Below are 128,666 nucleotides of genomic sequence, written 5' to 3'. Positions count from 1 at the left end.
CAATTCGTCCCACTCTCTCCTTTGCCACTCTGTGTCCACAGGTCTGCCCTCTACATCTGCTTCTCTATTCCTTCCCCACAATAGGTTCATCGGTTGTTGTTATTTAGTTGCTAAGTCGTGTCCAACTCTTTTCAACCTCCTGGACCGTAGCCCACCAGGCTCCTCTGTCCATGGAGTTTCCCAGGCAAGAACACTGGAGTGGGTTGCCATTTCCTTCTCCAGGGGATCATCCTGACCCAGGGATCAAACCCACGTCTCCTGCATCGTCAGATGGATTCTTTACCAGTAAGCCACTAGGGAAGCCCTAGGTTCATCAGTACCATTTTTCTAGATTCCATATATATGCATGAATAGAAGATATTTATTTTTTCTCTTTCTGGCTTAATTCACTCTGTTTAACTAGCCTTAAGTTTTAGCTCTCTTCTCTCACCAGACTCCTTTCTTTCCTCCATCACTGCTTGTAACTATTCACAGTGAAAAGGCTCCCCAAACAGGAATTCCATACATTTGAAAAATATGAACTGACAATAACTTCTCTCTTTCAGAAATAATTCCTAATGAATAGACAAGCATTATTTCATGAACTAGCTTATTTTTTTTTATGAACTAGCTTCTTATAAAGAAAAACCTGATTTAAGTTTTAAATCTTTTGACTATTACCAAAATAGAACTTAGCTTCAAAGAAATACATTGAGCCCATAGATTAGCACTCATTTTCTGCTTTCAGAAATCTAAGCTCTAAATCTGAGAGAGACAAGGAGATAAATTTTTTGAATTTTAAGATCCCCCAAAATGCTCAAAATTATCGTTGATTCCAGGTTATTCTGAAAGCCTGTTTTAGTAATGGAGGATGATTACAGAGACTTCTGGAAAGAGTTATTCCCACAGTTTCAAGCTCAGTTCACTTTTTTCATTACAGAGCATTCTGTCCTATTTCAGAAAAATTAAGTGCTTCAAACTTGAGGACTTTAAATGAGATTTCAAAGATTCTTTTTTGTTTGAAACTTCTGCCCCAAGTCTTTTGCATGTCAATTTGAGAAAGACCTTGGGGTGCTATTCAGATCTGGGGTCCAGTCCTACCCAAGGTCAAGCTTTGGGCCCCAACAGCCACATCTGAATAGATGCTTAAAATTTTACTGTTACTCTTAACTGGCCTGTGATTCAAAAAATATTTCTTAAAAGCACTTGAGTGAATTTTCACAAGTACTGTGTCTCTTTATGGAGACTTCCTGGAGAACATAATGGATTATAAATCAATGCAAGTTTGGTTAAGCAGAATTACAGCTCCTCCTCCTAATTAAAAGTTCTTTGAATCCTGAAATCTATGTTTCCTTATTTTTATTACTTGTCTGTTCTTGGTTTTATTTGGACTTGTTAAATCCCATAGATGCCATGCCTGTCCATTAAAAACAAGTGAGTGATTGTACCCTTGACTCCAATTATACTGGAGGCAGTTTTTAATGATTCGAGGATCGCAAGGCTGATCTAAGATGAATTTTATTTCTGAGCTTTCATCCAAGTACAACTGGCTCTTGGCATCAAAACACTGCACCTTCCAGGATGCGGACTGCTCTAGCCGGTGGTGGAACTTCCTACAGCCAGTGGCCCATTCTCCAAAACAGCCTTGAGGGTACCAGCTTTTCAGAGGGGAATAGAGCTTCCAAAATAACCAAATAATTCCTGCAAGTGAAGTGGCTAGTAACACTGAGTAATGTTGACTGCCATAAAAGAAAGACACCAAAACCATCAGAAAAAGGAGATTCTTCCAAAGTTTCTCATGGCGCTACATCAGAATTGGTGCATGTTCCACTAACCACATCACTCTACTTAACCCCTCAAATTGCATGTAATTATTTTACATGGCTAGGTTTCATGTTTCATAATCATGTTTCCATTATGGCTTGCAATTGTAAAGGGAAATTTATCTGGATGTGTAAGTTCTAACCAAAGTGGACCAGCAACACATAAAATGAGTCTAAATTACAGAAGAGAAAGTTTGAATTGGAACAACAAAACTTCCCAGCAAAACCTTTATTTAAATCACAGGCCGTATTTGTAAATAATTTTTATGTGGTTAATATATTCAGCATCTTCAGTTGATCTCTTACTCTGCCTTGCAATTTCTATATCATTTTTCAGTCATTAGTAATTTCCTTGCCATCTAAAAGCAACACTTGGCACTCAGAAGCTCTGCTCTGATAGCCAGCTGGGTCTCACATTGCTAGCTATTTCACTGCAGTGCTGATGGGTGCATTGAGCCAATAACAAAAATAAATAGAAAGGAGATTGATTGATTGATTGATAGATGATAGATACAGACAGATAAATATGGGTGTTTTGAAGACTATTTTCTTTTAACCTTTAAAATCTAAAATTTCCCCTTCCCTTGAATGTGTACAGTAACTCATTCCCAAAGAATAGAGGGTAAATAGTATCTGAACAGTGGAGAAATCTTGTTATTCTTGATAACCTTAACCAGTTAGTAAGTTAACATCACCAGCAACAAGGCTTGTTGATAGCCTGCAACCTTGAAATGATGTGATAAGGAGGGCATGCTGTCTCTTATTTTACCCCCAAACCTATATAACCCCAGTATAATCATGAGGGGGAGAAAAAAAAAATAAGGCAAACTTAGTTTGAGGATATTGGACAAAACACCTGAACAGTACTCTTGAAAACTGTCAAAGTTGTGAAAAAAAAGTTCATAAATAGAGACTAGGAAGACATGATGTCTAAATTCTGAGTTGGGTCCTAAAACATGAAAAAGACTATTAGTGGAAAATTGGTAAAATCTCAATGAAGTTTCCCTTTTAGTCCATTAAAAAAAAAAAAACAAACACTTCACAGCACAATTATAAAATAATCCATAGCCAACAGAGATCTTCATTAACCAAACATTATCTGCCTCAATATCATAGCCGTCTTTCCACTGAACTCTGTACTAGAGACAGGTCATTGCATTCTGCTTTAAGTTCCTGAGATTGATGCCACACGAAAATGTCTAATAGTCGTTTTAATAAAGGATACCAATATCTTCAACTGAGCTTTCAAATAAGATTTTCTAACTGCAATACAAAGACAGCCTAATTGTGGGCAGTATATCACAACTGTACATCTTTACCTGTGTTCCATTAGCTGGGTATTGTCAGAAAATATGCTCTATTTCCTTTCACAATACAGTTTTACCAGATAAGAAATAGATATGCCTCAGAAAAGCTGGGCTTGCTGTATCAAGAGAAGCAGCTTTGGGGCTTTGGTGGTTATTCTCCTCTCATGATCTCTTACCCCTGTACTCTATTTGGTGAGTCAGCTCCAGAGTGGAAGATTTTAGGACAATACATCCCATCAGCTCTCTTCTGCTCTCATTTCTTCACCTAAAGAGGTGAGGAACAGAGGGAATGCCTGCCCAGGCTTCCTCTCAGAATGATTGGCTCCATCATAAGAAAAGCAGCTATCTTCATTACTGTGCCACAGCAAGTGTTTTCTCAATTTTTTTTCTCAATTTTGATGAACTAATCATATATGTGAAAAGCTTAGAAAGTGATAAGGAGCTCTAAAGAGGAAATAAGATGTAGATAAAAGTCTAAGGTGATAAATTAGAAATAAACTCCTCCTCAGGATGGATTTTATATGTCAGTAGGCGATAGGCTAAGAGCCCACCTCATCACGTGACTCCCACCAAAAACACCAAATCTCTGTGCCCAGAGAGCGATGAGCTTGTGCTCCACTCCTTGGAGCTTCAGTGTTTCCACCTCTCCAAATGCAAATGCATGCACACTTTCATTCATAGCTCAGCACCCATCGGAGAGGGCTTCCCTGGTGCCTCAGTGGTAAATAATCCAACTGCAATGCAGGAGATGTGGATTCGATCCCTGGGTCAGGAAGATCCCCTAGAGAAGGAAATGACTACCCACTCCAGTATTCTTGCCTGGGAAATGCCATGGACAGAAGACCCTAGCAGGCTACAGTCCATGGGGTTACTGGAGTCAGACATAACTAAGCAACTAAACCACCACCACACAGAAGGGAATGGGTATTACTTCAGTGGGACTTTTCTGAGGATGCTTCCTGGGAATGATAGTGAGGGGTAAGACAGGAGCCCCTGATAGCAGAAAAGTCTGACTACCTCATTTCTACCCCTCTGGTTTCTGAGGACAAGCTTCACTACTTCACAACCCTCCCAAGGCTGTTTCTAGTGTTCAAATTAGCAGAAACAAGGACCATTCTGGAAGTAAAATAGCTTTTGAGAGCAAGAGCTGTGGGCAGCTCACACTTTCAAGTGTTTGGGTTGCAAGACATACTGCACCCAGAGTGAAATGATTGTCAAGTAAGTTCTAAAATTTCCTTAAAACCTTTGTGTACTTCCCTTAATATTGCACGCAATACCCACTCTGTCCAATTTCCCTGGGAGTATCATTGCTCCCATGCTTGTATAAGTGTGAAAATCAATTTAAGCATATTCAGTAAAAACCTAAACCCTTTCCTCTTAAAAGCAAATAGTTGATTTTTCTTTCAGAAGTAACTATCTTTACACCATTCTGTCCAACTTCTGAAACCTAAGTCTAGCCAAAAAAATAAGGAAGAGAAAAATGCCACTGGCTTCTAACAGAGTACATTAGAAGCAATAAGAATAATATAGACATCTCAGTAAAACATCAATCTTCTTTTGTGATACTTTGGAAAATACGTCTCCTCTAAAAACACATTATCCTTCAAGTGGCCTTTGGAGAAACTGAAACATTGAAGAAATCTTTGGATTGCAATAGAGAACGTTCTCCATGGACAATTCTAATCAATTGTAGAAACATAACTGTACCCAGATCATAAAATATACCACAATGATGGTCCTGGCTTCTGTCCATCCTCTAAAATGCTGCAACCCACAAACATCATATGTGCTGCTGTTTGCAGCTCTCCAACCCAGAAAGACTTACTCTCAGCTGATTGTTACTTTTCATGCAGAAAATGACTATACATCTGCATCTTCTGTTTCAGTTTTGTCATTTTGTTATCTTTGCCCACTGTGTTAATTATTTTTGAATGCCTCAATCCTGTCTCCAAACAATATATTTAAAACACTCATGAGGATGCATTGCATAAATATTGAATGTGTTAAAGACAGAGTCTGAAGTAATTCAGAATGAATTTAAGTAAATTGATTGGAATCAGCTTTTATTTAGGAAATCTTCTAGGGACAATTCTGACATATTTAAAATAACTAACTGTTCACAGAGATGCAGTCTGTATGTGCATTGCAACAAATTAATGAATAAGCAATCAGGACAGAAATACTTGCCTTTCAGATGCTGGAAAACAGCTAAAAAGAGATAGCAATTACAGTAATAAAATACCTGGGAATATTCTTCAGAACAAAAATGTTTTAATAAAATCAGATAAAGATGATGTAACAATGACGAGGTGTTAAAAAGAGGAATAGTGAAAGATAAAAACCTGCCTGCCAAGCAGGAGAAGTGGGTTCGATCCCTGGATTGGGAAGATCCCCTGGAGAAGGGCATGGCAACCCATTCCAGTGTTCTTGTCTGGAGAATCCCCATGGACAGAAGAGCCCGGTGAGCTATATAGTCTTTGGGGTGACAAAGAGTCGGACACAACTGAAGTGACTTAAGTACACATGAATGCATGGTACACCTAAACTGTAATGACATGTATTTTATAGGTTCAGTAGATAGAAAAATGAGATCAGTTCCACCCTGGTGAACAGTGATGGAAAGAGAATTAGCAACTGTAATTAAAAGATGTCCTGCACTGGATTTGGCAATGATTTCTTGGATATGACACCAAGGGCACAGGTAACAAAAGAAAAAATAGCAAACTGAGCTTCATAGAAATGTTACGCATGAAAAAATACTATATGGGACTTCCCTAGTGGTCCAGGGACTAAGACCCGGCACTGCCAATGCAGGGGGCCGGGGTTCAATCTCTAGTTAGGGACATAGATTCCACATGCCAAAACTGAGAGTTCACACACCACAGCTAAGGATCCCACAGGCTGCAACCAAGACAAGGTGCAGCCAAGCAAACAAAAATCTGTTTTAAAAGAACACTATGTGTTAGCAGCATGGGCTTCCCAACGAGCGCAGTGGTAAAGAATCCACCTGCCAATGCAAGAGATGCAAGTTCAATCCCTGGGTTGGGAAGATCCCCTGAAGGAGGAATAGCAACTCACTCGAGTATTCTTGCCTGGAAAATTCCATGGACAGGGGCACCCGATGGGCTACGGTCTCCTGGGGTTGCAAAGAGTCTGACACAACTTAGTACACAGGCATTAGCAGTAAAAAGGCAACACACAGAATATGAGAGAAAATATTTTCAAATTATATCTCTGATAAAGTATTAAGAGTCACAACATATAGAGAATTCATAAAACTCAAAAACAAATGAAACCAACCTGATTTTAAAAAAGAGTGCTGGGCTGCACCCTACAGGCCTACAAGCCCTGTACTTGCCTCGCTTCAAGACCAAAGAAAGGGCCCGGAGTCAGCAACGGAGACTTCAATGGTTCAATGTCCGGAGGAGCTCACAAGTCTGAAACAAGCTTCTGAACATTGGGCAGGACTTAGCAACAGTCTCTGCTCCCAGGAAAAAAAAGATTACCACTTATAAGGAAATTGATGTCAGGTGGGCTCATTAGTTACCAGGGAAACCAGTAGATGGGCAATGCCCCTCACCACCCCTTAGATCAGATCAATCACCAGTTGAAGCCTGAGGCAAGGACACAGGAAAGTCAGTCAGATGCAGAAGACACAGATGAAGCAGGCCCTGGTCGGGCAGGGGATGTACAGAGAGTAAGGGAACAGTCATCTTGAGTGGCCTGACCATACAATGGAGATAGTTAGATGAGCCTCAAAAAAGAAATACGTCTCAAAAAAAAGATATGCAAGTAGCCAATGGTCACATGAAAAGATGCTCAATTTCACTAATCACTAGAGAAATACAAATCAAAACCACAATGATAACACCTCACACCAATTAGATGGAGAAAAAAAAAAAATAACCAATGTTGATAAGGAAGTAGAGAAACTGGAACCCTTGTGCTCCGTTGTTGAAAATGTAAAATGATACAACCACTGTGGAAAAGTAGCAAGGGAGATCCTCAAAAACTTAAAAATTGAATTACAAAATGCTGGGCTGCACCCCGCAGCCTTACAAGGTCTGCGTTTGCCCAACTTCAAAACCAAAGAAAGAACCCAGAGTCAACAACAGAGGCATCAGTGGTTTGACAGATGGGGAGCTTACACATTTTGAAGCAAGGTCCTGGAGAGACAACCCAAGTTGTGCAGCGGATGGCAGGCAGGACACGGTGTCAGTATTTGCTCCCTCCTGGGGTTAAGGAAGGAGCAATTACCAGTTATAAGGGAACTGATGACAGGTGGGCTCATTCGTTATCAGGGACACCAGCAGAGGGGCATGCGCCTCACAGCCCCTTTGATAAGAACAATCACCAGCTGAGGCCTGGATGGAGGAAGGTCAGTCACGTGAGTGGGGTAGGGGAGAAACAGGACCTGGTCGGGCAGGGGATGCACAGAGAACAAGAGAACATCCACCTTGGGGGGTCTGATCATACACTCCACCCCTAGACACCCTGCACAACCTTCACAGTCTTGGTCCACCCCTTTTCCACGTGATCCCCTGGGTCAGGTATGCAGAAGGCAACTGCAACCAGATGCCACAAAGACAATAGAGAGAGGCCACCCCTGGTTTTCACAAACCCAGAGCCACCCCCATGGGGAGGAGTGGGTCTGGCTCAAAGAGAAACACTATTGTTGGGAATTCCCTGGCAGTCCAGTGATTAGGACTCTGCATTTCTACTGCAGGGGTCATGGGTTCAATACAAGTCTACCACTCCATATTATGTTGAGTGACATTAGGGGTGGACCCATTAGGTTTTTCCAAAGGAAAAAAAAAGAGTTAATCCCACTAGTTGGACTTGTGTGTCCAGAACTCAGCCTATTCTACTTTGCACAGTCTAGTCCAGGGGGGCTCCTGGGCAGTCAGTTACACAGTAACATTTACTGATGGGTCCTTCTGACATATTGGCATATGGGACCAGAAGACGATGGGTCTTTTCCCCCCATCCTCAGTAGTCCCCATATAGTCACATGAGCTAGATCAGTTTTTCATGGAAGTCCAGAGAAGATGACAACAGCACTTCACTGTACACCCAGCAGTTAGACTCACTTCACAGTGAGGCCAGTGTTGCTGCTCAAACAGATTTCCTCTCTCAGACTAGGGACTAAGCGTCAGCCATCTCACAGGCACAACACAGGGAAGATCACAACAGTGAAGCAAAATACAAGCAGTAATCACATTCTGAGAGAACACCACACCCGCATGTGGGTTTTGTTCCAGTCTGCAATACAGTTGAGAAAACTCAAGTTTTCAGTAATACAAGAATGTGTCTAAAATCACATATACAATAGCCACCTAGTTTTACCTTGGATCTCTGGACCACAGTTACTTCCTTTTGACTTTCAAATACATCCCCTTCCTCAATAACCAAAGCAATGTACAATGAATATTGGGAAGGTCAGAGAACAAGCTGCTCTGGTCATTAAAATTTAAGTTAAACCATGTATAAGTCTTCTGACCTCCCCATACCTCACCATGGACAGATTTTTCCATCATTCCCTCTTTGATTGCAAAAGCACTGACTACAAAATATCTGTCCTTTGATGTCAGGGTGCTGGCTCCTATCCCAGGTTTAGATCATGTCCCTCAGTGCTAGGCCTCCTTTATATTCGCATAACCATTCACGACAAGTGAAAACTAATCAGATCTCAAGTACAGGCCGAGGTTACATTAATGTGATATGCTTCACAGGCTACACAATTTAGCTCTTATACCCAGTGGTCACACAGGCATTGTACACGTGCTTTTAGCAGCAGACTCTAAGCAGTGTTACACTTCATGAGTAGTTATATTCTGTGACAATTTCAAACATAATATTGTTCTCTCTAAAAAAAAATTACCCTCATCTCCACCAAACACAGCCAATCAAGACTAATTTGTTCACAAAATGAGTTTGGTCAACAACGCTGTTGTTGTTTAGTCTCTAAGCCATGTCCAGCTCTTTATGACCCCATGGATTCTAGCGCACCAGGCTCCTCTGTCCATGGGATTCTCCAGGCAAGAATACTGGAGTGGGTTTGCCACTTCCTTTCCCAAGGAATCTTCCTGACCCAGGGATCAAACCCATGTCTCCTGCTTAACAGGCAGATTCTTTACCACTGAGCCACCTGGGAAGCCCCAGTTGACCACATAGGTTCCTCCAAACTGGCTGTGGGGGAACTCCTCAGGAGTCTCAGACTGAATTCCCAAAAGGTCTCTCAAGGTCAGCTGAGCCATGTCAAAGCCCTGCCATCAAACATTGCCTTGGTGAATTTCTCTCTCCTAGAGGTCCCCAGAGTATTGAGATCCTGAACATGCCAGGAGGCAGTCTTTCCCATTCACCTGATAAGGCTACTCAGATCCTAGTACCTCCAGTTTCTGGAGGGACCAGGCAGAGAGAAGAGAGAAATGCTTCAGTACTACCCACAGGTGCAGTTTACCAAACCACTGGAAGTCATAACTAACTTGAGGGGAAGGGCTCCCCTCTGGATCTGTTCGGAAAACAGCAGATCAAAACCAGTAATATTCTAGACGAAACCTGTAACACCATAACCATAGCCACAGTTCACTCAGTAACAACGCTGCTAACCTTTTATGATGCCATCAAGTCTTCCATTAGGATTAAGTTCTTAACCAGTTCGGTAGTATAATAATTCTCTATGAAAGACAAAAAAGACATGGTTAAATACCTGATTACAATGTAATCAGTAAAGAAACTTGGTTATAAGAACTAGAAGTATGACTGATTATGATCTTAGCCCTTAAAAACTTTAATCTCTGGCAAAAACCAAGAAGCAAGTCACTGTGCACTTTCTGAGAGTCCTGCAGGAAGAGGACCCTTTATAGGGCCCGAGAGTGAACTCATCTAACACTTGGAAATGAATAGCCTGAGGAGACCTGTGCTGACAAAGCAGGAGACCTTATTGGAAGCAAGCACCTGGGAAAGAGAGCAGAGAGCAGGGTAAAGAGAGACCCTGGAGAATTGCCCTGCCACAGGGCTCACCCTCTCAGGCTTTATGGAAGGGGGTTAGTTTCCAGATTGTCTCTGGCCAGTCATCTTGCTTGGCTCACATTTGTTCTGACTCAGAGTCCTTCCTGGTGATGCCTGCATCGCTCAGCCAAGATGGATTCCAGCGAGAACTCTGGGAGATTGGTCATCTCCTCCCTCCCAAATTCTCCCATTTGGCTCCCGTTTTCAGTGGCAACACTAAGTTCCTTATTGAGACCTCCTGTTGTGAGGAGGCAAGCAGGCCTGGCCAAAGTTGATGGTTTCAGTTACCAGTTTCCTAACTATGGGAAAACTTATGCTTTAGTCTTCATCTCCTAAGAAGGCAAGAGTAGATAAACTTAGACCCACCCAGCAATTAGTGTTCCAATATTTTATCCTATTTGAAATGACACAGATAGTCAATGAATTCTCTTCATTTAACTTAGTTTAGTTTCAAGTTACCAAAATCTGGAGAAACTGTTTTAGATCATCTCAAAACATAATTATTTCTCAGTTCAGTTCAGTCGCTCAGTCGTGTCCGACTCTTTGCAACCCCATGGACTGCAGCACGCCAGGCCTCCCTGTCTATCACCCATTCCTAGAGCTTACTCAAACTCATGTCCTTCAAGTCGATGATGCCATCTAACCATCTCATCCTCTGTCGTCCCCTTCTCCTCCCACCTTCAATCTTTCCCAGCATCAGGGTCTTTTCCAATGGGTCAGTTCTTCGCATCAGGTGGCCAGAGTATTGGAGCTTCAGCGTTAGCATCAGCCTGTTAGGCAGTTAGAATAGGAAAAAGGAGTCCAGAATGGCAGTGGCTAAAAGACAAGGAAGGGAAAAGCCCGCGAAAATAGAACAAAAGAAGGTCCAAGGATGGAAGTGAGGACCTCGGGTAGAACAAACAGCAGTCCTGGCTAGCCCAATTTACATAGGGCAGGCCCGGGGGGATGAAAAAACATATAAAAAGAGGAGCCAAAGGGCCGGGGCTCTCTCTTCTCTTCATGTCTTTGGGTCGGCATGCCCTCACGCCTCGAGGATGTATTTTCCTGTTATTTTCTAAATAAAATTGAGCTGTAACACTGATCTGTCCAAGACCTATAACACGGTCTGTCCGAGACCCAAGAGATATAATATGGTCTGTCTAGAGCTGTGACACACCCACACCAAGGGCTTTAACATCCGTCGCTTCAAATTTTTGTTGATATGAGACAGAACCGAGGAGATTACACTCCCCTGACAAGTCCTTCCAATGAATATTCAGGACTGATTTCCTTCAGGATGGACTGGTTGGATCTCCTTGCAGCCCAAAGGACTCTCAAGAGTTTTCTCCAACACCACAGTTCAAAAGCATCAATTTTTGGTGCTCAGCTTTCTTTGTAGTCCAGCTCTCACATCCATACATGACCACTGGAAAAACCGTAGCTTTGGCTAGATGGACATTGTGAGGCTGCACCATAACAGGCAGCCTAGATTAGGAGTAGGCCTGGTTTTCCAGGGTAACATGATTATCAGGCCACCTGGAGCCAGCCAATCAACATGCGCCTAGCAAGAAAAAGGGAACCTATCAGGGGAAAGCTGAAAAGCCCGCGAATGCCCAAGTTTGAAAAAAGCCCACGAAGGTTTGGGCCAATAAGATTACTTTGCAAACATGTAACCAATCTGCTTAAGCCAGCTACCAACTGCTTATGCACACCTTATAAATTGGGTAACAGCTTGGGCTCAGCGCTCTCTGACCCCGTACCACTGCGTTGGATGCGCGGCAGGAGCCCTGACTCAAGTCAGCAATAAACTTCCCTTTTTTTGCGAGTTGCATTGTCTTGGAAGCCTTCTCTCTTCCCGCTCAGGGATTCGGACATCGGGCATAACAGACATTTGTTGGCAAAGTAATGTCTCTGCTCTTTAATATGCTGTCTGGGTTGGTCATAGCTTTTCTTCCAAGGAGCAAGCAGTTATTTCTAGAGTTTATCTAAAGCTGTTTTTTCTCCTTTACTCTTAGAGATCACAGGAGATTAAGTTCTGGAGAGCTCAGGTAGATCATTTACATCTCAAAGGTACAAGAGAAGAGTCAGCTCCTTGGAGAGAACTGTCAATGGCTTAAATTACAAAAGGCTCAGTTTGATATAGTAGCAGAGCCATCAGAGGCCATTGTTCTCCAGATCTCTAGGAAGCCCCAGCTGAGCAAGGACAGCCACCCCAGGGTTCTTCATACTGGTGGACAGCCAACCGAGGATTTGCTCCGCAACTTTTGAGATCACCTCTGGAACTTTGGGGCCCAAATATCAGTAGATGCCCTTGCAACTTTCCACTCCCATCCTGTATTTCCAGACAGCTCAGAGCTCAGGGGAGTTCCCTCCATATCTGGCTGCTCTGCCAATTGCTGGGCTGAACCCCACAGGCCTACAGGATCTGTACTTGCTCAGCTTCAAGTCCAAAGAAATAGCCCAGAGTCAATGATAGAGACATCAGAGGTATAATGGATGGGGGAGCTTACATGTCTGAAGCAAGGGCCTGGAGCGATGTCCCACTAAATGCGGCAGACAACAAGCAGGACTTGGCGTCAGTCTTTGCTCCACCCCAGGTGATGGGGGTTGGGAAGGGAAGGGGAGATGACTAGTTACAGGGGAACTGACAATAGGCAAGTTCATTATCCAGGAAAACCAGCAGAGGAGCACCCCTTTGATAAGAACAATCACCAGCTGGGGCCTAAGGCAAGAACATAGGAAGATCTGGTGCATAAAATATAGGTGAAGCAGGCACTAGTCGGGCAGGGGAGTTCAGAGAGTGAGAGAACAGACATCTTGAGTGGCCTGATCATACAGCATATGATCAAGCAACGTTACTTTTGGATATAAATCCAAAAAAGTGGAAAACAGTATCTTGAAATATTTCTACACCCATATTCTTAGCAGCATTATTCATAGTAGCTAAAACACAGAAGAAACCTGTGTCCATTAACGATGGATGAATAAGCAAAATGTGGTATATACATGTAGTGGAATATTATTCAGACTTCAAAAGGAAAGATATTGACATATGCTGCAACATGGATGAACGTTGATGCAAAGTTACATAAGACAGTCACAAAAAAATATTGTATGATTCCACTTACACAAGGTTCCTAGAGTAGTCAAATTCATAGAGACAGAAAGTAAGATGGTGGTTACCAGGGGCTGAGGGAAGGGAGTATGGGGAGTTAATTGGTACAGTTTCAGTTTTGCAAAATAAAATTTAGGAGATGGATGCTGGTAACAATTGCATAACAATATGAACGTAATTCCCCTGAACTGCATTCTTAAAAATGGTTAAGATGGTAAATTCTAAATGTGTATTTCACCACAATAAAAAAGATCTTTTGTTTCATCTTGGGGTTTCTTTTTGCTTGCAGAATCTCAGTTCCATGACCAAGAATTGAATGCAGGCCACAGCAACGAAAGCCTGGAGTCCTGACCACTAGGCCACTGGGGAACTCCAAAAAAAAGGTGTTAGTTTTTAAAAGTCAGATAGATGTCTTGGATCAAAGATGAAGAATTATAAGAAGACCACATAACATTCAAAATGTTTAATAAAAGTTCAGGACAGTGTACTTAGGTAGTTAGTATATTTATACAAGAAAAAGCAAACATTCCACAAGGAAAACTTATCAGGCCATTTTGTCAGTTTATTCCACTGAAAATATATTTCAAAAACCTGTCAGATCATTGTTTCTAGGAAAAAAAAAAAAAAGAGTGGAGCAACTAATTTCCTTTCATGCATCCTTCCCTGCTTTTCCTGCCAGAATCCATACCCCTCACTGAGGTCAGAGCCAGGTCTTCTCAGGTGAGAGGTCGCATCAGCATCCCCAACACTTTGCCCCAGACTTTGTACCTAAAAGTGAAAGTGTTAGTCTCACAGTCACGTCTCACTCTTTGCAACACCGTGGACTGTAGCTTGCCAGGCTCCTCTGTCTATGGAATTCTGGAGTGACAAGGATACTGGAGTGGATTGCCATTCCCGTCTCCAGGGGAGATCTTCCCAACTCAAGGAATGAACCTGGGTCTCCTCAATTGCAGGCAGATTCTCTACCGTCTGAGCCACCAGGAAAGCCCCATAACACACTACAAAGTTACCTGTTGGTTGGATGGTGGTCCCTTTGTGACATCCACACCTCCAATAATGTGAAACTCGTCACCAGGAAGTCCGGCTTTCTTCTTTCTCCTCCATCTCCCAGACCTATGCTTACGAGGTTTTGGAACCCCACTCTTCAAGCCCACAGTGAATAGAATGAAAGGTTTTAATTATTTGTATTTTGCTCATTTTTTATTACAAAATATTCCAAACATAAAAAATGCAGAAGTGAACATAATGAATATCCCTGCACTGTCTCCCAAATTTATTGAATGATAACATTTTGCATATTTACTTTTAAGAGAAATAAAACAGTAAAGTATAGTTGGTGTCCTGTACACTTGTTCCCAACTCTTCCAGTCCAGAGCTAATCCCTACCTTGAATTATTATTTTTCATGTACATGTTTTTTTACTGCTACTGATATAACTACTGTGAAATGTAGTTATATCAATATACTCCTGCCATATCAATAAATAAGAAATGTCACAGCCATCAGCAATTTCTGGCCTCCAAATGTGAATGAGAGTTCCCCAAACTGGGATCCAGAGGTGATTCCGGGTGATTGCTGAGGAGCTGGGGGAATGCAAGAAGCAGTCATCTGCCACTCCTCAAGGTAAACAAGGAAACAGGATTTGGCCCCAGATAGCTGAGGTGCAAATGAAATGAATGAATGCAGTGAGCCAGAGGCTTGCATCTTCCCATACACAAAATGCTACATTCCTTAACTTGATATCTGATCTTTGATGTTCCAGCTGCCTGCTCCCTTTGTTGCAAACTTGTATATAGCCTGACTCTCCCTCTTGCCTCCTTGGAGCAGTTTTCTCAGAACTACTAACATGCTGTTTCAAGGCTCGGAGTCCTAAACATGCCCACCAAATAAGATAACTCTACAACTAAGTAACTATATATTTTTAGTCAACATTACATAATTTTATTGCATGTTTTTACACTATTTTCACATATATGCAAAAAAGCTGTCTACCAGTTGTGGTCTGCAGCCCCCAAGATGGCCTCCAACAACTCTTCTTCCTGGTGTTCACACCCTGGACAATCCCCTCCCCTTGAACTTTGTCTGGATGTAAGGATTAACTTCTAATGAGCAGAACATGGCAGAAGTGATGGGATATCACTTCCAAGATTAGATTATAAAAATATATTGCTTTTGGATAGCAGAAAGTAATACAACATTGTAAAGCAACTATACCCTAGTTAAATATATATATATACAGTTTTTGAGATTTATCTATGTTGACATAGTTTACTATACTAAATAAATGTATCACTGCTGCTGCTAAGTCGCTTCAGTCGTGTCCGACTCTGTGTGACCCTATAGATGACAGCCCACCAGGCTCCCCCGTCCCTGGGATTCTCCAGGCAAGAACACTGGAGTGGGCTGCCATTTCCTTCTCCAATGCATGAAAGTGAAAAGTGAAAGTGAAGTTGCTCAGTGGTGTCCGACTCTTTGAGACCCCATGGACTGCAGCCTACCAGGCTCCTCTGTCCATGGGATTTTCCAGACAGGAGTACCAGGAGTGGGTTGCCATTACCTTCTCCAAAATATATCACAGTTTATTTATTTTTAAGTTGATGGACTTTTATATTTGTTTCCAATATGTGCTACCACAAAGCTGCTGCTACTGGGACTTCCCGGGTGGTTCAGTGATTAAGAATCTGCCGGCCAACGGAGGGGACGCCGGTTCAATCCCTGGTCGGTGAAGATCCCACATGCCACAGGGCAACTAAGGCAGTGTGCCACAGCTACTGGAGCCCACACGCCTAGAGCCTGTGCTCCTCAACAAGGGAGGCCACCACGGTGAGAAGCCCGAGCAGGGCAACAAAGAGTAGCATCCGCTCTTCGCAACTAGGAAAAGCCTGCATGCAGCAACAAAGACCCAACACAACCAAAAATAAATAAATAAAAAATTTTAAAAATTGCTGCAATCAATATTTTTCCTTTTTATCTTTTTTTTGGACTGTGCCACGCAACCTGTGGGATCTCAGTTCCCTGAACAGAATTTAAACCTGGGCCCTTGAAAGTGAGAGTTCAGAGTCCTAACCACTGGACTGCCAGGGAATTCCCATTTTTCCCACTTCTTATTGAATTAGCTTTAATTTCACACAAATGCACACAAAAATATTCAAGTCAATATTTTAGTCCAGGAATCAAAAATAACTAGACGTAAAGAATGTATGATTTGCCTAGGCTAGTATGGGGCTTCCCTGATAGCTCAGCAGGTAAAGAATCCATCTGCAATGCAGGAGTCGCAGGAGACACAGGTTCGATCCCTAGGTTGGGACGATCCCTGGCATGGGATCCCCATGGCAACCCACGCCAGTATTCATGCCTGGAGAATCCCATGGACAGAGGAGCCAGGCAGGCTACAGTCCTTGGGGTTACAAAGAGTCGGACACGACTGAAGTGACTCAGCACGCAGGCAAGCAGACTAGTATGACATTTTTATATTTTTAGGGCAAAATGTAATCTGCCATGGATTTCTCCACAGTAACATATCTAAGTAGGTGATGTTGACATTGTAGAATACAATAAAGACAGCCAAGGAACCATATTCCAGGCCAAGGCTGATGGAACATAGGCAGCCATGGTCTCATGATTCCTTGATTATGTACAAATGAAACTAGTTAGCATGAATTTTCTTTTCTGTTCTTCTCTTAAGCTTAGATTTAACTGCAGAATTTCCCAATAAATGCTTCTTTTGTGCCTCAGTGGGAGACATCCTCACAGATGGATTCTCTATGCATAACTGGAAGAAAAGGGTCAGGGAGCAGAGTCCCAGCTTTCAGGGCTCTGTTGAGCAGGGATTCAACAGTCTGTGTCCAGAGGGACCACAGGACTTAAACTGAAGTTGTAAACCTCCTCAGAAATGGGAATATGCTCTGTCATCATCTCTCCTGGCAAAATAAGACTGGTTAAAATGTCATCATGAATTAACAAGCATGCCTGCATGCCTCATGGTGTGACAAAGGTCTTAAAAGGTTCTCTTCTATTTTTGATTTACAGACTTTTAAAGCTGACATTAAAAATTATTCCTCCCATACAGGGTATTCGGTCAAATGGTATCACATTTTTGGATAAGCCTGGTTACTCATATTAAATCTCTTTCTTTATATTTCTCATCACGTGTGGATAGGAAAGGAGAATCCTAATCCTGCAGACTCTTACCTCCCAGTTTTAGCTAAAGCTAGAGCAGCAACCTATCCTCAACACCCCCACCCCCATTAAGACACAAAAGTATTAAATAGAGAAAAGCCAGCTTTGAAGCAAGTTACAAATATAGTAATACCGCTCGGTGCCCTGCCTTGAATGGCTGTTGTTCTTAGGCACATGGAAGGCGATCTATTTAAAGTGTTGTCAGACATTTCAAAGAACTTCTGTTACCATTTCATTACAACCTAAGATTTATTCAAGAAGAAACCTAAAGATGACATTTTAAAAAGTTCCTTCATTATTAGAGTCATTACCAGAAGCAATCTCCCTCTCTCAAAATACGCTTTATCTCATGCACATCAACCAAAGAAAAACATACTAAGCACAACTTTCAACCAAAATTGAGCTATGTAGATGCTTTAGAACACAACAGGCAAAAAAACCAGCCCATGCCGGTCTCCCCTGCAGTCTGGTCCTGACCCCGAGCTGCAGCCTTTCTCCCGGGCACTAACTGGTTCACCTTAAACCCTCACCTGCAGAGCCCGTGGCCTCAGTCAGGTGTAAGAAGCACTTGAAAAATACCTGTGGCACAAATACAACTTTAAAATCATAGATTGAAGGGCTGTCCCATGCAGACCATGAAGCTAACCGAGGAAAGTGAAGGTAATATAGCTTCTGCAGCACCCATTGCACCCACTGTCCTCGGGTGAGGCGTCCCCAGAGAAGGTCAAAAGAACAAAGTAAGGTCACAGAATATCCTTCCTGCTTGCAGGTCATTAGGCAGACAAATGCCTTCCTGTACCGGGAAAGATGATCTGATGGAGAACCAAGCAAGCACGGAATTGAGGAAATTAAAAGCATTTTTCAGGCAGTGGGCGCAGGAGTAAATGCCCCTGATGTCTAACCCCCGCTGGAGACTATTTTACAGCCTCCACCCCAGATTGCTACTCACTTAACATGTTTCCAACCAAATGCGAGTTTCCTCAAGAACTCAGTACCCTCCATCGTTTAATTCTGGAAGGTCGTAAGAGGAATTTATGAGCGGTGGCTTCTGAGGAGGGGACTGAAAGCAGAAGTTTAATGTGTAATGTTTTGCACTATTTTTTTTTAACCTTGTGCTTAGTATTTTTCCATTGAAAATAGTCAGTTTAAAATGTTTGATAAAAGAAAATAAATTCTCAAAATGACAACCTATTTCAAACCAAACCTAACCAAAAGATTGTGCTCGGTTTTCCCTTATTGATTCGCTAGCTGTGCCTCTGAGGGGACAGGGCTTCCATGGCAGGTTAAGGAAAAAAAAAAGAAAGCTTGATTTACTGTTGAGGACAACTTTGGGAGAAGGAGGGTGGTTTCCTGTTCACTCCTGGGAAGCGACCCTCCTGAGAGCAGACACAGGTCCTCTGACGTGTTTGTTGCATGTGAGGTCAGCGCAGCTAGTGCTGGCCCCCTCAGATCCTCCACGAGACACCATGGACCTGTGTGTGGGTGGTCACTAGAGAGGATTCTTCATTAAAGGATGATTAAAACAAGGGAGGAGTCAATGTTCTATTTAGGGAGGAAAACTGAAGATTTTCTGGGGAAGGGGTTTTATTTTTGAGCTTTTTGTACCTCTGAGAGTCCCAAGGCAATCTCTCTCCTCTCTTCTCTAACATGGGTAGAATTTTGTGTCCCCCCCACCCCTGCCCCGACCAAAAAAAAGATATGTTGACATCCTAGCCCCTAGAACCTCAGAACTTGACCAAGCTTGCACACAGGGCCTTTACAGAGGTCATCAAGTTAAAATCAGGGCCTGGGGATGATGTCCTTATTTAATAATAATGTCCTTATTTAATAATAATGCTTATTTAATAAGCACTGGTGTCCTTCTTAAAAGGGCAGTTTGAGCCCAGAGATAGACTTGTATGTGAAGAGACATGGGGGGATGCCCGAGAAGGAGGGGGCAGATGCTGAAGCCAAGTTAACACGAGGGGCGTCAGAAGCTGGACAAGGCAGGCCAGATCCTCCCCTTACAGATTTCAGAGGGAGCACCTGGCTTGCAGACTTCTGGCTGACAGAAGATGGATTCCTGTTGCCCTGCGCCACTTAGTTTGGGGTTCTTCGTTATGGCAGCTCTGGTCCTAATGCGAACCTTCTCTGTATCTCCTGGGCTCACCAGCCCTCTGCGACCTCACCACAGTGCCTGTGGCCTTTTGCCTCAAATCCCACTGATGCCTTCTGTTTCACCTCATTGCTTTTAGTTCCCCTGTGCTGCCGGCACCTCCAGGCCTTGGCCCAGTTGGTCTCCACACTTTCAGGGGCCTGGGGGCCTTCGTGGCCATCTCTTCTCACTCATCCTCAAGTCTCAGCCCATGGAAGCATCTCCTCAGGGTGGAGAAGCTCCCATTCCCAGCCCGACCGTTCCTCCCCACTCCCCCACTGCTGTGCCAGCCGAAAGTGTCTGTCTGTGGGTCTGTCCAGCCTGTGAGAGTAACTCCGTCCAGAGCAGGGACCGTGTCATCTTCATCTTCTGCTCCCAAGCCTGCCACAGTATCCAACAGACAGGGCTCAGTGCACTAGTCCCGAGGTGACCTGCCCTCTGAGGACCTGCTGAAGGGGAATCCTGTCAGGAGATGCACTGTCCTTCCAACCCGCTGCAATAGGAGTCAGCGCCCAGAGCCTAAACAGCCTTGTGGGGGATCAGGGAGGAGACACATCATAACAAGGAGAAACTAGGGCATCCGGTCCAACACTTCTGTGACTATTACTTGTCCCCACTCAGAGGCCCTCTGAGAGACGAGCCCAGAGCAACAAACGGGGCCTCAGAGTGGCCCCCGGTCTGGGCTATAAATCTGCAGCATCTGGGGTATTTTCCCCCCATCATCTCTCATTCGTCTACTTGTGCATCTGCCTTGATTGCGTTTGGTAGTGAGTTTCTTTGGGGCAGTAACCTCCTCTTCAGAGAGTGTTATTCAGGGACCTCTGGGAACTGAAGAAATAATGACTGGATTGAGACTGCAAAACCAGGAGACTGAACTAATGAGTAGATGTGAAAGAAGGCTCTGGAAGAAGTAAATGGTCTCATCCCCTCCCCCCACACTCATTTATTATAAGATAAAAGGAACATGTTTAAAGAACTAATGATTTAGAAAGAATAAAAAAAAGTGGAAGTGAATGCCCTATTTTTCTAAGGCAAGAACATTTTCTCTTGATCATCCACAAATTATAAGATGACATACATTAGCATGCTATTTCATTAACAAATTACAGTCCATTCTCCACAGTGGAGGAATAAAAAAAAGGTCACCTAATAGGAGAGGTTAGCTCCTAATTAGGATCAGACTGCAGAATTTGCCGGGTGTAATTTTCCACTGCAAATTGTTCTGGAGTTGACCTTGGCTGGTATTAAGGACATGGGTTTGAAAACACATCTTTCTTTTGCCAGCACGTCCCCACACATCTCCAGCACCTTCCACAGACGGAGTCTGTCTGCACCCCCAGCCTCTTGCTCCCCAACTATCCTGCCTCCCTCCAGCTTTAGGGACCTTCTTGAAGAGAAATTAACATTTCCTGAGTCCCTTGGAGTAGCAGGAAGGACAGAGGACTTGGAGTCAGACAGTCCTGGCGCTGAGTCACGTCTCCACTCCCTACTCACTGCTCTGTAGTTTTGCTGAAACTGGCTCTCCAGGTGAAGGATGAAATGACGAGAACTACTTTCAGAGTTGTAGGGGTCCATCGTGAGGGTGGTGTGAAGGGATGAGGCAAGCACTCACATGTGTTATTTTCCTTCTCTTTCAAATCTAGTCAGCAACTCTGTGAGCCTGGCATTCCCCCTTATTCCACAGCTAAGACGCCCAGAGAGGCCAAGTGAGTCTCTCAAGGACGTTAACCCGCGTATGTTGAGGGCGGGCTCTGAACCTCTGACCCCAGAGGTCCAGCTCAGCCACACTGTCCACTTGGGCACAGTGACCTTGAAGACGGGCTGCTCGAGCTCACACTTAGGGTGTGGGGCTCCCAAAATGTAGGTGCTAATTAACCACAGTGGCTGTTGATGTCTTTTCACCTTTTGGGACGTAAAAAGTGAGTCGGGGGAGAGGTTGGGGCAGCCGAGGTGACCCTGGGAATGGATCTCCTCCCTTCCTCCAACCCTGTCCCCCTCACCAGGCTGTTACAGGGGAGCCGGCTTACCCTGCTACCCCAGTGGCTTCTAAGGAGATTATGTAAAAGCCTTGAGAGATGAACGCTCCTTCTTTCCAAGCAACCACCACCTCCTACCCTCTCACCCCGTCTCGTCTCATCTCCCCAGATACCTTGTGAGGCCCCAGATGTGCTGGCTCTGTGTGTAGCTGAGGCGGTGATTTTGTAAAGAGGCAAGAATCAGGGCTTTATATGATCACTTCACCCATATTGATTGTTTCACCACATGAATAGGGAACCTGTGGAAAAGTTCTATAAATGTTCACCAAGCATTCCAGCTCCCTAAGTCAGCACTTTGGAAAACTTTGGGGTTTTGAAAATTTTTCCAGAGGTTCCGGAGATGTGAATGTGACCTTCAGAGACAGGACAACGGTGGGAGGGGAGAATGATTTCCAGCTCAGGCCAGTTACACTCTCATATTATTACAATGGATATCTGGGAAATCTTACCAGAAAAGACCTTGAAAATAGAATTAATAGAATCTCCCCGGACTTCAATTTTCCTTGACCTCCTTTTAGGGTCTGCTGTCTCTATTTGCCCTAAACAGGCCCCACTTGTGCTGCCTGAGAACTATCATCAAGAAAGGAATTTTAAGAAAAACAAAATCAGTTAAAATCCCTAACATTTAGAGATCAAAGATTATCATAGGTTATGGAAGACAGAGAAGTAGCAAAATTGAAAAATAAGAATGGGATAATAATTTGTCTCACCCGGTCCTTATGGCAGGTGATCTAAAGTGTTCAGAAACACGGGAACCTGCAAGGAGAGTTCTTAAACACTCCAGTGCATTTTAAAGGTGAACAGAAAAAGATTTCTCTTTTTCCTCTTGCATCTTAAAAGGAATTGTGCAAATTTAAACAGTCTTCCTTTGGTTAAAAATGACTTATGAATTTGATTATATAAGTACTCAAATTTACAATAATGATTGGAAATCAGTCTGACTTTTAGCAAATCCCTGAAATAGCATCTGAATGAGTGTTATTGACTTCAGAGTCTTTAGCTCAGAAGACTCTGCTTATTTCAACAATGAAGTTATCTCCCACAAGTATTTGAAACTTCCTTTCCAAAATCATTTCAGAACCCAGGGTACATTTCTTATCAGTGGCAAACATTTGTTCTCTAAGAGAAAATGTGACTTTTGGAAATGACCAAAAATGAACATGATCAGTCTTGGTGAAAAAAAAACAGCTTTGGTCAAAAACAAAATGAGACTATGATTCCGGAGACACTGATTTTGAAACTAGTTCCCAAAGAGAAGTCTAAAAAAGCCTTTTGAACAACAGCAACCTGTTGGAGTAGGAGCTTGCCCTGCCAAGCTGGATGTTCGTTCAGGTGTATGAAAAGTCATTCTCTAGTTTTCTTGAGCCTAAATCTCAGTATTGAGTTTTTTTTCTAGTCGCTTTTCACAAAGTTTTAATTAGCCACTTACAACTTGATGATACTACTTTTCCTTTCACCTGGGATCAGTGATTATTTTTTTTTAAAACTTTCTGCTGTAGAAAATTAGAGCCCACAGAACTAATTAGCTGGTGGAGGAGCCACTGTAGATTTGCCCAATAGATTTATTCTTTAGTTTATAGCATTTCCTGGCATGCAGAAACTGTTAAGAGTAGAGTTAAGTTATAGCCTTACTATGTTTCTGATGCCAACAACCTGTGGAGGTTAGCTGGGCCTCCTCTCCTCTCTAATTTAGAAGCTCATTAGGAGATGTTTATTTACTTCAAAAGTGCATGACTATCAAGGTTATCAAGTGCTGATCCCTACCATCTCATCACAAAGACAAAATTTTTCTACATCCACAATGTTTACAAGTGCCTTTTGCTCAGTTCCTGGGGCAACTTCTCCATATTCTGGGGCAAGATCCATGGTGGTACCGACGGGAAGAAAAAGGATAAAGTTATTTCTAAATGATGCTCTCCCTGCGCCCACTTGAGGCATCTGTGTGTGTTTCCTTGTGGTCCAAGTCTGCCTCTTTTATCCAGCCGAAAATAAAGCACACGAGCATCTTCCCTCTTCCAGTGAACGCCGAGGCTCGGCCACAGCGGGTGAGATGGAATCCTGGTGTTTGGGAACACAGTGGAGTCACCCGGGCTACCAGGGGTGTCTGTTCTGCAGAGGTCAGCTGTCACAAGCCCATCTGAAATTGGCAACAGGCTAAAACAGGGTGTGTGTCCCCCTGGGCCATATCAGAGGCGAGTGCTCAGAGGAGGAGACTCAGGCGTCTTAGAAAACTCCAGGTCAAGCGACACCGGGACCTGCCTGCAAAGAGCCTTTCAGATGGCGGCTCCTAAAGACAGTTGTTTCGCCTACTGACCCAACCTGATATATTGGGGCTGGGGTTGTCCAAGTTTTTCCTCCCCTGGACAAAAGGATAAAGGACTTCATGCTGGTCTACTTTTAATGTGAGTCTTTACCTTTGTCACTGATGTTTACCTGGAGATTTTTATAGTATTAATATAACTTAATGTCATATATGTAAGCTGAGCTCTGATGTATATACTCTTTTCTTTATATAATCAAATCTTTGTGACTCTAGAGAAAGTTACCATATTTATCCCTTTTAAATGTGTGTTAGTTGCTCACTTGTGTCTGACTCTTGTGATCCCATGGACCCTAGCCTGCCAGGCTCCTCTGTCCATAGGATTCTGCAGACAAGAATACTAGAGTGGGTGGCCATTCCTTCTCCAGGGGATCTTCTGACCCAGGGATTGAACCAGTGTCTCCTGCATTGCAGACGGTCTGTCTTCTGCACTGCAGGTGGATTCTTTACCATCTGAGTCACGAGGGGCGCCCCAGTGACTGTTTGTAATTCCTAAACACCAGGGTGGCTTCCCAAAACGGAACGTGAAGCTAGGTGATTCTTCTAAATTGGCATCAGGTGAATTATTTGCTCAAGAAGACAAAGAATGTAAAGTTAGATTCCGAACTAAATCCCTAAGTTTGCAATAAGGTTTCTATAGAATCCATTCTACTGACAAATTTGCAGCCACTTTGAAACACACAGAATCTGCTTTGGAAAATGGGTTTTGCTGAGGTCAGTGTATTCCTGTAGGATCACACGGCCTGTCTCTGGTGACTGGCTGCCTACGAGTTAAAGAGGAGAAAGGAACAAAGAAAATTACAGATAAACTAGAAGGATTATACACTATGGTCCTTCCCTCCTCCATCCCCCCTTTTTATTTTCTCAATCCTCACTTGAGAAGCTAGTAGTAACTTAAATATACGTTGTTTATATAGATAACTCATAATTTGTCACAGTATTGTCAGCACGGAGGAAATTTTATTGAGAGAAATCTGCTTGCAAAATACCTCTCCTCCTACACGTCAAAATACCCCCATTTTTGACACATGTAAATGTGATTTTAATATGGGAATAAAATACAGACTCAGGCATTCCCTCTCCTTTGTTTCTTCAGCCTTTGTCTCTCTCTCTCTCTTCACTTTTTAGTTTTGAGTTTGCTAGCTTGTTGAGGAAAAGAAGGGGTGGGTAGGTGCTATGTGGAGACAGTCATGATGAAAATCTCTAGCCCCTGAGGGACACAGGTCAAATTTCTCTGTGTGCTGGCAAAGAAACCTGTAGTCACTGCCAAAACCACAGAGTAAAGTCTTCTCAAAATCCCCTCAGACGGCGATGTTTTCAGAGTTAAGCCTTTTCATTTATATTTGGACAACCACCTGTTGACTTCTACTGGCACTTGTCAAGGGCGGATGGATAGCGGGAACCTGCAGCAGAATTAGCCCATTCAGAGGGCTTGATGCTCCTCTTTGAAGACGTTGCCATTGTTTTCAGTGGAGCCTAGTCAAGGCTCATAAGATCAAAACATGAAAAACAAAAAAGGAAAGAGTTTACTTGGGGCAGGGTCTCGCTCTCCTCTTGTGATTATCATAGCTTCCACAGGCCATCCTTCTAAATCCAGGAATCGATCAGGGCAGTCTTTACGATGCCTTTCCCAGTCCTGAAATGCGGTGGGTGAGAGCCAGGGAAAGACAAGGGAGAAAGTCCAGGACAGCAGGGCCTGCTCCATGGCTGCTGCTCTGCCTGAACATTTTCCAGGGCCAATTCTGCTCCTACCATGAAGAAAGAGGGGTGGATGAAGGCAAAGGAAAGCCAGGGGAAGCGAACAGAGTGCAGAATGTCCTTCATTTAAACCCAATCTCAAATTTGTGATGGGAGAGTCGACCACCATAGGATGGCATCTTCGGCAAGGCGCAGACAGTTCTAGGCACTGACAATGAGATGCCCAATTCTCCAGCCTGCCTTGATCAGGCTCTTCCCAAGTATTTTGTGAGCATTTACTATACCCTAGGCCTTATGGCAACTCAATCGTGAACCCACCATTGATCCTGCTGAAATGAAAACATATGTTGTTAATTACCCTTGCTGCTGCTGCTGCTAAGTCGCTTCAGTCGTGTCCGACTCTATGAGACCCCAGAGACGGCACCCACCAGGTTCCACTGACCCTGGGATTCTCCAGGCAAGAACACTGGAATGGGTTGCCATTTCCTTCTCCAATGCATGAAAGTGAAAAGTGAAAGTGAAGTCGCTCAATCATGTCCGACCCTTAGCGACCCCATGGACTGCAGGCTACCAAGCGCCTCTGTCCAGGGGCTTTTCCAGGCAAGAGTACTGGAGTGGGTTGCCATTGCCTTCTCCTGTCAATTACCCTTACCAATCCCAAAGGAGACAAGAAGACAAAACTCAAAACCATAAGTTTGTTTTTACTGAATAAAATATTCCAAAGTCTCTTTTTGGAAACAATTTCTTGGCCAGTTCAGCAGCATGAGCAATGGATGGTGGCCTTTATTTACCAGCATGACATGTGCACACTGCAGATCCAGAATTAGGCAAAGAATCCAGAGGCAGCTCTGCTGAGAGAACCAGCCTTGCCCTCCTCCTGCGAGTGCTGTGACATCTTGACAAGAGTGCACGTTTAGCTCACCAGCTTCCTCCTGTGGCTCCCCTTTCCCTCCCACAAGCCACTCACTTCAGAACTACTTCTCCCCTGACCTGCCATGGACATGGGCCCTTCACTCTCAGCCACACCGACAGCTGCCTGCACCTCAACTCAGGCACCCAAAGGGGCTTCCTTAGAGCAGCAGAGGGTACACAGGCTCTGGGCTGGGCACTGGGGAGGCAAGGCCCAAAGTCAACACTTTGTCCTAAATTGGGGTGTCTGTGAAGGGCTATGGGAACCTGGAGAGTCTGCATTTGATTTTGCTGAGAGACACAAGGCTTCTATGTGTTGTTGTTTTACTTGCTAAGTCATATCGAACTTTTTGCAACCCCCACAGACTGTAGACCATCAGGCTCCTCTCTTGATGGAATTCTCCAGGCAAGAATACTGGAGTACGTTGCCAGTTCCCTCTCCAGGGGATCTTCCCAACCCAGGAATCAAACTGGCGTCTCCTGCATTAGCAGGCGAATTCTTTACCACTGGCCCATCTGGGAAAAGGCTTCTATACTCCTGATTAAATCCAGCATCAACTTCAACCAGACCTGAGGCAAGGCTCGAGCAGGCAAAACAGGATTAGGGCTTCTGTGACGCTGTGATTGCTTATCAGATGCTCAGTTCTCAAGATTTATCTTCCAATTCCCTGAACATGCATCTAAAAGTAGCATTGGTTTTCTAAGCAGTCAATGAACACACATGTTATCTCCATAGCAAAGGCAGGAGAAGAGGTAGGCACTCAGCAGAGCAAAAGAGAGGGTTTGCTCAACTGCCTTCCTCCCCACCCTGGCATCACTGCCTCTTCTATCCCAGGCCCTCATCTACCCTTCTCTCCAGATGGATCCCATCTCTCTATCATCTTGAGGGCCACTGTTCTTCCCAAAAGGCCACGAGCACCTTGTCCTGGCAAGTGTTTCTAATAGAAATGGGCAGGTACACACAGATTTGAAATGAGAAGAGTTTAATGAAAGGACTGTGCAGAGTGGAGCAGGGTTTGGGGCGCCACCAAAAGGATGACGGAGCACCTAGAAACTAGCAAGAGGAAGAAGCCCTGACCACCTCCAGGCCTAAGAGGGTGAGAGATGAGAGAGCTGCAGCTGTTCAAGAGGGCGATCCACCAGGGCTGGAGCCTAGGGGAGCGTGACCACCGCCACGGCCACGGCGGGAAGAGGATAAAATAGTAAATCACCCAGCCTTTCCCCTCTCCCATTCTCCAAAGGCTGCCCACTGGTTGAGCTCAATCAGAAGAAGGGAGCCCAGCTTCCCTCTGGGATCCTCTGAGGAGATTCAGGGCTGTGCTGGGGAGCAGAGAGCAGAGTCAAAGGCACAGAGAATGGATCTGTAGCAGAGAGTGCTTAGTCGTTCAGTCGTGTCCAACTCTTTGCGACCCCATGGACTGTAGTCTGCCAGGTTCTTCTGTCCATGGGGACTCTCCAGGCTAGAATATTGGAGTGGGTTGCCATTTCCTCCTCCAGAGGAATCTTCCCAACCCAAGGATCCAACCCAAGACTCCCACTTTGCAGGCGGATTCTTTACCGTCCGAGCCACCAGGGAAACCCAGAGAGGGGCGATAGAAAATAATCAACACACAGCTACAAGGAGATTGTTCAGAAGCCTTCCATCTAATAGACACTGAGTGACTTTCAAAGATGCACGTTGCCTTAATATTACCTCTGATTCACACCAGACTCCTGAGCAAGGTTGTGCTACGTACATTATCTCATTACCCATTTTACCGATGGTGAAAGTGAGATTCCATTAGCTTAAGTGTCTCGGGCAAGGCTTATAGCTAATGGTGGTGGAGTCAGGATCTGAATGCAAGTTTCTCTGACCCTGGAGCCTGTGTGCTTTACCCAGGGAAGATGCACCTAGACAGGACTCAGGGACTGGTGGGGTTCTGGGAAAGGAGGAAGAGGGGAGATCTGATGACAGCTTTTAGGTGTTGACCTTGTGATCTCCAAGCCTTGAGCTGGGGCCTTGAACTGAATGGGACAGGCAGGTCCTTGAAGTAAGCAACCGTTGGGTGGGTGTGTCAACACTCAACATAGATGCAGATCTGGAAAGCATCTGGAGGTCTCAGAGCCAGGAAGAAAGATTGATAGCCATGGGAGGGGTGATGGCCGACACCTTGGGGTAAAAAACACATGGTGAGCTTGCAGGGCAGAGATGAGAAAAGGACCCAGGTAGGGCAAGACCCCTGCATTGAGCAGTTCCTCCAGACTTGAAAAAATCTTGTATTGCCTAGCCTGGCACACAAGGCCCTCCTCCCCTGGACTCCACATATGTCAACATTCCAGAGACTAACCCTTGTCTCTGTCCAGCCTGCCTCCTTTCCCATGCTCTATGCCTTGACTTGCCAGCACCCTGCTTCCACTTCACAGTGTTTTGGCCTAGCCAATGGCTCCCTTCCTTGACGCTCCGTGATTCCCACATCTCAACCATGAAGCACACGCTGTCTTATACGGTCTGGGTCTTTTGTCTCCACCCCATCTGGAGAATTAGGCGCTCCATGAGTACTGGATGTAGATGGATGCAAAAACAATAGACTCAGGTGGTCCAGTGGCTTCCCACCAGGGTTTCCCTCCCGTGGATAAAACTCTATGCTCCCAATGCAGGGGGCCTAGATTTGATTCCTGGTCAGGGAACTATATCCAGCATGGCACAACTAAAGTTCACACGCTGCAACTAAAGATCCCTCATGCTGCAGTAACATATAGCAATGCTTGCCAAATAAATAAATATCAAAAACAGAAACCATTGATGCAATCACTCGCTCATTCTGGAGATAGCCAAGGCCAAATTTCTTGTTTGATTCACACTATCCCAACAGTTTAGACTAAGTTGTTATTCCTAAAACAGCTCCAAAAAAGTAGTGGCAGCATCATTGAAATATATGGATAGACTTTCAAAGGGACTATGCAAGAAGGACAGCACTTATTTGGAAATATGTTACAGTGGCTAAACTCTCAGTAGGCTCATGAATCAGATCATCCCAGTTCATATTCTGCTCCTGCTGCTCACTTCCTTGAAATCTGGGGCAAGTTGTAATGTGTGCTTAGTCACTTAGTCGTGTCAGACTATTTACAACCCCATGGACTGTCATACACAGGTTCCTCTGTCCATAGAATTCTTCAGGTAAGAATATTGGAATGGGTTGCCATGCCCTCCTCCAGAGGATCTTCCCAACCCAGGGACTGAACCCAGATCTCCCACATTGCAGGTGGATTCTTTACCACCTAAGCCACCAGGGAAGCCCAACTTGTATTAGGGGTACCTATAAATAATACCTCTCATAGGATGGGCTTTCCTGGTGGCTCAGACGGTAAAGTGTCTGCTGGCAATGCAGGAGACCCATGTTTGATCCCTAGGTCAGGAAGACATAATGGAGAAGAGAATGGCAACCCACTCCAGAATTCTTGTCTGGAGAATCCCATGGACGGTGGAGCCTAAAAGGCTGCAATCCACAGGGTAGCAAACAGTTGGACATGACTGAGCAGCTAAAACTTTGACTTTCATCGGGTTGTCAAGCAGATCAGATAAGATAGTGCTTAGCCCAGGGCCTGACAGTAGTCACAATCACTAATAATTGTTAGTGATCACTGTTATGACTACTTTTAGCCCATAGAGTCTAGTTCATTAAAGCCAGAAGGAACAGCACAGAAATTCTAGCCCAGTCACTTCATTCACAGATGTGGAAATAGATGCTCAGGCCATGGTCAGGCAGAGCTCAGCTATCATAAAACGAGGCCCACGGTCTTTCCTCACTGCCCAGCATTATTCAAGGGAAGGAATGATGCTTCATATCTGTACAAGTCTGCTTTCACTTACCTTACAAGCAGTGGGACAGAGTGATCTAGATCTGTTTTTTGTATTTAACTTTCTGAAGATTGCTGGTGATCCTTATGGGAACACTGAAAGCAAACTTGGAGAATAGAGTTGGAGAAGAAGTCATGGGGTTTTTTATGTATGATAGGTTTTTGTTTTGTTTTGTTTTGTTTTGTTTTAGATCAGTATCTCGGACACAGGCAAACACTTGTAACGAAAAAGTTCGCCTATAGGTGGCAAACTTACACTGCCGGCATTCTGTCCTTGAGTTGCCCTTGAAGCAAATGTCACCAGGGATGGAGGTGAAAGTGAAATTTAAAGGAAGAAAATAGGAAAAGAAAGAAAATAGGAAAGCGAAATGGATCCAGAGATAACACTCTCACACAAATGCACAATGAACAAACACCCACATAACTTCACAAAATACTTAGTCTGATTTGTCTGCAAAAACACCAGGAAGAATTGCACCAAATGCTACAACACAGCACCCTCTGGCTTGCAGTGAAAAAGACACACTTCACCACCTTGAGGGCCCTGACAGTGCAGGCCTTCCACAACAAAGCCCGTCCCGCAATAGCTCTCATCTGGCCCAGCCGTTGTTCCCGATTCCACAGACGAGGAAACAGAAGCTCACACACACACAGGGCAGTAGCAGTGACGGCTGGAGCCCAGACCTTTGGATTGCAAGTCTGATCTCTGTCCGCCGCTGTATGCTGCCTGCAATGCAAGGCACAAAGTGACGAGATGATCCAGGACTGGGGATCCGGCTAATTCAGCTGGGTCTTATCATTCACAAAGGAGCCCCAGCTGGTTCTTCCAGAGCTTTTCTGAACAGTGTCCTCAGCTGCCCCAGCAAACCCAACTTGCTCCCTAACCATGGTGGGGGGTGGCTGTTTCCTAAAGTACAGGTCTGGACCCCCCCTGGGAACTCTAAGGAAAGTAGTGAAGAATCTAATCTATCAATAAGGAAAAAGTCTTTCCGCACTACTGAAAAATCTTTGAATATAATTCAATCTTTTAAAATATCTTTAATTAAAAGCACATTAAATGACTGTTTAGACACAGAAAGACAGTAAACCCACTCCTACTCCTTTCAAGAGTTTCCTCTGTATTACTCCAGACCTATGACTATGTATTTACAGAGATGCAGATACATAAGTGTGCAGACAAGAGTTTTTTTTACCTCCTTCATATATCATTCTGCCACTTGTTTTTTCCATTTAACAATGTACCTTAGAGGACTTCCTGTGGATATATGTCACTGGATTTACTGTGGCATGATGATTTATAGTTTGGATGTACCATAGTATATAAAACATTCCCCTACTGGTGGATGTTTAGGTTATTCTGCTTTTCACTATTGCAAACATTCTGTAGTGAAATCCTTTTACATATAACCGTGCACATGTGTAAGTAGCCCCCAAGGATAAATTCCTAAAAAATGAAAAACCGTTGGAACAAAGCATATATACATTTTTATAAATCTTGTTAGATCATCCCCCAAGAAGGCTGCATTCACTTTCGATTGACTCATTCCAGATTTTTCGTTTTCTTTCTTATTAACTTTCTATTCTCATCCTAGTCTCTGCATCCCTCTCCGGTTCTCTTGCCTGGAAAATCCCAGGGATGGTGGAGCCTGGTGGGCTGCCATCTGTGGGGTCGCGAAGAGTCGGACACGGCTGAAGCGACTGGGCAGCAGCAGTCTCTGCATCACTTTCATCCCACATTCTAACTTTAACCTTACAGTCTTCCTTCTCCCTGCTTCTCCCACACCCAATCATCAGAAAGCCCTGTTGGATACGCCTTCAAGCATGTCCAAAATCCCAGCCCCTCTCACCACCCCCACTGCCCGCACCTGGTGGAAGCCAGCGTCATTTTTGTCCTGCACGCCTGTGTGGGCTCCTACACAGCTCTCTGCTTCTGCTCTTGCCTCCTTCAGACTATTGTCAGCAGAGCAGCCAGTGACCCTGCTAACGCCAGGTCAGACGGCGGCAGCCCTCTGCTGGCAGGGTCCACCCCTCACTCAGTGACATCATCACGATGGCATCCACGCCTCCCCCCGCCCCAGTGAACTGCCCCTCTCAACACTTCTCTATTCTCTCTTCCTTGCTCCATTCTGCTCCAGACACCCACCTTCCTGCTCTTCCACCAGCAGGCCCCTCCCTCCAGATATCCCTTGATTAAGTCTTTCACCCCCTTCAAGTCTTACTTCATCCTGCAAATGCCCCCTCCGACTCCCCATCTTCTTCGTTCCTATTTCTTTCCCCTGAGCACTTTCAACCCTCTTACCTGCTATGTAAGTTTTCATCAAGTTCACTCTCTATATCTCTGCCGTGACTGGAACTGCCACGCCGGTGGGGATCTTTGCTGTAGTTTTTTTCACTGAAAAACCCTGAGTACACAGAACAGTCTCTACTACACAATAAATGCTTAACAAATACCCATGGAATCGGAATTGCCATTCATTCCCCTGTTGCAGTTATGAAACAGATTCCCAGAGGAGTGGTTTTGACACTGTGGCATTCCCTAGTGGATGATGATGTCCTAAGGATTTAAAAATAAGTTTCAAAAAGAAAAAGATGGAAATATTGCACATCATCAAAATAGAAAACTTTAGCTATGTGAAAGACCATAAACAGGGGCTAAAAAGACAATTTGGGGAGAAAATAGTTGCAAATCACATATTCAACAAAGGGTTTATTTACTCAGAATGCAACAATCAGTCAGTCAGTTCAGTTGCTCAGTCATGTTCGACTCTTTGTGACCCCATGGGCTGCAGGACGCCAGGCCTCTCTGTCCATCATCAACTCCCGGAGTTTACTTAGACTCCTGTCCATTGAGTTGGTGATGCCATCCAACCACCTCATCCTCTGTCGTCCCCTTCTCTTCCTGCCCTCAATCTTTCCCAGCATCAGGGTCTTTTCCAATGAGTCAGCTCGTCGCATCAGGTGGCCAAACTATTGGAGTTTCAACTTCAGCATCAGTCTTTCCAATGAACACCCAGGCCTGATCTCCTTTAGGATGGACTGGTTGGATCTCCTTGCAGTCCAAGGGACTCTCAGGAGTCTTCTCCAAAATCACAGTTCAAAATCATCAATTCTTCGGTGCTCAGCTTTCTTTATAGTCCAACTCACATCCATACATGACTACTGGAAAAACAATATCCTTGACTAGACGGACCTTTGTTGGCAAAGTAATGTCTCTGCTTTTTAATATGCTGTCTAGGTTGGTCATAACTTTCCTTCCAAGGAGTAAGCGTCTTTTAATTTCATGGCTGCAGTCACCATTTGCAGTGATTTTGGAGCCCCCCAAAATGAAGTTGGCCACTGTTTCCACTGATTCCCCATCTATTTGCCATGAAGTGATGGGACCGGATGCCATGATCTTAGTTTTCTGAATGTTGAGCTTTAAGCCAACTTTTTCACTCTCCTCCTTCACTTTCATCAAGGGCTCTTTAGTTCTTCCTCACTTTCTGCCATAAGGGTGGTGTCATCTGCATTATCTGAGGTTATTGATAATTCTCCTGGCAATCTTGATTCCAGCTTCTGCTTCATCCAGCCCAGCATTTCTCATGCTGTACTCTGCATATAAATTAAATAAGCAGGGTGACAATATACAGCCTTGACGTACTCCTTTTCCTTTTTGGAACCAGTGCATTGTTCCATGTCCAGTTCTAACTGTTGCTTCCTGACCTGCATACAGATTTCTCAAGAGAAAGGTCGGGTGGTCTGGTATTCCCATCTCTTTCAGAATTTTCCAGTTTGTTGTGATCCACACAGTCAAAGGCTATGGCATAGTCAAAAAGATAGAAATAGATGTTTTTCTGGAACTCTCTTGCTTTTTCGATGATCCAGTGGATGTTGGCAATTTGATCTCTGGTTCCTCTGCCTTTTCTAAATCCAGCTTGAACATCTGGAAGTTCATGGTTCACATATTGTTGAAGCCTGGCTTGGAGAATTTTGAGCATTACTTTACTAGCGTGTGAGATGAGTGCAATTATGTGGTAGTTTGAGCATTCTTTGGCATTGCCTTTCTTTGAGATTGGAATGAAAACTGACCTTTTCCAGTCCTGTGGCCACTGCTGAGTTTTCCAAATTTGCTGGCATATTGAGTGCAGCACTTTCACAGCATCATCTTTCAGGATTTGAATTAGCTCAACTGGAATGTCATCACCTCCGCTAGCTTCATTCATAGTGATGCTTCCTAAGGTCCACTTGACTTCACATTCCAGGATGTCTGGCTCTAGGTGAGTGATCACACCATCATGGTTATCTGGGTCATGAAGATCTTTTTTGTACAGTTCTTCTGTGTATTCTTGCCACTTCTTCTTAATAACTTCTGCTTCTGTTAGGTCCATACAATTTCTGTCCTTTATTGAGCCCATCTTTGCATGAAATGTTCCCTTGGTATCTCTAATTTTCTTGAAGAGATCTCTAGTCTTTCCCATTCTATTATTTTCCTCTATTTCTTTGCACTGATCACTGAGGAAGGCTTTCTTATCTCTCCTTGCTATTCTTTGGAACTCGCCATTCAAATGGGTATATCTTTCCCAAATTGGTATAGCTTTCCTTTTCTCCTTTGATTTTCACTTCTCTTCTTTTCACAGCTATTTGTAAGGCCTCCTCAGACAGCCATTTCACTTTTTTGCATTTCTTTTTCTTAGGGATGGTTTTGATCCCTGTCTCCTGTACAATGTCACGAAACTCTGTCCATAGTTCATCAGGCACTCTATCAGATCTAATCCTTTTGAATCTATTTGTCACTTCCACTGTATAATCGTGAGGGATTTGATTTAGGCCATACCTGAATGGTCTAGTGGTTTTCCCTACTTTCTTCAATTTAAGTCTGAATTTGGCAATAAGGAGGTCTTGATCTGAGACACAGTCAGCTCCCGGTCTTGTTTTTACTGACTGTATAGAGCTCCTCCATCTTTGGCTACAAAGTATATGATCAATCTGATTTTGGTGTTGACCATCTGGTGATGTCCATGTGTAGAGTCTTCTCTTGTGTTGTTGGAAGAGGGGTTTTGCTATGACCAGTGCTTTCTCTTGGCAAAACTCTATTAGCCTTTGCCCTGCTTCATTCTGTACTCCAAGGCCAAATTTGCCTGTTACTCTAGGTGTTTCTTGACTTCCTACTTTTGCATTCCAGTCCCCTATAATGAAAAGGATATCTTTTTGGGGTGCTAGTTCTAAAAGGTCTTGTAGGTCTTCATAGAACTGTTCAAATGCATAAAAACTGTCAAAACTAACAGTAAAACAGCATAGAATCCAAGTAGAAAATGCAGAAAGGACATCAATAGACATTTCATCAGAAGGGAGACAGAGATGGCAAACAAGCATATAATAAAATGTTCAACATCATTAACCATTCAGTTCAGTTCAGTTCAGTCGCTCAGTCGTTTCCAACTCTTTGAGACCCCATGAATTGCAGCATACCAGGCCTCCCTGTCCCTCCCTCTCCATCACAAACTCCTGGAGTTTACTCAAACTCATTTCCATCGAGTCGGTGATGCCATCCAGCCATCTCATCCTCTGTCGTCCCCTTCTCCTCCCGCCCCCAATCCCTCCCAGCATCAGGGTCTTTTCCAATGAGTCAATGCTTAGCATGAGGTGGCCAAAGTACTGGAGTTTCAGCTTCAGCATCAGTCCTTCCAATGAACACCCAGAACTGATCTCCTTAGGATGGACTGGTTGGATCTCCTTGCATTAACCATTAGGGAGATGCAAATTAATAGTATAATTATATCAGACCTGCCAAATAAAAAATAATGATAATACCAAATGCTGGCGAAGATATGGAGAAACCAGATCACTTATACATTCTTGGTGGGAATATAAAATGGTACGCTCACTCTGGAAAATAGTTTGGCAGTTTCTTTTAAAACTTAAAAATGGACTTCCCATATAATCCAGAAGTTGTACTCATGGGCATCTATCCCAGAGAAATGAAAACATATGTTTACATAAAAATTTATATCCAAGTGTTCACAGTGGTTTTATACATAATATCCAAAAACTGGAAACCACCAGAATGCCCTTCAATGGGTGAATGGTTAAACAGACTATGGAAGCTTCATAGCGTGGAATATTATTCAGCAGTAAAAAGGAAAGAACTGTTACTACATGTAACCACTTGGATCAATTTCAAGTGAGTTAATGCTGAGTAAAAGCACCAATCTCAAAGTTTCCATATTACACTGTTCCATTTATATAACATTCTTAGAAATATAAAACAGATTGTTTGTTGCTAGGATTTAAGAAGTAGAGTGGGGGAAGGGACAAGTGTGGCTGTAAAGGGCAGTGTGAGACTTGTAGTGATGTTATATACATAAACGAGTGCATTCGTAACTGGAGACACCCAAATAAGCTCTGTTAACATTGAGGCAGGCAGGGTGAGAGTAAGGGGTGCTTGGCATTCCCCCATACATTTCTTTGAAACCTATGATAAATCTATAATTAGTTCAAAATGAACAGTTAAGAAAAATTTCAAAAAGCAGTCCAGCCAGCTAGTAAGTTCCTCCTTTTTCAGCCTAGAGATGCTTCTGCTTCCTTGATTTCGTGGGGATATTTGCCCCTTGGGTTATTCTCTGTATTTTCAATGCATATCATCCCCTTTTACTTGATTGTGTTCTAAAAGGTCCAAGCACTTTTCAAAACAAAATCTTGAAACACTTACTTGGGTGAACATTATTCCTATGGGGTTCTGAGGAAGTTACTCAGCTTGCTTTTGGAAACTTGGAGAGCTGTCATCTGTCCCCTTCCTCATAGGAATGCTGAGGACTGCAAATTCACAGAGGTCCCAGTGAAGTCCTGAAATCACGGAGGGAGTGAGAATCCCCTCCACGGGGCACCTTGCTCATTCTCCTCACTGCTCAGGGGCTCCCACCAAAGTGTCTCCCTTGCCAAGGGTCAGCTCATTCTAGAATGATGTGAAGAGTCTTTACGAGTTTACAGCATTGCCAACTGTTGGATAACTGATGGTTAATAACATTATTAAATATTTTGGGTCTACAGTAGATTTATACCCTTCCTAAAATTTCAAATTAGCCAAAGCAAGTGTGATTTTCTGAAAGTTACCTAAAATGCATAAACTTACTGTTCAGTGGATTTTTTAAAAATAAATTTATTCCACTATTTTAAGGCATTTTCCCCTGAATTTGACCAACAGATTTAAAAATTATCTCATGCATGTTGATGTCAACACTTTTCCCAAACACTCTTCCCTCAGTTCTTCCCACCTGCACATGTTTCTCTGCTTCTCTTCATCAAAGTAACCTTTCTTTTTCACTCCCTTACTTCTCTGGAACATGACCTTAGTAAACAAATTTGCTGTGTCACTTCTAATCCTCTCCTAGAGTAAATCATTATGTGCTGGTTGCTCTGACCAACACTGGCAACTGGAGTTAACCACTGAAACCCCTGCATGATGATTTCCAAAGGGTCATAATAAACATTCCTTGACATGTGTCACACAGCCTAGATTCAACAAGTGGGGCAGTGTTAGCCCAACAGGAGCTACTCCACAGAGAGCCTTTGTGCAACTCAGGAAAAGGTATCTTCCCTGGGTAGGACACAGGTCTGAGTCATAGCTGAATTTCAATCTTGACCTGCCCAGGTGGAGCACAAGCCCCTCAGCTGGACCCAGAAGCTCTCCACCAAGTTCAGGAACACAAGCTTGGCTCCTTTTGACCTTTGCACCGATTCCATCACTGATTTGCAGTGTTTCTAAGAGCAATCACTTGACCCTTTTTTGACACAATTTTTTTCCTGGGTCAAAGGAAAAAATACAAAATACTCAGACACAAGGTATTACAAACCCATCCTGTTACAAGTTTCTTTTTTTGTGGCTTGCAGCAGTGGTGCCAATACTCACTGGGAGATCAGCAGATCACTGAGCCCTAGGTCAAGCTCAAACCATTTTGGTTTCCTTTAGTGAGGAAGAGAAAACTCTGGCTGGCTATTTTTGTCCTTGTTCAGCCTTCCTCTGCGGTCAGTCCAACAGCCATGACGTGCTGGCCGGGCTTTGAGACACACATTCTCTTCAGTTGAATGAGAACCTCTGACTCGCTGTCAGTCTGCTGTGGAACACACCTCCCAGATTTTCTACACTACGTGATACCAGCTCCGAACAGTTCTCCTTTGGTGTTCGTCTCTCTCAGCTCGCCTGAAAATTGGAACCAGAAACACTTGACAAATCAATGGCCACATTATGGTTACAGGTGGTGACACGCTGCTGCTGCTTATTCATGAAACTGGAGGTTAAGACTCCGTTTCTGAGATGTAAAGTAGGGGAAACCCCATAGAAGGCGCCAGCGCTGGACAGAATATCACACAGACAATTTCCAGCTGAAATGCCAGTTATTAGAAGTCATGTGGAGTCAGGAGTTGCCATGGAATCCATTTGTTTCTAAACCAGATCCTCCGGATGGAATAGTTTTTCATTATCATGTCTTTCTTACAGGGAAGAGGGACAGAGAGAAAAAGAGAGAGACAGATAGACAGACACACAGACAAATAGATGAGGGTGTTATTTGATACAAAACTATGTTATAGTTCTTATACACTCAAGTCCTAATATTAATCAGATATTTAAAACTTGAGGGTTTTAATATCAGCTTTAACATACATTTATATTGTTGTCTGGTTTGGAGTAAAACAGTCACATTGCCATCACGTGACTTCTGATTATTCCAGGGGAATATACGGTGGCTTATCATATGACATTTATCTTCACAAACAAGTTATCAGATCTCTAAGAATAAAAATAAATATCAAAGCAGATCTAAGCCACGGTAGGCTGCACACTTGTAGCACCCTTGTTTTTTCCTCTGCTTTCTCCCATGTATCATTTTTATTTAGGTTCTTAATAGATGATTACAAGTTTTTCCTGTGAAATTACTGCCAGGATCAGTCTGTCCCCTTGTTCCTTCAAGTTATTGGCTTAAATCATACAACACAATTGGCTGGCATATGTTAATGCTTGAGTTGTTTTTGTGGTAAAGTCTCCTTGTGTTTGCAGGTAAAATACAAAAACAGCTGTTTCAAATATCAACTTGGGACAACTGAATTTCAAAACATACAGAATCCATAAATTAACCACTATTTTAACATATGTACAATATAATTGAAGATAATTAGGAGGTCAATGGATGAAGACACATTCAAATTATAATTTTATATTTATGTTTTACATTAAAGAATATTAAATATTTTATATGAGGGGGTGAGGGAAGTGTCAGTAGATGACTCCAGAGCCTTGAACCTGTATTTCTGACTGTTTCCACTTCCCAGAGGTCTGGGGAGCTCTCCTCCCCAAGAGGTTCAAGAAACCCTCACCTCCCTTGAAAGTCAGGTCCCAGCTTTTCCTCCAGCCCAGGAACCTTAACCTTGTCCAGAGCCAAGAGGGCCCCACACTCAAATATTTCTGGAAAGACCGTTCAAGAGGAGAGAAATTTGAAAAGCCCTTAGGCATATGAAAAGATATTCAACCTCCATAATAAAAGAAAGACAAAAGTAGCCTGATTTTTTTTTTCACCTATCAGATTGGCTAAAAAAAAAAAAGGCTATAATGTTCTTCATTGCAAAGCTGTGGGGAAACAGCTACCCTCGTGCCCTGATGGTGGGGGCATCAATGGGCACAACTTCTGTGGAAGGCAATGTGGTAATATCTATTAGGAGTACAAATACATGTCCCCTTGGCCTAGCAATTCCACTGTGGGGAGTCTGTCCTGTGGTTCCACTGGTACACAGGTGGACTGCTTGTGATAGTAATGATGAAGAACAACCTAAATGCCCTTGGCGGATGCCAGGTTAAATAAATTATACTGATATATTCATAAGATAGAATGCTATAGAGATTTTAGGAAAGACAAGATGAAGAAGTTGTCATGGAAAGTGAACAATCAAGGTGCAGGACAGTGTAAGGTATCAACCTTAATGTTTGCTTGAATCTGTGTAAAGGAACTTTATAAAGATAGTAAGAAATCAGGTATTGTTGTATAGCAGTGGACACCAGTTGGCAGCCCAAGTCTGTTGGTTTGCATAAAATTGGAAAACACTTAATAATCTGATATCCAGGTAAGGAAAAAAAAGTGAAGCAGTCCAGGTGTTAAGAAATGGTGCTAATAACAGAATCTGTTTGGATTCTTCCACCCAGTTTTAGGGTCATACCTCAGACATAACTAAAGCAGGGTGGAGGGCCTCTGCAGTGTGAGCCCTGAGGCGCCAATCCATTTTGGACCAGAAGCAGGGCTGTGACTCATGGATAAATAGGATGGTCCCAAACCTCCCTCCAAGTTTCCTAAAGAGACTTAGGAACAGAACCTGTGACAAGACACACCTATTGCCCCATCCTCCCAGCTGTGCCCAGGGCAGCATTTATCACAAAAGGCACAGGGCCTAAAGCCACTGGCAGTTTTAGAAGCCCATAATATGTTTTAATTTTAAGCTCTTGTACAATCAGAAGAAAAAAGATTTAAGAATAATGAATATAAGGTCATGAATTCAGCCAAACTTGCATTCATCTTTGCACCAACTCAATTGTAAAATATAACCTTTAGTACTTTTAACAGAGGAAGGGACCCATAAACACCTAAGTGCCCAAGGACTTACAAAGTCATACTGTCCCAGCGTGATGCTGAACGTGACGCTGCATGGGACAGAGCCTGCACCGGGTAGGAGGCGGCCTAGACCGCACAGGCCCCATGGGCCCAGCCAGGGCTGCTTCTTCGAGGGACGGTCCCCCTGCACCAAAACCGCACACATCTTGGGTCCTTTTAGCTTAAGAACTCTGCAAAATCAGGGAATGATTTCAAGGCCAAAAGGAGAACCAATAGGTTATCTGCCACTTTTCCAACGTGTCCTACCCTAGGTGGATTGGCTCAAACCCTGTGGACTTCTCCAATGAGAACGCTGGAACTCCCGCACCTTCTGGGAGTGCTCTGAAAACTTCCCTGTTCTTTGGAGGCCAAATTCCCCACTGAAGGCTGACCTGGCTGGGCTTCCCTGGCCTCCTCTCTGTCATCCTGAGGCCACCATCCTCTTTCTTAAGAAGGTAGGAATGATCCATCTTCACAGCCTGGGGCCTCACCCCTGGACCTCAACTAGACAGTCATGTTATTTTATGCCGTATGCTCAGGCTCCTATAATAGGACTCTCACTTTACATCTTTTGCCTTCGGACTGTCTTCTCCAAAGACAAGCTGAGAAAAGGCAGACGAAAGCAATGGTTCTCAAACTGTGGTTCCCTGACTGGCAGCATGAGCATCGTCTGGGAACACGTTAGAAAGGTGACTTTACTGGGTCTCATCCTAGACCTGCTGAATCGTAAACTCTGGAAGCAAGGACCAGCCATTAGTGTTTTTCCAGGCCTCCGCAGGCAATCCCCGTACAGGCTCAAGTTCCAAAACCACCAGCCAGGAGCAAGGATGCCCAGCTTTTCAAGGGCAGGTTCCCAAGGGCACAGAGGTGATGAGTCTGGCTAGAGTGGAACTCCAGCATGCCCCAGACGCCAGAGGTACTCGGTCCCCGTCCCAAAACACAGAGGTACTTCGCTGGGATCCTGCGGTGACGACCCAGGCAAGGCGGGGTGGGCGGGGCGGGGGGGGGGGAGAGGAGGGGGCGGCAGCTCTTCCAAACTACAGTCTGCCGGCGCCCCCAGCCGAGTTAAGCCGCAGAGCAGAGTCGGGGGCCGGGCGAAGAAGGTTGCGACCTCAGTCTCCGCGCGAAGCGAGGAGACGCCCACGCCCCCCTCCCGGAGCTCGTCCTCACCCCTGCTTCTGCGGCTCGTGGAGTTTCCTAGGGCTTGGACCACCCCCGCCCCTCCCATCCTTTATAAATGCGGACTCCAGAGTGCAACCGGGATTTCCGATTCCTAAACGAGAATGGAGCCCGAAGGTCCATACTTAAAAGCTGCGCTTGGCACAAAACTCCACCCTGAGGGACCCCGGGGCTCAGCCAGGTCTGGAAGCCCCGTCATCTGTTTATGGATTAGAAGCATCCGCCTCGGGAGAATGCCTTACCTACTCCGCCTGGAGTGCGGGGCTAGGGGATCCTTTTCAGGCGCTCACCGCACAGTCCCTGGGGCACATCGATCCCAGGAGCTAGACTCAAAAGTTGCGGCTCAGGAAAGGATTAACTCTCCAGAAGCGTAATCCAAAGGCTCTCAAAGCAGGAGAGTGAAGCACAAACCCTCTGGAGCCTCACAATTCTGACGCCCCTCGCCCTTTTCGAAGTTACTGACTCCTCTCGGGCCCCTTTCGGCCACCTGGCTTCCCCTCACACCCCGCACCCCACCCCTGCGCGTTCTAGTCACCCACTTGCGCCCCCAGGCTTGGCGTGCGCTCCAGTAACGCACCGAGAGCATGGTTTAGCCTGAAAATTGGAAACTGATTTAGGAATCAAAGCGTCTTCCAACCCCTAGTAGTGAACCAACGTCATCTTCAGCTTTTGCACACCTTGATTTATGTTCCTGGGCTCTGCTTTGCTGAGTTACACACACACACACACACACACACACACACACACACACACCCACACCCACCATCCTCAGCTCGATTTCTAGAAAGGAAAATTGTAAAAAGTTCCTGCGCTTTGAGCTGCAGGCACGCACCCGCTCCTGTCCTCAGAATGCGAAGCATCAGTTTCTCAGCTACTGTTAATGGTCGAGTGGGTCCGCTCTTTAAAACTGCGCAGTTTAACAGGCTCTCTTGTTTTTCAGCGACCAGTTCAAGGTTGTATTAGACTACAGTTCAAAATCTGGGTGGAAAATATCCAGACTATTAAGAGAAACTATAAAAAAAAATCTTTACTTGCATTTCCACGTTAGCACATTTTCTTTCCTTCCTTCTTTCTCCCTCCCCCACCTCCATTTTCTTTTTTCACTGTGTAACCACTGAAGCTAATTTTCTGGACATGTTAATGGTCAATTCAGGCAGGCGCCTGAGAAGTAGTACCTCAGAAGAGAGTTGTTTTTTGTTCATGAAATAACTTATACTTTCTCAAACATCCTGATCAAACAAGGAATACTTACAACATACTTAGAATAATTTGAGAAAGATTAAATACTGCCCTATTTTTTGGAGGTTCCTCCTTGTCTTTGTTTTCTAGCAGACTCACCCCTCCGGGGGTTAAATTTGTCAGGGGCCCTTGTTTCTGCGTCTGCATCACAACGACTAAATGTGGTAATAAAGTGAGGCTAGAGAGGGATTCACGTACATGGAAGAAGAAAAACGTTAATGTTTCCCTAGACATTAATATTTCCCCAGATAAAGTCTCCTTTCCACTAATAGACAGTGACTATCTGGATATAACATACTGAGATATTTAAGTGAACATCTTCAAATTTTAATCTTGAATATAAATATCCTTCATCCTGACCTTGGCCATTGAGTAAAATCCTTGCCTGAAGTGCTTTAAGCGATTGTGTATATGTGATATGATAGAATGTAAAAGTGCATATGTGAGTCCCTAGCAGTCTTTTTTATTTTTTCTTAAGCGTTATGCGGGCGGCGTGGGAGACAGCATTCTAGTTTTGAAGCAGCAGGGCGCAGGGAGGAGTTACCAGAGGCCTGAGGGAGTCTGTGCCCGAGGCAGGGGGCAGGGGTCGAGGCCTCTGTGCTGAAACAGGCTCCTTGGTGTGCACCGGAATTCCGCTGGGCATTCACTTGTTCTTTTACAACCCAACAGCTTCTCTAGATTGCTCTTTGCCTGAGCAGGCAAGAGGTCCTCCGAGGATCCTCTTTTAGCGCGCGAAACTCCGCAGGTTCTCGGCTCGGCCGCGGCGGGCACGCCTTTCTCCCTCTGCTCCGAACTTGAGCCCTGGATCTCTGCTCATCTTGGCATCCAGGCCCACTGAGGATGGGAACCATGCATCCTGGGGTTGTCTCGGAAGGGAACCTCGAGTGCGCGATGTTCCTGTCATTCTAGGCTGTTAGCGCTCCTGGGAAAAGGCAGGAGGGGGTTGGGGGGGGTGGGTGGGCGAGGGAAGGAGGGAGATGTTTGTTTGTAAATCGGTTCTGGTTTCTTCCCGCTTTAGGACCGGGTTCTGGGGTCGCATAGACAGTGCTGGGGCGTCAGACGGCTGCAGACTGAGGCGCCCACGCAAGGAGGCGGTGGCCTAGCCTCTTACGGCTCCCGTTTGGGGTTGGTGGGTCCCGTGTGCCCATCTTTTTCCTTTCTGGGGCTTTCCCCCTTACATCGTCAAAAAGGTGGGTAGGATTAGCTTCTTAGCCTCAAGAAGCTGGTTTAAAATTACCCATGCTAGAGGTGAGCAGCGATCCTCCGAGCACGTGGGAGGCACCCGAGGTCGCGGCTCCTGCCCGACAGGCGTGGTGCGCGCGGGGCCCCGGGCGGGGTCGCCGGGCGGGGGAGTGCCAGGGCCGCGTTCCCGCTCCAGCCGGGTTCAAAGATTAGAAAAACAGGTGTTACGTCGCCATGCTAATTCACTCTCTCGGTAAACGCGGCTCAGACAGTTGTGTGCAGAGGACTTAGCGAGGGGGCCGTCACCATATGGCCCCGCATTCACTTTGTTTATTAAGGGACACATTCTCAGTTCATCGACTACTGAGCTTCATTCACTGGGACACTGGAGCGGCCCTCCTGGCCCCCGCCTCCAGGACGTCCTCTTTGGTGTGAAGACTTCCAGACTCATCTTGATCTGAAGGCAAAGCGTTCCATTTCTTTGGCGCCTAACACGCCCTGTTTGGGAAGTCGGCGCTGCCTGACCCCTCGGAGTCCCTGCGGTGGGCAAGGGTTTCGGACCGCTGAAGAGCACCAACACTTCTGCACATTGTTTGAAGCCGAAATAGGGTTTACGGTAACGGCGACTTAAGTGAAATCCTTTCTAGAACAGTCGGAATAGAAAAATGCTTTTTACCCTGAAGTGTTATTGCTTCATCTGGCCGCTCCATTTTACTCCTTAGATCTGTCCAGGTTGGGGGCTGGGGAAGTGGGGAGAAAGAAGGTTCTCAAGAAAGGTTCTGACTCTTTCCAAACACCCTCTTTTTTTTTTTTTGGCACGAGTCAGCCTGATCTTATCTGGTCTTTCCAGAATCTTGTGTATAAGTGAGCCCCAATACATCTCTGTATTCCTATTCATCTCTTGTTAACAGAGCATTACTTGGTGGTTGAACCGCCCAGAGCCAGGTTTCTAAGTGGCTCCAGCTTCTGGGGAAATGACTCCTTCTAGATTAGAGTCCATTTGCTGGATTCCAGTTTGGGAACACCTATAACGTCTCTACATTTAGGTCTTTTACAAAAAAGTCTCCCTCCCCCCACTCCTGTCCAGAACGTTCACCACTTCCTCCTGCCAGGTGTTTCCCAGATGTGTAAATATCCCCAAGACTCTCCCACTGTCGTTCTTCAAGCTTACTGCCATTGGGCTGCAAGGAGGCGGTGGATGTATGTATTTTTGAACAAACACTCTTAAATTTGTTCCGAATATCAGCAGGATGCCACACACCCCTCTTCAGAGTATATGTTTTCTCGGAGGCAATTAGCGTCACAAACGAGGAGTGCAACATGACTAGTGTTCTCTTTGATCGCTGATGAAACAACTGCCTCCAAGCCGACCTCCGGGAGCCTTTAAGTGGCCACCAGCAGCACCAAAAGGAAGCAAGGAATCGCTTCTGTAGGGAGTGATTTGCAAGTAGCAATAATTATCTTCCAGGGCGAAGGAACTTTCCCCCATTGCTGTTTTGTTTTGTTTTATCCACAGATGACAGAGAAGGCGATTCAAATTAGAGGTTCTCTTAAAAATAACTTGTCAGCAATAGTACTTACAAGCCTTTGTTTAAAGGCTCCTGTAAAGGATTGTAAATGCTGTAAATTCATTCATGCAGACTGTATCCTTCCGTTAAGGAATACTGGTGTTGGACTTTGGTTTCCTGAAACAAAACCCAACAACAACAAAAATCTTCGCTCAAGATTAGGGTAACAGATGGCTGTGAGGTATCTATATGTCAACGACTCTATTTTGGCCTGAAGTGTAACCTCTTTTCCTCTAGTGTCCCCTAACTGCTCCCATAGGAAAACCCAGAGACTGAGCTTTCTACGGTGAACAAGTCAGCCCCCATATTCGACCCATTTCGAAAAAGACGCTCCTCTTTGGGATTAATTTAAATATGAGTATATTTATCCTCTCTGGCGATGAATTCTGTGTCGCCGTAATTTCAGAGATGCGAACAAGAAAATATAAACTACCGGCCTTAAGCACGCCGTGAGCCCCGCGACTTGCCGGCCAGAAGGGACCAGCCGGCTGGTCGGTCTCTGGGCAAACGTTTCCCGCAGCCAGAGCGACTCCCGCCTCGCCTGTCGGGCGCCCCATGCCACGGGCCCGACCTTTGCGGCCCGGAGGCCGCTGCCAGTCGCTTTGGGGCGCTCCTGGCACTGCTCAGGGATGACCGCACAGCCCCTCGACCCCCGGGAGAGCAGGGAGCGTGGGTTCGGCACATCGCCCTCAAGATCCCGGAGGCCGAAAGCAGCAGCTGCTGAGGGCCAGCGCAGACTCCAGTGCTCGGGGCTAGTTAGGAGCGTTACGGCCACGCGGCTAGCTAGGCGGCTTGCGGAGAGCTGGGGCGCGCGGCTGGGAGGGGGCGGGGGGCGGGGGAGCTCGGGTCGTGCACGCGTCACTCAGGCCTGTTGGCCAATGAGCGCCGCACCCCGAGACGCAGCGAGCCAATCAGAAACGAGGAGGTTTTGAGTGGCATTAAGAGAGGGCGGGAGAGAGGGAGCCCGGGAGTGAAGTTGAAGCTAAACCCTGTAAAGCCATAAAGAAGTTACAGGGGGGCGTTTTCGGCTTCCAATTAGCAATAATACTTCCTTCGTAACAACTACCGAGGAGGAGGATTCTAAAACCACCTCACCCGTCCCAAAGCCCGAATCCCCCCCCCCCTTCTCCCTCGCACCCATCCCCCAATTCATGACCGGGAGAAGAAGAGAGAGCCAGGACGCGCTCTGCTCCTCTCTGCTGGTGGGAAGCGGCGAGGCCCGCGGAGTGGCTTAGTTGGACGGTAGGCATGAGCACAATTAAGAGGTGGGCGCCTCCGCATGCTTTGCCGCCGGCAGGGACTGAAGGTAGGTGAAGCGGAATATGCCCTGCGCCCGCCCAGTGGCGCCCGCGGCTCCACGGCGGAGGAGGAGAGGCCGGGCGCCTCCCGCCCTCCGGTGCCTGCGAGGGGCTGTCGCGAATGTGCCACCTGTTAACCTGGCGCTGCCGTGCCCGGCGTGCTGCCGCCCCCGCTGGGCAGGGGAATCGCTGGGTCGCCTCCTCTGCAGTCCCGAGGGACTCGATGTATAAGTGCCACTTTTTGAGGAATCCCTGAGACTTGAGACCCAAGTTAGAGTCAAGTTCCGGACCTACCAAAGTGGGGGGACCGAGAGGCGCCCGAGCGCTGCGGAGAAATTCTGATTTGCAGAAACCTGCCTTCCTGGGAACGTACGCCTGGCCTGGGGCTCCTAAGGGTCTTACGAGACCTGTGGTTTGGGCAACTTCCCAGGGGGCTGGAGAATGTGTCTGACGGGGGTGAGAGAAGGCGAATATTATTTGCAGGGGACTCAGTCTCGCTGCTGATTTTTCCAAATCTTAACCAACCAACCAACCAACCAAAACACTGAGCCTGGCAAGGAAAAACGGAGGCGCTCTGAGGCCCTTCCCGGCCATCTCCCCCAGAATTGGGGCGAGCGCGTGAGTGATGATTGTGGAGCCGCAGATGTCTGACGCTCTGATGCTGTTGTCTTCACAGTGGCCTGAAAGAGTGGTCGGGCAATCGTGTTCTTCCCCGAGGGGCTCAGAGCCGCCTCCAAGGCCTCGGGACTGAGAGCACCCGTCGGGATTATTATGTCGATCTCCCGAGGACCGGGGTTTGCAGCGCGGAACCGAAGAAAAGGTTGGCTCTTCGGGGTTCCTGCCGGCATTTGATACCCAGCTACGCCTAGGATTGTCGAGATCGTTTGCCGTGGATCAGCAATTTTATTCGCATTCCTAATTTTTAAAGAAAAAAAATCTGTTCACCGTTGTTGTTCTTTCATTACCATCAAAACACTGAAGCAAAAGTCTCGTTAAAGTATGCTTTATATTTTTTGCCAAATATGATCTCTAATTGAAAGTTTATTTTTGATTTTGGATGAATCTGTGGAACTTATGTTGTAAGAAGAAAGGGAGAACGAGACACGATGAAAGAGAAGTCCAAAAATGCTGCCCGGACTAGGAGGGAGAAGGAAAACAGTGAATTTTATGAACTGGCTAAATTACTGCCTTTGCCCTCAGCTATCACCTCCCAGCTGGACAAAGCATCCATAATCAGACTCACCACCAGCTATCTCAAAATGAGAGTAGTGTTCCCAGAAGGTAAGTAACTTTGACCAGATGGAATTTCAAAGGTAGAAGGGGTAAGGGATTTGCCAGTGAATGACTACACTGCCGGCAGAGAAGTGCACTCATACTTACCTACACACTAACTGCAAAGGGAAGTTTAGCATGCTGGAATAACTAAGGACCTCACTGGATTTAGAATTTCTATTGCCTTTCTGTGGCTCTTTCTGCTTCCCCATTAATACTTTCTCTTCTGTCCATCAGATGTGTTTGGTTGGGAAGCAGCCCAACGGTGCTTTTGTCAACACTTAGATAACTGGGCTCAGTCGGAAGTACAACTAACCCAAACATGACTTTCTTTTTTAATTCCTCTTATTAGATTTATATCTAGTAGAGAGCAGGAACACCTCTAAATTCTTCTAATTTTGCTATGTCTAGACAGACCCATGTACATGGAGATAATGATTTCTCAATATGTCAGTAATTCAGCAGATGAGGAGCAGGCAAGTTCATGAACAAATACGTTCTGAATTTACCCAGTCTCTGGACTACTTATTGCAAATTTATTCTGAGCTGTTGAGATGGTCACAGATTCTGAGACTAACTCTGATTTGCAACTCTGGGCTTGATATTTTTTCTGATATATAAGATGGAATTAAGATCACTTGCCTGCTTAGAAAATATCTTTTAGGTGGCAGGTTGGCAAATGAATCCCTGGGAAAATTGTCTTATAAGGCCTAGAAATTAGAATAGCTGAACTGTTGACATGATTTAAAATATGTATTTAGATTATCAAGATTCACTGTGTGAGGACAAAGTAGGCTTCATAGAACACTGTCGTGTATAAAACCATTTATATTCAGTAGGTGAAGGACTCGTCTCTCTTCTGTTTCCCCATCATTTCCTTTATTTACATTCAAATAACGTATAAACAGATTTTAAAAAATATTTTAGATATGTCTTTGCTGGGGAAGGAAGATTTGGAAGTGTAAAAGACAGAATACTAAACAAACAAATTCAAGAGAAGGAACCCTGTTTATTTACAAACCAGAACGTCTTATTTGACCCAGAGAGATTTATGTTACTGTTGATTTTGGATGTTTGGAATTTGTTGTTTCTTTTAGGGAAAAGAGGGAAGGAAAGAATCACTATTGGGCTTTGAGTTTCACTTTGCTTCATTTTGACTACGTTTGACTAAGTTATTATCTGAATCAAAATCTTGCAAAACATGCCCCCAAATTAGTCAGGAGCACTAAAGGACAACTTTTATAGTTCAGTTTTAGCCCAAAGCTATAAGTAGTATTATGGTCATTTTGTCTTAAAGCAGTTCCTTGAACAATCTCATCTGACCTTGGAAACTACAGGAGGAGAGGAATCAAAACCTAACATACCTGAAAAGTTTTTAAAAAAAAGAAAAGAGGAAAAAAAAAAAAGGAGGGGCAACTTATGTAATAAAAAAAACCATATTTCCCATTCAACCTGTGCTGAGAATTGCCGGTGGGAAAATTTCTATTATGCTACATTGCCTTCTGCTTAAAAAAGAGATATCGTTGTCTTTATACTGTCAGCGCCTACTTTATAAAAATAAAGCTATTGCGAACTCCGCTGGCCGCTCTGTTCCTAACAGGATTATTAGCAGTGATTTGTCAGCCCCTGCGGTCTCAGTGGGCTCCCTTTCTGCGTGATTTCTAGCGGGTCTCGTCAATTATCGGTGCCGATGTCGCTCTCTGTTTGATCAGAAGCAGCATATGGTGCTGCTTGTGAGGCTGCGAGTAATCGCGGAGGAAAAGAATAGCGGGTCGGCTTCCCCGGGCGGGCGCAGAGAGGGACAGTGAGCCCGGGGAGCGCTGGGCCAGGGGCTCCTCTGGGTCGTGCAGACCCCGGGCAGGCGCGGCCAGAGGGAATCGGGCTGGGTTTTGTTGTTTTGTTTTTGTTTTTAAGAGAGCAAGCTTTCTTGCTTAATGCTAACTCCACAAATTATAAATTGCGTGATAAATAGGAGGAACAAAAAGTAAACCCTCTTGGCCAACTTCTCATTAATTTAAAAAAGAGCGCGGGTGAAGACTCCCGCTGGAGTCCCCTTGTTGACCAGGCCTGTCCCCTGTGGCTACTGTACTTTCTGCAGCCCCACTCACCTTCCTTCAGAGATCTGGCCAGGGGCCGCTCCTTCCTCTCCCTTCTTTGGATACTTGCGAGTTTATGGGGAGGAGGGGATGGACGATGTGTGAACTCTGGGCACATCATTTATTTCCCCAGCTACTGTTGAGCTCATAACTCACCCGAGGCCTCCACCGGGTGAGTTAGGGTCATCCGGACAGCTGGTTCCTAGGGATGAGGTTTTAATTTTGAGGCTAGATTAGCTTCAACAGTCCAAAGCCCAGATTCAGCCCTTTAAATTAAAGGACAACAGCAACAAACAAGAAAACCAACAGTTTTCAGAAGGAGCGAAATAATCACAAGGCCGCAGAACCAAGCGCAACCTGCAGAGGGTGCCAAATTTGGGTTCAGCTGCTGCCTGAAGGCAGAAAGGTGGGCAAGATTAGGTCCATGGCAGTCGGGGGAACTGAGCACTTTTTATGGAGGTAATATATTTTAGTGTGGAGAGATGGAAAGAATTTGTTTGAAAATGAAGTACATTTTCACATCTGTCTTGACACCATCCTAGCACATAGTAGGTCTTCAACAAAATTTTAAGGGTGAGATGAAGGTAACTGTTTCATCACAATAAGCCTGCTATCACATGTAACATATGGATTTTGCAAAGTATATAATCTAAAATAATTCTAAATCTGGTGGCATCAGTGATTGGGCATAAAAATGACTATAAAACTTTACTGTTTTTGCTCATATTACATTTTATTTATAATACCCTGTAATGCCAAAAGACTTAAACAGAAATCCTTCCATCCTTACACGTGAAAAAAATTAAAGATCCTTAAAATATAGCTACCCTCCCCCCATTTGTTGAATACAATTCCTACCCACCCTGCCCTCAGGAGTCTAGTAAATTCCTTGTCTGGGAGCAAATTTCAGCTTTTATTTACCTCAATAGATAAAATTGAGCTGTTGAGGGAAAAAAATTGAGGGAGAAGGAACAGAAGAATGGGATATGGGCCCCTGGAATAATTAAGAATAAAGTATTAAGTTGGAAATTTCATAGTAAAAATAAAAACAAAAACTCTGGGACAATTAGTGGGAAATCATTAGAACTGTCTATCCCAAGTGGTAACATATTCTATTCTAAAATAGCCTTGCAAAGGAAAAGTTGGCATCTGGATATATATGTCTTTGGTGTTCTCAAAGCCAAAGAGGCAAGATTAAAAAAGAGATGTTATGACTTGATTTGTATACAAAAAAGAACAAGTTCAACTAAAATATGTATTTGTTATCCAGTTATAATACTGGGAGCATAGTGGATTGCATAGTGTGGCCTTTGAAAAGATCAAATGTTTTCAAATCTATGGCCATTCAGTATCTTGGTAACATTACTGCCATTTCTTTGTCAACATGTCTTGGCAAAATAAAAGTAATAACAGAATTGAAATCAGTAACTGTGTAGGAAAGTCTCTACAAAGGCTGGAAAGAAAAGGATGATTAAACAAACCTCCATAGACACTTGCTGTAATACTCACCTCAAGACTGAAATCCTTAATCACCTTATATTTTTTTGAGGCTGAGAACTGAAAGAGGAAAAGAGGCCCCATTTCCCACGTGGATGGGTGATTTAAGGCTGTTTTTCTTGCTGCTTGGGGAAATGATTGAGCATTAGGTTTCCATGTTTATTTTCTTACAGAAGTTTTTCTCATTTAAACGCCTTTAAGCACAGTTTATGCTCCACGCTGGGTTTCTCTGTTTAATTCCAGTTTTGATGTTGACTTAAAATGTAGAGTGCAGAACTAAACTCCGGGCAGAGCATTTGCAAGGCAGATTTATGTGCTAGAAATTGTAGACCAGATCAATGGGAAAAGAACTTTCTTTTTGGGAAAAGGGACTCATCATTAAAAAAAAAAGTAACAATAGCAACAACAGCAAAACTGTGGTGTGATAAGCTATGGCAGAATACTTTTAAGCAGGATACACTTCTCTGAAACTAAAATCAGGTTAAATTTCCAGAGGACAAACCTGATTTCTAGGGGGAGTTATTTTTCAATCTGGGGGAATCTTGGCAGATTCCAGGTTTTGCACATACAAATATGGACACAGAATTCAAATCTATGAATTCTTGCCTCATTTCTCTGTCGGATCAGGTATTTCTCAAGAGAATAAGGTTTAGTCCCAGCTAAAACCTTATGATAATAGCTGTTCACCCATTGTCAGTCTGTGGTCCGCGGAATTTTAAATTTTGCACGGGGACGGGGAATCCTCAATTATTTTGCAACGGGCCTCCTTATCAGAAACACTAAAACAGGGTCTGAGCATTGAGGAGCAAAGCTCCTTCCTCCGGTAGCGCCATTGGGCAGGCGGCTCCGGAGCTGTATTAATACTTCGACCTCCGTGGCTCAGACCAGTCCAGGGACAGCGACCTTGTCGGAGCCCCCGCCGCACCTCGCGGCCGGGGAGGCTTGTAGGCCACGGCCCGCGAGCCGGATCCCCACCTTGCGGCCCATTGTCTCCCCGCGGCGGCGGCCGGTGACCCGCCCGCCTTGGCCCCTGTGGCCGAGAGTGCGCCAGCTCGGCCTCTGCGCGGTGTCTCCTCCCGCTCCGCGCGGGTCCATGTTTCCGTCTTCCTGGGGCGTGAGGGCGTCTCCGCCCGCCGAGCCTGGGGCTGCGTGGGCCCCTGCCCCCAGGACCGGCCCTCCTCTAAAACTCTAAAGCCAAGATGCCGCCCGAGGGGCAAAGCTGTGCGTCCCGACCGCCAAGTGGAACCGAAGCGCGACAGGCCCGCGCCGCGGGGCAGACCCACCGGCCTCGCCCGCGCCGGTCTTCGGACGCCCAGCCCGGCCAGCCTCGAAGGTCCGGAGTCTTGGGGAGACACCGCGTGAGGCTCTCGGCCGTCGCACACTCTTGTTCACCCTTCGTGCGTGTCCGCCCCCCGGGTTCGTCGGGACCTGGCCGGACCGGGCCGGTCCTCGTTCCTGCAGTACGTGTTCTCTCGGGCTCGGCCCCGCCTGGGAAGCCCTAGCTAAGGGGCCGAAGCACCAAGGACCGCGCAGAGCGTGTCAGCGCTGCGCCCGTCGGTCTCCACCCCAGGTTCACACCGACAGAAGTGGATACGCTGGGCGCGGCTGGGGGTCTCGCAGGCAGGCGGGGGAGCACCGGGCACACGCGCACTCCGGGGCCCGGGACCCTGCGCGGGGCAAACCCCAGCGCCGCGCGGCCACCGACGTCGTCGGAAGGTGGGCCACACCCGGCGTCCCAGGTCGGGGTACTGAGTGCGTTTCGGTGCGCGAAGCAGCCTCCTGCCCAGCGACCGCTCCAGACCGCTTGGTCTGGGCGAAACGCTCCTGATCTCCGTCCCTCTCTGCCCTTGAGAGCCCAGCCGCTGAGGCTCCTGGAGCCGGAACACGAATACCGCTTGCTCTAGGGCTGAAAGTGTTGCACAGTACGCTCCGTGAGAACGCCGAGGCCCTGTGGACAAACCAGATGGCTGAGACAAGTCCCCCGGGACCAGAAGTTAGAAGCGGGGTCTCGGAGGGCTTTCCCCGTCTCAGTCACCAAGTTGTGGTCAGGTCATGGGACAGCTCCCCGTCATCCAAGAATTGAAGGTTCCCGGGAAGGTCCGTAAGGAGAACACCTTTCTATTGAGATACAGTGTTTATTTATTAAAGGAGGGTGGGGGTGGGGGGAACAGTAGAACAAGCTCTTCTCCTCCTCCTCTTCCTGACTGGGTGAAGGAGGAGATACCTGGTCTGTAATCTATATTTTGTCAAGGGTATGAAACTCATTCCGAAGGAAAAGCTCGATCAATTTATTTTTGCTGCTTGCAATAACACAGCTGGATGATGCCTTGGGCTCACGCTAGCCTGGGGCTCATCATTCATTCGCCAAGAACGGGCCTAAATTGTGCCTGTGGGATTAGGTCAATTTTAGTGGATCTACTTCGCCTCATTTGGTTACTAATTGGTTTCTTGTTTTATAAATCGAAATCTCATTTTCAGGAAATTACAAAACCCGTGCAGTCAGTCCATTGAGGTAATCCTTGGGTCAGGGGGTATTTAAATGGAAATGGCTCAACGGCGCACTGAGGGTAAAGCAACAGTGAAACTTCGCCCGGGACTTCACATGAAATGTGAGCTAGTCCTTTAGATCCATAATAGATACATCCCTTCTAATACTACTTATGTAAATATGATAAACCAGACTTTAAGGGGAGAGGGGGCGGGGAGAAGAAAAATTTATCTGCTAAGGTTAATGTGGCATATCTTGGAAATCTTCCAAAATAGATTATGTTTTCCTTTGTCTTCGGCCACTTTAGCTGGGGAAAATCCTTTTGTCTAAAACCCGATTTAGTTATCGCCTCCCTCGCAGAGCTCCTTCTCTCCTTTGCAAAACCCCGTTCCCTCGGCCTCACCGAATTACAAGAGAATCTTTAGATCTTGTTCCCACTGTAATCCTGCCGCAAAGGGAGCGGGTTTCCTCCTCATTTTAAATAGACAATCAAAGGATTTGCGAATTTTCTGCGGTAGGTCAAGTGCAGAAACGAAATCTCAGCTTACCCCCCTCTCCAACAGAAACTGGGGGCGGGAGCGCGTCAGTGCGGGCGGAAGGTGACGGGGTCCAGGGAGAGGGGTCTCTGCCCCCACCCCACCCCCGGCTTTTTGAGAAATGAAACCCATGCCCTGGGCTTGGAAGGTGTCCTGGGCCGGCTGAAAGGAGAGCTCAGAGCCCTGATCTTAGTTAGGTCAGAAAAGCCCGACAGGTAGAGGAAGGCAGCCAGTTCCTTATAAAACATTAACCCAGACAGAACCTTGTGCGGGAGGTTTCAGCCGGGAACGGGGGAGAAGGCCATGCTCCGTGAAAGCAAAAGGTTCCTTAAAAGGTGAGGGGGTGGGGGTGCAGGAGAGGGCGCGGGAGGCTCCTGTCACCCTCTGCCCGGCCCGGCTGTTTATTAACCTGCAGGGAAGTCTTACTTTGCTCTCGTAGGCGCATACTAATGAGGCCGCCCCCAGAGACCACAACCAGCCGAGGCTGGCGCCGGGAGTTCGGAACCAGTACTCAACTCTGAGCTCAGCTCTGGGGGTGGGGGGTGGTTTCAGATGATTCGGGTCGGGAGGCGGCTCCCCGGTGTCCCCAGCCGCTTTGGGGAACCTTCGTAATTTTAGAATAAGGCGTTTGTTGGCTCCACGAGCAAGTTTCACACCCTTTGGGGAGCTGCGGAAGGTACGATCCCAGACGCAAGGCGGCCGCGGCCAGCTCCCTGCCCGCCGAGCGCCTGGCCCCTCGCCCCAGGAAGTTCGGGGCTTTCAGGCCTCGGTCGGGCCCCAGCGTCCAAGGGCCTGCGCCACCCGAGTCCCGGGCTCTCCCGGCAGGATCCTTTCCCCACTCCCCCGTGCGACCTCCTCGACTACACCCTCCCGCCACTTCTTCTGGGTGGGTATGTGTGACCGGGGGTGAAAACATGAGCAGGTCGTGCCAGAAACCAAGGAAGAGAGCTTGACTCAGACGGCAGGAGCTAAGGCAAAGTAACAAGGCGAAGGGTTGTGTGTGTGCCGGCTGCTGCGGCAGGGCCCTTCGGAGCGGCCCAGGAGGACCGCAGGGATCAGGGCAGTGAAGTCACTCTGGGGAGCGAGGCTGGGGCGGGAGGGAGAATCAGGAGGAGTTGCCCAACGCGAGGAAGGGAGAGGAGTCCGGGCGAGGGCGGGGGCTGGTGGGGGCGGATCAGTGTTTGCAGAGCGGTGGGGAAATCGTTAGATTTATTTAGATGTGCAAACACCCAGAAAAACCCGATTCGAGCTTAAGGGGCGCTCACGGTTATTCGTTACCAGGGTTTTGATCGCTGGCTTCGGAGGCAGTTTTAAGAGTCCCAACTCCGTGTTTTACTCTGAAAGATCCGCCCCCACCCCCATTTACAATGCGAGTGTTTGTCATTGGGTACTTCATAGTGATCTGTCCCGTAACGCAGTAATTCAGTAAATCATCCCCCCCACCAATTTTTATCACGTTTAACCTTGTTCAATGGTGGAAGCATAAAAGAATTGGACTACCTAGTTATGTTAATTTCAGCAGCAACATTGTTAAAATATATTACCCATAAGTAGTTTAACTACCGCAAGTTTCTTCTGTCTTATTTTTCATTTTCTTCCTGAAAACAGGTACTACAGCAGACTCCATACTAAATTTTGAAAAATGAGCCACGGGCATACAGGGAGGTTTATTTTTCAGACATCACCAGAGAACTGATTTGTGGCAAAGCCTGGGGAGAGCTTAAGGTGATAGCATCAAGGACAGGAAGGGGCAGTCTTTGTTACTAGTTGATGCCCGGGAATTAGAGAAGGAATGATTCCCTATGTCCAAACGGGGACGTAAATATTGTAAGATGGTGTTAGCACCTGAGAATAAGTGGCTTTCAGAAAAGCCCCTGGGTTTTTCTTGGGGTGGGGGTGGGGCCCTGAGGTTAGGCCCCTTAAAGGGGGAGTCTGCTAGGAGAGAGGAAAGGCAGAGGAAGGATTGCGGAGGGTAGCTGGTGCTGGAAGCCATCCCCAAGCAGACGAATTTTTACGAAGCGTTTTAAAGTAAGAGGCCAAGGGGAGGAAAAGGGCTGGAGAGCCCCGCAGCCAATCAGAAGGCCCACCAGGACGAGCTGGCCTTGGCCCGCAGTCTCAGGTCGTTCTGGGCGGGCCACGGTATTCGAGGGTGTGGACACCCTCGGCCTCGTGATAAGGAGGATGGTGAGACTTGGCGTGAGAAGGAGTGTCCCTCGCCCTTCTAAGCACTCTAGTGAACCTACACAAAAGCTATCGCTCTGGTGTTGCGTCGGGCCCCTTCTGGGCACAGACTGCCCTCAAACGAGGCCACTTGGGGTGCTGCCGGGGTGGGTGAGTGGGGCGCTCAGCTAGGACCCTGTCCTTCCAGAGAAGCCGGGGCCGGTCGTGCAGAGGCAGAGGGAGTCTGACGTCTGTTAAACTCCTTTGGAGCCGAGAGGGCGGAGCCGCAGTTGACCCGCCGGCATCCCCGCGGTCCAGGTGGAGAGGGAGCCGGACGGTGTCCGGTTGTGTGTGAAAGCTTGCCTGGGTGACAGAACCACTAAACTACTTCTCAAACCGCCAGCCGGCTCGGAGTGCATCTTTTAAGGGTGTCTCTGTGTTTCGCAGGGCTCGGCGAGGCGTGGGGCCACTCGAGCAGGACCAGCCCCCTGGACAACGTGGGCCGCGAACTGGGCTCGCACCTGCTCCAGGTACGGAGGCGGCGCGTGTGCGAGGGCCCGAGCCAGGCTTCCTGTTCCCCAGAAAATGGGGACTCCTTATAAAGTTAAAATGTTAGGCTCCTGATCTCGCTGGGTGTGGAAGTCTCCTGGCCACATGGAGAGGGCGAGCAGGTGACAATGGGCGCGTTGGGTTTGGAGGGGAGCCCGCTAAGGCCACAATCAGGACGGCTGAACCGAGGGAGGGGGCGCCATCTAATACCACTCGGCAGAGGGAAGCGCAGTCCTCGGGCCAAGCTGCCGAAGCCCGGCTGCACAACCGTCCGAAATGAAGAATTTATCCCGGAAATAGCCGGGATCTGGTAGAAATGCCCGTCAGTGCTTTAAGCCCACACATTCCGGATGCAGCTGCGACCACAACTCGTTTCATCTGCGCCCTGTAGCTCCCGGGGCTCCTTCGTTGCTCCAGGCGCCCTCATCCCAGCCCTGCCAGGCCGTGCAGGGACCCTCGCTGTAACACACATACCTCCCCAGGTAATGAGTTTATCCATTGTGGAGGCGCCCATCACCACGTTGTTTGCAGTGTACACCGTTTGAAATTGTCCATTGCCCGAGTAAGTCGCCTAGCAAATATTTAAAATAGTAAAACTCCCCGTGGAATTTTTAGGCTTGACACTTGTATCCCACCCTGCACCCCCTTATTCTTGTTATTCAACTCCACCAAAGCTCCTCACGTGGGAGCCTCAGCATCAGACTGGGGACTCTGAGATGGTCCTCCCTCCCTGGCCAGGCATGCTCAGCATCTCATGGCAGGAGTGGCCTGGCCTTTCCAGTCTCATCACTATTTAATTCCTCAATCCCAGAGGCCAAAATCCTTCAATCCCAGAGGCCAAAAGAGATTTTAGTTTCATAGGGCAAAGAGAGGCCCTGTGTGAGCATTCCCTTCCAGGCCTGGCCTCCACACCCCTGAATTTAATGGAAAGACACTCTCTCTCCCCTTTCTCCGGGACACCTTCCATCGGTTGCCTCTCAACAACTGACCCCCTCCAAAATCCCTCCATATTCCCAGCTGACTTTCCTCATCAATATAAACGAGAGCACAACCCAAACAGCCACCCCTTCTAGTCCCTCCCAGTCTTTTCCCTCATCTTCATCCCAAACTCCTCACAGGACTCAGTGGTCCTCTCAGTGTGCACGGCTTACCCGACTCTCCTCACTCCCACCCCACGCAGGATGGCCTCTCTCAAGAGGTGTGCTCGCACAGGCTGTATTTTGCTATTCGGCATAAGATGCTCGTCTCTTATCTTACCTGACCTCGTTCATTCCACAAACACAGGAGGTCCAATTGTGTGCCAGGCAGAAAGCCCTGTCCTCATGGAGCTGACACTCTAAGGAGAGCAGCTTTGCAAATCCACACAGGTGCACGGCGTAGTGTGACAGTGGTGTGGGTGCCATGGAGAAAAAGAAGGTGAAGAAGAGGGCTGTGTTTCAGTGGTGGGACAGTTGCAGAGAACCTCACTGGGAAGGTGACATTTGGGCAAAGACTGGATGGAGGTGACATGGCTTACTTGACATTCTGCCTTAGTCTCTAAAGTAGCACAGTTTCCTGGATTCTTCCCCCTGCTCTGCTTGCTATTCTAGGTTTTCCCACCACTGTCTGACTGTAAATGCGGGCATTTCCCCAAGGTTCCAGCTTTGTTTCTCCTCTTACAGCTTCAAGGCTTCCCGGGTTATCTCAGCCAACACCACCACATCAACTCCTTTCCCCACATTTGCATGACTTCTTGTCTAGACATCCCTCTCCTGAGCAACAAACCTTTAATTCCTGCTGCCATCTGGACACATCCAAATGGAAATCTGTCTACACCTGAAGTTTAGCATACCCAAGACCAGAACTCACTATCTCCTTCTTCCAGACTTCCACTCATACAAAAACTCACCATGCCTCTGTAAATTTCAAAGATCTTGAAGTCAGTCTCAGCTTTTCTTTCTGCCACCACAAATTCCACAACAGCCAGAATCATCTTAGACTCTTTCCCCACTGTCTTCCATGAACCACCGGATTCAAGCTTGACCATCCCTGATTTCCTCATCTCCACTCTTTCCTCCCATAGGTCACTGTCCACATTCTGCCAGAAAAATGAAACAAAAAATACCAACACACACACATTTAAGCCTGCTATTTATTTCCCTACCTGTTGGAACCTGATGCCTGCAAAGCATCTCTGAATTCCTCAGACTGACATCCCAGACTCTCCAAAAATCCAGCACCAGTGTATTTCCTCAGCCTCATCTCTGGTACACCAAACTTATCATGCCTGAATACACCAGATGCATCCTCTCCTCTCCCCCAGTGCCTGCTTTCTATATATCATTCTTCTGTCTAGGATGACCACCATCCCTTTTCACATTCAGGCTTCCTCTTCAAGGCTCTGCTCAGACAGCTCTTCTAAATTCTGATTCTCTGAGCACTCTGATTCTCCCCAGGTCTCAGGCTGCTCAGTCTCCAATCCCTCACAGCACTGTCCATTCAGTTGTATGGTCATGATAGCGGCTTTAGGTCTGTTGTCCCTTATACACTTCCGGCTCCTTGAGAGCAGGATCAGACTCATCCTGATGCTCCACCGCCTGGACTGAAGCCTTATTCACAGAGATAAAGAAACGGTGAAAGTATAAGATTTCCCTTCATGGAGAGCCTGTCAGTTTGCTACATCTGTGTAAACACACACATATACTCTGTAGCACTACTGTGTGGACTTGCTGCCCGAAAGACTCTCATCTCCTAAATCCCCCTCTCTTGGACTCTTTCCAGAGCCACCAGCCAGCTGCCTTCTGTCTACAAAGTTTTCAGACTGCCAATGCTTCCACATCTCTCAGTGCCTCCTGTTCCCCAAACCCCGCTAGCAGGCTTTCCATTATAGAATGTCCCACCATGAAACTCTCCAAGGCGGACACAGGAAACCTCTGGTTTTCTTAGTACCCATCTTATCACAGGCTGTGGTTCCCCGCCCCCCCCCCCAGAATGTTTGTGTATGTGTAGATATGTTTGCTTTGTTCATTTCTTGAATCCTCAGTCTTGGAGGACAGTAGCCTCACCCACCACTTCCTCCATGCTTACAAATTTGGAATGAACAAAAGAACTCTTGTGGCTATTTTTGTTGTTGTTGTTGCCCTCCTTCCTGCTAACCTGTCTACTCCATCTCTCTGTACTTCTGTATGGGTCCCCCCACCCCCAACTTCTCCCAATGGCCCGGAGTGCTCTCCATTCAATGGTTTCTGTCTCCCCAGACCCTGGATGGTTTCATCTTTGTGGTGGCCCCAGATGGGAAGATCATGTACATCTCTGAGACAGCCTCAGTCCACCTGGGTCTTTCTCAGGTAGGTGAGTGGTCCACACCTCCAGCCTTCAATATTTACAGCCAGGGCTGGAGGCAGGGGGTGGGGGCGGGGGTGGGGCTTTCCCAAGGCATTTCTGTGTGTTTCTAGAACTGGAAACATCTCAGTTGGCAGGAGATCTGGATCTTCCCCTTCCTCTAATTGTCCATTAGCATCCACCCCAAGCCCTTTTGGCTGCCTTTTCCAGCCGCTATAGCCTAAACCAAAGACCATGGGAGGTGGCTAAATATTTATGTCATGATGTCTTTACCAGATTGCTAGGGAGCTGTTACTATTAGTACTGCTACTATTACTATAATTACTATTGTTATTCTTTCCTCTCACAGATAAGGAAACTGAGGCGTAGATAGGTAGCAATAGGTAGCAGGCAGAACTGGAATTAGAACTCAGGATCGACTCTGGAGCTGAGGCTCCTGTCCCCTGCAGATCCCCTGGCTCAATCTTTCAGCCCCTCCGTGGGACGTCCCACCACCTCGGAGACGGTGATACCCACCTCTTTACAGGTAGAGCTGACCGGGAACAGCATTTACGAATACATCCACCCGGCGGACCACGACGAGATGACGGCGGTGCTCACGGCCCACCAGCCCTACCACTCTCACTTCGTCCAGGGTAAGGCACCCGCGTGCGAGCGAGACCGGGACCCTTCGCAGTCGGCTGCTAGCTCTTCCTCCCTGCTGGCTCTGGCGGGGACCGCGGCGCCGCCGCTTGTCTCACGTGCTCCTCACCCCCACCCCGCGCAGAGTACGAGATCGAGCGCTCCTTCTTCCTGAGGATGAAGTGCGTCTTGGCCAAGAGGAACGCGGGCCTCACCTGCGGCGGCTACAAGGTGCGTGGCTGAGAGGGAAGATCCACGCCTCCTGCCGGCCGCGCCCACCGAGCAGCGCTCGGGCGAAGGGAGCAGGACTTGAGGCGCGTGCGGGTGGGGAGAGGGGTTCCAGGACCACCCTGGACGGCTCTCCTCCGCCCCAGCCCCAAAGGTCACACAGCGCCCCCGGCCGGGCGCCCGGCAAGGGCCATTAAACTTTATGAACAGCTGGAGACTGTGTTTTAAGCTTGCTTACGTCTCATGGGTTCGAATACTGCCTTGGACGCTGGGGATCTTAACCTCGGGCTGGTAATGGGCCTTAGGGATGTGTAAAGCATCTGAAACAGTCGGTAAGTTCGGGAGATTCGTAGAGTTTACTCATAGCGTCGGATTCTGCCCCCTCCCCCGCCAGAGGTTAAGAACCAGAGCTTTAGCTGGAATGCAAGCTTTTTCTTGTTTAATGGCAGCGAACACGATCAGAATGCAGATCCCAGGGCCCCACCTCGCGATCCGAATGCATAAGGGTTGGCCGGGCTCAGGCCTCTGCATTTTCATCAGTTCCTAAGTGAGTCCCAGTGGGGCAGAACCGTCACTCCCTTGAGACACGTGGGAGCCCCATAACTAAGGGCACTTCAGTGCACCGGCTGTGGCGCACAGGCGTTTGTGGCCGAGGAGAGCCTGCAAATGTTTCAGTCCCTTTCCCACCTTTTTGGGGTGTTTCCTGCCTGTGGCTGAGCCTCCGGCCTTCCCCATCCGCCTCAGGTCATTCACTGCAGCGGCTACCTGAAGATTCGCCAGTACAGCCTGGACATGTCCCCTTTCGACGGCTGCTACCAGAACGTGGGCCTGGTGGCCGTGGGCCACTCGCTGCCTCCCAGCGCCGTCACGGAGATCAAACTGCACAGCAACATGTTCATGTTCCGCGCCAGCTTGGACATGAAGCTCATCTTCCTGGACTCCAGGTGGGTGGTCGGGGCCAGAGTCCCCCCGAGCGGGAGGGCGGCCCAGCTGAGTCGCCCAGAGCGCCTCGTCGACCCATTTTGCAGATGAGGTGACTAAGGGGGCCCTGAGAATTGAGGGTGGGCACCCAGATCTGAGGGGTTGTTCAGGGTGGGGGTAGTCCCGCAGCCCGCGCTCATCCCGTGGGGTTACTCTCCGCAGAGTGGCGGAGCTGACAGGGTACGAACCTCAGGACCTGATTGAGAAGACGCTGTACCACCACGTTCACGGCTGCGACACCTTCCACCTGCGCTGCGCCCACCACCTGCGTAAGACTCCACCTTGGCGCGGCGGGAGGTGGGGGCGGGACGGTGTTGGGAAGGGGCAGGGGCGGTGGTGGTGCTGGAAGAGGCCCTGCGCGCCTTGCCCCAGTACTGGCCCCAGCTCATCTCCCCAATCATCCCCTGGCCCTCCTGCAGGCCGAGGGAGTTTCTGAGTTCCCGGGTGAAGTTCTCCCAGGAAGGGTCTTGTTCCCCTATTGATACGCCACCTCCCCTGCCCCAAGATGGAGATGGAATCCAGGATTGCCCCGCTGGGCGCAAGCTCGCACTGACTCACTTCAGCTTTGAAACAACTTTGCTTTGAGCTTAATCTCCCGGGACAGGGAATGTGAGCATCCGGGAGTTGATGCCCACACCCGACCTTCCATCGTTAGAATATCAAGTCTCGAGAATCCCCCAACTTTTAAGTGTTCCCCTCTTTTTTTTTTTTTTTTTTTTTTAATTCTTGAGGGACCGGAGGACTCCATGCAACTCAACAGGACGAACTGTTCGTTTGGGAATGTTCTGGATGTCCCTCCTGCCCAGGCGCGGGTCTTAGGGCGCTCCTGGGAACCTGCACTCCCCACCGCCAGGGATAACATCTGGGCCGATTCAGGAGCAAGTCTGTTCACCACGAGCCGTCTTCTCTCTCTCCATCAGTGCTGGTGAAGGGCCAGGTCACCACCAAGTACTACCGGTTCCTGGCGAAGCGCGGCGGCTGGGTGTGGGTGCAGAGCTACGCCACCATCGTGCACAACAGCCGCTCGTCCAGGCCGCACTGCGTCGTCAGCGTCAACTACGTCCTCACGTGAGTCCTACGTCCTCACGTCTGGGACCACGCGGCCCCCGCCCGGCGACCCTGGTCTCCGCGAGGGGGCAAGGGGTGGGCACGGCCACCGCAGGCGACGCTGGGGTCCGCTGGGAAGGGTCGGGTTTGACCCCGAGCGCTGAGTGCGCTGGGAGGTGGCAGCTCTGGCACTTTCATCATCATGAAGAGCCGTCCTTCTGTTCCAGAGAAAGATTTAGGAGTTTTCCCCTTCGCAGTCTATTTTTTATTTCTACTCTCTCTTTTTTAACCTTTTAAGCACACTCTTAAATAAAATTAAATATGGCAGGAAGAGAGAGGAAGGGAGGGAGGGAAAGAGAGAGCGAGCTCGGGAGAGAGAGGGAGAAGGGTCCCACGTACGGAGCCATTTATAGTGAACAAACAGGACATCTGTTTCACTTTTCAAAGCTGGGTTTGAAGTGCTTAATTTTAACCAGAGTCTCCAATCAAAGTTCAGAGTTCTGAGAGAGTGATTCCGTCCCTGAACCACAAAGAGGGTTTAAGTGACCAGGAGGGTCTAACTTTAACCTCTAGAAAGTGAAGAGACCCCACGGGAGCTAAGGCTGCAAGTCGTGGCGGGGCGCTCCGGTTGCCCTGTCCTCCCTAGGTGAGGGACCGGCCTGGAAGCCACCTGCCGCCGGGGGATGAGACTGGCTGGGCGGCCGGGTGACCACACTGGAGCCTTATTCTTTCTAGAAACAGTCATCGTTTTTGTTTGCCAGTGTGGCCCTGTAGGCTGACCACATGTCCTGGTATGCTGCTGGTGAAGAACACACTTTCTGTATAATGTTTGTGAAAGTAGAATTGCTTAGCGTTGAAGCCTTTATGAGGAACCCTTTGGTGTGCAGTTGCCTCTTGTTGTTTTTCATTTTTTAGTGCAGGTTGAAATTCTTGTGATTTTAGAGAGCCTGAGCAGTTATTTACTTTGGAAGGTTGACACAATGAGCACTTAGTAGGAATGCTGTTTTGACAATAGGATGTTGGTTAAAGGGTACTATTTTGAATCAGACTATACTATTGGCCACGAGGAATAGATTAATTTCACATTCTTTTAAATTAGCAAATTAAAAATGTAGTAGTTGGAAATATTATGCTTGGCAATAAGATTATTTACTCTGCCCTGTTTAATAAGAAAATTTAATTCAGTAGACTTGGAAAATGAATTTGGCTTAAATGAGGATTCAGTGTTCAAGAAAAATAGCTGGTTATTAAGAAACTTTTTCTTTCTTTCATTTTAGTAAATGGTATTGAAATGGATGCTTTTAAGTTTTTGTAATAGCAAGAAGGCTGTGGATTTTAATACAGAGCAGAAAACATACCAATATTTGGGGTCCAAAACCATCTATTTTAATGAATGCAGCTTTTCACATTATTAAAATAAGCATGAGAAATGGCAAAATATAATTCATAAAACAAGCCACTTTGTGAAGCAGAAGTATTAAAGAGTGAAAAATTATGTCTGCTTACCATGGAAAGGAAACGGACATTCTTTAAGAAGGTGCTTTGTATGTCTGAGACATCACGAGCATTATACATACACTCTGTTCTCTGGTGGGTGCCTGTGGTTAGTAATCATTTTTTATCAAACAGCAGGGTATATAGTCACACAGCTCCATATAAATGATCAGAATGCAAGTTGGACCTCCCAATGGGTAAACTTAATTTATGTTTAGAGTCATTTTGAAATATTCTGTTTTGTTTTCCAGTGGGTAAGTGTACTTTCTTTCTTCTGTTGACTGTGTCATTCTTCACTTTACACACTTCTTCAGATTGCAGGATTAGGCTCCCAACTTTACATCAGATTAAAAAGATGTAATGAAGATAAATGATATACAGAAAAAAATAGCATTGCACACGATTTTCTGTATGTTTTATATTGCTGAATGAAAAAAGAAATAAACACACAGAAGCACACAAGATGAAAAGCTGAAATTGATTACCCTTTTATGAGTCTCAGCTCCAATTCTTTGTATAAAAATTCTGAGAACAATTTTTATAGCTGTAAATGTGGAAATTGCCTTAGATGGAATGTCATCAAGTGGCTCCGTGTGTGTTGACAGGATTTTCATAATGAACAGGTTGCAGTTCGTTTGATGTGTATGTCACACATCTGGCTGGAAGTTACTAATTTACATTGTCTTAGCAAATTAAATAGATGGCTATTGATTCTCTATGGTAGCAGTGAACTACCACATACATTTGTTTTCAGGGCTAGTTCTCTATGAAGCCTGAGAATGATAAGTGAATTCCTTCCAAATACACTACCTCAAACGATACACTGCAAACCACAAGCCCCTCCAAGTAACTTGACAGGCCAGATGTTTCCCAAATATAGGCATTTTAGTAGCATATATTGTGAGGGGGCTTTCATGTCATGAAAGTAGAGAGAATTTTAGATAATCATTGGTCAAATGAAAGTGTGACATGTTGGTGGGAGCTACATTCCTAAAAAACTCATTTTTCTGATTTCCTGATGGTAAATTTATTGTTCAAGTTAAAATATGCCTAGAAAAATCAGTCATTATTATCTGACAAAAGCGATGATGAATAGAAATATTCAGTTACCTTGTTTTAATTAGTGGCTGTGACAGTGAATGTAGGAATTTTAGAGGCAGGTGGTACTTATACTGGCCTTGTATGACCACTGTACAAAATGTTGATATTCTGAAAATCTGGAGAAAAAAGGAGAAGACACTATGATAAAATTTTTAAAATTCTCTTAGTTTTTCTCTAAGTCTTTGAGGTTCCTTGAAGCTTGTGTAGCTCTTCATTAAGGGCTATCCCTCCCCCTAAAATAACCCAAAACGGGAAAAAAATTACCCCAAAACTGACCAGCTCATGACTCTCTATAAGGCACACATACCCTGTTAGCTTTTAAAAAAACCTTTCTATAAACTTCGAGTGCCCACAGGCTTTGAAATAAGTGTTAAGGATGACAGGCTGACAAGGCCCTACTCCCTAATTATTTTCAAGAGGAGAGTTGAATGGAGCTAGTGTCTAGCTAGTAACAGTGACTATGGGCAAAGTCCAGAGACATGTGGGGAGTGAAAAAAGAGCATACTGTGTAAAACCTAAGTAATTTTCTTGAATTTGTATTTCCTTGAGTTTGTTTAATTAGTAGTATTAATTATTCATAGGCAGTTCAGATGGAAAACATTAATACTCAATGTGAAGAAAATTGAAAATGTGGAACACCCAATAAACTATGAAAAGTAATTTCTAGAAAAATGAATGGTCTTGATTCTCTTTATGTTTTAAAAACAAACTTTTATAATCTACTCTTAAGGATAAGCCAATAAGATATAAAAATTTCATTTTAAAATCTTATAAAACATAGAATTTTCATAAGTACAAAAAGGTTGAAAAAATAGTACAACAAATATCCGTATACACGTCATCTATAAGCCTTATTTGCTTTATGTCTCTCTCTTCCTCTCTGTATGTCTATTTGTGTATGCGCTTTTTCCTCTGCTGAATAATTTTAAAATAAACTACAGACATCATGATACATCATCCTTAAATAACATTCCCTTACATAGCCATTGCACCATTTATGATGGCACATTTAAAGTGTTCAAATTACAGTGTGTAGAAGGTTGCAAAAATATACATGAGATCTAGTCTACTGATGCCATTAAAGACAATCTGCCACTGAAATTCATCAAGTACTCACTGATGTGTGATCTCATTTAAGCTGATTGATAGATGATATATTATGAGGGGACATGAAAACCCCTTGTCCTTTTCTGTAGCATATAGTGGTAAAATGTTAGTGTATTTTAAACTAGACTTCTAATGGGAATTGTAAGCAATACAATCTCATATTTCACTTGGAAAGTAAAAGAGAAGATTTTCGAGAGTGATTTGGTAATTTTGGAATCAGATACATTTAATATCTTCAACCATTTTTGTTGTTGGTAAAGAAGCCTTCTCTATTTATGTCTAAGTTTAGGATGGAACAGTATTTCAGTGGAAAATCTCACATCCTGTTTTAGAGTGATTCATTGAACATATAGAAGAAGGTAATTTTCTCTGTTACAGTTTCCATCTCAGTGTTAGAGACAATTTACATTAGAGGTCCTTATAACTTGCTATCTACTGATAATCTTGTAAATTTGTAGATAAGTTAGGGCAAATGGCGAAGGAGTCATACTTCCTTCATGGGGAAGGGGGGACGAAGAGGATATCTACATTGTAATTATCGCAGACCCCATAATTTTTGTTCTTCTTTGCATAAAACCATTGTTCTCACAATTAAAAGGGTTTTTTAAGTATTAACACACTTTGTGAATATAAACCTTATGTGTCCTTACCATAAAGCAGTAAACATAATATGCTCATATTAGTTTGCTCTTTCAAGTGTGTTAAGAGTGTTGAGTTAATTTGAGCACTTAAATTTTTTTAAAAAATTTGATTAACTTAAAGGCCCAGTGATATTATTGTTGTTACTACTAGGAAATTTTTTAAAATGTATTCCAAAAACTTGACCAATAATTTGAGTAGTTATAAAAAATTAGTAGTTTTTGAGTAGTTATTTTTCTGGTTAGCAAAACCACTCTTTTATATTACAAATAATGTCAAATGAATCACCTTTTGACTTAGCAATCTACATCAAAATGTAAAGTAATTTACTCTTGTGCCTCAGGTCGATGGAGCACTCGTTGAGTAGATTTAATGTTTTTTATCATTAAAAATAATAATTATATACCAATGTATACTCTCAAATTATGATTGATCCTTAATTGTGTTGAATTATTATTATGATAAAATTGAACATCAAAACCTGTTGTCCTTTTCAAAGGACTTGTTATGTAATTGAATTGTCATAGAGACAAATTGAAATCGCATTTGTATGGATAGTACTTTTTGACAATCAACACTATTAGTAGTAATTAATAGTAATTTTATAACTACCAAAACAATTTGTTAAAGGAGAGAGCTGGGACATTTAGTCAATTTTACAGTGCCTAATACCAGTACTCATTTAAATAATCTTACCTTTCATATACTTTTCACTAATTGTAATTCTTTTGTCAAAATGATCATATGTAGTCTTGAATTCATCATTTATACTCAACATTTTTCCCCATGTTGAATTCACATTTCTTTAAAGTGCTGTCGCATTCATTACTTCATTTGTTTTTTTGACAGCTCTGTGTGGTGGTTGGGGCCAGGATCACACTCCCCATTTCCTATGTGAGGAAGCTGAGGTCAGGTCTGTTGAGTAAGTGGTGAAGCCAGGGTTAAAGCCTGGAGTGTTGACTGTATCCCCTGGTTCTCTGTATGGGGTTGGGGGCTGGGAGAAAATGTCTGGGAAAGAGGAATGGGTTTAAATGAGTAAGGCCTGCAAGGTTAGGCTACCCAACTTCTGGATAGGCTTTCATCTGAACTCATGATGGAGCAAAACACTGCCTCTGTGTTGCTGCTTCACAAGTATTGATAAGTATAGATGTTGACAGTTTAGGGAGTTAAATTAGCAGTGCTACCTTCTCAATGACATTCAGTTAAGAATGTATCTTTTTTCCCCTTAAGGACCTTTTTATTTTGTAAGAAAAAAATGTGGCCTGCAAACATTTTTGCTTTATCAAATTGTTTGGTTTTTTACATAGATACAAAATTGATATTACTAATTATTTCATTTCTATAACTAGACTTAACATTTTATGTTCTTGACAAACAAAAGCCATTGAATTGGCAAACCAACTCATCCTTTTAAAAAAAAAAAAATCACATAAGGTACTAAATTACCTCCTGTGGCAGCAGACTATTTCCTAGAGAGAGAGTGAGTAGGTGGGCACTGGGGCAGGGGCAGCATTGGCTCTTTTCTGTTTTTGAAGGAGAATGGCAGAAAAGGTTGTCTCCTGGGGACACTGTTCAGAGGCTGGGGATGGAGAACTTCCCAGCATGCTCTGGGCAGGCATGTCATCCTCTGGTCCTTTGGTGATGCTGCTGTCCGGCTGCTCCCCCTTGCACAGGCCTCTCTGGCTTTCTCTCCTCCCTGTGTTGTTACCCTGACCTGGAGGGCACTGTCTCCCAGGACCTCCCCTTTACTTCCTGGGTGGAAGCCACTTGGTGCTGACCAAATGACCAGCCCGACAATTCGTCTCTGGCTGTTCAGAGGGGAAAAGGTTCTGATCTGTGAGTCACATCATGGAAAAATGTGAATGGATGGACAAACTCAAATAAGGCTTTACTGGAACTCCAGAGAAGCATGATTTGTCTTCTGACTTAGTGTAGTCATGAGGCAAACACTGTTATGTTTCATATAAGATGTGTTGGGGGTGGATTATGTGTATCTTTTTTTAAAAAAATTGAAGTTATAGTTGATTTCCTTTTTTTGGAATATGCATATCTTGATAATTTAGTAAAAGACTGCTACTTTCTTCCTCTTATCCAAGGCTTTCCTCTCTGTTTTCTGTTCTCATTGGCTTGTGACATCTTGCCGATGAGCAGGTGGTGATTGAAAACTCATTTGGGCTGAAGTGCCAGTGTCTGTGTTTAAGCTACCATGCAAAAAGGATTGGTTGGAGTTTGGATGGAACCTGGAAATATCTGAATGCCTATGAATGGAGGAATTTAACATTCTGCTTTGTCTAAGGGAGTAACTTCCCACTTCCTTTTCTCTGCCATAGGCATCCAAGGTCCAGGGAGCTGCAAGGGGTGAGAGATGATCCATGGTGAGGGCAGAGCTAAGGGCCACGAGAGAGGAACCTGCTTTTGTTGGGCATTGACAACGTTTGTGGTCTGACTGAGTCTGAGCCATCTGTTTACCATCTGTGACCTAACTCTGGGAAGTTATATTGCACTGGAATGGTGATTTTGCTTTTTTAAAAGCACAGTATGATTTGAAGCAACCTGCAAGGGAAAGGCACGGACTTTGGTGTCAGATGTATCTGGGTTCAAACATGCACTGCTGCACAACAGCTGTGATACCCTGAGCGCGGCTCTGCTCTTTGATCCTCTGTTTTCCCATCTGTGAAATGGAGACATCTGCACACACTTTTTAAGGGTGGTGTGCATGCTCAGTAGTGTCTGACTGTTGGCAACTCCATGGACTGTAGCCTACCAGGATGCTCTATCCATGGGATTTTCCAGGCAAGAATACTGGCGTGGGCTGACATTTCCTCCTCCAAGGGATCATCCCAACCCAGGGATTGAGCCCGAGTCTCCTGCATTGCAGGCAGATTCTTTACCACTGTGCCACTTGGAAAGCCATTTTTAAGAACTGAGAAGGATTAAATGAGACAATGTATATACAGCACAGTAGCTGGCAGAAGGCAGGTGTTCATAATATCTTAACTCTTGTTTTGAAGGGACTTCCTGGCAGCTCAACTCTTGCCAGCTATGTGACATCAACTGATATACTTTGAAAGAAGATGAATAATTCCCTCTTTAATTTGGATTTCAAAATCCTCAAATCCACAAATTTAAGTGCCTATTTTCTTTCCCTTCCTCAGTCCTTCCATTCACACCCCTCCAAGCTTTGTGCTCTTTGTGTGTGGTAACTTCTGTAGTTTGGTTAAGTTCTAGACCAGGGGTCCCCACCTTTGGGGATCTAATGCCTGGTAATCTGAGGTGGAGCTGATGTAATAATAATAGAAATAAAGTACACAGTAAATATAATGTGCTTTAATCATCCTGAAACCATCCCACCCCAGGTCCATGAAAAAAAAATTGTCTTCCATAAAAGTAGTCCCTGGTAAACCAGCATTTCCTAAGTGCCTTACATGGTGAAATGGTGCTTTACAGGGCAAAGGAGCATTCTAAGAAATTAAACTTTAATCAGATTTCTGAAGTTAGTTTAGTTGGAACCAGTGTTATGTCAATTTTACCAAATCAGTAATTATAATTTAAAGAGAATAAAACCTAAGACACCGGTACTGTTGATGATTAGTGGAGCCTTTTGTGTGATCCCCATCTCTCTCCATGGACTGATATGGCTATCTCACCAGTGTTTTCCAGAGGATGGCAGATTGCAGTGATTTATTGGGTATATACATGAAGCTGAGGCCTTGGCTTCTCTTGGGTAGTTTACAATTTAGTTGACAAAATAAGAGTTTCACTTAAATATTTAAACACTCAGATTGGCCTGTTTGAAATGATGTGATCCACTTGCACTATTTGCTAAGGGCACAGAATTCAAAAGAGCTTGACATGAGGGTAGAGCTATCGGGAAAGGAGTAGAATTTTAAGGGTTGGATGCAGAGGTTGGGTCTTTTGAGATGAAACAGTGCTTTCTACACATTTGTCCCATTGCTCTTTTTCCATTAAGTGTTCTTGGGACAGGCTTCCCAGGTGGCACGGGTGGTAAAGAACCCGCCTGCCAGTGCAGGAGACATAAGAGACCCGGGTTCAATCCCTGGGTCAGGAAGATCCCCTGAGGAAGGGCATGGCAACCCACTCCAATACTTTTACCTGGAGAATCCTATGGACAGAGGAGCTTGGCGGGCTACAGTCCATGGGGTCACAATGAATCAGATACGACTGAAGCAACTTAGCAGCCGCAGCATTCCTGTGACAGTTAGTATCACTCTTCCAATTTGATCCAACCATGCTTGTCCACTGCTGTTGTCTAAGATGAATTTCTTTCTGTCTCTACCTTTTTACCTGAACTGTTTTGATGTAACTGAGTGCATTCCATCAAGATAGGAAACTGTTTTCCCCAAGGCTCTTACCTTCCTCAAATGAATGCTAGTGTATCTTCAACGTGTTCATCTGATGTTAGTAATAAAAATTTTAGCACCCAGGTATAGAACACCATTTTTAAAATTTTAAGGGATTAATATTCTGCATCAAACATAAATCTTATTGAAATGAATACACAATGGTGCCACAGTGGTGTAATGGTTCTATTTTAGATATTATTTGTAAGGAGCAAATGTGAGATGTGCGTTAGAGTAACAAAAAGCAGCAGACTGGAGGAGAGAGAGTTGCAGAGAACCTGTGTGGTCAGCTCCAGACTGCAGGGTGGGAAAGCCGCCTTCAAGCTGCATTTGATGTTGTAATTCCACTGTTAGAATATGATGCAGTCTAACCCCTAGGTTTCTTACTTTCTTGTTTCAAACTCTGATAGTCATAGGGATGTTTTACAAGATATTTGAAACATGTGTTATGAAGTGAGATATCACTACATTTTTATTATATAGCTTTTATTTTAAGCAATATAGCTTATTAGTTAAGAGTTTGGGCTCTGGGTCTATTGCCTATTTAAATCCCAGTGATGCCATTCTGGGACAATGGGAAAAAATTGCCTACCTTCACTGTCTTTTCTTTTTTTAATCTGTAAAATGCGGGTAATGATTATATCTACCTTATAGAGCCACTGTGAACATTACATGAGATAATGTGTGAGGTTCTTGGAACTATGCCTGATTACAAAGTAAGAAGGGTTAGGTGTGAGTTATTAGGGTGATTATTTCAGTGAAATGAAAGAGAATACTTTTTGGCCTACCTGTACACATGGAATAAATGTGAATAAATGGAATAAATGTGAGTCTTTGGGCTGAAGGAGGGACAGCACAACTCAGGAAGTCTGAGGGTTGCCCAGGAATGAAAAGTCACCAAACATTCTGATGCATCTGGAAAGGGTTGTGAGACTCTCCTTCAGCTGGTTAGGGCTAGTGGGTCTTCAAGCATTTATATATGATTTATTGAGCACCTATAATGTGTCAGGCACAGTGCTACATTCTGGGGACATCAAAATGAACAAGACAATACCTGCAGGAAAAGAAATAAGTGCTAGGCAGTAGGCTAGTTTGATTTCCCCCTTGGCTTACTGAAAACCGAGATTCCTTCCTGGAGGGAAGTGATTCCACCCACATTAGAAAGATGAGGGCCCCAAGTACTTTAGGATTGTTAGGACATCCCTGGGGGATAAGCTTGTAGGGGCAGTCAGACTCCCCTCTGGTTAGGAGATGGGATGGATGGGAGGAGCTGGGCCCCTGGAGAGAGCTGTGTGTGTGTGCATGCGTGTGCATGTGTGTGTGCATGCGTGTGTGTGTATGTGTGGAGATCATGACTGGCAGCAAAGTAACTGATTGCAGCTAATGAGTCCAGCGTGAATACTCACAGCGACAGTACCCAGGACAGGTCCTGTGCATCTCATTACCTGAGCTGCAGAGAGAACAGCTGTTCCCAGGCTGACTTCTCTCCTGTTGGAAAGATGTTGGACAGCTCTCTGTTCTGCTTTGAATGGGATTTTTGAGTATTTTGTGGGGCTGACTTCTAATAGGATTATGAAGCTCAGCAAATTGTAAATTGAAGAATCTCTCTACAGTTAAAATAGTCTTTGCAGATTTATTACATTTTTAGAAAGTGTCACTAATTATTTTAAGTTTTCATAGTACTTTAAGCTTTTCTCTAGTAAAGGGTAACTCCCAGCTTGTCTTGCCCTGGAGAGACTGGAAGATGATGGTCTGCTCGAGCTGAAGGAGGGATGAGAAGGTGCTCTCTTGCCTGGAAAGGTTAGGGAGGGAGAGGGACTCATGTGTGAGGGCTGGCTCTTTGTGCCACAGGCTCAGAGAGACCAAGTGACTTAGCCAATACAACACAGCTCATGAGTGAGCATACTAACCCAGGGCCTAGACTCCAGAGCCTACCTGATTTCCTGTTGGGCTTCTGTCTTTAAGCTGGTAACTGTACTAGGATGTTGTTGTTCAGTTGTTCGGTTGTGTCTGACTCTTTGCAACCCCATGAACGGCCAGGCTTGCCTGTCCTTCATGCTCTCCTGGGAGTTTGTTCAGACTCATGTCCATCGAGTCAGTGAAGCCATCCAACCATCTCATCCTCTGTCATCCCCTTCTCCTCCTGCCCTCAATCTTTCCCAGCATCAGGGTCTTTTCCAATGAATAGACTCTTTGCATCAGGTGGCCAAAGTATTGGAACTTCAGCTTCAGCATCAGTCCTTCCAATGAATATTCAGGATTGATTTCCTTTAGGATGGACTTGTTTGATCTCCTTGCTGTACAGGAGACTCTCAAAAGTCATACTAGGGTGAAACATATGAAATTGCCATTAGAATAGTTCAAAATTAACAATTTCATACAATTCCACCTATTGCTCAGGAATTGATAGGATGTTTTACAGAGATCTTTACCAAGGTCTGTGGACAGTTCACTGTCTTGTACAATATGGGGTCTCCATTGCTTTCCAGTCTGGGTACACTCAGAACCAGTCAGCTCCCCCTCCATACCCCAGCCCTCTCCCCTTCACCAGTTTAAGCACCAACATTTAAGACATGTTCACACAGCTGCAAGCTGTATGCATCACCTATAGATCATTATTTTATTTAGAACATCTCTAATGTTTTACCAGGATTCAAATGCAAGCTGCTGTCTTTACTAGAAGAACATCTTTCCTTTGATTGATTACTAAATAGATAGAGCTTGTGAAAGGATCTCTCTCTCTCTCTCTTTTTTTTTCCTGGGATTTCTTGTTCAAACAGAATTTGTTGTGTCCACATCAGTAAAGCCGTGCTAATATGGGCTGCTGGCTAGATCGTGGAAACAGCCTCATTACGTTGAGTTGGATGTCATAATGGTACCCATTAAGGTGGAATTCCCTCTGTGTTTGTACTTTTAAACCCAAGTCCCTTGCCACTTAAACTTCTCTCTGAGAATAGCAACATTCTCTGGTGACACAGTCTGAGAATGTGCTGGCTCTGTCCTCCTCCTACTGAAAACCACGACAAAAATAGAATCCTGGGTTCAGGGCATTTTTAGGGGTTTCAGTTTGCTGCCGCTTCTTGGTCATTCATTCCACTCTCTGCGCTTGTGATGACTAATGTGTTCTGATGGCTGAAGGTAAGGAAGGACCCACAAGATTTACTTCTTTCAACACTCCCATTAATTGCTATTGGAGTCCAAATATACAGCAGGAAAAGAGCAGCATTTTTTTCCCTCCAGAATTAACCGAATGCAACACGAGAGTTTTCATTTTAATTTTTAAAAGCCGTTAAGAGACTAATAGCATCACAGCATTTCTATTAGCTGTTGAAATCTCACTGTCATCCTGGCAAAGTGAAGTTATTTGTTGTGCTGAATTTGGGTAATGGACCCCTGCAGGGTTACAGCTCAGGAATGCTGAGAGGATGAAGCCCACAAAAGGGAGGGCAGAGTGGGTGTCAATCTCATTCCTCCAATTAACGCAGTCCAAGAAATAGCCAAGTGCAGGGTGGCATTTATTGTGAGGGCTAATTGAAAAACAGAGGAAAATATTGAGACGCTACATGGCATTTCACATTATAATCTCTTTTCTATTTGTGTCTCATCTCCATTGACTCAATAGGACCTTCATTATAAACACATTTCTATCATTAGATTCTGCTTAATTTCTGTGGCTGTCATTAAGAGGATGGTTAAGAAATATTTGAGAGCATAGTCCTCTCTACTGAAAACTGGGCATGGTTCTTGAATTTACCTGGCAAGTTTTTTCCCAGTGCCTTCTACATGCCAAGCTCTTTGGTGAGACCCTGTTATGACCAAGACAGACAAGGTTGCTACCCTCATGGAGCATGATTTAGTGGGAAGAAATAGACAGTACTTATAAACAAAGAAATATGTTGTGTGATATCAAAAAATGAAAGGAAAAAAGTTAAGCAGGACAAATAGATGGAAGTGGTCAGGGAAGGCTTCTCTGAGGACTCTTAAATGAAGGGAGGGAGGCCGCCATATGGAGGCCTGCAGGGAAAACATTTCCACAGTGAGAAGCAAGTGCAAAGGCCCAGAGGTGGAAACCATCTGGGTCAGTTGATGAACAGAGGAGGTGTGGCTGGAGCAGAAAAAGAAAGGGGAAGAACAGAAAAAGATAATGCTAGAATGGGCAGAGTCAGATCATGTTGGGAAGCCATTGGAGAGTTTTGAGCCAAAGGCGTGGCATGAAGTAATAGAAGCTTTGAAAGGATCATCTGGCTGATGAGGAGAGTAAGCTTCGGGGTGGGTGATGGGAAGAGGCAGGGAGACCAGGTAGGGAGTGATTATAATCACCTAGAGGAAGGAAAATGATGGCTTGAAAGAAGGAGATAGTGGTGAAGGGTCAGGTTCAGGGTGTTTTCAAGGCAGACTGATGGGGTTTGCAGAGGGATTGGATGTGAGTTGTGAAAAAAAATAGGAGTCAAGAATGGCAGCCTCGGTAACCTGAGTGAATAATGGGAAGAAACAGATTTGTAGGAAAGGGCAGCAATCAAGGGTTGTATGTGGACATGTTTAGTTTGAGATGCCTGTTATTCATCAAAGTGAAACAGCAGGTAGGCAACTGGATCTGGGTGTCTTGGAGTCTGAGGAGGTCTGAGCTAGAGGTCGGGATCATCAGCATATGGAATTTAAAGCCAGCAAAGGGACTGAGATCACTAGGGAGCGGATTCGAACAGAGAAGCAGCCTGAGGACCCAGCCCTGCAGCTGGAGTGGTAGAGTCTGCAGGAACAGGAAGTGCCCAAGAGGAGGCCGGGAGGAAGCAAGCAGTCAGGGGTGGGGATGGGAGTAGTTTGGTGAAATATATGCAGTCAGGGCAGTTCCTGGGGGACGTGTGAATTTTGTCTTTGGAATGTTCCCTCCCTTTTCAGTGCTTTTCTATTTTCCCTGTGGTGGCCTTTCTTTCCTCTGATTCTTTTAGTTTCTCTCATCCCTGATAACAGTTGCTCTAGTTCTCAAAGGATCTCTCTCTCTCTCTCTCTTTTTTTCCCCCTGACTGGCGGCGTCAGCATCATCCAGGAGCTTGTTAAAAATGCAAATTGTGAGCTCCATCCTAGACCTGCAGATGAGAGGCTCTAAGAAGTGGAGCCTCGTAGGCTGTGTTTTCATACATTTTTCACGTGCTTCTGATGCAGGCAGAAGTTTGAGAATCACTGCTCTAGGGAAGGGAACTGATAAACTGAATCAATGAAAGATGATAGGTGAGGCTTACCCTATTATCCTTTTCTGAGCCATCTGTCTGCAGCCAAAGAAATAAATGTCTAATGACAGATTTTGAGCATCAACCAGTAGACTATTCTTGAGGCATCTTCATGGGAGCCAAGGAAACTTCTCCATCCCTACAAATCATAAAAGCAGGCAGCTGCCTACTTGCCTATCCTGTCTTTAGAGTAGGCTCTATTTATAACTATGTATTCTATATAGTATTATACAAGCTCACCGACTCCACATATGGCAATGATGAAAAATTTAGCATTTTAATGGGCAATCCAAAATCTCTAGCAGCAGTTCAGAACTTATTTTGTTACAACATAACTTACCTATCAGCCAATTTAAGGTAAAACCTGAATACCAAGGTACATAATAATAATAACAGAACATTTGTTGAGTTGTAAATTCTTATTCGTAAAATACATATCAAATTTATTTTAGCTGTTTAAATAATAGAGTTTAATGTATATTTAGTTAAGCATTACAGTAGTAAGGACTTAAGGAGATTAGAAATAAATGAATCCAATTAAAGAACACGTCTGTGAGATTTGATATGTCATAGGTATGAATGAACTGTTTGCTCAGCAACTGTAAAGAAACCGTTAAATGATTAACTATCTAGAATAGGTTTAATCAAGAATAAATGCCATAGGACATATTTTAAAATATCTAAGTTAAACAAATGAAGTCTTGTGCATTTGAAAACACAGCATCACACCATCACACCATCATTTTTTGCTGCATCTTTTCCCAGGGAGTTTGAAGCCTGAGCTTCACCTTTTCTGTGATCTGCACAAATGCCAGGGTCTTGTGTTGTGTGGAAAAGGGCAGAGCTCCCAGCAGTGTCATGAGGCTTGGCCATGTAGGACCCCCTCAAACACTGTGGGGAACTGGGGGACCCTGGGATCTTGAGGATAGGATTTGTTTGTGTGTGTGTTAGTTGCTCAGGCATGTCTGACTCTTTGCCACCCTTCTCTTTGACACCAGAGGAGCCTGCCAGGCTCATCTGTCCATGGAATTCTGTAGGCAAGAACACTGGGGTGGGTTTCCATTCTCTTCTCCAGGGGATCTTCCCACCTCAGGGACTGAATCCAGATCTTCTGCATTGCAGGCAGGTTCTTTACCATCTGAGCCACCGGGGAAGCCCAGGATTTGTCTACAGCCAAAGAAATAAGTGTCCAATGATAGATTTTGAACATCAACCAGTAGATTTTCTTGAGATATCTTCATGGGAGTCAAGGAAACTTCTCAGTATTGTGGGAAGATGATTTCTTTGTGATTACAGGTTTCTTTTCTGTTCCTGGAGTTTGTGTGGAGTTGAAAACAGGAAGCATGCTCTTTCACCCTCTCTGCCAAAGGGTTTTAGGGTTTAGGAATCAACTTTCTAAGGGTCAGAAGAACTAGGTGAGCAAGCTACTCCTGTGAGAATGGAACCTCAACCAAATGTAAGGGGTTAGTTGAGGGGTTCCCCCATTATTCATCTATCACAGATAATGAAAGATCTCTAAAGAGAAGATATATTTAAAAAACATCAGTTTCATAAATGACAGCAAAGGTGAAAGAGGGGGACAGAGAGGGTGGGGAGGTGAGACAGATGGAAACAGATGAAAAAGGGGTCAGAGTGACATGTATGCCTTTTATTTTTCTATTTATGGAAATTTCAAAACATAAGAAAAACTTTGTTGGTATTTGTATCATTTTTCTTTCTTTATATTTGGCTTTTTTTTTTTTTTTTCTCTAGAAGTAGGCTCAGATTAGGGGTTCTCACGATGGGAGAGGAGACCAACAGTTTTTATTTTATGCCTTTGATAAAAGAGGCAGCACATTTTGCATTTGTTTATTTGACTTTTAAAGATCACCTTAAGACAAGAAGATATAGACTAGCTATAAGAGCAATAGGATTTGGAACTTTAGACCAGGAAAATTCACAAACACACCTAGACTTTAGTAGCCAGGTATAGAATGAATTTCTGAGCATAAAAAATTAAGTTCCTCAGAACAAGAAATGTGGCCCCAAAGTAGGGTTTATGCCATTTAAACAATGACAAATATGTCATTTATAACTCACATGAAACTAAATTGTTTTAAGAAACTCCATGGGGAGGCTTCCTTTTTTTCAATTATAAGTAATATTTTAAGTCATCGTCTCCAAAGAAGGAAACAAAATGCTCCATAGTTCACTTGAAAGCCTTTAGAGACAGATAATTCTGGAAGGTAGGAAGGGCGGAAAATAGATGAGAAAGTAAGTGAAATGGACAGGCACTCAGAGAGCAGAAGGACATGTGGACATTTAAAAATTATAAATGATGTGCATGAGATGTTGAACCTGTGGGAGAAGTTTAGTCATGCTTTCTCTTTTGTAACCTAACATTATTCACAAAGAAGCAGCCCAGGCTTCTTCTATATAACGAAAAGAAATTGGGAACCCATTTCACCATTAGGTAGGAGTGCCTGAAGTGTGCCTCAACTGGTGTTTCTTTTTCAAGAAAGATTTTTCTGATTATAAAAGTCACACATGTTTATTATAGAAAAATTAAGGTAATGTGGAGTGTTATAAAGAGAATGTAAAGAGCATCATTAATCTGTTTTCCCCATCTCTACTGTTTGCATTTTAGTTTTTTGCCACCCAGTATATTACATGCTGTGCTGTGTTTACTTGCTCAGTCGTGTCCAACTCTTTATCACACCCACATACATGCCTGTACAGTACATGTCAATTTTAAAAAAGATAATTTTTCACTTTATCGGTAGTATTTCTAAATTAAGTTAAAAAAAAAAGAATGCATAATATTTTATCACAATGGTATGCCGTAATTAAATAATGCTTCTATTGTTGGTTCTTATTTGCTTATTTACAATTAAATATAGGAAATTATGCTGATAAGCACCCTTGTTTATAGACTTTTGACACCCATCTCTGATTATTTTCATAAGATATAGAAGTGGAATTACTGGATTTAAGGTTTGGACACACCTAAGACTGTTAATAAAAGCCGCTAGTTTATTCTCCTACTGGTAGTATGTATATATGCATATTTCACCTTGTCTTCAGTGAGAATTATTGTCATTTTAAAAATCTTTGCTAACTTGAAAGGCAAAAATGACATCTGATAGCTGATGAATTCACACAGGTTATTGCTAGTGAGGCTGAACCTTTAGAGAGTTATTTCTCAGCAATTTGTGCATTGTTTACAACCTTTTTATATTTTTCTATTGCATAGATATTTCTTACTGATTTTTAGGAGTGTATCTCTGGGGATTTAAAGCACTATTACTACTTACCCCCTTTAATACGACTCTAATGGTTCTAAAGACATAGTTGAGGATGAAATTAATTTAGTATTCTAGTTTCCTTAATATCACATATGCCATGCTTGAATTACAACTTGATTTTTTTTCGAGTGCAGTTAGTTAATATACATACCACTAAAATGGTAGCATATGATTTGTTTCTTTGATTTAAGATCACACAGAATTTCAGAATGATTATTATTAATTATAACCTGGGAATTTAAAAATCCCTCACATAAACTTGCTTACCTGGCAGATATTTCTTTCCCATATATGTAGAAAGTTTGGCCAGTTTTTAAATTTTGCGTCATTTGGATTGGAGAAGAATGACAGTTTATTGCAGTGAGAATTATTTTGTCAACCATTTGCAAGTGAGTGTTTGTTCTCTGTCAGATATATTGCAAGACAGTAAACAGAGACCATTAGAAGAGAAAAAATTTAGGAGGTTGTCATCAGATGGGTTTCCCAGGTGGCTCAAGTGGTAAAGAACCTGCCTGTCACTGCAGAAGACGTGAGACATGGGTTAGATCCCTGGGTCGGGAAGATCCCCTGGAGGAGGGCATGGCAATGCACTCCAGTATTCTTACCTGGAGAATCCCATGAACAGAGAAGCCTGGTGGGCTACAGACCATGGGGTCGCAAAGTGTCCAACACAATTGAAGTGACTTAGTATACAGGCACCCACACACATGCACATCATTAGAAATTCCGTTCATGTGAGAGAGAATACGTGCCGAATGAGTGGTAGGGCAGTGACTGGTGTAGGAGCTCGGAAGAGAGCAGGGAGATATCACTGTGGCCAGTGAGGGGAAGGAAATAGTCAGGAGCAGCGTGTGCGGTCTTTACTTAGCTATATTTCAGTTTGTGTCGTGGGTTTGCACAAATGCATTATGCTATCCCTGTTGTGAAGATGGTTGGTTTTGCCACATCTTATGTTACAGTTCTTGACTTACTTTTTAGTTGTTGCTGTTTGCCTGTTGTTTATACCCCTGCCTTTCCTTCTTGAAATGACAACATGATGGTAAACCTTATTCACTATTATATAGTATTTACTGTCACATACGAGAAGGGTAAACCATCCTTTACCCTTGTGGGGATGCCCACTCCATAGCATGTTGGATGAAACCTACATAATGGAGCAGAAAGGGGTTTCTAGGCAGAGGCAGTGTTTACATAAACCCAAGACTTTTGGGGAACTATTAAAATTGCCAAATCAAATGGAGAAAACCACAAGGAGCAAACACAAATCCACTTATTAGTATGAGACTATTACATTTCCAAGGGTGCCTTCGCCTAATTTCCCAGCAGATTGTCTTCATTCATGAACCCCTCACAGTATGGAATCCTCCTTATCAGCTATCTCTGCTGGGCTCCGTGGGAGCCTGAAAATGAAACAGAAAGTAGGTCTCTCTGCTGCGGAGGTTTACCCAGTGGCCAGGCTGCAACTCTGCCAGAATATAAAGAAGGTCATGCACTTCGTGTAACAGTGACTCTAGAATCCAATTAAAAAGTTTAGTATAAGGCACAGTCATTCCTACTTAATCCGATCACGGTTTAATGCAATCCTCTGCTTATTTCAGTCAGCGCCTTTGGAGCCAAATCAATTGTATGTCTTTGTTTCCACGTTTTCCTTGGTAATTTGATCACCTTCAGCTGTTTTTTAAAAAAAAGTAGCTCAATTGGGAAATCTGGCAACATCTTTAAAGAATCTCCACATAACATAAGGTCAACAAACTCCAGAATGGCCAGCTCCCAAACTGACGGGACAGGAGCAAAAATTCAGTAGTCTAAAATAAAAGCAGTATAGGGTAAGGTAGAGATGAAGAGGGAAATTCCTGCAAAGCATCTTGACTCAACATGAATTGATCAAATGCTGTTGATTACTTCTCTGTGCACTCGTTCCAGCTCGCTTCAAGGGTCATACGTATGTTGGTGCTGGTGTTGGCGTAGAGAATGCCAGGCTCCCAGTCAAACTGATAGACGGGATATTTACGCATCTCTCTGAAGCTGACAGTACCTTTCAGCAGTGAAGACATCTTTTATTCGCTTTGCAAAAAGGCATCACTCTGAGCTTCCCATATGGCAAGTTGGCATTTACCTTGTGAGTGGTCATGGGATATTGCTTAAGGAGAGGCTGAGGAGACCAATGATGCAAAAATAGCCCCTTTTTATTCAGTTGGAATTTGAGTAATTCTAAATATGTATATGACTATTATGAAGTTTGGAGTAGACTCAGATGGTTAATTCTGCCAATTGAATGATTTCTGGCTGTCCATAGTGGAATAAGAGGATTACTTTGGCCCATGCAAATATGGATGAGATTGACAAACTGCAGGTCCTAGTGATTGCAAATTACCCGTTTCACATTGCTGTCAGGGCCTGGGTACCTGAGGATGTCGACAGCGCTGGTACAAGTCATTAAAAGAAGGAAAATTAAAAAGTAAATTGGTATCAATAGCCATTTTGAAAAATATGCTAAATGGCATATGCTACAGTTCCTCTTTTGATAAGCTTTTGATAAGTATCTGGGAGAGCGCCCTTAAGAGGGCTACCTGTGGGGTCCTGAATACCACCCATGTGGCACTTCTCAAGAAAACTTGACCAGGGCTGAGTTCTTCCTTTATTAAATTCAGCTAAATCAAGCTCCTTACCATACTCATTTCAGGGTCTAAGATCTGTGCACCCACATGTTTTATTTTGTCCTACTGCCCGGGGAAGCACTGACCGACTTTCCTAGGTGTACACCTACCTTTGAGGATTTGTGTGATACTAGAGTACATCTCTCTAGGGGAGGAGGGGGTGGGGGAGCCAGACTCTTCTTTGTGTCTGAGTTTGGAGAAAGGAAATGGAACTCGTAATGTGATTCCCATCAGTATTTAGACCTTTAATCTATACAAATGAAATACTCAGTTTAATAGAATTCTAACAGTAAAACAAATGCTTTGTTCTCAGTGAATCCGCCATTCAGAGCGGCTCTTGGCAGCACATCAACCGTACTTGAAAAGTCTTTAAGTGGGTATTTTTTTTATTGTGCTTTTCATCCTGACACATCTTTTGAGCTGTTAGAGTCCCGAACAGAGAAACACTCTTCTCAGAATGCCGGGTCTGTGTTGCGCTATGGTCTTCATTTGGTGACTTAGCAATAAAAAACTTAATTAACTTAATAAATATTTTGGCCACACTACAATAGAGTTTAGAGGCTTAAAAGGAACAGAGCAAATCAAAATGGGTTTGGGATAGAAAGGGAAGAAATACGTCATAGGGAGGAGTTTGGAATGAACCATGTTACAATATATCAAAGTGAACCTATTGCTCTGGGGAAAGCGGGTGCCAAAAAGTACCCTAGAGGGTGGAAATCATACTATTTATTGAGCATGTATTATCTTCTACCACTGTGCAACAAGCTTTTCACAGTGTTTCATCTGAACCTCAGCACATCCCTATGAGGTGTAAAGAAGAAACTGAAGTCGAGACAGGTTATCACACAGTAAGAGGCTCACACTGTGATCTACTTGACTTCATGATCTTCTGCTCAGTTTTGATGAATTCTTTTTTTGTATTTTTTGGTGCACTAAAGCATTAATATTTTTATTGGTGTATCCAAAGTATAACTCTTCTGAGACTTCCCTGATGGTTCAGTGGTTAAGATTCTGGATTTCCACTGCAGGGGGCATGAGTCCGATCCCTGGTTAGGGAAGTTCCACATGCCACAATGTGGCCAAAAAAAAAAAAAAATTCAAAGTATGACTTTTTATATTTATTAGCTTTTTCATATGAATGTGTAGAATTTACAATTATTTATTGGCTTTCAAACTTTATTTAAGCCTATTTAATTTGGAGTATTTCATTGATTGGAAACTATGCAAAAATTTTGGACTTTTTCAATGGTTAAGATGCGTACTCTGGGGTCTGATAGTGTACAAGAGAAAAGTGAATCCTGTTTACTCTCTGCTTGTAGCCTCTGCTTGTACATGTCTGTGCTGAAATGTTGCATTAAGAATGAATTGACAAAAATTACTTAGCCGATTTTCAGAGGTCCGTGTTTCTTGCTGTCAGTTCTAGGGGCTGAGTGGATGCTCCACTGTGCAGTGGACGGAAGTACATTTTGACGCAAAATATGGTCAAGGATGGGGGCCCTGCCTCCTGTCAGCGCCTAGCTGGCTCACTGTCACATGCACGTGACCTCAGGGCCAGGTGGGTCTGGGGACTTACAGCCCACAGAGGTCTTTTCCACAGAGAAAGGCTGTTGGGTTCCAGGTTATTAGCAGTCATTGAAGAAAGCAATCCTTTTTTAGTTGCATCCTTATCTTCTTCCTCTTCCATCTAGGTGAACTACTGTGCCAGTTGCCATTGGAACAGACAAAATAGCTCTTGACAGTAGTCTTCCAGGAACTCAGAATCCACTGGGCAAGATAAGATATAATCTCTTGAAAAATAAGATTTGAGGAGGAAAGAGGTCACCTTCTGGTTCCCTCCTCACTTCCCTCGGGAACTGGCCCCAGTGCCTTGGTCATGAAGGTAGTAACTTAGTCTTTCTATTCATTGCTGTCCCCCCACGGCCACTACAGAGATGCTCAGTAAACACATACTGAAGGAATGGATGGGTTTAGCACCCAGGAAGGGCTTTCTGGAGGTGTGTATGACTTAAGGTAGTTCTTTATAAGAGGGATTTTAAGAAAGAGGAAGTCAGGAAAGTATAAGATCAATCTGAGGAGAGCTATTCTGGATGAAGCCAGGGGCTAATGAAGGAAAATTCTGAGATGTTGTCAGTGAAATAGATGGGTGCCACATTTTGGTTGGCAGTGAGTTTCTGACCAGGGAGTGCTCAGAGTCTGCCTTGCGTGGTTCCTGGGAGTTGAGTAGAGCATATAACAGCCCAGTGAGGTAATCAGACCCCCCAAACCCAAAAGACAAACTGCCTGCCTGCCTTCTAAATTTTTGTTCCTCATATAAGGAGAAATTTTTTTTGTCTTTTTTAAAAAGTTTATTTTTTAATTGAATGGTAATTGCTTTACGGAATTGTGTCGGTGTCTGAGTAGATGAGCTATTTGATATGAAGCCATTGTAATTTGATGACGTCTATTACTACCCTCAAGTTAGCAGTAGTGATATTATTGGCCCTATTTTAGCCGGTTTCTATTTCTGGGCACTTGAGGAGGAACTCCTTGCCTGAATTATACTTTTGCTTTTGCGTGATCTCTCTGTAGCAGGACAGATAGGGAGAAGGAGAAGAAGGTAAATGAATCGTCACTGAACAGTGGAGATCTGCCAACCACTCTTACGTGTAGAATTTTATCAATTTACTACACTTAACATAGGTATCTTAATCTGAAGAGTGTGGAAAATGCATGCAGAATGTTTAAAAAGGTAAACCCATTAGAGAAAGGGAAAATAAGAAAAAAAAAAATAAAGAGACGGTGGAGTTTGTTGCACAGAATTCATGCCCTGAGGATTTGTATACTTGCTAGAGGCAGTGACACATCGACCTTGAGCTCAGGCTTCTTGACTTCACTGCAAAGAAGGAAACATGACGCGTGATATGATTCACGGTGCTTGTGAGATAAAAAGAAGTCAATTACTCAGAAGCACCGGGCTAGGTCTGGAACCTGAGAGAAAATTCTCCCACGAGTCCTCACAAGGAAGACTCTGAAACATTTTATTTTGGCTGCCAGTGGGAAGGATTGATATCCTCTTCTGAAACCCGAGGAGTCAGCTGAGACTTCCTGCTGCCTGGGAGCAGGCTGAGGTGGTTGGTAGCTGTGGGCAGGGCCGAGCTGTCATCTTTAGTCCCTGGACACCTCAGCAGGACCTTCTCAGTGAACCCTCTTGAGATACACTTTTCCCCCTGTGACCTCACAGCCTGCAGTCATTATGTCTATTTCTTTATTGTTTCTTCTCCTCAAGACATTGTAATCTGCACAAGGGTAGGAGGCCCTACATGCCTTATTTATCCTTTCATCTCCATATCGCACAAAGTCTGGTATATTTTAGGAACTTAATAAATACTTACTGAGTAAAGGAATAGAAAGAACTGGTGGGAAAGTATACCCTCAGGTAACTAAATTAGTTAGTCTGTTGAAAAAGGATTTTTAACTAGTTAGCCTGGATACCCTAGTTTGCTAGCCATACGGGTATTTGGAATGTTTACCCAGGATGACTGATCAAGGAACAGCTGATAAAAGACATTCTTTTTGTCAATGATCAGACAGTATCAGTTGGTCAGTTTTCTGCTGAGCTCATCCCACAAATAGAAAATCTTTAGAATTTATAATCCATAACTCACCAGCAGGGACACAAGAGCTCAGAGAACTGGAATTCTAGATTTATTTTCTACTATATAAAAATAATGAACAATGTATATTTTAATCAAGGCATCTTCATGAGCACTTCATATAATTTGGCAGCTCCATTCACAGACGTTTGTTAAATGTTAGGTACTTCCAAAATAATCAAGGTGTTTTGTGGAAACCAGTTCTATGGCTCACCTTCACTTGATTCCTCTTCAAACAGGAATGACTGTCATTTCCAGTAAGAGAATATGTGTATCCGTCTCCTGGGGTGGCCGATTAAGGGCTGTGTCTTCCCACCCTGCAGGGACACGGAATACAAAGGGCTGCAGCTCTCCCTGGATCAGATCGCAGCCTCCAAACCAGCCTTCTCCTATGCAGGCAGCTCCACCCCTGCCCTGACTGACAGCAGGAAGGGGGCCAAGTCCAGGCTCTCCAGCTCCAAGTCCAAATCCAGGACTTCCCCGTACCCTCAGGTAGGTGCTCAGCCACTTGGCACTTTTCTTTTTCTGTGGCTTGGTTTGGTCTCGCAGAGGAGGAAGTATTGCAGCTGTTTGGAATTAATTATCTGGCTTTAATACATGTAAAACTTCTATAAATCTGGAAAGCTTTCTAAAAGTATCTTCTTCCTTTAAAATAACTGTGCTAGTAAAAATTCGAAGTGATCTTGTGGTTTACTGCTTTTCTATGAAGGTTGTGAGAGGCTTCATTGCAGTCAAAACCATAACTGTATTTTCAGGGAGAATGGCCCTGAGTTTTTTTCCCTCAACAACGATTAACCAGAAAGATGGTGCAAGCATAGAAAAATATGGAAAACAAGAGCTTGATGTAGAAAAGTGGAATCTTAGGACAGGAACTGAAGTCGAAGGATAAATTAAGAGGTGGAGGCAAAAGATCAAGGGTATATTTCACCATGAGATTTGAGCACAGATGGACTGTTTATGGGGAGGAATGAAACAAAGAGGGTCTTCCAGATGGCAGGAATGGTAGAAAAGCAGCCCTCTTCTCATCTTTGCAAGGTGGTGAGCTGATGAGACCCAGAGGAGGTATTCCAGAAACACCACAAGGTACAGAGACAAGTCCTGATGCTCGGGAGGAAGAAAAGAATGTTTTTCCTTATCAGTCTCTGTGATACAGAAACTTGTCTGTGTCAAATGTAGGCACAACTCTCTCCTGGCCTGAAGGAAGTAGGACAGAACTGAGGATTTTTCACTCCTGGTACCCTGTAACCATCCTTTTCTTTAAGGGTACCATGTCCCAATTCCTGCAGTTTATTAGGGTAATTCAGGAGATGATTCCTGGGCTGGTAGAAAACCAACTGGGATTCGGAGATATTTCATCAAGGTGGTCTTTATCATTTGTGTTTTTAATTTTTTTAAAGTAAAATTGGCAATCTAGTGAGTCCAGAAACTATTATTTCCTTACTTATCAGAGCATTTTTAATTCTGTTAACGTCAACAAGTATGTACTGTTTGAGGAAGTGTCATTCGTTGAGCTCATGGCCACTAAGAAGCTACTATTTGCTGGATTATTTTAGCTTGGTATGCGAAGGTGAGAAGATCTGTGTCCCAAGGGAATGCAGTCACGTGGTTTCAAATCTCCCACCAAGATCAGATTTCTCTACCCTGACAAAGAGTAAAGAGGAGTAGATGTGTGATGCCTGGACGTTGTTCAATGTAAACATTCTGTTATGAAGACTGAGCACTTTATGTATAAAGTGCATTTTAGTTCAAGTTACTGTGGAGGAGGAGTTGCTTCTTTTTATTGAGTATCTGAGAAGCTTTATTTACTAACTACTATCTCATACCTTGGGAAAAGAGTTTTACTGTCTTTTTTTATTACTTGGAAGAATGAATTACTCCTTTGGGTAATTTTATCCTTTGGATAGGAGTGCTGGACACATAGATGAAAGAAAAATTTAAATTAGGAAATACTAAGTTAAGAAGGAATTTTTCCATTGTTACACAGAAATAAAGCTACAAAACCCAAATATCCCCAGTGAGCTTCCCAAACCTCACCATCTACATTTTCTTTCACCTCAGCTCTTAAGTCTAAAATTTCTTTACTTTACACTAATGTTGGACTAGAGCTTCCCAGGTGGCAAGGGAAGCCACCTGCCAATGCAACAGACATAAGAGATACAAGTTTGATACCTGGGTCTGAAAGATCCCCTGGAGGAGGGAATGGCAACCCACTCCAGTATTCTTGCCTGGAGAATCCCATGGACAGAGAAGCCTGGTGGGCTACAGTCCACAGAGTCACAAAGAGTCAGATGTGACTGAAGCGACTTAGCACACAACGTTAGACTGTCTACACATTTAAAAAAAAATGTTTTAACTGCTATTAGACTGCTCCTTGGGCTCATGTGAGGAGGAGTTAATTTGAAATTGTACATGTTTCATCATTGTTTTTTTTTTTTAAAGCAATACAGAAGAGTGGAAAGTAGAAAATCACCCACTATTTCCTCCTTTTCCCTCTCCAAAATGGTGTTTTCTTCTAGAAATGTACTATGATGCATAAAAATCATTCACGTGCACACACCTATGTTCACATAGAGTTTCTCTTGACTTTTTAAAATGTTCGTTCTTGTGTTAATTCTTAGATAAATGCAGTCCTTAGAATTTTGGCCCTGTGTCTCATTTGAAATCTCAGTCATGAATTAAGTTTACTTAACATTTATGCGCCTAGTAAAGGTTATTCTTTAATTGCGTTTGCTTTAGATAATGATGGTGCTAGGTCAATCACTGACTGAGTTCCTAGTACATGGACTACTGGTATGTAGAGATCAGAAATGGACCACAGTCTTTGCTTTCAAGGAGCCGTGCGTGTAGGCAGAAAAGGGAACAGCCTTTGCAGTGAACTGTCCTAGGACAAGGTAAACAGCAGGTCCTCTGGGGCCACACATGACATCCAGGGCAAACTCATCCATTTCTGCTGAAAGGAAACAGCTCAGCACCCCCATCTGGAATTCTACATCCTCAGAGATTTTAAAGAAAAGAAAATAATTGAGCTTCTCAAAAAGTCTTATTTGGTCCAAATCGCTCTTATATTATTGAAGAATACTTAGTTTTCAACTTTCTTGCATTATTGCTATTATGTGTTGGTTCAGTCAGTGCTAGCTGAGTGCCTACATTAGAGAGATGCTCTGCTGGCCATTGTGATGAATGGGGATAGCGGTTGAGTAGAAGGTGCTAGACTATAAAAAAGTGGTGTAAGAAATGCCCTTACGTGTTCCAGTACAGTTGGAATGATAAGTTTTGAACTAGAATGAGGCGCATATAGAGGATGATGTATACAAAAGGCTTTAAGAGAGATGTCAGTCTATATGCCTGGGGAGGGTTGTTGACCTAGCTCTGGGGGTAGAATTCAGGTATATGCACATAAGGGAAAGGAGAGGACACTTCAGAAAGACCAAGATTCTGAAGAGATGCAGGAACACCCTGAGTGTGCCTGGGGGTGAGGGGGGAGAGTGGGTCCCTGTGGTTAAGGACAACGGGTTATATGTTTGGAAACGTTCATTGATTGGTGCCGAACATCTGTGAGGCCAAGGCATTTGGATTTTGTTGTGTGGAAAACCAGTAAAGGTTTTGAACTGGAAATGAAGCATTAAGGTGGCTGAAGCAAGGCAAACTACTCGGGAGGCTCATTTTAATAGTCCTGGGGTGAGTCTAGTGGGGGTCTGAGCTAAAGTTCTCAACAGAAGTGAAAAGCACTGTAGAGGAAGGAAGGATACAATTATTTTTATCCTTGACTGCTTGTACCTCTTCTCATTATAGATATATTTTGATCATTATAGATTTATTTTTGAAATGATATATATTTGGTTGCACTGGGTCTTTGTTGTGGAGTATAGGCTCTCTAGTTGTAGTGCAAGGACTTAGTTACCCCATGGCATGTGGGATCTGAGTTCCTGGACTAGGGATTGAACCCTTGTCCCCTGCCCTGGAAGGCAGATTTTTAACTACTGGACCACCAGGGAAGTCTCTGAATTTGTATTTTAAACCTTACATTTTGTATTTAGTGACATGTACTGAATTTTCCTTTATATATTAATAGATGCACAATAAAATATTTTTATTTACAAAATGATCAAGATTTTCATAGTATTTAATTTTAAATGCTTCTTCCTCTTCTCAAAAATACGATCTTTTACTTTTTGTTACTTCCATGTTTACATATTTTTAGTATGCAAATTCTCATCAGATTTTTCAAGAGGCTGTTTCCAGAGCAAAAAAAAAAAAATTGAGCTCATAAGGTAACATCTTGTGCTTTTTATTAGTTATGAAAATGATGTAATGATTCTATCAATATTATTTATTCAGCTCTTTGCTCTATTATGTATTAGGCATATCTGGAAATTTCTGACATTTGATGAATAGCAAACAGCACCACTGCTTTTTGGAATTATTTAGGCACCCTTATTTGAAGATGTGAGACATGCACAAATTGTAATTCACTGTCACTACTCAGCTTGCAGTAGTAGATGAGCTTTCAGGTCCCCACTTGGTATGAGATGCCCTTGGGAATGATTTTAGACTTGATTATATTATAGTCACTTAATGAATGACTCAATCACCTTTGTACCTCTATGTATTACTCAGGACAAGAGAGGTCAAAATTGTTTTGAATGATTTTGAAACATTTGTTGTAAGAAATATTATAGATAACTCCCAAAAGATTCTGCAGGCGGCTACTGTGCCGCTGTCGAGCTATCTTAGCAATATGAAAGTTGTATTTTATTGTTACTGGGTTTATATTCATGAGTATAGCAACTTATTTTCTTCACAGTTCTGTTGAATTAAAAATATTGAGTTTATGGAATTTCTTTTTCAGACCTTACCTCTAGCAGTTGCTAGTCTCTTCCATCTATTTTGAAGGAACTTGTCATGGATACTCCAATACAGTTGGGAGTGATCTTGGCACAGTGTAGCCACGTCAATCATGAATAAATTGCCTCCTGATTCTAGTTTCCTTTGAAACTTTTCCTCTTGGCATGTTTATAGTTGTTACTTTTATTAGAGACAGTGCGTGCCCTCCTGTTTTATTGCCTCGCTCTGCCCTCCTCTTGCTTTCTCCCTAGTCAGTAATAAGCAATGCACTATATAATTCTGTAATAACAGTGCATAAAACTATGTATGCTTCTGAAATCTGAAAGTATTTAATCTCTTGTTACAGATACACTGTAACACCTGCAGGTTTAACTCCACATCTGTTACTTTAAATAATCCCACAGAACTCTCTTAATTTTCACTGCCATCAATCTGGCTTCCTTTCGGTGAAGGTAGAAGCTCTCTTCCTGCAAAGATTCTTTCTGGCCTCAAAAAAATACTCTGGTGACTCCTGTGCTGACTTTTGAAGCTTCAGAGAAAAGAAGGACCAAGAATTTCCCTTACACATAGTATCAATACTTTTATCAATACTAGGATAGATTCATTTCATGTTTTATATGTGACATGTAATCCTTGACCATTAACAGTAAAAACTGTAATACATCTTGCCAAAAAAAAAATGAGGTTATCTTCTCTGAAATTCTTATACTGTACAGGACTTCTATGTTTTCTGGTTGTGTCTGAACTTCAGATATTGCCTCTTCTATAGAAATATCAGGAGATTATTATTAGAAGATAAAAGGAAGAAAACTTGGAGGCAGTAAATGGGGACTTTAAGATCCTTGAGGACAGGAGATTTTGCCCTTGATAACCAGATTGCTTTGGGCACCCAAAAGCCCTTAGAACATATTGAGTGAGTAGGTAAATTAATTGATGGATGAGTGAAATTGATAAGATAGATGGATAATGAAGCAGAGGAGGGCTGAAATGACCTGGACATATAGCCCTTTCCCCAGAAGGCTTACAGATTCAATGGGGGAGATAAAAATGTAAGCAAAAAATTTAAACAAGGTGTAGCATGTATGTGATAAAGGCATCATTGGCAGTGATGAAGCTCTGGTGGTGTCTTGGGGGCTCCCCTGCCCTTCCAGCAGTGAACTGGAGGTGGGAGTTGGAGGCTGACAATCGCCTCTAGGCCTAGAGACCGTCATACCTTGGGGTGTTTCCAGCAGGTTCAAATTTATTTCTGTTTTGGGACTTCCATGATGGTCTAGGGGCTAAGACTCAGTTCTTCCAATGCAAAGGGCACAGGTTGGATCCCAGGTTAGGGAACTATATCCTGCATGCCCCAACTAAGACCCAGCACAGCCAAATAAATAAATAAATACTAAAAAAAAAATTATTCCTGTTTGCAAAGTTTGCAGTGGGGCTGCAGGTTGACAGTTAACAAGGCCCTGAACTCCTTGGGTGCCCCGTCACAGACCAGACTCACTCTCCACGTCCAGTTGTGCTTTCACCCCTCACCCATTTATCCTTCTTCTCCCACTGCCTGTTTCCCAGGAGCTCTGTCACGCTGGAGGATTGGAGCTCATCTTAATTTTCTGTCCACTTTGGAAAATTTTCATTTTCAGTCTTTCCTGCTTCTCAGATTGACCTTAAAGGACCACCGATCATGTCAGTGTTTGGAGAATTGCCACAGTCCTGGCTGTCACTCAAGGTCACCTATAATTGAGTCCTAAATTACCTGAACCCTGTGATCCAGCCAGACTTCTATGCTCCCTCTTTGCTGAATGCCTTGTCCTTTCCTGCCTCCAAGCTTGTGCTTATGCATTTATTTTCTGCTTGCATTGCCTCTATTTTTCAAAATTCTGCCTATCATCTAAGGACTGAATGCTACCTCTTTCATGAAATATAACTTTCTCCTTTGTGCCTCTATTTAGAATAATCTGTCTTCTACTGCCTTCTGGATATGTCAGAGCTTCTCTTTTGGACTATAATATCTTTGAAAGTAGTAACCGTGTCTATTTCATACTGCCCCCCACCTTGACCCAGCATCTGTGTGTCCTCCACATATTCACTCACTGAATGTTAATGAAATGAATGAATGGATAAGTAAAGACTTTAAGAAGAAGGTAGATACTTTGTTGGTTGCCTATAGAGACATTAAAAACCCCAAGGAGGGAAAATATTCTGCTACTATGGAATTTATAACCTAACGTAGAGAAGCAAAAGATACACATGCAAAAAAAAACCTAAGGATTCTTTCACAAATACAAAATCTTGCAGTGCAAATCAAACACCTACCTGCTGAGGAGGAATTAAATGTGGTAGAATCTAGAAGCTCTTTCAAGAGCAAAACTTTGAACACGTGTTCCCTGGCTCATCACATTCTAGGGCAGAGAACCATCTACATCCTGTCCTAAAGTGGGCTTTCTAGTCTCCATGTCTCCACAGTCATCTCCAGTGCAACCACAGAGGGAAGGGACAACTGATATTTACTCTGTGTGTGTATGTGTGTGTTTTGATTACAAAATAATTGCCCTGAGGTATCTATACAGTAAGTCCGCCACATACAAACCTTCAAGTTGTGAACTTTCTAACAGTGAGGACGTGTGTTCCCATGTCCGATCGTGTGAGTTAGTTCATGCATTGTCACGTGAGTGTGTTCTCTAGAGATGGTTGTGCTTTTGTGCACTTAACTGTCCTACATAGAGTCGAGTAGTACAGTATCTTTACTTCAAGCCCAGGAAGTCTGGAAGCGAGCATAAAAGCCGCAGTGACGTAGCTGGCACTTTTCAAGGTACTGTACTGAAAGAGTAAAAATGTTTTCTTTCTTTATTGTTTGTTTTTTATTATTTGTGTGAGAAGTATTATCAACATATTACAGTACAGTACTATATGGCTGATTGTGTTAGTTGGGTACCTGGGCTAACTTTGTTGGACTTACACACGAATTGGACTTATAACTGTACCCTCGGAACAGAACTTGTTCGAATGTAGGGGACTTCCTGTAGAAGCAATGCTGTTTGGCTCTGCCTTCCATCTCAGAAACCTGTCTTTATTTATGGGCTCAGCCCTAGTTCCAGGGTCCAGTTCCCATGATCAGTAGATACTTTCTAGATAACTGTCTTATTCTTTTAATAATCCAAGTGCATTTATGGTACTGTATCTTTATAGTTGTCTTCCATAAGAAAGGGAAAAGTCTCTTAAAATTCTGGTTTCTTTGTTTGTTTGGTTTGGTTCTTGACCTCTGGACACAAAAGGCCTTGTGCAGGTCATGTTCCTTCATGATCTTTCCTGACCCTTAGCTCCTCCTCTATCCCATGCCCACTATCTTTGTCCAGTTCTGGGCTCTTCAGAACACATCACATTTAGACTACTTCATCAGCCTCCTGTTGTTCTTTTGGTCTCTGATCATTTCTGCCAGAGTAAGCTTCCTGAAATACCCTCTTCATCGTGTACTCACTGCTCACCCCTTACCCCCCAAGCCCTACTTAAAAACCTAAAGAGGCTCTATGTTGGTTATAGTATGAAGTCCAATCTCCACAACCTGGTCCTGGCTACATCTTTGCATCTGTCAGCCACCTCTAGCCCCACCACATCAATTCTCCACTCTAGCTGTGTACTCACCTAAGGACACCTTTCCTGTTGAGCTTCTTAAATCCTACCCAGCCCCCCAAAGCACAGCTGCAGCCCACCTCTCATCCCCGCAGATCCCTGGCTATAAGGCATAATTCATGTTAAACACATCTCTCTTTCATAACATAGGATGGTTTAGATCTAGGGGAGAGTTAGTGTCAAAAAAGAAGTTGGGCAGCGGGCAAAGCAGCTGTGCTAAATCAAATGGAAAGCCTCTGCTTCTGGCTTAATGGAAATGATGGCTGGAATTTGTGATTCTGCCCCACAGCTGAACAGAGGCAAAGCAGGGGGATGGCTGAATCCACCATCAAAATATGCCCAGGGAAATTTATTTTAAGAAAACCTATCAAATCAAATTTTATTAAAACCAAATAGTCAAATTCAACAGAGCAATGCCTTACTTGATAGTTTTTGGTGGGATCTTACCCAGTCATAATGGAAAATTTGTAGAGTTAAGTTGGATTTGAATATCTTTGCTAAGAAATTTAGATTTCCTTAACTCATCCATCCTCCACAGATTTTTAGGAAACCCCTTTAAGCTCATCATGGCACATTGAATTGCAGTGTTTTCCTGGAAGGTCAAGGTCTGGATGTATATTATTTAACAGTTTGTGCTCTTTTAGTTTTCCTTATTATTTTCCTTATTGTACTTGACTTAGAAGATGAGAAAGTAGATCCATCCTTCCATTTACAGACACCAGCTTGAAATTGATTACCTCGGTAGAGGGCCTTTGAGCTTTAGTTTCTTTTCACAAAGTTACAAGTCTGATAGATCTCCTCTTTCAGCATGCAGAAGGCCAGTGATATGCCTGCCAATAATCTGTTGGCCCAAGTCTAGGACAGTGCCAAGGGCAGCTTGGGCAGCCGTCCTTTGTTGAGACTCAGAATAAACCAATGGAAGGTCAGACAAAGCTGCAATAAGGGGTTGGAGCAGGTGGTACCACCTGTACCCATCTAATCCAAGCCCATCTAATCTGCCACTTATATGTGAAAAATCAGAGCGAGTCACAGTATCAGTGAAAAGATGGAAGTAGTTCTGGCTCATGCTCAAAGCCCATCAGGGAAGAAGATTACCATTAAAACTGGTGCTACTGGTCCTGGAAACCCAGGATTTATCCAATGGGCTAGAGCCACTTCTGTATTATCAATGCAAAGTTGAGATTTCCTTGATCATTTATAGCTGTGTGTGGCAGGACATTAAAGGGCCTAATTAAATGTTTATTACCTGTTTAAAATCTTCAGCGCAGTGAAGATACCTGCCAGCCTTTGGGACTTTACCTTTGGATTTATAGATGGATGTAGACTGTGGATTTCATGGTTGGGAACAGCTCTCTCCATATGGAACCGTCTAGGGGATTCCTTACAGAATTACGCTGGAGAAAACCCAGCCTCTGGTTCCGGGTGCTGGTTCCAGCTGCATGTCACCCTGACAGCTAATGAGATGTCAACTGTACTTACTTTTCTGTGAGAAAAATGACTAAACCAGATCCCAGCGACATTTTTGTAACTGTGGGGGGTGGATTAAGAGAAGGCCTATGACATTTCAAACCACATTTGAGGCACATAAAAAAACTTCCCATATTTCTACTTCATGAAATTTATCAGGAACTTACAGGTATGAAAGATTTCTCACCAGAATATTCTTTGAACTAAAAATAACTAAAATGTGGATTAAAGCTAAATATGTCACAAAAAACAACAGATTACATACTATAAGTGAAGCAGATCATAAAAATAATAGTGAAAAATCTTGTGAACCCATTCTTTAAAACTGTGATCTTCATCTGATTGAAGATGACGATTTATACCATTTTCTAAAATGAAAGGAGAAATAGCCTAAGTATTTAAAATGTTTAATGATTAAATTTTGAATCAGTATTTGCCTTCTAATAATTTATAGTTTAAGCAGAAATATTTATTGTGTAGTTCCTCTAGTGGAGTCAGCCTTGACCCTGGAATGTGATTCAAGATTGACATTTTTTCTTTTAAAATGCATTCTCTAATTTTCCTTGAAGGTTTCCTTAAGCTTCACTCTTTTGAAGTTATATGTAATTAAACAGAATTTCATTTAAAATTTCATGAGGATGCTTTTCCAATGCTAAACATGTGTGAGACTTCTGTAGAAATCATGTTATATTTAGCCTTTTTTAATGTATAATCATTCCAGAATTATTCTTGCTGTTGATTCATTAGACAATAAATTACACATGAAGTAAAAGCAAAAATTTCTACCTACCATTAATAGGAGTGCAGGAATGAAACAAATAATGTCTACTTGATATCTTCTTTGCAGTTTCATTTATTTACAATTTCTAGGTAACAGTTTTTCTTGTTAGAAATGGACTTTATTATTTGATTGCTATTCAGTTACATTTTCACAGGCAAATGTTTTCAGTCAGCCCTCCAGATTAGCAAAATAGCTTGCATAATTTTCATCTTAAAATGCATTTGATTTTGACATTAGTTTTTCTCTTATGCTTACGTTTATCCTTGACAAAACCCCCGGCAATTTCCAACGTGTATAAACCAAAGCCATTCTTCTTAGCAAACACAACTCCTGTTTGAGGGAAGCACCCCCAGCAGTGGGGGCTATTTTAATGGACATGCTGTATTACTTTAATCTAACCCTTTTACCATCTGTTCTTCCCATAACAGTGAATGAAAAAAAAAGGACATATTTTATGTTTCAGGGTTACATTAGTAAAAAGTAAGATAAAAGTGATTTAAAAGCATGCATATGTTCTTAGTACAATTCAGTCTGCATCTGTGATGTTTTTTTCTCATGGTTCAGACACAAATCAAGAGGAAAGCTGTTCATGCCTGATAGAGTGAAAGTTTTTCATAGAAAACAGGACTTTATCATAAGAGGGTCTCTCTATATATTTTACAGCTAAAAATGATATAAAAAAAAAAAAAAACCTCAGTGAGCTGCCAGAATAAAAATAGATAATGATAACATCTATCGTTGGAACATCTGGCATTTTTCCTGAGTTGCCTTATTGCTGCCACATCCAGATGAATGCAGAGCACCTGTCTGGAACATGCTGTTGAGTCGGGAGAGACTCTCATGACTGTTGTTAAAAGGGGAATATCTGCTGTAACTGTTGTGGAGGAGCGCTTCAGTACTAAGAGGACGTCACCGAGGCTGTGTGGAGATGGTCCACTGGAATGTAGGGGTTGGAGAAAGCTCCCTTTGTAAGAACATGCTTGGGGACCTGGGATCCATTACTGCTGCGTAGAGGGTGGCACGCTGCTGTTTTTGTTAGCTAGGTCCCTAAGTCTAGACAAGTCCAGGATTCTGGAAAGAGCAGAGATTCTGGAATTGCATCTCTCCTCTTAAATATCATACTCATGTGAACTTGGGCAGTTTAGGATTTTTTGTTTTTGCTTCATTTGTTGCATCAGTAAAGGGATTAATGATACTTTTAAGATGTTGTGAGCATTTAATAAGATAATGTCTGTGGGATCTCAGTACAGTGACCAGAGTGAAGCAAGTATTTGCTAAAGGTAGTGTGATGGGTTGTTGTGTGATGAGTATTAGTTAGCATATGCAAATCATATGGTAAACTGCCTCTTAGTCATAAGTTCATTTTCCCTTCCCCAGTAGCTACAGTGTTAATAGAGAGTAAGAGCTCCCTTCTTTGAACTCCTTAACTATATTGCTTTTCTGTTTGTTCATCCCTTGCCATTTTTGAACTTGTATTAGTTATGTCTTATGCATTATTTATACTGCTTCTAATATGAACACCTTAAAGATGGATCTGTATTTCTCAAATCACTTGGCATACTGCCTTGCCAATATTAGACATTCAGTAAATATCAGAATGAATCATAGAATGAATTGTTGTAAATAGTTTCCATTGAATGCATGTAAAACCCTAGCTGATGGCTCAGATTTTTAACCGGATGAAGTGTCAGTCTCTTCTAGAAGGAATGATTCTTTCACGAGCCCTGAGTCTTAGAGGAGAGCTGGGGGCTATGAATGGCATCTGACATCCATTGCTGGCAGGCATCCAAGCTCTTTGCTGGTCGGTGTTAGCCCACCTTTGGTGGGTGACATGTGGTTTCAAGTTTATTAGAACCAGGGCATCCTTCATCTGACTCATTTTTTAAATTTACCAGCATGAAAGCCTGTTTTGAAAATTAAATTTTAAATAAGAAATAGGGGTAAACTAAGGTGCAGAGTATTCATAATAATAAATTTTCTAAGAAAGAAAAATAGAGGTTTCTGCAAAATTAACCAAAAATTAGTTTCAGTGAACTTTCTTTCATTGTTGATAAAATCTAATTAAAATAGGGAATCGAATCATTCCGTTTCTTGTCTTTAAACAGAGGAGAAAGTGTCATTACCTTTTCAAAAGAAGAAGGGCAGATATTCTATAGGTTCTAAAATGTGATTTTTTTTAATTTTTTTTTTTTTACCTAAAAATGGTCTAGATATCAACAATTGCTGGGAAAACCATCCACAGGTGCTGGCTAATCGATCATAAGTGTCCTCTCTCTCCACCCTTGAAACAGATCTGTGGGCTTTCTGTCACAGTTAAGTGATAAGAATCGTTGGTACCAAAGGGCATTTGAACCTTGAAAATCAGAGCATTAGGAAGAAAAGGCTGTAATGTTTAGGTGACTGGCCAGTCACCTGATTTCTTTTTGCAGCTGGGATGTTGATTTCTTTTTAAAAATTTTTATACTGAAGTATAGTCGGTTTACAATATTGTGTTGGTTTCAGATGGATGGCAACTGTGATTGTTATATGTACACATATATATTTCAGATTATTTCCATTATAGTTTATTATAAGATATTGAATATAGTTTCCTGTGCCTTACAGTAAATCTGTATTTCTTATCTATTTTATGTATAGTAGTTTGTATCTGTTAATTTCATACTCCTAATTTATCCCTCCCCCTCCCTTTGCCCTTTGGTAACCCAAGTTTGTTTTCTATGTCAGTGCATCTGTTTTTGTTTTGTGTATAGATTCATTTGCATTATTTTTTAGGATTCCACATATAGGTGATAGCATATAATATTTGTCTTTTTCTGTCTGATGTACTTTACTTGGTGTGGTATTTTCTAGGTCCACCGATGTTGCTGCAAATGACAGTATTTCATCATCTTTTATGGCTAATATTGCATTGTAAATATACACCACATCTTCTTAAACCAGTCATCTGTTGATGGGCACGTGGGTTGTTCCCACATCTTGCTGTTGTAAATAACACTTCCATGAACACTGGGGTGTATCTCTTCGAATTAGAGTTTTTATTTTTTCCAGATGTATACCCAGGAATGGAATTGCTGGATCATATGGTAGTTCTATTTTTCATTCTTTGAGGAACCTCCATATGATTTTCCATAGTGGCTGTACCTATTTACATTCTCACCAGCAGTGTACAAGAGATGTTTTCTCCAAAAGAGATGTTGATTTCTTTATCCTTTAACCTATGTGTTTTATCTCTGACATGCCTATAGGATGGAACTGAAAATATGACCTCTAGATGATACAATCCAGGGGAAAAAAATCATTTTTACAAGATTGTGGTATAACTATTCTTGTCCACCCCCAGACCACTATTGATCTGTGGCCCCGGCGGTTGGGGACCCCTTCTTTACACGTTACATATCTATCTGTAATATTTGCATTTTAAGAGTATTGTGATGCACGTTATTTACTTGATCTTCCCTGCAGTGGCGTAATGCAGGCAGTCTCTTCCTGTTCTGCAGATGGAAAAATCAAAGCCCCCAGGAGGTGATCTTCAGAACAAGTCATGTTGGATGATAGCAGATCAGGGTCCACCCATATTTGAATTCAGATCTGAATGGTGTTTCTACTGGAATCCCGAATTCACAACTTAAAATAAAAATTTTATGTACAAAATATTAATCATCAGTAATGAAAACAAAGATATTTAATTAAATTATAGCTTTATCAGAGCATGCCTCTATTTCTTCAGGAAAAAAAAAGTGTAAAACAAATGGCCTTGTCTCTAATCATTCTATAAAAATGAAATATTTTGCTATATCGGATTTTCTTATTTTAAAATACTTGTATGGAGGAAATTCCCTGATAATCTAGTGGTTAGGACTTGGTTCCTTTCACTTCAGGGGCTCTGGTTAGACCCCTGGTCAAGGAACTAAGATCCTGCAAGCCACGTGGTGGGGCCAAAAAGCAAACAAACAAAAATGAAACACAAAATCTTAACTTTGAAATGATTTCATACATAAAGGAAAGTTGCAAGGACAGTAAAGTATTTCTGCCTACTAAACATAGGTTCACTACAGCTTAACATTTTGTCATATTTGCTCTGTCATATTCTCTTTCTCTTTCCCCATCTGCCCTCATTTTTTATTTTTCCTGAACCAGCTTAGAGTAGGTTCCATATATAATACCTCTTTACCTGCACCTTACTACTCATACTCAGTGTATCAATATATTGCTTGGTGTAGTGGCTTCTTAACAGTGGGGAATTGCAGTTTCTGTTAACTGTTACCAAATTCTCTTCCATAGAAGCTGTTATCAGTCTGAATTTCCATCAGCAGTGGGTGGGACAAAGTACCTGTTTGCCCACACTCTGCCAAGCAATGTATTGTCAAGCTTTTGAATGTGTGATAATCTAATGGTTAAGAAATGGTATCTCAGGGACTTCCCTGGTGGTCCTGTGACTTAGACTCCGAGCTCCCAATGACAGGGGCCACAGGTATGACCCTGGTCAGGGAACTAGATCCCACATGCTGCAACTAAGACTTCATATGCCACAATAAAGACTCCACAAGCTGCAAGATCCCAAAGATTCTGTATGCCGCAATTCTATATGCCACAATTTATTTGGCATAGTCAAATAAATAAATACTAAAAAAAAGAAAAAGAAATGGTATTTCATTGTTTTAATTTGCATTTATCTTACTCAGAAGTTCAACATCTTTTCATACATGTAGTCTATTTTAATACTTTTTATGAATAATCAGTTTATGTCTTTTGACTATTTTTCCTTGTCCTCTCTTTTCTTCTGTTATTTTTCTAACTTTTGAATAGAGAATTGAATTTATGTTTATTCTTTCACTTTTATTGAATTGGGTATCTAAAACTATATATATCCCATAAATCTAGATATGTACATTTTCATTATCCTTTTCCTAGAAATTCTGTAGTTTATACTTTATTTGCCTATTTTCCCCAGGAGTTAGTTTTGTTTTTTTAGGTGGAAGGATTCTTTTTTAATTGTTCTTAATTTTTATTTGTTATTCATTGAAGTCAGAGAGTGTTGTTTATAATATTTCTACCTGGTCAAATTTCCTAAGTTTTTTTAATAACCTAATATTTTATGAATTTTGATGGCTCGTCATGGATGCTGAGGCTTATTCCTTATTATCAGTGTGTAAAGTCTGATATATAACCATAGCATTTATTGTTTTTTATTTTTATATCTTCTGTAGCTTTCCTTATTTTGGAGGGATTTGCCTTATACTGAAAGTGGCATTTTAGTCTCTTATTATTAGGGTATTTCTCCTTGTATCTCTTATGGCTTTGGCTTTATGTAGCTTTTATCACCAAGTTATTTGATGCATAGATAGAAAGACAAGGAAAAAATAATGTTTTTTAAGCAAGAGAATAACATGATTAGACAGGAATTTCAGAAAGATTTCTGAAGTGGTTAGGTTCTGGAAAACCCCAACACCAAGCCAGGGGTTTGGGAGTTTTGGGGAAATGGCAACCCACTCCAATTTTCTTCCCTGGAAAGTTCCATGGACAGAGGAGCCTGACAGGCTACAGTCCATGGAGTTGCTAAGAGTAAGACATGACTGAGCATAAATGCACGCAAGGGGCTCATTTGTTGTTCCTCTGGCAGGAAGACATCAGAAAGACAGAAAGTAGCTTAGTGGTTTCCAGGTACTGGAGAGAATGAAGAGTTACTGTTTAATGAGAAGAGAGTTTTCCAAGATAAAGGTTTTGAGATAGGTGGTGATGATTGCATAGAAATATGAATATACTTAATGCCACTGAATTGTACACAAAAATGGGTAGGATTCAGAGTTTTATGTTATGTGTTCAGTTCAGTTCAGTCTCTTTGTATCCGACTCTTTGCGACCCCATGGACTGCAGCACGCCAGGCCTCCCTGTCCATCACCAACTCCCAGAGTTTACTCAAACTCATGTCCATTGAGTCAGTGATGCCACCTAACCATCTTATCCTCTGTTGTCCCCTTCTTCTCCCACTTCAATCCTTCCCAGCGTCAGGGTCTTTTCCAATGGGTCAGTTCTTTGCATCAGGTGGCCAAAGTTTTGGAGGTTCAGTTTCAGCGTCAGTCCTTCCAATGAATATTCAGGACTGATTTCCTTTAGGATGGATTGGTTGGATCTCCTTGCAGTCCAAGGGACTCTCAAGAGTCTTCTCCAACACCACAGTTCAAAAGCATCAATTCTTCGGTGCTCAACTTTCTTTATAGTCCAACTCTCACATCCAAACATGACTGCTGGAAAAACCATAGCTTTGACTAGATGGACCTTTGTTGGCAAAGTAATGTTTCTGCTTTTTAATATGCTATCTAGGTTGGTCATAACTGTCCTTCCAAGGAGCAAGCATCTTTTCATTTTGACTGTCACCATCTCAGTGATTTTGGAGCCCCCAAAAATAAAGTCTTGTCCACTGTTTCATTGTTTCCCCATCTATTTGCCATGAAGTGATGGGACCAGATGCCATGATCTTAGTTTTCTGAATGTTGAGTTTTAAGTCAACTTTTTCACTCTCCTCTTTCACTTTCATCAAGAGGTTCTTTAGTTCTTCTTCACTTTCTGCCATAAAGGTGGTGTCACCTGCATATCTGAGGTTATTGATATTTCTCCCAGCAATCTTGATTCCAGCTTGTGCTTCATCCAGCCCCAACTTTCTCATGATGTATTCTGCATATAAGTTAAAAAAGCAGGGTGACAATATACAGCCTTGACGTACTCCTTTCCCAATTTGGAACCAGTCTGTTGTTCCATGTCCAGTTCTAACTGTTGCTTCTTGACCTGCATACAGATTTCTCAGGAGGCAGGTCAGGTGGTCTGGTATTCCCATCTTTTTAAGAATTTTCCAGTTTGTTGCTGTCCACACAGTCAAAGGTTTTGGCATAGTCAATAAAGCAGAAGTAAATATTTTTCTGGAACTCTCTTGCTTTTTCGATGATCCAGCAGATGTTGGCAATTTGATCTCTGGTTCCTCTGCCTTTTCTAAATCCATCTTGAACATCTGGAAGTTCATGGTTCATGTACTGTTGAAGCCTGGCTTGGAGAATTTTGAGCATTACTTTACTAGCATGTGAGATGAATGCAATTTTGTGGTAGTTTGAACATTCTTTGGTATTGCCTTTCTTTGGGACTGGAACAAAAACTGACCTTTTCCAGTCCTGTGGCCACTGGTGAGTTTTCCAAAAATGCTGGTATATTGAGTGCAGCACTTTCACAGCATCATGTTTTAGGATTTGAAATAGCACAACTGGAATTCCATCACATCTACTAACTTTGTTCGTAGTGAAGCTTCCTAAGGCCCACTTGACTTCACATTCTAGGATGTCTGGCTCTAGGTTGGTGATCACACCATTGTGATTATCTGGGTATGGAGATCTTTTTTGTACAGTTCGTCTGTGTATTCTTGCCACCTCTTCTTATTCTCTTCTGCTTCTATTAGTTCCTTACCATTTCTGTCCTTTATTGAGCCCATCTTTGCATGAAATGTTCCCTTGGTGTCTCTAATTTTCTTGAAGAGATCTACAGACTTTCCCATTCTACTGTTTTCCTCTATTTCTTTGCATTGATCAGTTAGGAAGGCTTTCTTATCTCTCCTTGGTATTCTTTGGGACTCGCCATTCAAATGGGTATATCTTTCCTTTTCTCCTTTGCTTTTCACTTATCTTCTTCTAACAGCTATTTGTAGGGCCTCCTCAGACAACCATTTTGCCTTTTTGCATTTCTTTTCCTTGGGGATGGTCTTGATCCCTGCCTCCTATACAGTGTCATGAACCTCTGTCCATAGTTCTTCAGGCACTCTGTCTATCAGATCTAATCCCTTGAATCTATTTGTCACTTCCATTGTATAATCGTAAGGGATTTGATTTAGGCCATACCTGAATGGTCTAGTGGTTTTCCCTACTTTCTTCAGTTTAAGTCTGAATTTGGCAATAAGAAGTTCATTGTCTGTGCCAGAGTCAGCTCCCGGTCTTGTTTTGGCTGACTGTATAGAGCTTTTCCATCTTTGGCTGCAAAGAATATAATCAATCTGATTTCGGTGTCGACCATCTGGTGATGTCCATGTGTAGAGTCTTCTCTTGTGTTGTTGGAAGAGGGTGTTTGCTATGACCAGTGCATTCTCTTGGCAAAACTCTATTAGCCTTTGCCCTGCTTCATTCTGTACTCCAAGGCCAAATTTGCCTGTTACTCCAGATATTTCTTGACTCCCTACTTTTGCATTCCAGTCCCCTATAATGAAAAAGACATCTTTTTTGGGGTGTTAGTTCTAGATGGTCTTGTAGGGCTTCATAGAACCGTTCAACTTCAGCTTCTTCAGCATCCGTGATCAGGGCATAGACTTGGATTACTGTGATATTGAATGGTTTGCCTTGCAAACAAACAGAGATCATTATGTTGTTTTTGAGACTGCATCCAAGTCATGCATTTCAGACTCTTTTGTTGACCATGATGGCTACTCCATTTCTTCTAAGGGATTCTTGCCCACAGAAGTAGATATAATGGTCATCTGAGTTCCATTCACCCATTCCAGTCCATTTTAGTTCGCTGATTCCTAAAATGTGGATGTTCACCCTTGCCATTGTTTCTGGAGTTATTTCTCCACCCTCTCCAGTAGCATCATGGGCAGCTACCAACCTGGGGAGTTCATCTTTCAGTGTCCTATCTTTCTGCCTTTTCATGCTGTTCCTGGGGTTCTCAAGGCAAGAATACTGAAGTGGTTTGCCATTCCCTTCTCCAGTGGACCACATTCTGTCAGAACGCTCCACCATGACCCATCTGTTTTGTGTGGCCCTACACGGCATGGCTTATAGTTTCACTGAGTTAGACAAGGCTGTGGTCCATGTGATCAGTTTGGTTAGTTTCCTGTGATTGTGGTTTTCAGTCTGTCTGCCCTCCAGTGGAGAAGGGTGAGAGGCTTATAGAAGCTTCCTGATTGGAGAGACTGGCTGAGGGGGAAACTGGGTCTTGTTCTGATGGGCGGGGCCATGTTCAGTAAATCTTTAATCTAATTTTCTGTTGCTGGGTGGGGCTGTGTTCCCTCCCTGTTATTTACCTGGGGCCACACTATGGTGGAGGTGATGAAGATAATGGGGACCTCCTTCAGAGGTGCATGCATGCACTGCTACACTCGGCGCCCCCAGCCCTGCAGCGGGCCACCACCGACCCACACCTCTGCCGGGGACCCCTGGACACTCACGGGCAGGTCTGGGTCAGTCTCCTGTGGGGTCACGGCTCCTTTCCTCTGGGTCCTGGTGCACAAGGTTCTGTTTGTACCTCCAAGAGGGCTTATGCCACACCCGGGTCTGCTGCACCCAGAGCCCCGTCCCTGCGGCAGTCCACCGCTGACCTGAACCTCCTCAGGAGACACTCAGGACACAGTTCTGTCTCAGTCTCTGTGGGGTCTCTGGGTCCGGGTGCGCACAAGGTTGGTTTGAGCCCTCTGAGCGTTTCTGGCAGGTATGGGGTTTGATTCTAAAGGCAATTTCACCCCCCTACCATCTCGCTGGAGCTTCTCCTTTGTCCTCGGACGTGGGGTGTCTCCTCACAGTTGCTCAAGCATTGAGCAGCCGCCGCTCCGGCACCTACCGTCCTGCTAGGGCTTCTCCGCCCTTGGACACGGGGTACCTCTTATGTGTATTTTACCACAATTAAAAATAATTTTAAAAAGAAAAAGAACAGTTACAGAGGACCTGGGAGTGGGGGAAAATGCTGCTATAAACATTCATGTATCGGTTTTTAACTGAATATAATTGTCATTTATCTGGAAAAAGTGTCCAGTTTTGCATATAGCAGTTGCACATTTAGGCTTTTTAGAAACGTCTAAGCTGTTTTCCAGAGGGGCTATATCATTTTACATTCCTATCAGCATTGCATGACTGAGCCAGTTTTTCTTCATCTTTGTATTGTCATTTGGTATTGTCACTATTTTTTTTTTTTTATTTTAGCCAGTCTAATAGGTATGTGGTAATATTTCTTAGTTGTTTGAATTTTCCATCATGTGATTATTTGTCATCTCTTTATCTCCTGGGTGAAATGTCTCTTCTTGTCTTTTACACATTTTAGTGCTTTATTGTTGAGTTTGGGAGTTCTGGATTTTGCTTGATTTTGAGTTCCTTACCTGTGACCAGTGCTATGAGCTACTAAATATTGACTTGCATTCATTTTGGCATTTATGGAGCTCTTTCTTTCTGAGGATAATTTTCTTCATTTTTCCTATGTCCTCAATTCCTTTCTCTCTTTCCACTCTCTCTCTCTCTCTCTTTTTCACATAGTCTCTTAAACCTCTCTGCACCCTACTCTCTGTACTCGCAGGCTCACAGCAACTGCTGTTGGACTTTGTTTTTTTCACTTATAAGTAATTTTAAATTTGGCATATTCCTTGCCTCCTAGTAATGCTGATAGCATAGGTCATGTGAGGTTTAATTTGTGCTCCTTGAAAATCACTGCAGATGGTGAGCGCAGCCATGAAATTAAAAGATGCTTACTCCTTGGAAGGAAAGTTATGACCAACCTAGACAGCATATTAAAAAGCAGAGACATTACTTTGCCAACAAAGGTCCGTCTAGTTAAGGCTGTGGTTTTTCCAGTGGCCATGTATGGATGTGAGAGTTGGCCTATAAAGAAAGCTGAGCGCTGAAGAGCTGATGGTTTTGAACTGTGGTGTTGGAGAAGACTCTTGAGAGTCCCTTGGACTGCAAGGAGATCCAACCAGTCCATCCTAAAGGAGATCAGTCCTGGGTGTTCCTTGGAAGGACTGATGTTGAAGCTGAAACTCCAATACTTTGGCCACCTGATGCAAAGAGTTGACTCATTTGAAAAGACCCTGATGCTGGGAAAGACTGAGGGCAGGAGGAGAAGGGGATGACAGAGGATGAGATGGTTGGATGGTATCGCCGACTCGATGGACATGGATTTGGGTGGACTCTGGCAGTTGGTGATGGACAGGGAGGTCTGGTGTGCTGTGGTTCATGGGGTCACAAAGAGTTGGACACGACTGAGTGACTGAACTGAACTGAACTGATAACCTTATGATTTCTTAGGGGAGGATGTGTGAAGAGATGCAGATTCAAATGGATGCTATTATCCTTCCTACTCAGAAGCCTCTAGAATGGAATGATTTATTGACCTAACATCCTCATAATACCTATAAAATTTGTGTCATGAGATACTTGGAGGGAAATTAACATTATAGCAAAATTATGACTGACATAATAGCCTTCTTCTTATAACCATGAAAACAAAAATTCTTGGACTTGTATTATAGTTCTAATTATCTACTTTAAATAAGTGCAATATAGGAACAGGCATAGGGATCATGTGTTTCAACACTAGAAAGGATACCAAATAATTTTTTTATCATAAAGAATATTAGAGCAGGAAGAAAAGTTCAAGGACTAACCTAACCTGATATGTCATTCTACAGCTGAGGCTAAGAAAGATAGATTTTCCCTAGGTTACCCTGGGGGGCTGTGGTCCACTGGGATGTAAAGAGTTGGATACAACTGAAGTGACTCAGCACGCATCCACACCCGGAGAGTTACTATCGAGAATGGATCTGGGGCCAAGTCTCCTGTGGCTCCCTGTCCTCAGGGCCTCTTCCATTAAGTGGCCCCAACCCTGGTTCAGCTTTTCCTGTTGGGACACAAGAAATTAAATCAGTTGCCTGTGACTGTACATGTGGTTAAGTAACAAGTGCAGGTGCCAGGGAGACCAGGGGTCTTCGTCTATGGCACTCATTCACAGGCAGCATATGTTGCCTGGCTGCCTGCCTCCCTTTCTGCCCTCTCTCTTTCCTCAAACATGTCATGAACAACTGAACTACTTCAGATCAAATTACAGGGTTGTAGTGTTAACAAAGTATGGTCTGTTTTAAAGGGTGGACATGGCTCACAGTTTTTTGTTTTGGGGGGCTTTTTTTTTTTTTTTTCCCATGGGGGATCTTAATTTCCCACCAGGAATCACACTGGTGCCCCCTGCAGAGGCAATGCGGAGTCTTAGCCACTGAACACCAGGGAAGTCCACGGCTCCCAGTTTTGATGGTGTACTCAGGCTCAAGTCTATAGGCCTTCTCTTATAAGACAAAGGCTGACGGCTTGGCTCTCCCCCCATACCTCTAACGCAGCGGGAGGGCTCAGGCTAACTGAACCACCCAACTCCCGCCTGCTTGAAGGTCAGTGCCCGCTGCTGTGGTTTCCTGATTATCGACAAGAGGCTTCTCTGTCAAATTCTTCTTCAGGTGCTCTTGAAATGTGTACCTCGCGTACGCCAGGGTTGCCTCGTGTTGAATTTTCTTTGTCAGTGAAGGGCAGAATGTTCTCGTCTGCTGCGCCAACAGCACTTTCCCATATACACTCAGGGAAGGCTTTTCCTCCTCTCAGCAGGGCTCAAAAGTCTTGACTGGAGCACTTCAGAAATAGGCCTGCTTTATACTTTTACAAAAACAAGCAGAGTCTGGGCAATTCCTACTGTGGAATAGTACCGACGATCTTGAATTTTTTCCTAGCAAGCAGGTGGATGGTGCTCCCAGAGGGCAAATGGAGAGCACGCTGGTCCCCACTCAGTCAGGAGAGAGGGTGGCAGCCCCCGCTTGGTGAAATGAGAGGCTGGTGTTCAGGGGGAGAAAAGTCAGAGGGCAGGTGGGGGCGTGAGTAGGAGAGACGGAGCTCGGGGTGCTGTGATATGTCCACCCTACAGGCCTGCAAGAACGAAGTTCAATTTTCTATTTTTTTGTCTTGATGGAATATGGTGATAGTCCATATGTACATTCATAAAATAATTAAGTTAACATTAGAAATAGCCATGGAAAAATCTTGACCCTGGAATCACCTGGAACTCTGTCCTGAGTATGCTGTATTTATCAGGGTGCTATGGAGTTGCCCCAGAGGAGCCTCTGTACCTCATCTCCCTGGTGGAGCTGCCTGTTTGCACAGAATTGGGAAAGGCTGGGATTCTTTCTTCTGTTCAGGGTGGGCCTAGGAGAAAAGGGAGAGTTTGGCTTGTTCTGATAAGCCCTCATCAGGGATCACATTTGCTCAACCAGCGTGTGACGTGAAGGACAATAGAGCCTGGGAATTTCTTCTGTCCCTGTGCCTCCCCCATCCCTACCCCCTGCGCAAGCTCCTTCCCACCTTACCCGCGCCCCACCACACATACCCATCCTTCCTCCTTGGGGGTGAGAAAGAAAATGCAAACTGGACTTGTATTTTGATTCCTGAACCTATAAAGCTGTTTCAGCCACTTTTCTGGTAATCTCTCTAACATTGAATCCTTTCTTTCTCCTCTCTTCCTTACCATGGAAGAAGAAAACCAGACTTTGAAACCAGATAGACTGTGGGATGGCTGTGGCATCTTATTAAAACTCAGTGATGCAGTGTCCTCATCTATAAAATGGAGCTATGTTACTGTCCAGGTGGCTTTAAGGATTCATTTATATAATATATTGTGAGTGGTTAGGGTTAGTATACTGCTGGGCACACAGTAAGTTCCCAATAAATAGCATCTATTATTATAGCAGGTAATCTCTCTATGGTACCAAGAATTGTGTTTAGCATTAGGTGACCAAAAACTGGTAGAAATGATTATATTACTGATATTAATGGCTTTTGAGGAACCTCAAACTGAACCTACCTCCTGGGGAGGTCCTCTGGCCTTTTATGTTTTCTTTAAAGCACCTGACCAAATACTCTGGCAACAGGTGAGCAGTGTGATTCCGCAGAGGTGCAGCCTTGCCTTCAGCTACGTTATCCTGACGAGCCTGTGCATATTTGAAGTTTCACTTTAGAAAGCAAGAAACACGTCCTGGTGAACTAGGTTAACTTACATGGATAGACAAGACTTTCCCAAAGTCACACTGAGACTGAATTAGGTTAAGCATTTATTAACTACCTCGCCCTGTATCCAGCATGTCTCTCAGAGAGTTACCAGTCCAGTGTGAAGCCTTCAACCTTGCTTTTGTTTTGTTTTTTTATGTAAGAAAAAATGTGAAAAGCCAACAGGAGTAAAATATGGCGCTCTCAGGACTTCCTCTGGTGGTCCCATGGCTAAAACTCTGTCTGCCACAACAAACACGGGGGCACAGCCAATTATATAAATAAATAAGTATTTTTTAAAAATATGGTGCTCTCTTGGACTCTCTTTTTGACACTACCATTTGTGTAGCAGTGGAGAACTTGGGTTTGAATTCTGGCTCCCTGCTAACCCTGCCGTCTTGGGGAAGTCATTTCCCCTCCTAGGGATTCAGCTTACCTACCCATTTAATGGGTTACTAATATCTCTACTTGGGATTCCCTGGTGACCCAGCTGGTTCCATCTCTGGGCCGGGGAGATCCCCTGGAGGAGGAGACGGCAGCCCACTCTGGGGTTCTTGCCTGGAGAACCCCATGGACAGAGGGGCCTGGCGGGCTACAGTCCAGTGGCCCCAGAAGAGTTGTACCCGACTTAGCGACTAAACAACAACAAATACTTTCACTGAAGCGCTTGTAAGAATTATGTCGAGTAATTCACGGGAAGTGCGTCCAGTAGTGCCTGGCATTTAGTTCAGTCCGTGTTTGTTATTAGTTTTATCTCCTTCTTCCAGCGGTCTAAAGGATTTTCTTCGCGGTACCGTGACTGACTTGGGTGATCCAAGTCAGGGGAGCCCAGCCTGGCGCTAGAGCCCAATATGACCGGAAGGATGCTTTCAGACCTTGGGGCCTTTTTTTTTTTTTTGAAATGTTCTTTTCTCGCCCTCTCGGTTTCAGTACTCCGGATTTCCCACGGAAAGATCGGAATCAGATCACGAAAGCCAGTGGGGCGGCAGTCCCCTGACGGACGCGGCCTCCCCGCAGCTCCTGGACCCCGCGGACCGGCCGGGCTCCCAGCACGACGCGTCGTGCGCCTACAGGCAGTTCTCGGACCGCGGCTCCCTCTGCTACGGCTTCGCGCTCGACCACTCCAGGCTGGTGGAGGAGAGGCATTTCCACACCCAGGCCTGCGAGGGCGGCCGGTGTGAGGCAGGCAGGTACTTCCTGGGAGCGCCGCAGGCGGGGAGGGAGCCCTGGTGGGGCTCTCGCGCAGCCTTGCCCCTGACCAAGGCCTCGCCGGAGAGCAGAGAAGCCTATGAGAGCAGCATGCCTCACATCGCCTCGGTGCACAGGATCCACGGTAAGGGCGAGCTCCAGACTCCTGACGCGCAGCCTGGCATCTCTGGGCAGGGTTGTCTTAGTCTAGGTTGGACCCTGGAGTGAACCCCACCCAGTGAGCTTTCTCCTCGGAATTTACAAATCAGAAGCTCCAACCAGTGGGATCTTAAGAACCAAATCCGCTCTTTTGAAGAGTATTGATTTCGCTGATGTTTTCTTAATCCATTTATTTTGGACAGGCGAGTAAACACGATTCCCATTTTAACGTTAAAAAAAAAAGTAAAGAAATTAAGTTAAAATGAATTAAGTCTATTCCTACCTAGGTGTAGTCTGTATGCATTTAAATTTCTTCTGTATTCTGAGGCTTCAGATGTGGACAGGGAGTAGCTTGGGGCTCCTTTAGCAGGGTTTCTCAATGAGGACACTGTTGGTGGTGTTGGGGGTGGTGGGAGGCCTGCCTTTGTTTTATGGCCTATCACTCACTGTCACAGGTATCTTAACCTCCCTGGTCCTCCAGGCATTAAATGCTAGTAACTGCTCCCTTCACCCCATTACAGGAACCCACAGTCTCCTCTGTGAGTTGAGGATGGAGTGAGATGTGGAACCCACGGGGACTTTCACCTTGGGATTATTTCATGGCTTTGTGAACACATAGAAATGAGCGCTGCAGTTGAAACCTTTAGTGTTATTAATGCTCTTCTATGTCCATTTCAATGTAATCTGCTCAAGGAGACCTCATCCTGTCCATTCCAAGTTTGGCTCAGGCAGGTCTTGAAAACCCTCCCCATTTCGTTAAAAGGCAGTGACACTAAGATTGATCCGATGGCTATGGTATTTCTCTTCCTACTGTGTCTCTCAAATGAGAAATATGCTGGACATTGCAGTTCTCCCCATAAAAGTCTCCTGCAAATACCACCTGGGCACTGACTGTTTTCTATGAATGATTTTGCTTTGTTTCCATTTTTGCTTTTTATTTTTCTGCTTTTATTTTTAATTTCTCTAGTTTGGTAGCCTGGGAATGGAAATCCAGGGCAAAGGGTAATTGCTTGCCAAAGAATGGAAGTGAAGTGAGAATCCTGGCTTAACCCACATGGTCGTGAGGGAAATATTAGCTATAAAATAAGAAAAAAAGGGAAAAGGAAAGCAATGACTAGTGTGATCCTGGGCTTCTCTGCTGCATTAAGCAGTTTCAGCTTTCATATGTCCCTTTCTGCTTCTCTCTTTTTATATTGACTTCAGACTATTTGGAGAATAATGTAGTTTATGGAATAATGGTTTGGATGCACTCTTCGTCCATCTCTCTTCTTGTTTCAGAATAGGTTATTATTAACATTTAAAATGTTTATTTATTCTTCACTTTATTTTAGAAGCAATCTAAAATGCCAGAATTTCTATATGATTATGTATGTGTGAAACTGAGATTTTTTTTTTAACACTAGATTTAGGAAGACCATATTTATATTTTTGATAAAGATGATATATACGTATATGTATCTCCATTCAAACATACACACATACACATGTATGAATATGTGTAGATATTTTTAACCCTCAGATAGTTTAAAAACTAACATTAGAGGCTTTTTGTAACTCTACTTGAGATACATATAGCAATTTTAACATTTTAGGTGATTTAGTGGAAATGGAGAAAATAGTCTAGACTATATTATCCTCATCCTCAATCTTAATTGAAAGCATTTTCTAAGCATCAACAGAACACTCCTCTAGAAAATAACATAAACCAAATGTTGTGCATTTTCTTTATTATTTACAGTCAGACAGGTCCCAGGGATATTCATCCATGGACAAATATAAACATACCTTACTGTTTCACTCGTTGGTGTTCACAGCACACAAACAAAGTTTACCTTCTAGAAAACTTGTTGTAAACTTCATCTGCACTTAAAAGCCACTGAGAACCATGAATTCCAGGACAATATGTTGACACTCTGTCATGTGCACCTGTGTCTGTTTCAAATATTGGTGCATATATTAAAAACGAAAGATATAAGGTTTCTTATAATAGGGAAAATAAAAGTGAAAGTGAAAGTCGCTCAGTTGTGTCGGAGTCTTTGCGACCCATGTAGCCCTCCAGGCTCTTCTGTCCATGGAATTCTGGCAGAGATACTGGAGTGGGTTGCCATTTCCTTCTCCAAGGGAAAAGAAATTCACTTGCAATTTTGGGGGTGCATTTTGAGACCACTTACTTTTTTACTTTTTCTGGTTTCTAGGGCGAGGTCATTGGGATGAAGAGAGTGTGGTCAGTTCTCCAGACCCTGGGTCTGCCAGCGAATCAGGTGACCGATACCGCACTGAGCAGTTTCAGAGTAGCCCTCATGAACCTAGCAAAATCGAAACTCTGATAAGAGCCACCCAGCAAATGATTAAAGAAGAGGAGAACAGATTGCAGTTAAGGAAAGCGCCCCCAGACCAACTGGCTTCCATTAACGGAGCTGGGAAAAAACACTCCCTCTGTTTTGCAAGCTACCAGCAGCCCCCACCGACAGGGGACGTCTGCCACAGCTCGGCTCTTGCCAACACTTCACCATGTGACCACATCCAGCAGAGAGAGGGAAAGATGCTGAGCCCCCATGAAAATGACTACGACAACAGTCCCACAGCGCTGTCTCGGATAAGTAGTCCCAATTCGGATCGCATTTCCAAATCCAGTTTGATCCTAGCTAAAGATTATCTACATTCTGATATGTCTCCTCATCAGACACCAGGAGACCATCCTGCCATCTCTCCAAACTGCTTTGGCTCTCATCGGCAGTATTTTGACAAGCATGCTTACACATTAACTGGATATGCCCTGGAGCACTTATATGACAGCGAAACCATTAGGAACTATTCCTTGGGCTGTAACGGCTCACACTTTGATGTTACTTCCCATCTAAGGATGCAGCCGGATCCAGCACAGGGACATAAGGGAACATCTGTTATAATAACCAATGGAAGCTGATGTTTTTTCTAAAATATTTTGTTCTTTAAGGATCTCTGAAACATATTTATCATTTAATGCCCCATTACCAGCATTTACAATGCCACAGATTGTTAGAATGGATAATTTAAGTTACTGGGTATTTGACATGTGTTCTTGTGAAATCAAAGACAGAGCACTGGCATTCAGGGTTATACATAGATAATGGAGCTAAAGTGAATACACAGATTTGCCCCTCTATTTATATGGGAAACAGATTAGATTAAATTTTGAATTGAAAAATACTTGTGTAGATTAAGTGAGCATATATACCACATGAAAGGACAGATGGATGACAATGCCTTATAATGATCCAGTGAACTTCACACACACAGACCACGATCCACAATCTGCTGTGTATACTTTACATACAGAAACACTGACTGTATTTCATAAGTACACCCCAAGTGGGTAACTTTCCTTAACCCTAGCACATAGACCGTTGGAAAGAAATTTCTATTTCCAAAATAACTAAGAAAGAGGGAGATACATCTCATAAACTAGTTTTTCTTTGTGGTTTCAACCATCCAAATCATTTGGTTTAGGCATAAATTAAGGAAATGGCTCTGAATCTAATACAAGAATAAGTTTTCACCTGGTATCCATTATAAGCAATCAGGAAGTGTGATTTTGCACCTTACTTTTGAGTTCGACAAAGAACAGGATCACATGGACATAGCGTTATGGGTTTTTCTAAGTAAAAACACTGAGTGTTGGGACACACATCAAAAGCCTGGTGTGCCCAATTGGAAATAGGTGAGTAAAGATGGACAAGGCCAGAAGCAGAGAAAAATGAAATGATATCTCAAAACAAACAAGTGTCAGCATATGTAATCAACATATTGGGAGCTTATAAAACTAACCAAATAAAAACTCAAACTAATTCACCAGGAAAAAAGGCTGATAAGTGGAAAAAAATAAAAAGCCAACAGGAAAACTAAGGAAAACCAGTGAAGTAGTACGTGGCAGCCGTATAGCTGCTTGAAGTGTTTGAACACATGTCAATGCACAGATGTGCAAATGTGACACGTGGAAAGCCTCAGGAGAGAATCTAAGATAAAAGCGTGTGCTGATCGACAAGTGGCTAAGAGGGCAAGAGCAGTTCTCTGACTGAAGGAACAGGCAAAGTGTTCATTTTCCATATTGTTTGTAAACAGCGAAAACAAACTTGGTCTTAAGTTCATGTGATACAGTAGAAAGATGTGGGCTAGATGCCAAGATCTCTGAGTTCCAGCTCTGACCCTGCCTGTAACTTATTTTGGGAGCACTCACCATGCCTGGGCCCCAATTTCTTTTTCTGTATGACAGCTCTAAAGTTCCAAGGTTCTGTGGTTTGTTGGAACTGAACTTGTCAACCAGTTAATAACCATCTGATGTGAGTTGTCAAGGCTCATCTTTCTGGCTTTTCTGCACTCAGAGAGAGGTCTAGATGCTTTGAAGCTCAAGCAGGTGCATGGGCTCTTTTAGACATGTTATAGCTACAGTTAACTTATTAGTTCAGCCAAGGTATAGATGGTAGAAACTGAGGGAGAAGTAATATAAATAATATTTATTTAATACACCATTCTCTAGTAATCAAAGCAAAGTGACATAAATGATTAGAGGAATTTCATAGAAAATATTTCCTATGAGTCCCTTGCCTAAAACTCATGTGATATGGAAGGGGGTGGGGCGTATTGGAAGAACTTACTTATCATTCTGAAGGCAGAACATGACATTGAGCACTCAGGGATTGGTACTATATCTTCATCATTTAACATAGTTATTTGAAAGTCCAGAGGCAGGTGACAATCTGAATGATGGTAATCTGAGAGATGAATACTGTTTGTACATAAGAAAGGAGGCTACATAAAATTAAATCGTTCTTGGGTATGGCAGCAACATTTGTGCTGTAAATGAAAAAGGTGCAAGTGAGTGAGACAGTCAGTGTATACTTTCAAAAGTGTTCAAAGAATAATAAAAACTAAAAATTGAACTATACAAGCTCTGGAACACTTAAACTGAATTTTTGATCAATTTGCAACATGAAGTAAGGTTTTAGGAATGCTAAAGTTTTTGTTGAATTCTGTAAATGGACAAATGGTTCAAAGACACAGATAGCTCAAGAATATGGTGCATTTTGGAAAATAAATCTGTACAGGTGGGTGTTACTGATGGATACATGTTCTACCAAAAGTGTAAGGACAGATGTTATCAATATAAAAGGAATGGAATCTCAAGAATCAAGAAAAGTGAATTGATATGAAAGAAAACACTGTCAAAGAAATTTCAGTGGGATTTTTATATGAAAGAAAGTTAATTGATGAAAGAAAATATGAACTCTACAAATAGGGGGTAATCAGAAAGAGTAATGCACTTTAAAATGATTATAACTAATATTTTTTAGTGAAGACAGAATTAACTGAATTACATCTTGACTAAATTTTTGCTATATTGATCCAGTTTTACACAACCCATTTATATAATTTACAGGTCAATAATTTTATGGTAGCAGCTTTATAACATAATACCTATATGTGCATATGTATGTTCCCAGTTAAAACTAAACTTAAATTGGAATTAGTCTTAAAATTTGATTTTCATAATTTTGCTAAATGTTGAGAATTGGTTGAAATAGAGAAGTAAGATTTTTCTATCGCTTTGGGGATTCATAAAAATGTGTTATATCCAATTACTAGTACATATGTAGCAGTTCATTAGATACAAACCTCACGCTTTCTAGTAATGGTAGGAGTATGTTTATTTCCCATTTTACTTGTCTGCCTACCTAACTTAAAGATTTGTATGACCAAAGAAATAAATGAATATTTCCCCATCTTCCTTGGGAAAATTTAGTTAAAACTATTATTGAGAATATACAGATTTGGCGTATTATTTTTGGATGCATAATATTAATATCCCAGTCACTACAGGTCAGACATTTAGATGTGTTACACAGGTTTTTTGACATAGTATGCTGAATATAATGGGTTGGCTTTTTCTAAACTGTAGTTGCCTGACATAGGATAATATGACACAGGGCTGGTGTGACACTCAATATGAAAGACAGGATGCAATAAAAGATTTGCCTTCAGTATTTATACAGAAAACTCATCTATTCTTTCTTGATTGTATTTTATAAGGCTAGAATATTTCCACTGGGCACTATTCTTAATTCTTGGTACACCCTGCTGCCACATGCTGCCTCTGGGCAGAGAATTCCACTTAAACTAGACTTTAATGGGCTCTTCTAGAAGAGGATAATATCCTTCATTTTTTTGTCTCTTTTAATGGGGAATGAGAATCAATTCAATAAAAGATCATTTGGAAAATATGCATGGACATTTTAAAATAAAATGAGAGGAATTTTTTTCCCCAAGACCTAGACCAAATAAGTTTGATAGAAGACGCTACAGCTAAGGAGACCTTCTGAGTGCAGATATGATATTTTGTAGCTCTCTCTTTCTTTCAAGAACTGAATGTTACTAAAATACTCTGTGCAGTTCTATTAGTGCTAGTAGCATTTGGAAGTTACACAGTGAACACTGATATTTGGAAAATTGAGAATTTGGCTATTTGGGGGTCACTTACCTAGGCCAGTGGAAGAGCTTACATTTCCATGTGCTGTTTTTGATTTAAAAGTTTTAGTGCCCAGATTTGGTTCCTTCATTCACTCAGATTACAGGACAGAAAGATACATCTTGTTTTCGGAATAATTTAATAACAGTTGTGAATCCTGTGGTTCTCCAAATAAGTGATTCAACTTTCATGTCAGTGTCAGCTTTTGTGAATAAGAATTTGACAGCAAAATCGATTGGTTAGTTCTTACTGGGAAATGCATTGTAGATAAAACATTCATTTTCCTGCTAAATGTCAAATGAATGACAGAACAGCTATGGACACATGCATAGAAAATATTCTTGGGGAGGGCAATTTTTGTGTGGGGCTCATTTCTTGTGCACAAGAGTTCTACGGGTAATGCTGAATTTGAAAAGTGAGATTGTGCTCATATCCAAATAGGGGTTTGCTCAGAGTTCCTTCTCTAGGACAGTATGTAGAAAGGCTGTGTACGTGTGTATATACATATACACACAAACACAAGTGTAAAACAAGTAACAAGATTCTATTCTGCTGTGCTCCTGAAAAACTGATGGTTCACATGAGAAATTCTAATGAATAATTTAATACCAGACTTTATCATTTTATTTATTGCAGTTTTGCTGCATGGGACTTTGCTTTCATAAGCCTATATAGTGGAGAGTTTGACCTAATTTTCTGATCTGGAACACATTTAATCACATTTGAATTTGCACCCAACAACTCTGGTGTGTTTACATTTCAAAAGAACTAAAATTGGCGTGGAAAAAATTTTAGAAATACTGTAACTTTTTTTTCCATTATTTTTCCCCAAAGGGAAACATTTCAAAAAGTGAAACATATGAGTAGGCACTTCAAAGAAGAGATAAAATATTTTGTTTGTTTTTTGACTGACACGCTATAAAAAGGATTATATTTGTGAAAGAAGATACTGATTGCCAATATTTCAAATACCATCTTGCAATGTATAGTTTTTAGTGACATCGTAGTATAAGTCTGTAATTTGAACTTTTACTTTGGAATGTAAAGTAGAAAATATTAGCTATGTCAATGATATCTTGCAAAGTGTTCCCATTTATAATTATTTATATTGTAAATAGCTTTCTGAAGTAAATTCGAAGTTAATGTGCATAAAATGTATTTATTATGTGAGGAATTTTTTGGTTTAAAATATAGTTATCAATATGCAATTTGAGTCTGAACTATTCATTGAAAGAAAAATTTCTGTAGGACAAAACAGACCGCCAGCAAGAAGACTAGCAATGTAAAAAATAAAGATTGTTTTAGCACTAGATTCTCATGGAATGCGTCTCACACACACACACACACACACACACACACAGACACACACACACACAGTTTAAGAGAGCTAGCAATAGAAACTTAAACATATGCACAGTAATTATTAAGTAATGGATCTGATTTTCATTAGATATTGGAAAAGGTTTTCTCAATTTTTTTTATTAGAACATCTTAAGTGGGACTATTTTGATCTCCACTTTGCTAAAATAAAGTGAGAAATTTCAAAGTATAGGTTACATGTTTAATGTCCAAGGAGGGAAAATAAAACCTATAATATTGAGATTATCTAGTTTGCTATAATTTAAAAACATTAAAAATGTGGTTTGAATAATTTTTCTTTTGAAACCCAAGGTATTTTTAAAATTTAGAAATTAAAGTCAAACAAACAAAAAAGATTGCCAGGTGATTCTCTCTTTTTCTCATTTTCATAGCACCCAGTGTGGTGTTTTTCCCCTTCCAGGGAATTTTAATTTACCTTGATGTATTCCAGAAATGGTGCTTCCCTGGTGGCACAGGGGTCAAGAATCTGCCTGCAATGCATGAACTGCAGGAGACACAGGTTCGATCCATGGGGCAGGAAGATCCCCCTGAGGAGGGCATAGCAATCCACTCCAGTAATCTTGCTTGGAGAATCCCATGGACAGAGGAGCCTGGTGGGGTCACAAAGAGTCGGACACGAGTGAGTAACTGAGCAAGCACCCATGCATTCCAGAAACGGTCAACTGTTAGACAGCTCAACAAACCTGCATGATATATTTTTAATTCAATGGAAATAGTACTTCTATTTCACAAAGCTTTTTGACAAAGCACCACAAAATATCATTGCCATTAACACAAACAGCATTTATCAGGTATTTGTCTACATGATTCTTTCAGTACTTGTTTTAGTGCTTCCATTTCTGAAAATCAAATTGTTTTCACTTACTTGATGTTTCAAAATAACTTGGACATCCAATTTAATTCACAACACTTATGGAATCCGTGTTATATGCCCCACATAGGATAGACACCAGAATCTTTCTCCGTGTAGGACCTTCTAGAAAAGCACATGGAGAGGGTTTTTGATTTTCCTTATGTGCTTTGAAAGTGTAAATTCCTTAGCTCATCATAAAAATGACAAGCATTTATTGAATCATCATGTGCCAGGCATTGAACCCAGCTCAGATTATCATTGGAGTCTGAATGGAGACCGTCAGAAATGCCAATGCACTCGATCTCGCTGATGAGGAAAGTGAGACAGAGTGACTCAGAAACTCAGTGACACAGCTAAGGAAGTGAGTGGTGGAGGTGAGAGTAGAAAAACCCGGCAGGTTTACTCCAAAACGCTACCTTACGTTTATCTGCTTTGTGTATATAAATAAATAAGTGAAAGAAAGTATGGTCTAAATGGTGGTTGCATAAAATAGCTCCTTCAGCCCAGTGAGTGGTGACTCCAGTAACCGGATGCGTGGTCTTCGGGTTGTACTAAGGTCATTCTCCATTATCACACTGACATGTGATGACTGGTCCTAGGCAGACAGAGGCCAAGCCTGCTACATCCTTGCATGATATTTTGCCTTCCTGCTAAGTGAGTCTTCTGATGCTTCTTTTAAATGAATGTGATCCCAAGAAAAGTCTAGGGCTTAAACAAGCTCCAGGCAAAATTATTCTATCAGGATCTCCATAATGTTTGAAAAAAAAAATGTTGAGACTCTCTCAATTAACAAAAATACAAGTGAGTTAAGCAGTAAGTATAAACTACCTATTTTTTTCAACCAACATATTCAAGATATGAGCCAGAACAAAAAGTATGACTTTATCATGATTGCCATTAAATATTGTTTTGCTTCATGGAAAAATTTCCTTCCTCTTTGGATAAAGACCAACCAAAAACCCACTCCACCAAGAACCTGTGTGTGTCAGTATTATCTGTATTATTTAAGGGCCTGCTTTCAAGGATACCCTTCAGGGAGAGCTTAGAGGGCTATTGCAACTCCCACATTATATATTTTCCCCATACAAGGGAAAACTGCCCAAAAGCTTTCTGACAGTAAGACTGTCCCTCAGGACACAGATGATTCCTGTAAGATGTCCTTAAGCAATGACACGCTTCCGGCATCAGTCTGTCTCTGGTTCCCTCTGTGATGGTGATAATTCCTGGGTGCCAGCAACCCCAGCAGCCTGTCCAGCCGCCCCTGGTCCCTGGCCTCAGCCTCACAGTGTCAGGAAGGTCGATCCTCTGTAGCATTTCTTGGCCTTTTCATAATTACGCTTTATAACTTAATATGTGCCGTATTTACCAGTGGAATTAGATCCAGGGTGGGAGAAATGTAAACCAGCCCGTGCTTTGGGAGTTTGTAAATAATCTGCTTTGTTCAGTTTTCCCCAGGTCAGGCTCCTGTGTGGGGAGTAATTCCATATGGGAATCTGCCTTGAGTGCCATCTAAGTAAACCTTAAAGGGAATCTTGGCAGAATCTCCCAAGCCATAAGGAAATCATTCTCAGTATCTGGTGAGGATTTTCTGATAGCTTTGTATTTTATGTATATATGTATTTTTTTTAAAAGTTGAATCTGAAGACTCTTCTTATGGGTAAGATCTCTAGAGTTCACTTAGGAATGGGGAATTGAGATTGAATGTTGAGAATTGAGAATAATCATCCAGAAAATAACTGAAGTTCATTATTCAGTGAACTTCTACATTTCTAATTTCAACCTCAGTCCTTGTGTTAGTCACACGCCCTATTAATTAGGCTAGATACTGGGTTTGCTCATGGTGTGATGCTAAACCTATTTTTACATTTAAAAAGTCAGAGACACCCTATTAATAAACATTTACAATTCTGTTACAAAATGAAAGGTTATCAATAGTTAAGAAATTTTTTCTCCCAGGGTGAGAGAAGTGGTGGGAAAACGAGCAAGTCTTCACACTGCTTAAATTCTTCTCTCATTCACCTGTGTACCTTGTTAGTACTCACATCTGTTAATACCCCATATAATTAGTCCTGATTTTTTTTTCTGCATGAATTAAAATATGTAGAAAGTATCTTTTTATGTAAGAGGCAGAATTTTATTTTTGAAATTCATTTTGCTTTCATAGACTTTGCTGTTGCTCCACTTCATGTCCTCAAAATGAAATAAGATGGTTAGAGGCTTCAATCACTTTTTGAGGTTCCCTTTGGTTGATTTATGGCCAGGTCTCCTTCTTTAGGGGCTGCCCTGGTGGCTCAGCAGTAAAGAATCTGCCTGCAATGCAGCAGTTGCAGGAGATGCAAGTTCAATCCCTGGGTTGGGAAGATCCCTCGGAGGAGGAAATGACAACCCACTCCAGTATTCTTGCCTGGAGAACTCCATGAACAGAGGAGCCTGGTGGGCTACAGTCCATAAGTCACAAAGAGTCAAACACAACTGTAGCAACTTAGCACACTTGCACACTCCTTCTTCAGAGATTGTCACATTGTATTATTCCAAATTTTTACTCTTTTCTCAAGCTCCCCTCATCCTGCAGATGCATGTCGTTCCACTTCAGTGACCGTCTCTAAATGAGGACTTAAAAAACATGTATATATAACTCTCACACCTGCAAAAGTTAATGGTAACTTCTTGCCATTCAGTGTATGGCATTTTGGTGGCTCAGACAGTAAAGAATCTGCCTGCAATTCAGGAGACCCAGGTTCGATCCCTGGGTTAGGAAGATCCCCTGGAGAAGGGAATGGCAACCCACTCCAGTATTCTTGCCTGGAGAATTCCATGGACAGAGGAGCCTGGCGGTCTACAGTCCATGGATTCCCAGGGTTGGACATGACTGAGTAACTAACTTTCACTTTCACTGTCTTGCCATTCAGTATGTGATATTTTGTCAATGCAGGAGATTGAGATCAGGCATGAAAATTTGTCCCTGTGTCTTAAAGTCCTGAAGTCTCTCTTTGGACAGTTGCAGCCTTCAGTCCCTCCATGGCTGTCTTCATGGACTTGCCTCATTGTCTTCCTCTCTTTCCCGACTCCTATCATTGCCTCCCCAGGATGTTTAATTGTGTGCTAGTGTTTGCTTGAGCCATATTTAGGTACATACCTACACACACATGTGCACGCGCGTACACACACACACACACACACACACACACGGTCTCCCAGATGAGGCCAGCCTTCAGTTCATCAAGCCTGTTTATTGCTCAGCTACTCTTAACTCAGGGCTTCCCTGGTGGCTCAGTGGTAAAGAATGCACCTGCTAATTCAGGAGACTCTGGTTTGATCCCTTGATCAGGAAGATTCCCTGGAGAAGGAAATGGCAACCCACTCCAGTGTTTTTACTTGGGGAATCCTGTGGACAGAGGAGCCTGGTGGGCTACAGTCCATGGGGGTTGCAAAGAGTCAGACATGACTTAGCAACACAACAACTCTTAGTCCTCACGGCTGCTGCTTTGAATCCTGAGAACGATTGAAATTCCACTCTGAGTTGCAGACTAGGTGTTCTGTAGTTCTTGATTTCTTGAAATATCTTAGTATCTCTCCCCAACATCTCAAAATAGATGAGTCTTTGCCTGCTTATCTCATGAACCAGGTGCCTTCCTGTGTCAAATGGGGATTCTGGGCTCTGCATCTGGGCTCTATATCTGGGCTCTGGGCTGTGGTGGATATTTGATGAGACAATGCCCTCTGTGGACAGCAAGTGCATGATAGAGGTTGGCATTTAGCATCTGAGCCTCTGAAAATATGGTTCTGCAGTTTTCCACATTCCCCTCATTTGTCATCCTGTCAGCATTCACCTAATGGGTACCAAGTGGCTCCAGGGATGATATGTAGCTCGCTACTGGGAACACAGACAAAACCCCTGTGGCCCCAGAGTCAAGAGCTCCACGCTGGGGGTGGGAGAGGTGAGAGAGAACCCGGATGCCCTTCCGCTCCACTTTCGCCCCGTGCTGCCCCTCCTCGGATGCCCACCTCTCCTGACCACCCCTTACTGACCCACTTTTATTTTTTTCTGAACTCCCCGTGTTGACGTCCTCACCAGCTTGGCAGCGGATGTTCTCTAACGCGCTTGTCGGGGCCCTTCCATTAGCAGGAAATGCCCTCATCTCAGGGACCCTGCCCGGCCTTCCGTCCCTGCAGCCCCAGCCCCCAGCACAGCCCCGCGCATGGCAGAAACAGTAGGTGCCTGCTCGCCTGCACGCTCCCGCCCCAAAGACGGTGCTGTTACTGCCGGTTATTTCATCTCGCTCTACAGTCAGTGTTACTTACCTTCCTGTGGCTTGTGGATCCTGAATGCTCTCAACATTGTGATTGCTTCATGTTCTCTTTATGGGGGAAGGGTTGCAACTTGCTTTCAATCTTCTGATTTTGAGACCTGAGGTCTCACGTGTGTAAGTGATGTTCCCCTGTTACTTGTATGCCGGAGGAGATGACATCTATGTGACGCTTTGGGGGCAGTTCCTGACGTCTGTCAGTATGAGCATGTCTGTGTCTCCCGCCTCTGCTTGCCTCTCAAACCCACCCTGCCTCCTAACTTGCCCAGTCCTCTTGCTACACGTCTGATGCATATTCCAGATCTCTAAGTTTGTTACATGACACAGATTCACTTTTAAGAACACTTTCCCCAAATCTTAGCTTGTCCCTGTGTGAGATACTACCACAAATTTGACTGTTCCTTTCTTTTCCAAATCCCTCTCCTTCCCCTCAAACTTGCCTCCTTCATTCTATACATTTCTTTTACCCTTGACAAGATCTTTCCCCAGAATTTATGCCATTCGTGCCCTTTAAAAGGCCTTTTGTGTTCCTATTGGCCGCCGTGTGTGTTAGTCAGTTGTGTCTGACTCTTTGTGACCCCATGGACTCTAGCCCACCAGGCTTCTTTGTCCCTGGAATTCTCCAGGCAAGAATACTGGAGTGGGTCGCTATTTCCTTCTCCAGGGGATCTTCCCGATCCAGGCATCGAATCTGGGTCTCCTGCATTGCGAGCAGATGCTTTACCGTTTGCGACACCTAGGAAGTTGTAAATCTCTGAACTTGTCACACTAGGTGCTTCACAACGGAGCCCCAGACTACCTCCTTGCTCTTTTTTCCGTCTGTTCCCCCAGACCTCCTAGGTTTCCACTGCACTGGTTTTTCCGTCTTCCTGGAACACGTCATGGCTTGCCCTTTCCTACATCTTGGCACAGGAGGTTCTCTTCTGAAATGCTCCATACCCATTGTTTGTTGAGAAAGTTCCTCTTCACCCTTCATGGCGCAGGGTTCTCAAGTGACGCCTGAAACCTGACTACTCCCCCAGGGATGTTTTACGCTTCCTTTCTGGGCTCTCAGTCTATTTGGTTCATATTTCTGTTATCAAGTTTATCAAGTGTACAGTGAGTTTTAGTTGTGCTTTATAACCACAAAAACAATAGGTGAGTTAAAAATTGACACAATACATAAATGTATTTAGTAATGAGAATGCAAACAATTTTTTTTATCTCTTTTTTTCATTTAATGATGTATCATGGGCAACCTTTTACATCAGTTTCTATATATCTTTAATTCTCTTTAATGGATATACTATATATTATAGTATGGATGTGCCATGGTTTACTTTTCTATTCCCCTTTTGATAGACATCTGCTTCTTCCTAATTTTTGTTTACTATTTTACATTACATATATATAATATACAGTTAATATCTGCAAAAAGATCCTTTTGCATCTGTGACTGGCTTTCAGTAGAATAGATTTCTAGAAGTAAAATTGCTGGGTCGAAGAGTATCTTTAATTTTGAGGACTATCCATTTGCCTTCCAAAGACAGTGTAAAAGTGGACTCTCCCCCATATAGTATATGAGACCATATTCTTGTCCTTTAACAGTTTCCTATCTTGTTTCATGTGGTCTTGTGTATTTCATGATTTTATTCCCAGGTTCTCAATAATTTTGTGAGCTATTAATATGTGGACATTACTCTATAACTTTTTTCCTAATTTTGAATTGATAGCATATAGGAAAGTGCTAACTTTTGTATATATATCTCATACCAATGATCTTTTAGTGTTTACTCATGTCTAATAGTTTTCAGTTGATCCCTTTGGATTTTCTGGGTAAATAATAATATTTATTTTCTAATATTTGCAATTCTTTTTAAAAATCTCTGTATTAATAAGTTTTAAACATCAATAATAGACATTTAATTTCATCAAATGCCATTTTGGCACCAAGATGATAGTACATTTCTTTCCTAATTTCCTAAGTTGAAAGATTCTTTCCTAATGTGGAAATATCTTTGCCCTCCTGGCCGAAACCTGCTCCATCAGATTATTCTTTTAATATACATCTGTATTCAGT

The 128,666-nt window shown here is 43.4% G+C and overlaps 1 protein-coding gene across 2 annotated transcripts; it reads left to right on the top strand.

The window, feature by feature from the left end:
• The first annotated feature begins 47,062 nt into the window (after positions 1–47,062).
• SIM1 (SIM bHLH transcription factor 1) lies at positions 47,063–121,275 on the top strand. 2 transcript variants are annotated; one of them, XM_043439646.1, is made up of 12 exons: positions 47,063–47,411; positions 48,080–48,684; positions 57,900–57,982; positions 61,238–61,327; positions 61,849–61,957; positions 62,089–62,174; positions 62,916–63,115; positions 63,315–63,421; positions 64,073–64,220; positions 88,023–88,191; positions 113,149–113,551; positions 115,761–121,275. In XM_043439646.1, exons 2-12 carry the CDS (start codon positions 48,510–48,512, stop codon positions 116,489–116,491), a joined length of 2,301 nt encoding a protein of 766 aa, XP_043295581.1. In that variant the 5' UTR covers positions 47,063–47,411; positions 48,080–48,509; the 3' UTR covers positions 116,492–121,275. The 2 variants fall into 2 exon arrangements, with proteins under 2 accessions (XP_043295581.1, XP_043295582.1); XM_043439647.1 differs by lacking the exon at positions 47,063–47,411 and having other exon boundaries at positions 47,473–48,684.
• The last annotated feature ends 7,391 nt before the right edge of the window (positions 121,276–128,666 follow it).

This window comes from Cervus canadensis, chromosome 20 (genome assembly GCF_019320065.1).
Source record: "Cervus canadensis isolate Bull #8, Minnesota chromosome 20, ASM1932006v1, whole genome shotgun sequence".
NCBI classification, from domain to species: Eukaryota; Metazoa; Chordata; class Mammalia; order Artiodactyla; family Cervidae; genus Cervus; species Cervus canadensis.
Note: the sequence above shows the minus strand (reverse complement) of the source record. Positions and strands in the feature narration are given on the sequence as shown.

Coding starts and splice junctions, on each gene's coding strand:
- SIM1 (XM_043439646.1), top strand. CDS start 48,510: ATGAAAGAGAAGTCCAAAAATGCTGCCCGGACTAGGAGGGAGAAGGAA. Junction 48,685..57,899: donor GAGAGTAGTGTTCCCAGAAG/GTAAGTAACTTT, acceptor TGTGTTTCGCAG/GGCTCGGCGAGGCGTGGGGC. Junction 61,958..62,088: donor CCACTCTCACTTCGTCCAGG/GTAAGGCACCCG, acceptor CACCCCGCGCAG/AGTACGAGATCGAGCGCTCC.